Genomic DNA, 144,179 nt, shown 5'->3' on the forward strand with positions numbered 1-144,179 from the left:
GAGGTTACTGGTGGACGAGATCAAACTTCTGCACGCGCCTAAATATTAACTTGAGGGGCTTCCTCCATTGACCAGGGCGCGTGCCACCTTCTGTGAACATCACCATCAACTGAAACGCACGAGAAAAATCCGACGGAAGCATCCACTCTCACGGGTGAGAGTGGTGGGGGCACGCGCACTGGGCAGCAGCTACAACAGCCACAGGACGCAGGCGCCCAGGGGTTCAGAGGCTCCCTGGGAGGCCTCGTGGGGAAGCTCGAGGGAGTGACGATGGGAGAGAGCGGCAGGGGTGGGCGTGAAAAGGAATGCAGTGGGGAGAAGGGAGAGATGGAGACAGTGGATAGTCACTATGGGAAAACTGGCAATTTTCATTTTCAAAATTATTTTTTTGAGATGTCATTCACATGCCATAAAATTCACCTTTTGAAACTGAAAATTCAGTGTCATTTCGTACATTCACAAGCCTAGGCAACCATCACCGTCATCTAACACATCACATTTTCATCACCCCAAAAAGAAGCCCCCTTAACCATCAGCAGGCACTCTTCATCCCCTCCTCCTTCAGTCGCTGTAACCATTAACTTGCTTTCTGTCGCTATGGTTTTGCCTTTTCTGGACATTTCATGAAATAATACAAATGTGACCACTGTGTCTGGCTTCTTTCACTTAGCATAATGTTTTCAAGTTCGTCCATGTCGTAGCATGTGTCAGTACTTCATTCCTTTTTATGACTGTATAATATTTCACATATACACCACATTTTAAAAATCCATTCATCAATTGATGGGCATTTGGGGTTTTTTTCACTAATAATGCCCATTTTTTGAGAGTTTATTCTGTGCTAGGCAGCACCAGGCTAAGTTACTGACCTTATTTCACAGATAAAGAGGCTTGGAGAGTGTGAAGAGTTTGCCCAAGATTAAGAGCTAGCAATTGGGGGAACTGGGGTTTGAACTCAGGCAAACTTCAGAGGTAATAGATTCACATGACAGAACACTAGAAAAGGTACACAAGGGTATTCAATGAAAAGTGACCCTTTTCCCCACGTTCCCCAGCCACACATTTCCCTCCTCAGAGACATCTGCTTTGGCCGTGCTGTGGATCCTTCCAGAGAAATATTTACACCCCAACATTTATGTATCACAATTTATTGACTAATCTGTCCCACTCATTTGAAATGTCACTTTTATGGTATAACAGATTCCTATACGTATTTATATTACTCTTTTCAGAGCTGTCCTGACTCTTCTTTGCCTATCTTTTATTTTTGCCATTTCTCTAAAATTCTTTTTATCTTCTTTTTGATTTAAAAATTTTTTCCTTTTCTTGTTTGTTTCTCTTAAGGCATTATCCATTATGTTCATTCACTCGTATTATTTTATTTAATTTATTTTATTTATTTATTTATTTATTTTTGGCGGTGTTGGGTATTAGTTGCAGCAGTGCGTGGGCTCTTCCTTGCAGCTCGTGGGCTCTCTAGTTGTGACGCGTGGGCTTCAGAGCACGTGGGCTCAGTAGTTGCGGTGTGCGGGCTTAGTTGCCCTGCAGCATGTGGGATCTCTGTTCCCCAACCAGGGACCGAACCTGCATCTCCTGCATTGCAAGGTGGATTCTTAACCACTGGACAACCAGGGAAGTCCCCACTCTTGTATTATTTTAAATTTAGTCCTCATTTCTGAAACTTTTTTCTTTTATTTTGAATTCTGTCTTGAGTTCTATCATCTTACCTAATTCTAGTTTATGCTGTTCTTTCATCTTTTTTTTATTATGGTAAAATATACATAAAACAAAATTTATTATTTCAACCATTTTCAAGTATACAATTCAGTGACATTAAATACATGCACAATGCTGTGAAACCATCACCACTGTGCAAATTCAAAATAATTATGTCAAAAGATTGAGCAGGACATCAGAAAGATGGAGGCAGCAGCATAGTTTCTGAATCTCTCCAAACCCTTTCATGGAAGAAGATCAACTAAAACCAAACACCCATAGGTGGCATTTATCAGCATTTACCATTTCCAGAACGTTTTCACCATCCCAAACAGAGACTCTATAGCCACTAAACAATAACTTCCCATTCCCTCCTCGATCCATGTTCTTTCATCTTTTGCATTGTTTTTCCTAACATCTTTTAGCCCACTTTGAAATAATAGGTTACAGTTTTGATCTGTTTTGTGGACCTGTCTTTTCCAGCTTAATTTTATTGTCTGAAGAGATGCTATTCTGCTCCTTATTCTCTTTTTTCTTACACCACCTCTGTACGGGATTTGATCCCAATCCTTTTCTGTTACTGATTTTTGGATGAAAAAAGTTTTACAGCACTTTGAAAAGGTGGTGCGAGGCCATGTGGAAACATGTTCTTCATGGCTGTTTCATCAATGCTTCACTTATACTGCTTTGGAATAACCGTTTTCCAGGAGGCATAAACCAGTGGGCTTTATCATCGGACAGAGTGCAGAGAAAGGACCCCACGAAAGCTGATCACCTTAGCAGAAACGATTTAGTTATGATTTCACCCAAGATTGGTCACAAACCAGCCTGGGAAACTCAAGGAACCAGAGACAAGGTATAATGCCATCTTCTCTTCTCTCTGCCTCAGCTCTCAAGGATTGGTCACCTCCATGTTATTAGTAACTGTTATTTGGTTTCTGTTCATAATTACTATCAGAAGACACAGCACTTAGGGGCCTAATTACACTGCCCAGCTACGCACCATTCTTCTTCATTTTGGCTTCCTGTCCACCAGCAGGAACCTGATTTAGTTTTGTTCTCCCTTCACCACAGCCCAGTAATTTTTGTGCATGACTCTCACTCTCACCAGAATCTGTATCTCTCACTCTGCCCCAACATCCCACCCCATCATTCGCTCCCTGAAGTGTACTCCAGAAATTTCGGTCAACTGGATATTTTATCACTGTTCACCATCTCTTATGAAACCAGAAGACGAGCAGCTTTCCTATGGAATGACAGAGAACTTGTCAAGATGAAACACCAGTCTGCGGGAGAAAGGGAAGAAGAGAATGATGGAAATCGTTTCTGGGAAACTATTTTTACATTATGTTTTGTTTGTTCCTGGTAAAGAAACTGAAATCTTCTTAACAGTAAAACAAAATCTAAACCACTAAATTCAATAATGCAGGAGTATAACTTTTGAAAAAAATTTCTTTGGCTGCGCAGCGTGTGGGATCTTAGCTCCCCAACCAGGGATTGAACCCACGCCTGCTGCACTGGAAGCGCAGAGTCTTCACCACGGGACCACCAGGGAAGTCCCAGGACTATCACTTTTAAAGGAGAAGGTATAAACCCCTTGGTTATATGAACTGGAGATTTTTAGTAAGAAGTCATATATTTTAAATGACTGGAGATTTAAAGAAAGGAAGGAAGGAAGGAGAGAAGGAAAGAAGGAAGGAAGAAAGAAAAAGGGAGTTCCTTAGTGGTGCAGTGGATAAGACTCCACGCTCCCAAAGCAGGGTGCCCCGGGTTCGATCCCTGGTCAGGGAACTAGATCTCACATGCATGCCGCAACTAAGAGTTCACGTGCCACAACTAAGGAGCTGCAACTTAGGAGCCTGCCTGCTGCAACTAAGACCCAGCACAACCAAATAAATAAATAAATTTTTTTTAAAATATATTAAAAAAAGAAAAAGGAGGTGTGATTGAGAATCGCTTTTCTAACTTCACAGAATTTCTGTTTGTCTGTTTTTTTAATGTAGTATTCAAAAACGTAGTGGCTTAGTTTCGGAGGTTTCCTGGCTCTGCTGCCATCCCTGACTTTTATCAAGACATTTCCCTTTGTGCCTGTTTTTCCTCCCAGAAGTTTCTCTTCTGTGTGGGTCACATCCTGGAAAGGAGCTCTGGCTGCTCAGTTTGAAGATGTAGAAGGGCTAGACTGCTCCAGCCCTTCAGACTCTTCTGGGCCCCGGGTCCTTACTCACATTAGGGTTTGGTAAAATCTCTCCCAGTCAGCTGCTGTTCTCAAATTGGCCCACAGTGCTTTCCAATGAATACCTGCTGGCATTTTGAAGGACTCCTGTCTTCATGTCCATCGGATGCTTGCTCCTGTCTGCCACTTCCTTTGGTGCAGATGCTGGGACCAGGCAGGTCTGTGTTGGTGGTGGTCTGACACACCCTCTTGTTTTGGGGTTTCTAGTTTCTCGATAAGTGCTACCCATGGGCACTTTGTTTTGGTTGATCTAGTTCCATGAGATGGTTTGGTGAGATTCAAAAACTGTGCAACTGCCTCCATCTTTCTGAAATTCTGCTCCATCATTTGCCATAATTATCTGAAATGTGGGGGCCCTGTAATTTTCAGTTTCCCGAAGCAGAGCCTCATTTGCACTACCCTCGTTAGGATGGGGAGGTTATCCTGGATTATCAGGGTGAGCCCTAAATGTAATCATATGCGTCTTACAAAATGGAGGCAGAAAGAAATTTGATAGAGACAGAAGACGGAAAGGCAAAGTGACCATGGAAGCAAAGACTGGAGTGTTGCAATGCCAGCAACCACCAGAGGCTGGCAGAAGCAAGGAATGAAAGCTCCCTCAAGAGACTCTGAAGGGAGTGTAAATCCTACTGACACCTTAATTTTGTCCCAGTGTTATTGATTTCAGACTTCTGGCCTCCAGAACTGTGAAAAAATAAATTTCTGCTTTTTAAAGCCACCAGTTGTGGTGATTTGTTAGAGCAGCCACAGGAAAAATGCTCCATTGCACAATAATACAATGCTCCAACAACTAGGTAGACATTTGAAAAATAATACATGTGAATTAAAAGAAAAATATTTTTATTTCACTCTGAAATAACCACAATTACTTGCTAATGGAATGTGGGGGACTGTTGGGCACTGTACAACATCTCAAACCTTAGAATTAAATTGGATGCTGCCAGCCTCATTTCCTGCTCCACATTGATCTTCAAGTAGTACTTGCCTTTTGTTACAACTACTGCCAAAATCCCAGGTTCACAATCATATGACGGCATTGAAAGGAATATAGCACGACCTAATGTTGAAACTGTGAACTACCTACCAGCTAGAAGCTCACATGGTATCTAACAGATGTCAAATATTGCTGTGAATCCTTCAAAAAGTTTAAATATCCTGCTACAGGCTGGTGAATTTATGTGGTGTCCTGGGGGGCGCCCCAGTGTACCTTGTGAACCACAGTCCTGACTGGCTTTCCTATTCCCACCCTTGCCTGCCTAAAATTTGTCAACACAGCCACTGTAATGATCCTTTCAAAACATTAGTCAGATCCTGTCCTTCTTCTGCTTGAACCCTCCCACGGCTTCTCATTTTTCTCAGTGTCAAAGCCAATGTCCCTGCAATGGCCTACGTGGCCCTACCTACATCGGGGGTCAACAAATAAACAGCCAGACAGTAAAAATGTTAGTCTCTGTGGGCCAGATTGTCTTTGTCTCAACTATTCAACTCTGTAGTGGATGTTCCCTGTCACTCATTCCACTCCCATCAAGCTCAGCCCTTGCTGGTCCTTAAATACACCAGAAAGCTCCTGGCTCAGGACCTTTGTACTTGCCGTTCCCTGCCTGCTGTTACCTCCAAATCTTTACTCAAATCTTTCCAATGAGGGTTTACCTGACTACACTATCTGAAATTACAACTGCCCCCCTGCACTTCTCCTTTCCTTCAATCTGATTCCCTTTACAGAGCCCACTTCTCCCATGGTATTTAGAATCTTCTAATATACTATGTAATTTACTTATTTATCACATAATTCCTTGTAATCCATCATTCCCTCACCCATTACTAGAATATAAGATCCTTGAGGGCAGAGTTGTGGGTTTTTTTGTCTGTTTTGTTGGCTAATATATGCCCAATGCCTTGAACAGTGTTTGGCACAAAGTAGGTACTCAATAAATAGTTGTTGATTGAATAAATGAATGAATGAATGAATGTTTTTCAAGGAGTATAAATACAGCGGTATGCAATTCTTTATCTTGCAATCAAAGTTATAGTGGTTAGTCATACGGCAATATTTTTGCAAATAAATATGTAAACCAAATATAAAATGATAAAATCCCTCAACCCAAACTGTACAACTCAAATAGTCTTAAAGTTTCTTTTCTCATTTAACTCTTGTTGAAATTTTCAACCTTGAGAATGGCACTCTTACCTAAAAAGAAAGGCTCTCAGCTATTAGGAATAAATCATATAACTCACAGCTAACTAGCAGGTAACAAAGGAAGAAAATACGTCTAAAATAAAATTGACTGCTTATGTACAAATTTAAGCATTAATTGTAATAATACACACACATTTAAAACCTTTACAAGCATACATAAAAGACTCATTTTCCTGGGACTTCCCTGGTGGTCCAGTGGTTAAGAATCTGCCTTCCAATGCAGGGGACACAGGTTCGATCCCTGGTCAGGGAACTAAGATCCCACATGCTGCGGAGCAACTAAACCCCCTCAACTACTGAGCCCACATGCTCTGGAGCCGAGGCATCACACCTAGAGAAGCCCGCGCACCACAACGAAGAACCAGTGCAGCCAATAAATAAATAAATAAATAAATAAATAAATAAATATTGTGCTCGCATGATATATCTTTAAAAAACAAAACAGAGTGTCGGGCGCAGCCGTTTCACAAGAGGAACTCTGGTCTGAAGCGCTGGCTGCGAGGCCTCTGCACGTGGCACCCTATGAGCAAGTGAAACGAGACGAAGCACTGAGGAAAGAAAAAAGGTGCACAGGTGACTTGTGGCCAGCATTTTGGACAGCACAGGTCTGGAGAGCAAGAGAGGAACAGGAAAACTACCCAGCACCGACCTCCTTCTAACAGACTATGTTTACTTTTTATTGTTTGTCTCACCACACCAGAAGGTAAGCTCTATAAGAGCCGTGTGGATGAAAGTCTCTTGGTGCTTCAGACAGGCATCAGGGTTGTGCCTCTGAGGTGGGAGAGCCAACTTCAGGACACTGGTCCACAAGAGACCTCCCAGCTCCACGTAATACCAAACAGCGAAAATCTCCCAGAGATCTCCATCTCAACACCAAGACCCAGCTTCACTCAATGACCAGCAAGCTACAGTGCTGGACACCGTATGCCAAACAACTAGCAAGACAGGAACACAGCCCCATCCATTAGCAGAGAGGCTGCCTAAAATCATAATAAGGACACAGACACCCCAAAACACACCACCAGACGTGGACCTGCCCACCAGAAAGACAAGATCCAGCCTCATCCACCAGAACACAGGCACTAGTCCCCTCCACCAGGAAGCCTACACAGCCCACTGAACCAACCTTAGCCACTGTGGACAGATACCAGAAATAACAGGAACTATGAACCTGCATCCTGTGGAAAGGAGACCCCAAACACAGTAAGGTAAGCAAAATGAGAAGACAGAAAAACACACAGCAGATGAAGGAGCAAGGTAAAAACCCACCACACCTAACAAATGAAGAGGAAGTAGGCAGTCTACCTGAAAAAGAATTCAGAATAATGATAGTAAAGATGACCCAAAATCTTGGAAATAGGATAGAGAAAATGCAAGAAACATTTAACAAGGATGTAGAAGAACTAAAGAGGAACCAAGCAACAATGAACAATGCAATAAATGAAGTTAAAAATACTCTAGAAGGGATCAATAGCAGAATAACTGAGGCAGAAGAACGGATAAGTGACCTGGAAGATAAAATGGTGGAAATAACTACTGCAGAGCAGAATAAAGAATAAAGAATGAAAAGAACTGAGGACAGTCTCAGAGACGTCTGGGACAACATTAAATGCACTAACATTCGAATTATAGGGGTCCCAGAAGAAAAAGAGAAAAAGAAAGGGACTGAGAAAATATTTGAAGAGATTATACTTGAAAACTTCCCTAATATGGGAAAGGAAAAAGTTAACCAAGTCCTGGAAGCACAGAGAGTCCCATACAGGATAAATCCAAGGAGAAACATGCCAAGACACATATTAATCAAACTATCAAAAATTAAATATAAAGAAAACATATTAAAAGCAGCAAGGGAAAAACAACAAATAACACACAAGGGAATCCCCATAAGGTTAACAGCTGATCTTTCAGCAGAAACTCTGCAAGCCAGAAGGGAGTGGTAGGATATACTTAAAGTGATGAAGGAGAAAAACCTACAACCAAGATTACTCTACCCAGCAAGGATCTCATTCAGATTTGATGGAGAAATTAAAACCTTTACAGACAAGCAAAAGTCAAGAGAATTCAGCACCACCAAACCAGCTTTACAACAAATGCTAAAGGAACTTCTCTAGGCAAGAAACACAAGAGAAGGAAAACACCTACAATAACAAACCCAAAACATTTAAGAAAATGGGAATAGGAACATAAATATCAATAATTCCCTTAAATGTAAATGGATTAAATGCTCCAACCAAAAGACACAGACTGGCTGAATGGATACAAAAACAAGACCCGTATATATGCTGTCTACAAGAGACCCACTTCAGACCTAGGGACACATACAGACTGAAAGTGAGGGGATGGAAAAAGATATTCCATGCAAATGGAAATCAAAAGAAAGCAGGAGTAGCAATTCTCATATGAGACAAAATGACTTTAAAAAAAAGACTATTACAAGAGACAAAGAAGGACACTATATAATGATCAAGGGATCGATTCAAGAAGAAGATATAACAATTGTAAATATTTATGCACCCAACATAGGAGCACCTCAATACGTAAGGCAAATACTAACAGCCATAAAAGGGGAAATCGAGAGTAACACAATCATAGTAGGGGACTTTAACACCCCACTTTCACCAATGGACAGATCATCCAAAATGAAAATAAATAAGGAAACACAAGATTTAAATGACACATCGAACAAGATTGACTTAACTGATATTTATAGGACATTCCACCCAAAAACAACAGAATACACATTTTTCTCAAGTGCTCATGGAACATTCTCCAGGATAGATCATATCTTGGGTCACAAATCAAACCTTGGTAAATTTAAGAAAATTGAAATCATATCAAGTATCTTTTCCGACCACAACGCTATGAGACTAGATATCAGTTACAGGAAAAGATCTGTAAAAAATACAAACACATGGAGGCTACCCAATACACTACTTAATAATGAAGTGATCACTGAAGAAATCAAAGAGGAAATCAAAAAATACCTAGAAACAAATGACAATGGAGACACTATGATCCAAAACCTATGGGATGCAGCAAAAGCAGTTCTAAGAGGGAAGTTTATAGCAATACAAGCCTACCTCAAGAAACAGGAAACACCTCGTATAAACAACCTAACCTTGCACCTAAAGCAATTAGAGAAAGAAGAACAAAAAACCCCAAAGTTAGCAGAAGGAAAGAAATCATAAAGATCAGATCAGAAATAAATGAAAAAGAAATGAAGGAAACAATAGCAAAGATCAATAAAACTAAAAGCTGGTTCTTTGAGAAGATAAACAAAATTAATAAACCATTAGCCAGACTCATCAAGAAAAAAAGGGAGAAAACTCAAATCAATAGAATTAGAAATGAAAAAAGGAGAAGTAACAACTGACACTGCAGAAATACAAAGAATCATGAGAGATTACTACAAGCAATTCTATGCCAATAAAATGGACAACCTGGAAGAAATGGACAAATTCTTAGAAATGCACAACCTGCTGAGACTGAACCAGGAAGAAATAGAAAATATGAATAGACCAATCACAAGCACTGAAATTGAAACTGTGATTAACAATCTTCCAACACACAAAAGCCCAGGACCAGATGGCTTCACAGGAGAATTCTATCAAACATACAGAGAACAGCTAACACCTGTCCTTCTCAAACTCTTCCAAAATATTGCAGAGGGAGGACCACTCCCCAAATCATTCTACGAGGCCACCATCACCCTGATACCAAAACCAGACAAAGATGTCACAAAGAAAGAAAACTACAGGCCAATATCACTGATGAACATAGATGCAAAAATCCTCAACAAAATACTAGCAAACAGAATCCAACAGCACATTAAAAGGATCATACACCATGATCACGTGGGGTTTATTCCAGGAATGCAAGGATTCTTCAATATACGCAAATCAATCAACGTGATACACCATATTAACAAATTGAAGGAGAAAAACCATATGATCATCTCAATAGATGCAGAGAAAGCTTTTGACAAAATTCAACACCCATTTATGATAAAAGCCCTGCAGAAAGTAGGCATAGAGGGAACTTTCCTCAACATAATAAAGGCCATATATGACAAACCCACAGCCAACATCGTCCTCAATGGTGAAAACTGAAACCATTTCCACTGAGATCAGGAAAAAGACAAGGTTGCCCACTCTCACCACTATTATTCAACATAGTTTTGGAAGTTTTAGCCACAGCAATCAGAGAAGAAAAAGAAATAAAAGGAATCCAAATAGGAAAAGAAGAAGTAAAGCTGTCACTGTTTGCAGATGATATGATACTATACATAGAGAATCCTAAAGATGCTACCAGAAAACTCCTAGAGCTAATCAATGAATTTGGTAAAGTAGCAGGATACAAAATTAATGTACAGAAATCTCTTGCATTCCTATACACTAATGATGAAAAACCTGAAAGTGAAATTAAGAAAACACTCCCATTTACCATTGCAACAAAAAGAATAAAATATCTAGGAATAAACCTACCTAAGGAGACAAAAGATCTGTATGCAGAAAATTATACAACACTGATGAAAGAAATTAAAGATGATACAAATAGATGGAGAGATATACCATGTTCTTGGATTGGAAGAATCAACATTGTGAAAATGACTCTATTACCTAAAGCAATCTACAGATTCAATGCAATCCCTATCAAACTACCACTGGCATTTTTCACAGAACTAGAACAAAAAATTTCACAATTTGTATGGAAACACAAAAGATCTTGAATAGCCAAAGCAATCTTGAGAAAGAAAAATGGAGCTGGAGGAATCAGGCTCCCTGACTTCAGACTATACTACAAAGCTACAGTAATCAAGACAGCACGGTACTGGCACAAAAACAGAAACGTAGATCAGTGGAACAGGATAGAAAGCCCAGAGATAAACCCACACACATATGGTCACCTTATCTTTGATAAAGGAGGCAAGCATATACAGTGGAGAAAAGACACATACCATACACCATACACAAAATAAACTCAAAATGGATTGAAGACCTAAATGTAAGCCAGACACTATCAAACTCTTAGAGGAAAACATAGGCAGAACACTCTATGACATAAATCACAGCAAGATCCTTTTTGACCCAGCTCCTTGAGAAATGGAAATAAAAACACAAATAAACAAATGGGACCTAATGAAACTTCAAAGCTTTTGCACAGCAAAGGAAACCATAAGCAAGACGAAAAGACAACCATCAGAATGGGAGAAAATATTTGCAAACGAAACAACTGACAAAGGATTAATCTCCAAAATTTACAAGCAGCTCATGCAGCTCAATAACAAAAAAATAAACAACCCAATCCAAAAATGGGCAGAAGACCTAAATAGACATTTCTCCAAAGAAGATATACAGGTTGCCAACAAACACATGAAAGAATGCTCAACATCATTAATCATTAGAGAAATGCAAATCAAAACTACAATGAGATATCATCTCACGCTGGTCAGAATGGCCATCATCAAAAAATCTAGAAACAATAAATGCTGGAGAGGGTGTGGAGAAAACGGAACACTCTTGCACTGTTGGTGGGAATGTAAATTGATACAGCCACTATGGAGTACAGTATGGAGGTTCCTTAAAAAACTAAAAATAGAACTACCATATGACCCAGCAATCCCACTACAGGGCATATACCCTGAGAAAACCATAATTCCAAAAGAGTCATGTACCAAAATGTTCATTGCAGCTCTATTTACAGTAGCCAGGACATGGAAGCAATCTAAGTGTCCATCATCAGATGAATGGATAAAGAAGATGTGGCACATATATACAATGGAATATTACTCAGCCATAAAAAGAAACGAAATGGAGTTATTTGTAGTGAGGTGGATGGAGTCAGAGTCTGTCATACAGAGTGAAGTAAGTCAGAAAGAGAAAAACAAATACAGTATGCTAACACATATATATGGAATCTAAGGGGAAAAAAAAAAGGTCATGAAGAACCTAGTGGCAAGACAGGAATAAAGACACAGACCTACTAGAGAATGGACTTGAGGATATGGGGAGGGGGAAGGGTAAGCTGTGACAAAGTGAGAGAGTGGCATGGATATATTTACACTACCAAATGTAAAATAGGTAGCTAGTGGGAAGCAACTGCATAGCACAGGGAGATCAGCTCGGTGCTTTGTGCCCACCTAGAGGGGTGGGATAGGGAGGGTGGGAGGGAGGGAGACGCAAGGGGGAAGAGATATGGGAACATATGTATATGTGTAACTGATTCACTTTGTTATAAAGCAGAAACTAACACACCATTGTAAAGCAATTATACTCCAATAAAGACGTTAAAAAATAAAAACAAACAAAAAAAACCCCCAAAACCTCATTTTCCCAACTAGATATTTTTTTGGTGACAGGAGACAGTATTCTTCAAAACAAACTGCAGGTGGAGCCCCAAACCTCAGATTCACCTCTATGTTACTAGTTTTACTGTAGCCTTCCCAAGGAACAACTTCTTCATAAGGTAATTCCAACTCCAACTGAAAAGGAACATAATTTCCATGCATTTATAATATACACATGTGTCATACATATATTTTTGTCCCCATTGCTTTGCACAGTGACCCTTAGAGATTAAACACTCATTTTCAATACAATTTTATTGGCGTTGTGACATTAAAAAGTTAGTCTTATGTCCTTTGCTAGGCAAAACACAGTGGTCTAATACCTCAGGCCAACAATTTTGTGTAGAAAGTAACATAAACAAACTGAAATTTTCAGAACGAGCTTTCTTTTCCCTGATTTAGAAACCCTGGTAAGTTTAGCCAGGTTTTCAGATCAGCAATCCCTCCTTGAATGTTGGATTTATGTGGGTGTGATAGAGGGGCTATCTGGCAGGAAAATCCTACTCAAAATCAAAATAGTAGTTCTTTCATAAGATTCAAAATTTTAAGTTAATAAGACAATGAGGCAGAAGATCTTTTTTATTATAGCAACTATTTTTAGAGTTTAAAGAAATTGTGGGTATTCTTCTGGACAGCAGTAGGACAAAGCAATTCAATTACTGGGTAATACAATCAGACTCCAAAGCAAATGGGTTTCTATTTCAGTTTTAAAGCGTTTAGTACTTGTTAAGCACACCCATTTATGAAATAGTATGTGTAGATAAATAGAAAAGTACTTGACAATTTTGCAGTGGTCCAAAGCAAGCAAATTCATTGGTATTATATAGTGGTCAAGAACAAATGTATATTGATATAGTATTTCTAGACAATCTTAAATATTAAACTTTGTTCTTTGGTCTACTAATATTTTTTAAAATTTATAAAGCTGAATACTATACACTGAAGCAGGGACAAATTCAAATGTAATATTTAACAAAATTCAGACTAGAAATTGAAACAGCTTTAAATATTAAAACATTTAATGAATATTATGATGACCAAGAACTAATATTGCTAAACTAAAACAAATGTGCACCTGCTTCTTATGTGATGGTAACCCCATCAAGAGAATCAGTTAATCCATGAAAACATAGAGAGAAATTTCTAGTAACAAGCTGATGAAGTCTTTTCTTAATGAAGCTTTGAAAGGCGTTCAGTTTGAAAAGGAAATAGTTGTAGAAGATATGCTTTTCAAATTTACGGGTAAAATTTTTTGTAACATATGCTTAAAAAAATTAATGATTTAACCAGTATTCAAAAAAGAACGTGAGGGGCTAAAGTGGTGTGCTAAAGTTTACAAAATGAAATTTACTTTTAGATCCTACTAGTGGAAACCACTAGAATGATTGCTCCCCAAATACTCTTCCTCTGGAAACCTTGCCACTAACAAGGATGGACCTTAACAGCCAATGAGTCTAATGTGACCTACCTCTCTGGCCACAAAGATTTAAAACAGAACTGGACATTGAGTTTCTGAATGTGGCAATGAACAAAATTAAGGTGAAATCAAGAGCTGAGACTTGAGTAATTTCTTAAAAATAAGGGAATGGAAACTCAGAGAAAGCAAATTTCCACATAGAGAAGACCCGAGGATATGTATTTAGCAATAAAAATAAAAGTAAAAACACAGCTCATCTCCTGGTTTTCCAATGACTTAGTAGTATATATAGGGCATTGATAGGCTGGTGGGATAGTGTTCAACACCCAATCAATTCTGATAAAGCTCATACAGTTTTCTCCAGAGAACTGGGACAAGGTAGCTTTTTAGGACTGACATAATCATTTAACATATCTCACAAATGTGAAGGACATGAAGGTATGGGGTAAGCATGAAAGTTGCCAGTCTAATTCCAATAAATGTATGATTTGTGTAATAGATTTTATCTGATTCCATACTTTCTAAGCTTTTCTAAGGGATGTTGTATTACAACTTGTGTAGCCTTTCACATGGTGGAATGCATCGATGGTTAGTGCAGACATTTTAGGTTAGCGCAGACATCTACTGCGCTAACCTAAAAATAAAAGTTAGCTTGGTCATTGGGTCCTTTAACTATTTGTTTCCCCTTTCTTCCCCGTTGGTTTTGTTTTACCAAAGTGGCCGCCGCCCCGCTCTCTCCTCATTGGTGGGTTTTTCCGCAGGTGGCAGCTCTAGCCCCGCCCACCAGTCGCCGCCCCTTGCCCTAAGTTCTTGAGAATTAACCGATAGACCAGAGGGAGGGGGCGGGGTGGGCGCCGGATGTGACGTTTCCGGAAGCGCCGAGTGTCGTCCGCGGGGACAGGTGGGGAAGGGTCCCGGGAGTATGGTGGGGCCGGGCCGCTGAGCGTGGTCGGACTCTGGCGGGGAGCGGCCACCGTGAGTGTGGGGCCCTCAGCCTTCTCCCCGCGCCCCCTGCCCGGCCTGCCGCGCGCGAGGCCCCTGACGGCTCTGGTCCCCAGCCGGGCCCAGCACGTCCCCTCCTACCGCACGCAAAAGACCCGAAAACCTTGGCTGATTTTGCCGGGTGTTGACAACTTGGGCTTGAGTGCCTTCGAGAAGGGGGCCTCACGCGGTTGTCAGGAGGTCCCTCTCCACTGTATACGCCCCCTTCGCTCATTCCTGCTACTTCCTTTCGCCTCCTCATTTTTCCCCCTCGGTTCTTTACGCCACCTTCCCCACTTATTTACGGATACTGCATCTCCTCCCTGGAGTGTGGCTGAGCCTTGGAGCTCTGGGCACCAGTTCGTGGCCTCGGGAGGGGGTTCCATTCTCTACCAAAAGATCCTCTACCGAGAGGGACTGAAGAGCAACAAGCTTGCTATGCTTCAGTTAGCTTTGATGGGCTTTGCCCTGAGTTTATTAATTAGACAATTTGGGGAGTTTTTAGATTTGCTAGTAGCTTTCTGAGCCCCTAAAAAAGCTCGCACAGGAGACGGAATACCTCTACATCCCTGGTAGTCCCCACAACTTTTGTACTATTAGGGTGTTTGAGAAGAAGGTTGGTGGAGGAAGTGTGACCTAGAGATAGAATTGGCCCGGAGAAGACCATCTCTGAGGGAGGGGTTGGAATGGAAAACAAAAACAGTGGATAGACAAATGAAACTGAAATGTCAGGATTTCTGGGCAGATAAGAATCCTGACTGAAGCAAAAGATCTCTGTTGGGAATGAGTAAGGTTTAAGATTGAAAGGACAAAATGAGGCCAGTTGACACAGGGCCTTGAATTCCAAAATCTACTGTAGCTTGTATATTTTACAGCATGCTGGTTAGGATGTGCGTAATTCAGTATGTATCCAATTACCAGAATCTTTTTGGAAATGATCATAGAGTGACATCTGATTGGAAGTTGGAGTCTGATTCTAACGGCAACAATATCAAGAAAGATTATAGAATGACTGCAGTCTGAGACCCAAGGAGGGAAAACTTCCAGGGTTTTTTGTTGGTTTGTTTTTTGCATTTCAAGTTACCTTTGTGTCCTTTTGTTATTCAAAGAGTACTTAGTCTTTGAAGATAGATTTGAATAAATTGTTTTCTAGATCTAAATTCCTTGCCCTGAAATGGTGAATGATGTTGTAGATTGACTGGAATAGTGGTTTCATGAGCAGAGTTAGGATTATGAGCATTCATTCCCACACCATTTCCTCTAACTAACCGTATGCTCAAGTCAGTTACCCTCAGGTTAAATGATCAGCTTGAAGTCAGTTACCATCATGAAAGTTGATTGAGTATACTCTGCCAGGTACTGGGGTGGATGGAAGTGGGTAGCTGGGAGGACAGATAATGGAAAAAATATAAGATACTGTCCCTGTTTTTATGATGCCAAGGGCAGGACTACCTAATGACATGGAATGATTAGCATGAAGAGAGAATTGAACCCCTCGTGGCTCATTATAGTTATACTCTTTGTACCACCTAATTATGGTGCAGGGATTATGGGTTTTTGAGTCTGCCAATCCGTTCGTCCTTGTGATATAGGCTTCCTTGAGGGTCTCAGGCTTCTTGTGGGAAAGAGACCTTATTTGATATGAGCTACAGCATGTGGTATTTTTCTCTTAATTTCTTTGTAAGGTAGAGGTTTGTGGGAAAAACACAGTGTACTAGGCTGTGCTCGGCTGATGGGGGCCTTGGTGTTGATGCCATCTTTTTTTTTTTCTGTTTCAGAACTTCTTGGTCCTGATGTCTGACCATGGAGATGTGAGCCTCCCACCCGAAGACCGGGTGAGGGCTCTCTCCCAGATGGGTAGCGCAGTGGAGATAAACGAAGACATTCCACCCCGTCGGTACTTCCGCTCTGGAGTGGAGATTATCCGAATGGCATCTGTTTACTCTGAGGAAGGCAACATTGAACATGCGTTCATCCTCTATAACAAGTATATCACGTAAGACGCCTCCAGTTTCCTTTTTCTTTTCCAGTGACTGATGCCTCACTCATTCTGTCCTTGTGCTCGTTTATTTCAGCTCAGAATTGCTAAAACTAGAGAACTTTACAGCATCATTATCATTAATCATTTTTGCTAGCAGCTCCTACATATTGGCTGTCCTTGACATTCAAAGACATGAATACTGAAAGTGTTGTTTTCATGACTCAGTAATTTCATGAGTAAGAGACCTAGCTCTTTGGCTTGTGCCCACATGGCCCAGCTGTTAGGCAAGAGAGTTGGTGTTTAAACTATACATGTTTTGTATTGATGAATGTTTTTCGCTGTCCTCTCTCTATTAAGAGAGCCAATCAGAGAATTATTGTTGAGGTTTAACAGAGCCAAAATTCCTCACCTCTACTTATTTTGTAGCAAATTGAATGACTCAGGAAAAAGTTTTTTTCTTAACCTTAATCATAAGCATAAAAATCATCAAATAAGTATTGATCACCTACAGTTTGTATAGCTCATCATAAGACCTTTCCCTTGAGTTGCTTAGCCTCTTGCAGCATAAATTGAAGATTTCAGTTCAGTTAACAGGAACAATTGCTAAAGCCCCAGTGATATTGGAAAAGATGTCTAATTTAGGAAGGGAATAATGTTAAAGGGTCTCATTTATAATTTCTAGTTTTGTTCTTTCATGATACCAGGATCTTAAAATAATAATAATTACAGTGTATTTGTATGGCTCTTAAATAGTTTATAGAATATTTCACCTGCATTATTTCACTTGATCTTCACAGTTCTGCGCACATTGAGTAAGGCGCATCATCCTCCCATTCTGCATATGAGGAGACACCCTCCGGGTTTAGCAGTAGACTTTGTTCCACAGTTTGGAGTGACAAAACCTGGATTTTCTTAACTCTTAATTCAGGATTCATTCTACAACATAGGTCCTGTTCTTTTTGTTTTCTTTTTGGTAATGTTTCATGAATTGAAGGTAGTCTTTTGAGATCGTAGTCTTGAGCCACACTAATTTTTGGTTATTTTTTATTGTTTTTGAATAGGTAACATGTACGTGTAGTACAGAATTCAGAAGGCACAAAAGGGTGTATATTTAAAAACTAAATCTCCCTACCACTCTTCTTTTCCCCCAAATCTTTAGCTCCCCTCCCCAGAGACAATCACTCTTATTAGTTTCTTATATGTTCTTCCAAAGATGATGTATGCCTATCAATTATATGATACTAAGTTTTTGATCACATGCTACTCTAAAGCAGAGTCTGTCAGCTTTGGTGTTAATGACATTTGGGGTTGAATAATTCTTTGTTGTGGGGAGTGTTCTGTGCATTGTAGCATATTTAGCAGCATCTTTGGTCTCTCTGCTCACTAGATGCCAGTAGAACCCTTTACCCCCAAGTTGTGACAACCCAAAATGTCTCCAGACATCAACTAATGCTTTTTAAGAGGCAAAACTGACCCAGTTGAGAACCAGTACTCTAAAGAAGAGTAGGTGTAAGAGTGGATTGCCTAGAATTCATATTGTAATTTTAGAATGGAGAAAAGGGACTGCTATTGTTTTTTTTTTTTAAGTTTAGAAATAGTGTCTGTTTCCTCAGAGATCTTGCGTCCATCCATACCATAATGTCCTGTTATGTGGCCTCAATGTTGATAAAGTTTCGTAGAATTATAATTATATTTCTGCCTCTCTTTGCTTTTATGGTTTTTCATTCCTAGGCACAATGGGCACAAAATTTATTTTCCTGAGAAGTTTCTTTGGCTATTGTCCCTCTCTTCATATACTCTGCTGCTGGTAGAATTAGTATTCTTGTATATTTCCAGTAATCTTGTAGGTAGTTCTCTCAGAATGAGGGGCACAATTCTTTTATTTTTTTTTTTTTTTTAAAGAATGATAATAATATTTTTTTTAATTAAAAAAAAAGAGTACGTGACTATATAGAGACTATTGTGATGAACTCTCCTACACAACAGCCAGCTTCAACTATTTTCCACTTCTGGCCAATCATTTTTTTCATCCATGCCCTTACCCACTAGTCCCTCCCTCAGATTATTTTAAGGCAAATCCCAGCCATCCTGCTATTTCATCTGTAAATATTTAGTATGTATCTCTAAATATCAATATAAGAACTCTTCTTTTATTAAACACAAACAGAGTACAATTACAATACCTAAAGAATTAACAGTACATCTTAATATCAAAAATCCAGTGGGTATTCAAATTACCCCTGTGGTCTATCCAGCTTGGTTGTTCAAATCAGGCCTCAGTTAAAATTCATATGTTGCAATTAATTGAGGAGGCTCTTAAATTTTTTTTAATCTATAGGCAGAGCCAGCTTCAAGTTGTGCAACCTATGCAGTCACACAGGGTCCCTTGCTCAGGGGTATCCCAAGGTTGGAGTTTAATGCTCTGCAGTCGCTGTCTTGAAAGTCTTAATAATCGTATCCTTGCATTTGTGTTTTTTTTTTTTATTTTTTTTTTCACACACACACACTGTATTTTATTTTTACAAGAGATAAATAGACTGACACCAAGCATTGTACATGGATGACCACAACAAAAGCAACAATGATTGCCATTACCAAACATGAAACACACTCATACTATGTCATAATATTGACATTCAGTCCAGCAATCCTCCACTGTAACAGCTCCTTTACTTTGCAGTGAAAATTGATTTGTATATTCTTTGCCTCTGAGTCCTTGTGGGATTTTTTTTTTTTAATTCAGACAGAAAGTCACAAAAATTATACTCATCCTCATCAGTTCACTCAGTCCCATGCAATTGATTTTTTTTTTCATCTTGATCTTTTGTTAGCACTTTTATGAGTTCATCAGTTTTTCATTAGAGTTCTGAAAATGCTTATTCATTCAGTTCAGCAGTACAGTCAGTTACCAGAAACCTGTACTTGTCAGAGTCTTTTCCATGAATTTCTTGAAGATGAAAGCCTTTTATAGGAACATATTTGCAAAAGCATCAGAGTACACCCAGAACTGTCTGTAAATGACAAAAGACTTAAAAATGACCACTGTTAAAGATTTGATGAAAGTTCATAATAATGCAGTTGACAAGAAAATTAGTTATTTCTGAGATATACATTTTAAAGTAATAACTAAGATTATTACTTATAACATTATACCAGAACATATAAGATTTTTAGAAATTTCATGTAATGTCTGAAACATTTATATTAACATATTTCCATACATATTTCCATACAAATACAAATATAAGATTTTTAGAAATTTCATATAATGTCTGAAACATTTATATTAACATATTTCCATACATATTTCCACACAAATACAAATATAAGATTTTTAGAAATTTCATGTAATGTCTGAAACATTTATATTAACATATTTCCATACAAATAACCCAATGAAAGTTTAGTATTAGTTGTTTTGTTTGTTTTTTTTTATATACTGCAGGTTCTTATTAGGCATCAATTTTATACACATCAGTGTATACATGTCAATCCCAATCGCCCAATTCAGCACACCACCATCCCCACCCCACCGCAGTTTTCCCCCCTTGGTGTCCATATGTCCATTCTCTACATCTGTGTCTCAACTTCTGCCCTGCAAACCGGCTCATCTGTACCATTTTTCTAGGTTCCACATACATGCATTAATATACGATATTTGTTTTTCTCTTTCTGACTTACTTCACTCTGTATGACAGTCTCTAGATCCATCCACTTCTCAACAAATGACTCAATTTCGTTCCTTTTTATGGCTGAGTAGTATTCCATTGTATATATGTACCACATCTTCTTTATCCATTCGTCTGTTGATGGGCATTTAGGTTGCTTCCATGACCTGGCTATTGTAAACAGTGCTGCAATGAACATTCGGGTGCATGTGTCTTTTTGAATTACAGTTTTCTCTGGGTATATGCCCAGTAGTGGGATTTCTGGGTCATATGGTAATTCTATTTTTAGTTTTTTAAGGAACCTCCATATTGTTCTCCATAGTGGCTGTATCAATTTACATTCCCACCAACAGTGCAAGAGGGTTCCCTTTTCTCCACACCCTCTCCAGCATTTGTTGTTTGTAGATTTTCTGATGATGCGCATTCTAACAGGAGTGAGGTGATACCTCATTGTAGTTTTGATTTGCATTTCTCTAATAATTAGTGATGTTGAGCATCTTTTCATGTGCTTCGTGGCCGTCTGTATGTCTTCTTTGGAGAAATTTCTATTCAGGTCTTCTGCCCATTTTTGGATTGGGGTGTTTGTTTCTTTAATATTGAGCTGAATGAGCTGTTTATATATTTCGGAGATTAATCCTTTGTCCGTTGATTCGTTTGCAAATGTTTTCTCCCATTCTGAGGGTTGTCTTTTCGTCTTGTTTATGGTTTCCTTTGCTGTGCAAAAGCTTTGAAGTTTCATTAGGTCCCATTTGTTTATTTTTGTTTTTATTTCCATTACTCTAGGAGGTGGATCAAAAAAGATCTTGCTGTGATTTATGTCAGAGTGTTCTTCCTATGTTTTCCTCTAAGAGTTTTATAGTGTCCAGTCTTATATTTAGGTCTCTAATCCATTTTGAGTTTATTTTTGTGTATGATGTTAGGGAGTATTCTAATTTCATTCTTTTACATGTAGCTGTCCAGTTTTCCCAGCACCACTTATTGAAGAGACTGTGTTTTCTCCATTGTATATCTTTGCCTCCTTTGTCATAGATTAGTTGACCATAGGTGCGTGGGTTAATCTCTGGGCTTTCTATCTTGTTCCATTGATCTCTGTTTCTGTTTTTGTGCCAGTACCATATTGTCTTGATTACTGTAGCTTTGTAGTATAGTCTGAAGTCAGGGAGTCTGATTCCTCCAGCTCCATTTTTTTGCCTCAAGACTGCTTTGGCTATTCGGGGTCTTTTGTGTCTCCATACAAATTTTAAGATGATTTGTTCTAGCTCCGTAAAAAATGCCATTGGTAATTTGATAGGGATTGCATTGAATCTGTAGATTGCTTTGGGTAGTATACTCATTTTCACAATGTTGATTCTTCCAATCCAAGAACATGGCATATCTCTCCATCTGTTGGTATCATCTTTAATTTCTTTCATCAGTGTCTTATAGTTTTCTGCATACAGGTCTTTTGTCTCCCTAGGTAGGTTTATTCCTAGGTATTTTATTCTTTTTGTTGCAATGGTAACTGGGAGTGTTTCCATAATTTCTCTTTCAGATTTTTCATCATTAGTGTATAGGAATGCAAGAGATTTCTGTGCATTAATTTTGTATCCTGCAACTTTACCATATTCATTAATTAGCTCTAGCAGTTTTCTGGTGGCAGTTTTAGGATTCTCTATGTATAGTATCATGTCATCCGCAAACAGTGACAGTTTTACTTCTTCTTTTCCAATTTGTATTCCTTTTATTTCTTTTTCTTCTCTGATTGCCGTGGCTAGGACTTCCAGAACTATGTTGAATAATAGTGGTGAGAGTGGACATCCTTGTCTCGTTCCTGATCTTAGAGGAAATGCTTTCAGTTTTTCACCATTGAGAATGATGTTTGCTGTGGGTTTGTCATATATGGCCTTTATTATGTTGAGGTAGGTTCCCTCTACACCCACTTTCTTGAGAGTTTTTATCAGAAATGGGTGTTGAATTTTGTCAAAAGCTTTTTCTGCATCTATTGAGATGATCATATGGTTTTTATTCTTCAATTTGTTAATATGGTGTATCACATTGATTGATTTGCGTATACTGAAGAATCCTTGCATCCCTGGGATAAATCCCACTTGATCGTGGTGTATGATCCGTTTAATGTGTTGTTGGATTCTGTTTGCTAGTATTTTGTTGAGGATTTTTGCATCTATATTCATCAGTGATATTGGTCTGTAATTTTCTTTTTTTGTAGTGTCTTTGTCTGGTTTTGGTATCAGGGTGATGGTGGCCTCATAGAATGAGTTTGGGAGTGTTCCTTCCTCTGCAATTTTTTGGAAGAGTTTGAGAAGGATAGGTGTTAGCTCTTCTCTAAATGTTTGATAGAATTCACCTGTGAAGCCATCTGGTCCTGGACTTTTGTTTGTTGGAAGATTTTTAATCACAGTTTCAATTTCATTACTTGTGATTGGTCTGTTCATATTTTCTGTTTCTTCCTGGTTCAGTCTTGGAAGGTTATACCTTTCTAAAAATTTGTCCATTTCTTCCAGGTTGTCCATTTTATTGGCATAGAGTTGCTTGTAGTAGTCTCTTAGGATGCTTTGTATTTCTGCGGTGTCTGTTGTAACTTCTCCTTTTTCATTTCTGATTTTATTGATTTGAGTCCTCTCCCTCTTTTTCTTGATGAGTCTGGCTAATGGCTTATCAATTTTGTTTATCTTCTCAAAGAACCAACTTTTAGTTTTATTGATCTTTGCTATTGTTTTCTTTGTTTCTATTTCATTTATTTCTGCTCTGATCTTTATGATTTCTTTCCTTCTGCTAACTTTGGGTTTTGTTTGTTCTTCTTTCTCTAGTTTCTTTAGGTGTAAGGTTAGATTGTTTACTTGAGGTTTTTCTTGTTTCTTTAGGTAGGCTTGTATAGCTATAAACTTCCCTCTTAGGATTACTGGACTGAATGTCAATATTATGACATAGTATGAGTGTGTTTCATGTTTGGTAATTGCAATCATTGTTGCTTTTGTTGTGGTCATCCATGTACAATGCTTGGTGTCAGTCTATTTATGTCTTGTAAAAATAAAATACAGTGTGTGTGTGTGAATAAAAAAAATAAAAAAAAAAAAAAAAAAAAAACTTCCCTCTTAGAACTGCTTTCGCTGCATCCCATAGGTTTTGGGTCGTCGTGTTTTCATTGTCATTTGTCTCTAGGTATTTTTTTATTTCCTCTTTGATTTCTTCAGTGATCTCTTGGTTATTTAGTAACGTATTGTTTAGCCTCCACGTGTTTGTCTTTTTTACGTTTTTTTCCCTGTAATTCATTTCTAATCTCATAGCGTTTTGGTCAGAAAAGATGCTTGATATGATTTCAATTTTCTTAAATTTACTGAGGCTTGATTTGTGACCCAAGATGTGATCTATCCTGGAGAATGTTCCGTGCGCACTTGAGAAGAACGTGTAATCTGCTGTTTTTGGATGGAATGTCCTATATATATCAATTAAATCTGTCTGGTCTATTGTGTCATTTAAATCTTCTGTTTCCTTATTTATTTTCATTTTGGATGATCTGTCCATTGGTGTAAGTGAGGTGTTAAAGTCCCCCACTATTATTGTGTTACTGTCAATTTCCTCTTTTATAGCTGTTAGCAGTTGCCTTATGTATTGAGGTGCTCCTATGTTGGGTGCATATATATTTATAATTGTTATATTTTCTTCTTGGATTGATCCCTTGATCATTATGTAGTGTCCTTCCTTGTCTCTTGTAACATTCTTTATTTTAAAGTCTATTTTATCTGATATGAGTATAGCTACTCCAGCTTTCTTTTGATTTCCATTTGCATGGAATATCTTTTTCCATCCCCTCACTTTCAGTCTGTATGTGTCCCTAGGTCTAAAGTGGGTCTCTTGTAGACAGCATATATATGGGTCTTGTTTTTGTATCCATTCAGCCAGTCTATGTCTTTTGGTTGGGGCATTTAATCCATTCACGTTTAAGGTAATTATCGATATGTATGTTCCTATGACCATTTTCGTAATTGTTTTGGGTTTGTTTTTGTAGGTCCTTTTCTTCTCTTGTGTTTCCCACTTAGAGAAGTTCCTTTAGCATTTGTTGTAGAGCTGGTTTGGTAGTGCTGAATTCTCTTAGCTTTTGCTTGTCTGTAAAGCTTTTGATTTCTCCATCAAATCTAAATGAGATCCTTGCCGGGTAGAGTAATCTTGGTTGTAGGTTCTTCCCTTTCATCACTTTAAGTATATCATGCCACTCCCTTCTGGCTTGCAGAGTTTCTGCTGAGAAATCCGCTGTTAACCTTATGGGAGTTCCCTTGTATGTTATTTGTCGTTTTTCCCTTGCTGCTTTCAATAATTTTTCTTTGTCTTTAATTTTTGCCACTTTGATTACTATGTGTCTCGGCGTGTTTCTCCTTGGGTTTGTCTTGTATGGGACTCTCTGCGCTTCCTGGACTTGGGTGGCTATTTCCTTTCCCATGTTAGGGAAGTTTTCGACTATAATCTCTTCAAATATTTTCTCTGGTCCTTTCTCTCTCTCTTCACCTTCTGGGACCCCTATAATGCGAATGTTGTTGCGTTTAATGTTGTCCCAGAGGTCTCTTAGGCTGTCTTCATTTCTTTTCATTCTTTTTTCTTTAGTCTGTTCCGCAGCAGTGAATTCCACCATTCTGTCTTCCAGGTCACTTATCCGTTCTTCTGCCTCAGTTATTCTGCTATTGATTCCTTCTAGTGTAGTTTTCATTTCAGTTATTGTATTGGTCATCTCTGTTTGTTTGTTCTTTAATTCTTCTAGGTCTTTGTTAATCATTTCTTGCATCTTCTCAATCTTTGCCTCCATTCTTATTCCGAGGTCCTGGATCATCTTCACTATCATTATTCTGAATTCTTTTTCTGGAATGTTGCCTATCTCCACTTCATTTAGTTGTTTTTCTGGGGTTTTTTCTTGTTCCTTCATCTGGTACATAGCCCTCTGCCTTTTCATCTTGTCTATCTTTCTGTAACTGTGGTTTTTGGTCCACAGGCTGCAGGATTGTAGTTTTTCTTGCTTCTGCTGTCTGCCCTCTGGTGGTTGAGGCTATCTAAGAGGCTTGATGGGAGGCTCTGGTGGTGGGTAGAGCTGACTGTTGCTGTGGCGGTCAGAGCTCCGTAAAACTTAATCCACTTGACTGTTGATGGGTGGGGCTGGGTTCCCTCCCTGTTGGTTGTTTTGCCTGAGGCAACCCAACACTGGAGCCTACCTGGGCTCTTTGGTGGGGTTAATGGCAGACTCTGGGAGGGCTTACGCCAAGGAGCACTTCCCAGAACCTCCACTGCCAGTGTCCTTGTCCCCACAGTGAAACACAGCCACCCCCCGCCTCTGCAGGAGACCTCCCAACACCAGCAGGTAGGTCTGGTTCAGTCTCCCCCAGGGTCACTGCTCCTTCCCCTGGGTCCCGATGCGCACACTACTTTGTGTGTGCCCTCGAAGAGTGGGGTCTCAGTTTCCCCCAGTCCTGTCGAAGTCCTGCAATCAATTCCCACTAGGCTTCAAAGTCTGATTCTCTAGGAATTCCTCCTCCCGTTTCCGGACCCCCAGGTTGGGAAGCCTGACGTGGGGCTCAGAACCTTCACTCCAGTGGGTGGACTTCTGTGGTATAAGTGTTCGACTGTCTGTGAGTCACCCACCCAGCAGTTATGGGATTAGATTTTACTCTGATTGCGCCCCTCCTACCATCTCACTGTGGCTTCTCCTCTGTCCTTGGACGTGGGGTATCCTCCTTGGTGAAGTCCAGGGTCTTCCTGTCAATGATTGTCCAGCAGCCAGTTGTGATTCTGGTGCTCTCGCAAGAGGGAGTGAGAGCACGTCCTTCTACTCCGCCATCTTGGTTAATCCCCGAGGGGCACAATTCTTTTGGGAAATCATAGTTGAGAAAGTTCAGTAGAATCATGGAATCACTCTACCAGGTATTTTATGAAGGGCCCTCTGGGTCTTCTTGTCCCACGTAGAAAGTGCTTTGAGGGTGAGGACCATATTCATTCAACAAATATATATTGCATATACCTACTGTCTACTTGACAGTGCAGTAGGTCCTGAATACGTAGTAAGTAAAATGGCCCCTGTCCTTATTCTACTTATGGAAGAAGACCGTATACAGGTAAGCAAATAAATATACAGTTCACAAAATAGGGAAAATGCTGTGGAAGCAACAGAGAGTGCTGGGACAGGGAATAACCAAGGGTATCTAATTAAATAGAGTAACATCCATCTGAGAACGTAAGTTTTAAACTTGAGACTTGAAGGATGCCATAGAGTTGGTCATTCCAAAAGCATAAAGCAGAGCATTTAAAACAGATACAGCTGTGTATTCAGAAGCTCTCAGGTAAGAAAGACCTTAGTGTGTTCTGAGGATTAAAAGATCATTGTGTTTGGAGTGTAGCAAGTGAAGAGGGAGAATGACTGCAGATGAAGTTGGAGAGGCAGGCGGGGCCAAATCACGCAGGATCTTATAGGCCACAGTGAGGAGTTTACATTTTATCTTGAGAGCAGTAGAAAGCCATTGAAAAGTTTTAAGTGAGGTTGTGACCTAATCTTACTTATATTTTAAAAATATAAATTTTGGCTGCTATGTGGTAACTGGTGGAGGGAGTGTCAAGAGAGAAGCTGGTAGGTTGAAGGAACATGGTGGACTGGAAAGGAGCAGATGGATGTGGTGTTCTGGAGATAGAGTCCATGGAACTTACTGATAATTTGGGAAAGAAGATGGTATCAAGACTGACCTCAGTTTCTGCCTTGAGTAACTTAGGATTTGCTGGTCCATTTATTGAGATGGGGAGAGTGGTGTTGAAAAGGGGTTGCGTAGTGGGAAGATTCAAGAGTTCAGGCCTGGTTTTTTGACGTGTTAAGGTGTAAAGTTTAAGTTATCTGTGAGATATCCAAGTAGAGATGTCCAGTAGTAGGTTGGATGTAGCAGTCTGAACTCAGAGGAGAGGTCTGGGTTGCAGATTCAAGCCCAGGAGTACTCAACATATAGTTGGTTCTGAAGCCATGAAAACTGCTGAGACCTTGTAGTGCAGTGGTTATTAATCTGGGGTCCAGGAACCCACAGGGATTCATTGATAAAATTCAGGGTCCATGAACTTGGTTGGGAAAAACTTTTCTTGTTTTTACTAATCTCTAACTAAAATTTAGCACTTCCTTTAATTTTGAATATAGGCGTCAAACCACAGTATTATTAATATTTGTAGTTTTGTCACCAGTAGAAATCAAGATATTTTCGTATTAAATTATGATTGTTGCTGATATCTCAAAATAACATTTATACTTATCACTACTTCAGAATTACAGTACAGAGTTATTAAACCCACAACTACATCCTGTTTTTTAATGTATTAACAATACATTAATGTGCTCACATTAAGTAAGCACATATCACAAATTTTTAATATTTTGAAAACTGCATTACAGTAGAATTGGGCTTTTTGTAATGTTTCATAATTTATATTATATCTTTAAAAAATTATTCTGAGAAGGGTCCATAGGATTTATGAGATACCAGAAGGATCCATGGCGTATTAAAGTATCAAGAAACCTTTCCTTGAGGGAAGGTTCGAGAGGTAGGAGGAAATCTAGGAAATCCATCACTTTGTCATGGGAGCCAAAAGAGGTCAGTATTTGCAGGACAGTGGCCAGCTGTGTCAGATGGGCAAGGATTTGGGTTTGATGTCATGACGTGATCAGTAATCTTGGTAAGCAATTTCACTGGAAGGATTAAAGATTGGAGTGGGTTGAAAGGTGAATGGACAGTAAGAGAGTAGAGACTGTGAGTATAGTCCAGAGATCGGAGAACTTTTTCTGTAAAAGGGCCAGATACTAAATTTTTTTTTTATCATCTTTATTGGAGTATAATTGCTTTACAATATTGTGTTAGTTTCTGCTGTATAACAAGGTGAATCAGCTATACATATACATATATCCCCATATCGCCTCCCTCTTGCGTCTCCCTCCCACTCTCCTTATCCCACCCCTCTAGGTGGTCACAAAGCACCGAGCTGATCTCCAACTGCTTCCCGCTAGCTATCTATTTTACATTTGGTAGTGTATATATGTCCATGCCACTCTCTCACTTCGTCCCAGCTTACCCTTCCCCCTCCCCGTGTCCTCAAGTCCATTCTTTACGTCTACGTAGAGACTAACCCTTGGGACCGGAAAGTAGTGGTCTATTTAGTGGACACATCGCTGCCAGACACAGATGTCTGGATTCATGATTTTATGTCAGAGTATCTGGTAGAGCTTTCAAAAGTCAATTAATCACTGCTTCTGAGACCTTGACAACTGATTCAGATTTTTTAGCAATAACAAAATGTAGTAGGCTTTAAAAAAAAAATCTTACCTCTGCTACATGGCTCTGACTGCTGTGGGGGATTGAAAAGAATATGCTTATGTTTGATGAAAGGTATTTAACAAGTTTTGTTTTAACAGAGTTGACTTTTCAAAGAGAATTGTACTTGAATTATTACTATAATATTAGAATAAAAATGTTTATCAATAAAAAAAAAGTTCAAACTTTTTTATTCATGTCCTGCCCCTAGTTCTTCAGGACCATTTTTTTTTTAAGATTCCATATATATGTGTTAGCATACTGTATTTGTTTTTCTCTTTCTGACTTACTTCACTCTGTATGACAGACTCTAGGTCCATCCACCTCAGTACAAATAACTCAATTTCGTTTCTTTTTATGGCTGAGTAATATTCCATTGTATATATGTGCCACATCTTCTTTATCCATTCATCTGTCGATGGACATTTAGGTTGCTTCCAGGTCCTGGCTATTGTAAATAGAGCTGCAATGAACATTGTGGTACATGACACTTTTTGACCTATGGTTTTCTCAGGGTATATGCCCAGTAGTGGGATTGCTGGGTCGTATGGTAGTTCTATTTGTAGTTTTTTAAGGAACCTCCATACTGTTCTCCATAGTGGCTGTATCAATTTACATTCCCACCAACAGTGCAAGAGTGTTCCCTTTCCTCCACACCCTTTCCAGCATTTATTGTTTCTAGATTTTTTGATGATGGCCATTCTGACCGGTGTGAGATGATATCTCATTGTAGTTTTGATGTGCATTTCTCTAATGATTAGTGATGTTGAGCATTCTCTCATGTGTTTGTTGGCAATCTGTATATCTTCTTTGGAGAAATGTCTATTTAGGTCTTCTGCCCATTTTTGGATTGGGTTGTTTGTTTTTTTGATATTGAGCTGCATGAGCTGCTTGTATATTTTTGAGATTAATCCTTTGTCAGTTGTTTCGTTTGCAAATATTTTCTCCCATTCTGAGGGTTGTCTTTTTGTCTTGTTTATGGTTTCCTTTGCTGTGCAAAAGCTTTTAAGCTTCATTAGGTCCCATTTGTTTATTTTTGTTTTTATTTCCATTTCTCTAGGAGTTGGGTCAAAAAGGATCTTGCTGTGATTTATGTCATAGAGTGTTCTGCCTATGTTTTCCTCTAAGAGTTTGATGGTGTCTGGCCTTACATTTATGTCTTTAATCCATTTTGAGTTTATTTTTGTGTATGGTGTTAGAGAGTGTTCTGATTTCATTCTTTTACCTGTAGCTGTCCAGTTTTCCCAGCACCACTTATTGAAGAGGCTGTCTTTTCTCCACTGTATATGCTTGCCTCCTTTATCAAAAATAAGGTGACCATATGTGCGTGGGTTTATCTCTGGGCTTTCTATCCTGTTCCATTGATTTATATTTCTGTTTTTGTGCCAGTACCATACTGTCTTGATTACTGTAGCTTTCTGTTATAGTCTGAAGTCAAGGAGCCTGATTCCTCCAGCTCCGTTTTTCTTTCTCAAGATTGCTTTGGCTATTCGGGGTCTTTTGTGTTTCCATACAAATTGTGAAATTTTTTGTCCTAGTTCTGTGAAAAATGCCATTGGTAGTTTGATAGGGATTGCACTGAATCTGTAGATTGCTTTGGGTAGTAGAGTCATTTTCACAGTGTTGATTCTTCCAATCCAAGAACATAGAATATCTCTCCATCTGTTTGTATCATCTTTAATTTCTTTCATCAGTGTTGTATAGTTTTCTGCATACAGGTCTTTTGTCTCCTTAGGTAGGTTTATTCCTAGGTATTTTATTCTTTTTGTTGCACTGGTAAATGGGAGTGTTTCCTTAATTTCTCTTTCAGATGTTTCATCACTAGTGTATAGGAATGCAAGAGATTTCTGTACATTAATTTTGTATCCTGCTACTTTACCAAATTCATTGATTAGCTCTAGTAGTTTTCTGGTAGCATCTTTAGGATTCTCTATGTATAGTATCATGTCATCTTGCCAACAGTGACAGTTTTACTTCTTCTTTTCCTATTTGGATTCCTTTTATTTCTTTTTCTTCTCTAATTGCTGTCGCTAAAACTTCCAAAACTATGTTGAATAATAGTGGTGAGAGTGGGCAACCTTGTCTTGTTCCTGATCTTAGTGGAAATGGTTTCACTTTTTTCACAATTGAGAACGATGTTGGCTGTGGGTTTGTCACATATGGCCTTTATTATGTTGAGGTAAGTTCCCTCTATGCCTACTTTCTGGAGAGTTTTTATCGTAAATGGGTGTTGAATTTTGTCAAAAGTTTTTTCTGCATCTATTGAGATGATCATACGGTTTTTCTCCTTCAGTTTGTTAATATGGTGTATCACGTTGATTGATTTGCATATATTGAAGAATCCTTGCATTCCTGGGATAAACCCCACTTGATCATGGTGTATGATCCTTTTAATGTGCTGTTGGATTCTGTTTGCTAGTATTCTGTTGAGGGTTTTTGCATTTATGTTCATCAGTGATATTGGCCTGTAGTTTTCTTTCTTTGTGACATCTTTGTCTGGTTTTGGTGTCAGGGTGATGGTGGCCTCGTAGAATGATTTGGGGAGTGGTCCTCCCTCTGCAATATTTTGGAAGAGTTTGAGAAGGATAGGTGTTAGCTCTTCTCTAAATGTTTGATAGAATTCTCCTGTGAAGCCATCTGGTCCTGGGCTTTTGTTTGTTGGAAGATTGTTATTCACAGTTTCAATTTCAGTGCTTGTGATTGGTCTGTTCATATTTTCTATTTCTTCCTGGTTCAGTCTCAGAAGGTTGTTCTTTTCTAAGAATTTGTCCATTTCTTCCAGGTTGTCCATTTTATTGGCATATATAGTTGCTTGTAATAATCTCTCATGATCCTTTGTATTTCTGCAGTGTCAGTTGTTACTTCTCCTTTTTCATTTCTAATTCTATTGATTTGAGTCTTCTCCCTTTTTTTCTTGATGAGTCTGGCTAATGGTTTATCAATTTTGTTTATCTTCTCCAAGAGCCAGCTTTTAGTTTTATTGATCTTTGCTGTTGTTTCCTTCATTTCTTTTTCATTTATTTCTGATCTGATCTTTATGATTTCTTTCCTTCTGCTAACTTTGGGGTTTTTTTGTTCTTCTTTCTCTAATTGCTCTAGGTGTAAGGTTAGGTTGTTTATTTGAGATTTTTCTTGTTTCTTGAGGTAAGATTGTATTGCTATAAACTTCCCTCTTAGAACTGCTTTTGCTGCATACCATAGGTTTTGGGTCATCGTGTTATCATTGTCATTTGTTTCTAGGTATTTTTTGATTTCCTCTTTGATTTCTTCAGTGATCTCTTGGTTTTTCGTAGTGTATTGTTTAGCCTCCATATGTTTGTATTTTTTACAGTGTTTTTCCTGTAATTGATATCTAGTCTCATAGCATTGTGGTCAGAAAAGATACTTGATACGATTTCAATTTTCTTAAATTTACCAAGGCTTGATTTGTGACCCAATATATGATGTATCCTGGAGAATGTTCCATTAGCACTTGAGAAGAAAGTGTATTCTATTGTTTTTGGATGGAATATCCTATAAATATCAATTAAGTCCATCTTGTTTGATATATCATTTAAAGCTTGTGTTTCCTTATTTATTTTCATTTTGGATGATCTGTCCATTGGTGAAAGTGTGGTGTTAAAGTCCCCTACTATTATGGTGTTACTGTCGATTTTCCCCTTTTATGGCCTTTGCCTTATGTACTGAGGTGCTCCTATGTTGGGTTCATAAATATTTACAATTGTTATATCTTCTTCTTGGATTGATCCCTTGATCATTATGTAGTGTCCTTCTTTGTTTCTTGTAGTAGTCTTTATTTTAAAGTCCATTTTGTCTGATATGAGAATTGCTACTCCAGCTTTCTTTTGATTTACATTTGCATGGAATATCTTTTTCCTCACTTTCAGTCTGTATGTGTCCCTAGGTCTGAAGTGGGTCTCTTGTAGACAGCATATATACGGGTCTTGTTTTTGTATCCATTCAACCAGTCTATGTCTTTTGGTTGGAGATTTTTTTTTTTACTCATTCAACAGATATTTTTTGACCATATATGCGACAGGTCACTTGGGATATCACAGTGAACAAAACGAAGTCTTAACTCTCATGGAGTTTTTATTCTAGTGTTGAAGACAGATAATAAAAATATATTTTTCAAGTGGTGATAAGTGCTGTGAAGCAAAGAAGGGAGCAGAGTGACTGAGAGGTTCTGTTCAATATAGGGCAGTCAGAGAAGGTGACAATTGCTCTGTTAATATTAACAGTATTAATCAATATTGTGCAATAAAATTATCAACTATTAAGCACTCTTTTTGGTGCCTACAAGAATAAAAATAGCAATATTTGAGTACTTCTAGTGCCAGACATTATTTAACTTACCCTTACAACAAATCTGAGGTAGGTATTATTATTATTTCTAATTTACAGTAGGCAAAAGTGAGCCTTAGAGAGGCTGTTTCAGTTATCTATTGCTGTGTAACAAAGCATCTCAAAGTTACCGACCTAAAACAATAACTTATTTGCTCATAATTCTGAAATTTGGTCAGGGCTTGATGGGGCCAGCACATCGGCTCACATGGATGGCTTGACTGGAGCTGAAGGATGCACTTCCAAGGTGGCCTCATAAATATGGTTGGCAAGTTGGTGCTGTAAACTGGAAGCTTAGCTGGGACCACTGGCAAGGGGCTTCACTTATCTTCCATGTGGCCTCTCCAAATAGCAAGGTTGGGCCTCTCACAGCATGGTGGTCTCAGTGTACTTAGACTTCTTAAATGGCCACTAACTTCTTAAATGGCCAACCTAGGGCACAAATGTGGGAGCTGCCAGGCCTTCTTAATACCTGGGCTCAGAAGTCTCAGAATGTTTTTCTTGCCATATTCCATTAGTTAAAGGTCACAGAGCCAGCCTAGATTCAAGAGGAGGGACTACTCAGGGTCATGAATGCCAGGAGGCATGGTTCACTGGGGGCTACCAATGTAATTGAATACTACAGTTTGCCCTTTGGTCTCTAATGATTTATGTTCCTCCTTCATGTACAATTATACTCACATATCCTAATACTTCCAAAAGTCTTGTTCCACTTTTACATTGGCTCAAAATCTAGGATCTACCTGGAATCTTAGCTCATGGTACTAAGCACCTCCCTGTATGCTTAGGCCAGAACCACTCATTCTCCTTAATTCCTCTCACTTTCTCCTTCCATTTCAACCAAGCAACCTATATCATTGACTTTCCTTCCTAAATGTCTCCCTAATCCCTAATCCTAACCCTAATCAGTTCACTTCCTTCCTTTTCCACCTCCTCAATTCTAAGCTACCATAATTGCTACCTGGGCTACGGTGAAACTACCAGTTGTCTCTGTCATTCTCTCTTGCTCTTCCTTAATTCAGTGATTCTCAATGAGGGTTGATTTTGCCCCTTGGGGACATTTGGCAATGTCTGGAGACTTTGGTTGTCTCAACTCCATGTGTGGATACATCTAGCATGGAGATGCCAAGGATGCTGCTAAACATCCTATAATGGATGCATCCTATAATTAGCAGCATCCTATAGGACAGCCCCCCACAACAAAGAATTACCCATCGCAAAGTGTCAGTAGTGCTGAGGTTGAGAAACCCTGCAATCTTTTCTTCACCAGGTAGCCAGAGGTCTTTTTCAAATGCAATCATGTCAACAGTCAGCTGAAAAATCTTTGCAGATCTTCCTACTGATTTTAGGTTAAGAATGTGAACCTCTTTTTTTCTGGTGCATAGCGTTCTCTGTAGGGTAGCCCCTACCAGGCTCTTTAGCCTCAGCTTGTGCACTCAGCTCTTTGCTTTCTGTGCTCTAGCCACTTGGGCCTTCCTTCAGTTCTATACATATTGCATCTCACTATGGGACCTTACCCACGCTCTGTCAGAATGCTCTCCCTCCTAACACCCCCTCATCCTGACCCTAATTCTAACTGTAACAGAAGAACGAGTGCAGGTGTTGGGGGGAGCTGGCATCTGGGAGAGATCCAGAGGCTCCATATTGATGATTCTGGAGCGCTGAGTGAGGCCACTAAATATACCTCTCTGCTCTCGACTCATTATACAGAATCTTTTTAAAAAGGCATGATGGGACACAGTGGGGAGGGTTGCAGATGAATGGAGCAGTGAGGTGGGAGCCTGGCATTGCTGCCCTGAGAGGTGCACTGAGCAGTGCAGGCCCTGGTGGCTCCCAGGCTTCTGGTGTTCCCTACACGGGAATACAGTGATCCTGTCAGAAGCAGAGACTCCCAGGATCTTTGTTAACATTACCTGGCCTTTGGTTGGAGAATTTAGTCCATTTACATTTAAGGTAGTTATCGATATGTATGTTCCTATTACCATTTTCTTAATTGTTTTGGGTTTGTTATTGTAGGTCTTTTCCTTCTCTTGTGTTTCCTGCCTAGAGAAGTTCCTTTAGCGTTTGTTGTAAAGCTGGTTTGGTGGTGCTGAATTCTCTTGACTTTTGCTTGTCTGTAAAGGTTTTAATTTCTCCTTCAAATCTGAATGAGATTCTTGCTGGGTAGAGTAATCTTGGTTGTAGGTTTTTCCCTTTCATCACTTTAAATATGTCCTGCCGCTCCCTTCTGGTTTGCAGAGATTCTGCTGAAAGATCAGCTGTTAACCTTATGGGGATTTCCTTGTATGTTATTTGTTGCTTTTCCCTTGCTGCTTTTAATATTTTTTCTTTGTATTTAATTTTTGATAGTTTGATTAATATGTGTCTTGGCATGTTTCTCCTTGGATTTATCCTGAATGGGACTCTCTGTGCTTCCTGGACTTGATTGACTATTTCCTTTCCCATATTAGGGAAGTTTTCAAGTATAATCTCTTCAAATATTTTCTCAGTCCCTTTCTTTTTCTCTTCTTCTTCTGGGACCCCTATAATTCGAATGTTGGTGTGTTTAATGTTGTCCCAGAGGTCTCTGAGACTGTCCTCAATTCTTTTCATTCTTTTTTCTTTATTCTGCTCTGCAGTAGTTATTTCCACTATTTTATCTTCCAGGGCACTTATCCGTTCTTCTGCCTCAGTTATTCTGCTATTGATTCCTTCTAGAGAATTTTAAATTTCATTTATTGTGTTGTTCATCATTGTTTGTTTGCTCTTTAGTTCTTCTAGGTCCTTGTTAAACGTTTCTTGTATTTTCTCCATTCTATTTCCAAGATTTTGGATCATCTTTACTATCATTACTCTGAATCCTTTTTCAGGTAGACTGCCTATTTCCTCTTCATTTGTTTGGTCTGGTGGGTTTTTGCCTTGCTCCTTCATCTGCTGTGTGTTTCTCTGTCTTTTCATTTTGCCTAACTTACTGTGTTTGGGGTCTCCTTTTCGCAGGGTGCAGGTTCGTAGTTCCCACTGTTTTTGGTATCTGCCCCCAGTGGGTAAGGTTGGTTCAGTGGGTTGTGTAGGCTTCCTGGTGGAGGGGACTAGTGCCTGTGTTCTGGTGGATAGGGCTGGATCTTGTCTTTCTGGTGGGCAGGACTGTGTCCGGTGGTGTGTTTTGGGGTGTCTGTGAACTTATTATGATTTAAGGCAGCCTCTCTGCTAATGGGTGGGGTTGTGTTCCTGTCTTGCTAGTTGTTTGGCATGGGGTGTCCAGAACTGGAGCTTGCTGGTCATTGAGTGGAGCTGGGTCTTAGCGTTGAGATGGAGATCTCTGGGAGAACTCTCGCTGATTGATATTACATGGGGCAGGGAGGTCTCTGGTAGTCCAATGTCCTGAACTCAGCTCTCCCACCTCAGAGGCTCAGGTCTGACACCCGGCTGGACCACCAAGACCCTGTCAGCCACATGACTCAGAAGAAAAGGGAGAAAAAAAATTAAAAAATAAAATAAAAAATAATTTTTAAAAATATTATTAAAATAAAAAAATATAATAAGTAATAAAAGAGAGCAACCAAACCAATAAACAAATCCACCAATGATAACAAGGGCTAAAAACTATACTAAGATAAACATAAAAATCAGAAACTAGTCTGTCGCACACAGCAAACCCCAAAGTCTACAGTTGCTCCCAAAGTCCACGGCCTCAGTTTTAGGATGATTTGTTGTCTATTCAGGTATTCCACAGATGCAGGGTACATCAGGTTGATTGTGGAGATTTAGTCTGCTGCTCCTGAGGCTACATGGAGTGATTTCCCTTTCTCTTCTTTGTTCGCACAGGTCCCTCCCAGGGTTCAGCTTTGGATTTGGCCCCGCCTCTGTGTGTAGCTCGCCCTCTGGCGTCTGTTCTTCACCCAGACAGGAGGGGGTTAAAGGAGCGGCTGATTAGGGGGTTCTGGCTCACTCAGACTAGGGGGAGGGAGGGGTACAGAATGCAGGGCGAGCCTGTGGTGGCAGAGGCCGGCGTGACGTTGCACCAGCCTGAGGCACGCCGTATGTTCTCCCAGGGAAGTTGTCCCTGGATCACGGCACCCTGGCAGTGGCGGGCTGCACAGGCTGCCGGGAGGGGAGGTGTGGACAGTGACCTGTGCTCGCACACAGGCTTCTTGGTGGCGCCAGTAGCAGCCTTAGTGTTTCATGCCCGTCTCTGGGGTCCGCGCTGATAGCGGCGGCTCGCGCCCATCTCTGGAGCTCGTTTAGGCGGTGCTCTGAATCCCCTCTCCTCGCACACCCCGAAACAATGGTCTCTTGACTCTTAGGCAGTTCCAGACTTTTTCCTGGGCTCCCTCCCGGCTACCTGTGGTGCACTAGCCCCCTTCAGGCTGTGTTCACGCCGCCAACCCCAGTCCTCTCCCTGCGATCCGACCGAAGCCCGAGCCTCAGCTCCCAGCCCTTGCCCGCCCCGGCGGGTGAGCAGACAAGCCTCTCAGGCTGGTGAGTGCTGGTCGGCACCGATCCTCTGTGCGGGAATCTCTCTGCTTTGCCCTTCGCACCCCTGTTGCTGCGCTCTCCTCCGTGGCTCCGAAGCTTCCCCCTCCGCCACCCGCAGTCTCCACCCGCGAAGGGGCTTCCTAGTGTGTGGAAACCTTTCCTCCTTCACAGCTCCCTCCCAGAGGTGCAGGTCCCGTCCCTATTCTTGTCTCTTTTTTTTTCTTTTCTCTTTTGCCCTAACCAGGTACATGGGGAGTTTCTTGCCTTTTGGGAGGTCTGCGGTCTTCTGCCAGCGTTCAGTAGGTGTTCTGTAGGAGTTGGTCCACATGTAGATGTATTTTTGATGTATTTGTGGGGAGGAAGGTGATCTCCACGTCTTACTCCTCTGCCATCTTGAAGGTCCTCCCTGTCAGTAGTTTTTCAGTCAGCGATCCTTTTTTTTCTTTTCCTTCGTGCTTAATCTAGTTTCATTTGCTCACAGGGTGCCCCGTGTAGAGGTCTTGCCCCCAGCACTTCAGACCAGAGTTCCTAGGGCAAAGTGGCTGCACCCAACACCAGTAAATATTTTTGGCTTTGCAGGCAATTTGATCTCTGTTGCAGCCTCTGCTTTGTAGTGTGAAAGCAAGCCATAGATAATACACGAATGAATGGGTGAGGCTGTGCTCCAATGAAACTTTGTTTATAAAAACAGATGGCGAGCTAGATTTGACCCGCTAGCCGTAGTTTGCCAAGCCCTGGCATAGACAGCTCTTTGGAGAAGTTGGATAGGAAGTAAAGTGGAAAACTGAGGAAGTAATTGAAGGGGACAAGGAGTACACGAATGTGCGTGTGTGTGTTTTTTTTTTAAGGCAATTTTATTTATTTTTTTGTTTGTTTTTTAATTAATTAATTTATTTATTTATTGGCTGCATTGGGTCTTCATTGCTGTGCGCGGGCTTTCTCTAGTTGCACTGAGCGGGGGCTACTCTTTGTTGCAGTGCTCTGGCTTCTCATTGCAGTGGCTTCTCTTGTTGTGGAGCACGGGCTCTAGGCGTGCGGGCTTCAGTAGTTGTTGCACATCGGCTCAGTAGTTGTGGCTCGCAGGCTCTAGAGCGCAGGCTCAGTAGTTGTGGCACACGGGCTTAGTTGCTCCGCGGCATGTGGGATCTTACCGGACCAGGGCTCGAACCCGTGTCCCATGTATTGGCAGGTGGATTCTTAACCACCGTGCCACCAGGGAAGCCCCACATGTGTTTTAAGATGGGAGATTCTAGAGCTTATTTTTTGCTGATGGAAAGGATACTGTGGAGAAGGAGAGGCTAACGGTACAGAAAAGAGAGTTTCAGTGTAGAAATAAACTCTTATATAAGCAAGAGGGAGTAGGATTAACGGTACACGGATGCTTAAGAAGTTGATTTTTTTTCTGTGATTTGGTGTTACTTTGAGTGATATGAATATCAGTGTTAACAGCAAGACCGATTCGGGGAGTCTGTTCCTGTATGTGGTGTTCTGCTTATAGGACCATTTAACATGAGGAACGAGGCCTAGAGGAGAGGTGAGTGAGAGGAGGGTAGAATGTATTACTTAACTTGTTAGATTTGGGGTTTAATTTGGGACTTTGTTGGATTGGCTAGACCTAGATCAATAAATGTAGCTACCTTCATTTTTCCTGCAGATATCTTCAAGGCCCTAACTCTGATTCTGTGAACTGACAAGCCCCAGGAGTTGCAAAAAAACTTCTAGCTCAGTATTCTTGGTCAGTTTTTCTACCGCAGTTTACTTGGTATATTCCTGTCAGTTAACAACGGCTCACTTTGGCAGTTCTTACACTGAGGAGAGAGGAGGGAAGAGGGTAGGCCTCTACCTCACCACTCTTCTGCCTCCCCCCCACTATTGAGTCATTGTTCTAGACCTTTTTGCATACTTTAACTCAGGATTTTAAAGGGCATGTTTGTTCTTTTCTCTTGAGCAGTTCAGGCGTCTTAATGATCTCAAGCACATTTCTCCCCCCCTCAGAGGTTTCCCCTACTGTAGGAATGCTTTGCCTTTTGCAGACCCCAGTATAGAAGAAGGATCTTCAACATATTAAATCAGTACATATTTTCATGGTGAGCACAGACAGTAATCCAGGCGGTGGATTCTTTCGCAGCTTTTTATGGTCATCGACTAGGCTGCATAGAAGAGAGTTACAGAGGACTTAGGCAATTCCTGTCTGCTGTGTGAGCCCCCTACAACACAGACCTGCTTTCTGAAAATGGCCTGTCACCTGTGTCGAAAATGTTTACCACCAGGATTGGGGCTTATGGACTGAAGAGGGTTTTCATTTGTGCTCATGCTCACTTTGCTGACTAACTTTTAAGATTGGAAGAAATTAGAGCCCTTAATACATCCATGTTATAGAATTTCTGCTTGACTTTTTAAATTATTTTTACACAAAAGTAATATTTGTTCATGATTAAAGCAAATTTTTTTCAAGCCATACAGCAAGGGAAATATTAAAGTGAAAAGAAAATTCCCATTCACCAGAGGTAATCACTGTTATGTTTCTTGTGTGTTTATGTGTTTGTTAAGAAAATATGCCCATGCAAACACATGGGCTCATGTCTTTATCCTTTTTTCTTAAAGCCTGAACGAGATCATACAATATTTTCTTTTCTACAGTTTTCTTTCTTAACAGTCATATCTTTCCGTATCAGGACACATTGATCCAGCATCTCATTCTGCCTTAGGGCTGTTTCTTCTGCCTGGAACAGTCTTATCCCAGATATCGTCATGGCTTACTCTTCCAGTCCTTACTTAACTGCTACTTTCTCAGTGATGCCTTCCTTAGCTGCCCTATCTAAAAGCTCAATCCCTTCCCTGTCACTTCTATTCCCCTTCCCTATTAATGACTTTTTCCTAGCACTGATTATCTATAATACTTTATATTTTGTCTATTGTCTGTTCCCCCACTGTAATGTACACTCTATGGTGGGGAGGAATTTGTGACTGCGACATTCACTGCCAAATCGCCAGCCTTTATAATAATTCCTGACCCCATAGTAGATGCTCAGTAAATATTTGTTGAAGGAAAGAGTGAATGGTTATGTTGTTTTTCCACATTTGGGTACACCATAATTTATTAAATAATCCCCTACTGATGGTCATTTAGGTTTTCAGGTTGCCCTACTTTTATGAACAATGCTGTGTTGAACAGTCTTATACATATATTTTTGTATTATTATAGGATAAATTCATAGAGGTGGAACTGTGAGTTTAAAGGATATACACATTCTAAATTTTGAATACTTGTCTCCCACTCCCCTTCCTCCCCTAAGGAAAAAGGTATTATCAAATTACAGTCCTGCTAAGAGTGGGTAAGGATACCCATTTCTCTATGCCCTTGCCTACACTGATTGTAATCAACTTTTAAGCCTTTGCCAATCTGATAGATGAAAATGATATCTCATCTTAATTTGAATTTCTTTCATATATAAGTAAAGTTGAGTACCATTTTATATAATTATTTACCTTTTTATTTACTTTTCTGTGTATCTCTTTTTTTCTGTTGTTCCATTAGGTTGTTTTGCTTGTGTTTTGCCAATGCATCTTTGTTTGCTTTGGTACATTTCCTGTCTGTAGGCTGCAACCAGATATAACCCGGAGAACAGTATACATCTGGGCCACAGCTATTCTCTGCCTAGAAAATTTCTAACCCTGGTGTTAACATCTTCATCTCTTCTTCTTGCTCACATTTTTATTTATTAGTAAAAACAAGCATATAAACATATAGCAGATGTTGGCTATGTGCTAGGCACTGTGCTCAGCATTTTATTTATTTTTAAAAATCTATTTTAATGTCATAGCAGCCCTATCAGGTAGTACTAGTTTGTCTCTGTATATATAATTTATATAGAAACTGAGGGATGGTGCTGGAGGTCACACAGCTAGTAAGTGCTTAAAGCCAGGATTTGAACCTAAGCAGGGTGGCTCCAGAGCCTGCCCTCCTAACCACCAAGCTCTGTTGCCTCCAGTGTGGGCAGTGGGTTATGCTGCCCATTCTGTTTTCAGGAGATGCTTCTGCCCATATGTCCCCATTCAGAAAATTGACTACAGTTACTGAAACAAGAGAAAGGTATTCATGTTCAGGTCTGGGAGTTTTATCTTATAAGCTAGTTTTTATTACATGGTTCAAAATCAAAATAATAAAACAAAAGGTATATAGTGAAAATTTTCACTCCCACTCTTGTCTCATCCACTCTATTTCCCCTGTCCTCTATTTTTGCTAGTTTCTGTATATACTTCCTGTGTTACTTTATATACTTATAAACAAAATAAATGAATATATATACATGAACACAGGCATACCTTGTTTTATTACACTTTGCAGATACTGCATTTTTTATAAATTGAAGGTTTGTGGCAACCCTGCATTGTCAGATGATTCTTAGCATTTTTTAGCAATAAAGTATTTTAAATTAAAGTGTATATGTTTTTAGACCTAATGCTATTGCACACTTAATAGAGTACACTGTAGTGTAAACATAACTTTTTTATACACTGAGAAATGAAAAAACTTATTTGATTCGCTTTATTGCAACATTTGCTTTATTGCGGTAGTCTGGAACCGAACCCACAATATCTCTGAGGTGTGCCTATATATAATTTTCCCCTTTCTTACATATAAGGTAGCATGTTATATATACTTTTTTGCACTTTGTTTTTTCACTCAGCTCATCCAAAGGTTTTAAGACAATTTTATTCATCAGATATTTTTTCAGTGCCTCTTTATACAAGGCACTGTGCTGGCTTTAGAGGAATATACAAAGAAGCATGAAACACAGAAATCTCTGGCCTCAGGGACTTTACAGTCCCTCAGGCTGAGAGCATAAATGAAAATAAAGTGTGGTGTTTATATGACATGTTACTTTCTTGACTGATTGAGGCCTCAATACAAAGCACACTCAGCCTGCTGAAGGTAGTGAACATGTACCTTGGTCTTTCGAGTTACTGAATAATAGGTCTCTTGAGCACAAGATCTATGCCTTATTTATGCTAATATCCTCTTCAGGACTTTATGGTTGAAAAATGAATCTGTGCTTGTTTTAAGTATAGACTTCAAGGAAACTTTTAATTCATTTTTCATGAACCCAAAGGACAATTTTTAGAATTGTTTTGATTTTGGAATTCATCCCTGCCTGAGGGGTCTTGTGAAATTGGATTGAAATGAAATTTTCATGTGCCTAATTAGAACAGAAGGAGGACGACTCATCTATAGAGGGTGTGTTTTGGTGGGGATCTTCTTCTTTTCCCTTTACTGAGTCTTCCTCCTTTGTTTCCTCCTACCCATGGGCAGAAAGTGAAAAAGAGTCAGTTAATCCCAACTACGTAACAGTGTTTTGTGGCTGTGGGCAAGCTACCCTCAATTTATTTGTTTTGGGTCTCAGCTTGTGTTTATTACAACCTAATTCTATTGAAAGACATCTTTGTTCAGAACCCCTGCAACAGTTCTGGACATTCCAGGAGCCATGAGGAGGCAGTACGATATAGTGGTTGAAAGAGTAGACTCTGGAACCGGCCTGCTGGCATTGAATTCTGAACCCTCCATTTTGGCTATGACAAGTTACTGAACTTCTATTTATTTTCACCGTCCCCAAGTAGACATCATAAGTGTTAGAGGTCTATGAATTGATTCAGTTTATTTTTCCCACTGAGCTTTACAGCCAAGGACAAGAACTGAAAAAGGAAATCTAGCACTTATGTTTCTCTAAGCACTTTTCATCAGAGATCATAATGCACGTTACACATGTAACGTGCACATATTACACGCATATAACACATGAACTGTCTAAGCATCTCAGAGCTTAATCTGGTGCAAGGAATATTCTTCCTTGAAGGAACATGAATCCCAAAGAAGAAAAGCCAGCATTAAAGGTCACACAGAGTTAGAAGTAGTAATAGAATGTGGGTTTTCTCTTAGCCTCCTGCCCTTGGCTGCCAAACTGTTCCCTGAAGAATGATTTGTGAGAGGCCTTTCCCTTTGGAAGCCTGTTACTGTCACAACAAGAAGAGAATCTCTTTGGAGGTGTATTTTGGGGCACAGGATAGGCTTTTTCCTCCCCATCGTTTTTGTTGTAGGAGTCTGGTGCTGCTGCACATGTGATTTGGGAGAAGAGGGAAGCACTCTGTTGCTCTTTACAGGGCTAGAGATGAGTGGGGAACATGGCCTGTCAGGGTGTGCCTGTTACCCCTGCATGCCTGGGAACCCATCAGGTAGTCTTTGCAGGGTAAGGGAGTTGCATTGCTTCAGAGTCTTTTGGACATTTGGACATCTTCTTTGCATCACAGTCAATCTGATCTGTTCCCTTAGGCTCTTTATTGAGAAACTACCAAAGCATCGAGATTACAAATCGGCTGTCATTCCTGAAAAGAAAGACACAGTAAAGGTGGGTCTTCACTTTAACTGTTGCCCATCTAAAAGCTTCAGAGAAGCACAGACTAACTCCAAAATATAAGTAGCAGTGTCTGCATCTGAGCATCATATCCTGCAAATAGGAGATAAGGCCATTTCACTAGATCAGTTACGAAATATCAGGTATGGTATGGTAGGGGGTATTTTAAATTAAATTATTTAAATTTAAATTATTATTTAAATGTTTTTAGAAACATTGTTGCCATTGCCAACTTGACTTCAGTCTTTTTACTTCTCACCTTAATTAGCTGGCAATTGTTCTAACTCCCAGTTTTTGATTTTGTGTCTCAGAAATTAAAGGAGGTTGCATTTCCCAAAGCAGAAGAGCTGAAAGCAGAACTGTTAAAACGATATACCAAAGAATATATAGACTATAATGAAGAAAAAGTGAGTATGTAATAGCAAAAAAAAAAACAAAAAGGGAAATTATTTTGGTTTCTTAGGCTGTGACCTAGGATTCTAATAGATATTTCAGCAGATCTTGTGATTTTAATGTGATATTTTACTTTATTGGCAAAGACCAGAAACTCAAAAAAGGTGTTTAGGCTGAGGATTCTAATACAGATTTAGCCTGCTTATCTAAGAGGATGACTTGAGGGACAGAATATCTATTGCTTGTCTGCTATGTCTAGAGCTAGAACCTAAGAACAATGAAAATCGCACTAAAGTATAGGGTTTTTAGATCAGAGAATTTGGGGTATTTGATACACATTTGATTATATCCAACATAGGATATACCTGTTTAAAATAATTGGGGTTTTTTTTCAAGCTATTTTCAAATGATTCTTGTTAGGAAGAGTCAGTTAAAACACATGAGAAGCTCTGCGACAGTGTCATTGGTCTGTGTCAGGTGAGAACACACACTGCAAGCACTTCCACATTCTTTTGTACACTCTACTGAATTCTGTTCTGGACTCTGATGTTGAAAATCAGAGGAGAGGTGAACAGCTATGTATTTCTAAGGTACGCAGTGAGTGAAAACCTTCATGAAGGAGATTGTTACTTGATGTTTCTTAGCAGTTTAAAATGTCACTCTATATTGGACCAATCACCAGAAAAATTTCAGAGGCTTCATTCAGGGTTAAAATTCAGTAGAGACCCGCAACATGGCAGTTGTAAGTTTGGATTTGGTTCTGTTTCACAGCCTTACTTGGAATACAGAATGTATACATGGCACACCAGAGGCTAAAATTGTATGATACAGATTATGAGGTGCAGACAATAAGTTGCCTTGAGATTTTGGTAAAAAAGAGAATGCATTAGTTAAAGTCATTGGGAAGGGTACCGAGAGGATCAGGACTTTAACTGTTTTTGAAGAATAGGTGTATGGTGGTTAGATAGACAGGAGCAGCAGCTGTTCCACGGGTGTAGAGGTACTAAGGGAAGCATGAATTCTGTGTTGGGAACTCACACTAGAGCAGAAGTACATTTGGGGCAATCTTCCTGCTGAAAAGCCTTGTCCTCCTAAGATGTGAAGTCACTTGAGTGTAAGGTGTTAGCCTAACTCCTATTCATTCTTTGTAGAAGAAGGAAGAGGAAGAATTTGCCCGAAACGTAGCCATCCAGCAAGAGCTGGAAAAGGAAAGACAGAGGGTGGCACAACAGAAGCAGCAGCAGTTGGAGCAGGAACAGTTCCATGCCTTTGAGGAGATGATCCGGAACCAGGAACTAGAAAAAGAACGACTGAAAATTGTACAGGAGTTTGGGAAAGTGGACCCTGGCCTGGACGGCCCACTGGTACCTGACTTAGAGAAGCCCTCCCTAGATGTGTTCCCCACGGCACCTGTTACATACACACAGCCTTGGGACTGTAATACAACTGTAAGGCCTGCCAAGCCACCTGTAGTGGATAGATCCTTGAAACCTGGAGCATTGAGCAACTCGGAAGGTAGTGAATTCATTTGCTTGCGTCCTCTTCTATCTCAGCTGCAGCCAAACAGGGTGTCATTCCAGGAGATTCAACTACGACTCCCTCCATGATCCCACTCATTAGGCTCTGGTCACAGAAATCCATTTGATTAGTATTACTATACTGTGTTCTATCACAGCTATATTATAAAGTGGACTTTGCTTAAGACATATAGTTTACCTGGGCCAGGTCGATTTTCTGAAGAGCTAATAACATCCTTGAAAGTCAGACCCTCAGCTTTTAAGGGTTATACAGAGATTTGAAATGTTCAGTGAACTAGAGACCACTGTTGACCTTTTGTAAAGGAAATTTGAGACTTATAGTACCACCTTACAATTCAACCACTGACCTTTAAATAATAAAAAAGAGCTGCTGAATTGTGCTTGCCCTGCAAATGTTCCTAATTGGTAAGGAGTTTAGTCAAGGTAAATATTGTATGTAGTCAGTGATAATTCAGTCTAGCCATAAAAACTATTGAGTCTTTCCTCCTCTCACCAATGTATGGCTATCTGAGAAAATAACAATAGCGGCAAAATGATGAGTATGCCTTGATTATTAGAATAGATCTTTTTGTTAGGAGTTGTCTTTCAAGTAGTCATGTAAGGAATTCAGCTTCGCAGAAGATCCACTTAAAAAGACAAGGTAAGAGTGGGCAAGGGGTGCTGGACTCTTGAAGCCTGGCCTTCAGGGTTTCTCCCCATGTACTCGGCAGGATTGTCTCTCACTATTATTCCTGAATAGCTCAGAAACTTCTTTTAAGCAGTAGTTTACCCTTGTGTTAACTTGAATGATTAAAGCCTCTTTTCTTTCCTTGAAATAACATACTCCCAATGGCTGTGGCAAGAGGTTGGAGAAGAGACTTTATAGCCCTTTTTCTTCTGCCATAAGGATGAGATCCCCACGCACTGCCTACAGTTGCAGGACCCCAGTGATTTAGCATTGCTCTCCCAGGTCTGCCAACTCTGAGGTCTGCTTGGGGAGGCTGTGCCCCATGATCTCAGACGTTTCTTCTTTCTCCATTACAGCTCCTACAATCGATGGACTGCGCCACGTGGTGGTGCCTGGGAAGCTCTGCCCACAGTTTCTCCAGTTGGCCATTGCCAACACTGCCCGGGGAGTAGAGACATGTGGAATTCTCTGTGGAAAACTGGTAAAAGACAAATGCTTTCCTGAGCTGAGACTGTTTCTTCCCCCTTGGCCTCCTGTGACTCTCAGAGAAGAAGATATCCAGGGTCAGTTACTCTTTGTGCCAATCCTTCTGCCAAAGAGCCATGGGCAGCATAATGCAATGTCACCTTGATTTTAGTGACCCTGTATTTGATTGATTTTCAAAGTCCCTTGAACTGAACTGATTATTTTAATGCCAGTGGTAAGAAATACCTAATTTTAAACTTGGTAGGAAGATCCTGTATATCAGCTTTTGAACACCGACTTTATGGCAGGACCTGGGAATATGAAATATGTAAGGCACAGAGCATGTGTCCGCAAAAAGTACCCAAGCACTTTGGAGAGATGGGAGATATACACCAAAAGATAGATAGTATGCTGACTACTATGTACAATAAAAGCACTAGGAATTATGAGGAAAGAAGGATCATTAAATGGAGGTGCTTAAAGAACCCATTACTAACTGCTGAATAAATAAACACATAAGGTGGAATAGACTTAAACTGAGCTTTAAAGGATGGGAAGGGCTTAGAGAAATAGTAAAAGGAAGCTACTCTAGACATGAACAAAGGAAGAGAAATGGTACTATACCCAGAGCTTCTTAAGAGGCATGAGTAGACATGTTTGGCTGCAGCAGGGAATTCCCACAGGGCTGTGGGCATCTGTGGCTTTACAGAGGGCCCCAAGCAATGTACTTGGGCAGTCAGGGTTGTGAACATGACTGACATAAGGGACTCACCTCACGAAGAAGGCTCATGCTGGGAGGAAGGGCCTTCGCTTGTACAGATGTTTAACTTTCCACTGCCGTGACAGAGTGGGGTTGCCTAAGTGCCAGGGAATTGTGACAGGCTGTTTTCTCATTTGACAGATGAGGAATGAGTTTACCATTACCCACGTCCTCATCCACAAGCAAAGTGCTGGGTCTGATTATTGCAACACTGAGAACGAAGAAGAGCTTTTCCTCATACAGGATCAGCAGGGTCTCATCACACTGGGCTGGATTCACGTAAGCAATTCCGACCTCTCCAGGGGTTCGTCTCCTCTTCTCACATGATGTTATAAACACACTGCTTATTTTTTTTCTTGGAGCAGAGTGAATTGTATCCAGACTATTTAGATGGTTGTATTTCCCTCTGTTGGATGCAGACTTGACTTCCCTAGCATACTTAACTGCTTGCACCACAGTATTGATTTCTGGGCATTACTTAGGGCTTTTTTTTTTTTAGAGAATGGGCAGCTCATGCTCAAAAGACCCAAACTCCCCCATGGCTTTCAGGCAAGAGTTTTTTGTTTTTTGTTTTTTGTTTTTTTTTAATTAATTAATTACTTTATTTATTTTTGGCTGTGTTGGGTCTTCGTTTCTGTGCGAGGGCTCTCCCCAGTTGTGGCAAGCGGGGGCCACTCTTCATCGCGGTGCACGGGCCTCTCACTGCCGCGGCCTCTCCCGCTGCGGAGCACAGGCTCCAGACGCGCAGGCTCAGCAGTTGTGGCTCACGGGCCCAGTTGCTCCGAGGCACGTGGGATCCTCCCAGACCAGGGCTCGAACCCGTGTCCCCTGCATCGGCAGGCAGACTCCCAACCACTGCGCCACCAGGGAAGCCCTACTTAGGGCTTTTTAACTTAAAATTTTTTAATGGAAATGAACTTGTTTCCCTAAAGTCCCAATTCCCCTGTGAGCATGAACAGTGATAGGATGCTAGCCTAGAGTATATGTGGACCTTGACGGTAGAGGCTATGCCTTACTTCGTACAAATGATGTTCCTGAAAGGTATATAAATCAAAATATTTTAAATGAGCCAAGGAAGTTAATTCAGATGCCTCCATTTGGTCTTTCTTAAAGCAGCCTACACTTTTACGTAAATCAGAAGGGCCACCAATATAGGAGATTTTCAACTGTCTGCATGTCTTAACAGTCTTCTGGTAATATTCAGGTAAAATATAATTCCATCCCTAAAGATTTCTTCTTAATTTTTCTTTCTATTCCTTTTCAACCCCTCATTCTCATAGACCAAGCTGTTTTCCATGTTGTGTGACAGGGTTACATACAAACAAGGCAGCTCATTTCTGGATTTGGGAAGATTGTACACACTTGTATGTTAGAATTTGGGAAATACTGACCTGTGAGGCAGTCAGTGTGCCTCTGTCCTTTCATAAATATTTGCCTTTTATTGTGTATCCCCCGTTATAGTACATGGGGAGTAGAAAACTTGTACCTTATCTGCCAGGCGATACAAATTTGAGTAAGATATGATTTTAGTCTCATAAAGGAGACTGACATATAGACAAGTCATAACTCTCCATGTGAGGCAGAATGTGCCAAGTGCCTAAAGAGGTGCAAACAGCCCTGTGGAATTCAGAGGGAAGGATCACACCTGGGGTGATTTTCTAGAATTTTGACAAGGTGAGCCAAGGGAGAGTTCCATACAGAGGGGACAACATTGGAATAGGCAGACTGTGATCCTGGAGCATTGAGTGGTCCAGTTTTCTGGGGCTTATGGTTCATATCAGGAAACAGTGGTAGGTAAGCTTTCACATGATACATTAGGAGCAGTGTTCTGGAGGGTTTTGGGTGGACAGGCAGGATAGTTCTGCTTTTCAGTGAGGAAGTTGAGGCAGGGAGATCATTTAAGAGGTTAACGTGATGATAAAATCTAATAATGATGAGAGCTACGGTGACGGCAGTGCATTTGGGAAGGAAGAGATTAATGTAGGATTTCAGAGGATGTGGGGAATGAGTAAGAGAGGATGATGAGTAAAAGTGATGACTTAGAGATTTCAGGCCTGACTCATGGGGGTGGCAATGATTAATCATCTCATAAGCAGAAACAGGCTCCAGCAGGAGAACTTACTTGGAAGTGGGGCAAATGGTGTCTTCAGTTCTGAGTATTTGACATTATATTGGTGGAGGTAATTATCAGGCAGTTGGAACTTGGGAACAAGGTCTAGGTGGGAAAGAGAACCGGGAGACCTCGGCGTAGAGCTGACCTTGGAAGCCTTGGAACTGGAGGAGGGTGGAGAGCAAGAAGAGATTCACTGGCAGCTTGAAGGACAGGCCACTTAGGGGAGCATAGGGAGTAGTCAGTCATGAAGCGAGGAGATGTCAGAGAAAGGTGAGGGGAGTGTTAGGGCACAGATGCCAAAGGAGGAGGAACGTCTTAAGAAGAAGCTTCAGGATGTTAACTATGTCACATGCTGCAGAGAGATGAAGACTTCTGTGAGCCCTTTGGATTTGATGAGGTCATTGATGACCTCAATTTAGTGGGTTTTAGGCAGATTAAAAAGGTTTAAGAAGTAATGGGTATTGAGGTTGTGGTGATAGTGAAATATATACTGATTTTTTGAAGAGCTTAGCACTGACTAAAGGATAGGAAAGAGATGGAATGGTGGCTTAAGGAATAGCCAGGTTGAGAGAGTTTGCTTGATTTATGGTTTAGTGTGAAAATGTGTTCTGTTTTTATTTTGGTTTTTTTTAAGCCTTTATATTTGAAATATATATAAGAAAGTACATAAAATAAATGTGCACTTTAATGAATCATTAAACAAACATCTGTGTGCACACATTACCTAGGTCAAGAAATAGAGCGTCGCCAGAAGCACACTCCCACCTCCGTGTCCTGCCCAGTCACCCTTCCTCTCTGGTATAGATAGTCCCTCACTTGACATTTCTGGAAATTCTTTGCTTTTCTTTATAGCTTTACCACCTAAGTGTGTATCCCTAAACTCGATAGTTTAGTTTTGCCTGGTTTTGAACTTTATGTAAATAGAATTATATAATATGTATTCTTTTGTGCTTGGCTTCTTTTGCTCAGTTTTTAAGGTTCATCTGCATTCTTGTGTATAGTTGTCTGAACATGTTTTGTTTTGTTTTAATTTATTTATTTATTTATTTTTGGCTGCGTTGGGTCTTCATTGCTGAGTGCAGGCTTTCTCTAGTTGCGGCGAGCGGGGGCTACTCTTCGTTGCGGTGCATGGTCTTATTGCAGTGGCTTCTCTTGTTGCGGAGCACGGGCTCTAGATGTGCAGGCTCAGTAGTTGTGGTGCATGGGCCTAGTTGCTCCGTGGCATGTGGGATCTTCCTGGACCAGGGCTCAAACCCGTGTCGTCTGCATTGGCAGGCAGATTCTTAACCACTGCGCCACCAGGGAAGTCCCTGAACATGTTTTTAAGCCCAGTGAGCTGGTGGAGTATAGTGGAGCCCGTGCAGGAGATGTCAGAGGTCAGGAGAGACAAGGTAATGTGAAGATAGGAAAGTATTAAATCAAAAGTACAAAAAGGGGGCTTCCCTGGTGGCGCAGTGGTTGAGAATCTGCCTGCCAATGCAGGGGACACGGGTTCGAGCCCTGGTCTGGGAAGATCCCACATGCCGCGGAGCAACTAAGCCCGTGCGTCACAACTACTGAGCCTGCGCGTCTGGAGCCTGTGCTCGGCAACAAGAGAGGCCGGGGTAGTTAGAGGCCCGCGCACCGCGATGAAGAGTGGCCCCCGCTTGCCGCAACTGGAGAAAGCCCTCGCACAGAAACGAAGACCCAACACAGCCATAAATAAATAAATAAATAAATTTATTTAAAAAAAAAAAAAAGTACAAAAAGGGAATCATCTTCACATGGGGGAGAAAACACTCACTCCTCTGAGACAGAATTGAAGGAAGAAAGAGAGATTTTTGAGGTTATAATTGGAGGGGTTGAGGGAACTCATTTTAGGTGCTGTTGCTATCAACAAGGTTGAAGTCTAGATCCACTGCCCAGCAGGAGGAGACAGGTAAGTTTAAAAACTGGAGAAGATGGGGGAAAGTTTGGAATAATTTCTGTTTAGACTTCAGGTAGATCTTAGCCACAAATGAGTAAAAGGATTTTTAATATCAGTGAGGGCCTAGCTAGGAAGGAATTTAGAGCCTAAATTGATAGTATTCCAGCTTTTTTTCCCCATGATATTTCTGTAGCATTCCTTCCTAACTTGGGATTAAAAGCAAACAAAAGCAGACCATAACATTTGCTCAGATCTTAAAATTGGCAAGAGGAGAAGGCAAAAGGTCAATTCTTCCTTCTCTACCTTGCCAGCTATCAATCAGGTTCCCTGGTCCAAAACTTTGTATGGTCATGTTTATCACCAACTATTGTGTAACCCCCAGCTCAGTATTCAAGGCACTCCTTCACCTTGGCTTAGCTGGCATTGCTCTCCTGTGGCTGCTCTACTCATCCAGGCACCCAGGCTGCCCTGAGCATTCACTCTCCTCACTTATTTCTGGAACTCCTTTGGTGTATTGTTTTCTCTTCATAAAAATGCCTGCCTCTGTCTCCAGCATGGTGGGCACAGTGAGCATAACTGGTTTTTCAAGAAACGTGGGCAGCAAGGGAAAAAAAACAAATAACACACAAGGGAATCCCCATAAGGTTAACATCTGATCTTTCAGCAGAAACTCTGCAAGCCAGAAGGGAGTGGCAGGATATACTTAAAGTGATGAAGGAGAAGAACCTACAACCAAGATTACTCTACCCAGCAAGGATCTCATTCAAATGTGATGGAGAAATTAAAACCTTTACAGACAAGCAAAAGCTGAGAGAGTTCAGCACTACCAAACCAGCTTTACAACAAATGCTAAAGGAAGTTCTCTAGGCAAGAAACACAAGAGAAGGAAAACACCTACAATAACAAACCCAAAACATTTAAGAAAATGGGAATAGGAACATACATATCGATAATTACCTTGAATGTAAATGGATTAAATGCTCCCACCAAAAGACACAGGCTGGCTGAATGGATACAAAAACAAGACCCATATATATGCTGTCTACAAGAGACCCACTTCAGACCTAGAGACACATACAGACTGAAAGTGAGGGGATGGAAAAAGATATTCCATGCAAATGGAAATCAAAAGAAAGCTGGAGTAGCAATTCTCATATCAGACAAAATAGACTTTAAAATAAAGACTATTACAAGAGACAAAGAAGGACACTATATAATGATCAAGGGATCGATCCAAGAGGAAGGTATAACAATTGTAAATATTTATGCACCCAACATAGGAGCACCTCAATACATAAGGCAAGTACTAACAGCCATAAAAGGGGAAATCGACAGCAACACAATCATAGTAGGGGACTTTAACACCCCACTTTCACCAATGGACAGATCATCCAAAATGAAAATAAATAAGGAAACACAAGCTTTAAATGATACATTAAACAAGATGGACTTAATTGATATTTATAGGACATTCCACCCAAAAACAACAGAATACACATTTTTCTCAAGTGCTCATGGAACATTCTCCAGGATAGATCATATCTTGGGTCACAAATCAAGCCTTGGTAAATTTAAGAAAATTGAAATCGTATCAAGTATCTTTTCCGACCACAACGCTATGAGACTAGATATCAATTACAGGAAAAGATCTGTAAAAAATACAAACACATGGAGGCTACACAATACATTACTTAATAATGAAGTGATTACTGAAGAAATCAAAGGGGAAATCAAAAAATACCTAGAAATAAATGACAATGGAGATACGACAACCCAAAACCTATGGGACGCAGCAAAAGCAGTGCTAAGAGGGAAGTTTATAGCAATACAAGCCTACCTCAAGAAACAGGAAACATCTCGAATAAACAACCTAACCTTGCACCTAAAGCAATTAGAGAAAGAAGAACAAAAAAACCCCAAAGCCAGCAGAAGGAAAGAAATTATAAAGATCAGGTCAGAAATAAATGAAAAAGAAATGAAGGAAACAATAGCAAAGATCAATAAAACTAAAAGCTGGTTCTTTGAGAAGATAAACAAAATTGATAAACCATTAGCCAGACTCATCAAGAGAAAAAGGGAGAAGACTCAGATCAATAGAATTAGAAATGAAAAAGGAGAAATAACCACTGACACTGCAGAAATACAAAAGATCATGAGAGATTACTACAAGCAACTCTATGCCAATAAAATGGACAACCTGGAAAAAATGGACAGATTCTTAGAAATGCACAAACTGCCGAGACTGAACCAGGAAGAAATAGAAAATATGAACAGACCAATCACAAGCACTGAAATTAAAACTGTGATTAAAAACCTTCCAACAAACAAAAGCCCAGGACCAGATGGCTTCACAGGTGAATTCTATCAAACATTTAGAGAAGAGCTAACACCTATCCTTCTCAAACTCTTCCAAAATATTGCAGAGGGAGGAACACTCCCCAACTCATTCTACGAGGCCACCATCACCCTGATACCAAAACTAGACAAAGATGTCACAAAGAAAGAAAACTACAGGCCAATATCACTGATGAACATAGATGCAAAAATCCTCAACAAAATACTCGCAAACAGAATCCAACAGCACATTAAAAGGATCATACACCATGATCAAGTGGGGTTTATCCCAGGGATGCAAGGATTCTTCAACATACGCAAATCAATCAATGTGATACACCATATTAACAAATTGAAGGAGAAAAACCATATGATCATCTCAATAGATGCAGAGAAAGCTTTCGACAAAATTCAACACCCATTTATGATAAAAGCCCTGCAGAAAGTAGGCATAGAGGGAACTTTCCTCAACATAATAAAGGCCATATATGACAAACCCACAGCCAACATTGTCCTCAATGGTGAAAAACTGAAACCATTTCCACTAAGATCAGGAACAAGGCAAGGTTGCCCACTCTCACCACTATTATTCAACATAGTTTTGGAAGTGTTAGCCACAGCAATCAGAGAAGACAAAGAAATAAAAGGAATCCAAATTGGAAAAGAAGAAGTAAAGCTGTCACTATTTGCAGATGACATGATACTATACATAGAGAATCCTAAAGATGCTACCAGAAAACTCCTAGAGCTAATCAATGAATTTGGTAAAGTAGCAGGATACAAAATTAATGCACAGAAATCTCTTGCATTTCTATACACTAATGACGAAAAATCTGAAAGTGAAATTAAGAAAACACTCCCGTTTACCATTGCAACAAAAAGAATAAGATATCTAGGAATAAACCTACCTAAGGAGACAAAAGACCTGTATGCAGAAAATTATAAGACACTGATGAAAGAAATTAAAGATGATACAAATAGATGGAGAGATATACCATGTTCCTGGATTGGAAGAATCAACATTGTGAAAATGACTCTACTACCCAAAGCAATCTACAGATTCAATGCAATCCCTATCAAACTACCACTGGCATTTTTCACAGAACTAGAACAAAAAATTTCACAATTTGTATGGAAACACAAAAGACCCCGAATAGCCAAAGCAATCTTGAGAACGAAAAATGGAGCTGGGGGAATCAGGCTCCCTGACTTCAGACTATACTACAAAGCTTCAGTAATCAAGACAGTTTGGTACTGGCACAAAAACAGAAATATAGATCAATGGAACAGGATAGAAAGCCCAGAGATAAACCCACACACATATGGTCACCTTATCTTTGATAAAGGAGGCAAGCATATACAGTGGAGAAAAGACAGCCTCTTCAATAAGTGGTGCTGGGAAAATTGGACAGGTACATGTAAAAGTATGAAATTAGAACACTCCCTGACACCAGGCACAAAAATAAACTCCAAATGGATTAAAGACCTAAGTGTAAGGCCAGACACTATCAAACTCTTAGAGGAAAACATAGGCAGAACACTCTATGACATACATCACAGCAAGATTCTTTTTGACCCAGCTCCCAGAGAAATGGAAATAAGAACACAAATAAACAAATGGGACCTAATGAAACTTAAAAGCTTTTGCACAGCAAAGGAAACCATAAACAAGACCAAAAGACAACCCTCAGAATGGGAGAAAATATTTGCAAATGTAGCAACTGACAAAGGATTAATCTCCAAGATTTACAAGTAGCTCATGCAGCTCAATAACAAAAAAACAAACAACCCAATCCAAAAATGGGCAGAAGACCTAAATAGACATTTCTCCAAAGAAGATATACAGATGGCCTACAGACACATGAAAGAATGCTCAACATCATTAATCATTAGAGAAATGCACATCAAAACTACAATGAGATATCATCTCACACTGGTCAGAATGGCCATCATCAAAAAATCTAGAAACAATAAATGCTGGAAAGGGTGTGGAGGAAAGGGAACACTCTTGCACTGTTGGTGGGAATGTAAATTGATACAGCCACTATGGAGAACAGTATGGAGGTTCCTTAAAAAACTACAAATAGAGCTACCATACGACCCAGCAATCCCACTACTGGGCATATACCCTGAGAAAACCATAGGTCAAAAAGTGTCATGTACCACAATGTTCATTGCAGCTCTATTTACAATAGCCAGGACCTGGAAGCAACCTAAATGTCCATCGACAGATGAATGGATAAAGAAGATGTGGCACATATATACAATGGAATATTACTCAGCCATAAAAAGAAATGAAATGGAGGTATTTGTAATGAGGTGGATGGAGTTAGAGTCTGTCATACAGAGTGAAGTAAGTCAGAAAGAGAAAAACAAATACAGTATGCTAACACATATATACGGAATCTAAGGAAAAAAAAAACCAAAAAGGCCATGAAGAACCTAGTGGCAAGACGGGAATAAAGACACAGACCTACTAGAGAATGGACTTGAGGATATGGGGAGGGGGTGGGGTGAGATGTGACAGGGTAAGAGAGTGTCATGGACATATATACACTACCAAATGTAAAATAGATAGCTAGTGGGAAGCAGCCGCATAGCACAGGGAGATCAGCTCGGTGCTTTGTGACCACCTAGAGGGGTGGGATGGGGAGGGTGGGAGGGAGGGAGATGCAAGAGGGAAGAGAAATGGGAACATATTGTATATGTATAACTGATTCACTTTGTTATAAAGCAGAAGCTAACACACTATTGTAAGGCAATTATACTTCAATAAAGATGTTTAAAAAAAAAAAAAAAAGAAACGTGACTGTAAAGGGAAGGAGAGAAGGTGCAGTAGTTAGTGGGGAGCAGAGGCTCAAACAAGATTTTTTGGTTTAGTTTAACAATTATTTATTGAGCCCCTGCTATGTGTCTGTATATCATCTTTCTAGCTAACCCAACTTTAGATTGGAGGCCTTCATCAGCTTGTGTAGGTCTTATTTGTTCTCAGTCAAAATTTCAGGCTGTAACCATGGGATGTAGGGTGTTGGCACAGGCCGTTTGTCCCTAACAGTCTATAGGATCATATTCTTATTAGGTAGAAACTGTTTCTCCCTTGTGGTCATGAAAGTTCTTTCCTTCCCCATGCAGACCTGTGTGTAGATTTACTGTCAGCACTCAGCTAACATGTTCCTGTATTGCAGACCTCTTCCACAATGAGCTGGTCACAGCAGTCTATGCAGTTGTGCTTCTCAGATGAGGCTGCACCTAAGAATCATTTAATGAGCTTTAAAGTAAAAAATTTCCTTCTCAGGATGGATATTTCCAGGGTGGGGTGCAGGAGCCTGTGCTTTTGACAAGTTCCTCAGAAGCTTCATTTTTTGCACAACAGGGTTGAAAACACTGGTCAAGGGCACATATTTATTTTCCGTGCTTTTCTGTCAGTAAAGATTGGTGGTCTTTTTGAGTCATATTGGGTCTTTCTTTTTCCATCCTTGTTATCTCACACCCCCTCTGAGATGAACGTTAAGTCATTATATGGTCCATTTGTGTACAAAGAGTATGCACAATAAAACATTAAATAACTGGGGGATTCCAGTGGTTAGGACTCAGTGCTTTCACTGCTGTGGCCCAGGTTCAATACCTGGTTGGGGAACTAAGACCCCGCAGGCCACGAGGCACGGCCAAAAAAAAAAAAACAAAAAACCATTAAATAACTGGAAACAAATGAGATAAACTGAATGTAATTTAGATGGTGCTTTAACTGATTACCCTCAAAATTCAATATCTTGGTCTTTTTCTTAAATAAGACAGGGTCCTTTGTGTGATTTAACTACCCTTCTGAAATCCCAGTAACCCTCTGCCTCTCATATCCTTGAAAGATATGCTTTAACCACAGGACAGCTTTTGCCACTTGTGCCTATAGAGCCCCAGACTCATGCTTGACCTTTTAACCCCTCCGTCAGGAAGAAGAATCATTCATCTAACTGTGCTTTGTTAAGTCCTTGACTTCTACTAGGTTGTTGTATTGGGCAGCAGGTACTGTCTGTTCTAGTATGGGAGACTCCATTGTGTCGAGAGAGCTTGTGAGGAGCCAGATAAGTCTTGATGGTCAATTAGAAATTGAGTCTCTTCACATACTCATGTTACACGATACTCGTTTACAGTGCTGGGAAGGAAGTTCATTACTTATTATGAACTTCAGGCATATTCCTCATGGCTGCTAATGGCTTTGTACGTAAGGAGATCATGGCAAGTTATTGAGAATTACTTGGCTCTACCTTCCCTCATGGGCCAGGCTTGACTGTGTATTCTCGCTGAAGGGGTCCCTGCCTTTTTTTCTCTTCTCAGACTCATCCCACGCAGACCGCCTTCCTCTCCAGTGTTGACCTACACACTCACTGCTCCTACCAGATGATGTTGCCAGAGTCGATAGCCATTGTTTGTTCCCCCAAGTTCCAGGAGTAAGTACCTAGGGTGCGGTTCAGGGTTTTGCAAGGAGATAGCTGGGGAAAAGCCTCAGAGGAAACGTTCTCCATTCTTAAGACCTTGTTCTCTATAAAATATATAGATTGTGGTATTGATTGGCTTTTTAAAAAGGCTTCCTTTTAAGCCCTGTATCCTGATAAACCTACTCGACTTGTTTACAAAAGCATCCAAGCAACAACCTAGGTGCTTTTATAAGAAAAGGACATAAAAAATTTGAAGTGTTTGACTTGAAGCAGTAGGAATTTCAAGAGATTGATATCAGATTAGAAAATTTCAAAATCCAACAGATTATCTCCAAAAATTAGCTTCTTTTTCATTTTAAATCCTGTTATTTACTATGAATTCTCCCAGTAAAACTAGCGTGGTGGTGGTGATGAGTCATTCTCTAACTCTGATTCATTCACCAGAGAAGAGACCTATGAGCCAGCATACTTTTGAAGCTGTCTCAAAGTGAGCTCTTCACTGCTCTGTGTGTGTGTGTGTGTGTGTGTGTGTGTGTGTGTGTGTGTGTGTGTGTGTGTGTGTGTGTGTGTGTGATTGAGGGGACACCTTTGCTTGATTCTAGACCTGCTTTTTCTTATTTCAGAACTGGATTCTTTAGACTAACTGACCACGGACTAGAGGAGATTTCTTCCTGTCGCCAGAAAGGATTTCATCCACACAGCAAGGATCCACCTCTCTTCTGTGTATGTATCTATGGAGAAGAAATCGGAGCTGTGCTTTAACCAGGGGAGACAGTCAGAGCTGATGAGGCACATTGTCCTTTGTGACACACATAGAAGATCAGCCTTGTCACTTATTTTTCCAAATCTCCCTAATAAAAACATACATGGGAAGCGGTGTGGGATAGGAAGGAGTTTGAGTCTCAGCTCTGCTACTTAAGGACTGTGTGTCTTTGATCAAGTTACTTAACCTTCCTGGCCCTCAGCTTTCTCATCTGTAAATGGAGATGATAATAATAATAATACATACTTGAATAGGGTTATTGACAGGATTAAATGAAGTGATGCACAGGAAGTACCAAGTGCAGTAGCTTGCTTATTACATGTTAGGTTTTTTCCTTCATCATCATCAGTTGCTAAGCCTGCACTTCAATAAGAGATTTGAATTCAAAAGAAAAAGCCACTTAAGTAAAGTATATTTAATTTTGGAATTTTGCTTTTAATTTGATTTTAGATAACAGGGGTTTTTATGACCTTCTTAGAAAGTTTTTTTCCCCAGGTGGTATTCTGTGAGTAAAAAGTTTCAGTTGCTGATAAGCATGTTTCAGTTTTTCCCCTCAAATCTAATGTGATAGTATTGCTTCACTCCATGCTGGCCATGGAGTATTACTATTTCTTCTGGGTTCCCTGAAAAGTGACCAACATGGAAAAGGGACTCAGACCCTTGTCACATAAAAGAAACTGGGGATGTTTAGGAGAGAACCCCAGGGAGAATCTGAGAACTGACTGTAAGTGTTAGAAGAATTGTTGTATAAAAAGGTATTGGGTGTGACTCCCAGAACTAAAACTTAAGACCCTGTGGGATGACAGTTTTCAGCTGAGTATGGGAAAGAACTTCCTGACAGACTTGTTCACAAATAGGTCAGCCTGCCTTGGAATGTAATAAATGTCTAGGTACCAGGATGTTGAAACAGAGGCTACACAATCCCCCAGAAATGCCTGGGCTTTCAGTTAGGATGACCCCTTATGCATGCCAAAAGGGAGTATTCCCTATGTGAGAGTAGGTGTACTTTATTATCCGGTTGACATAATAACCCAAAAAACTGCAATGAATTCAGCAGTTATTTAAATAAGTGTATATTTTATGAATGACTCTAGAATATACATACATTTGAAAAATAAATGAAGGTATATGTGCCCACATTGATTCAGGCTACAGCCTATTGATTCTGGGTTGGTGGAAGTAATAATTCCCAAACCCCTTACCATAACAGCCATTTAAGTAGCAGTCTGGCTGCCAGCCTGGAAACCACTAGCCAGAATAAGCATTGTAAATAGGAGTTTTGTTTGTTTGTTTGGGTTTTTTTTAAACATATATATTTATGTATCATGACAATATACAAAAGATATAAGAAGTTAGGCAGTGAATTGCTTATTGTAAATAGCTTTTAAACTTGCTTTTCAAAGATAAGAAAACATACAGGAAGTTAAGTAAAAGATATCTTCCATGACTTCAACAAGTAAGGAGTTTTAAAGATGACTTTTCAGAATTTTCCAGGACTTCCCCTTTCTTTCTTTTTCCCTATTGCAGAGCTGCAACCACGTGACTGTTGTGGACAGAGCAGTGACCATCACAGACCTTCGATGAGAGTCTGACTCAGACACTTCCCAAGAACTATAAAACCATATCAGTGTACTGTAGCCCCTTAATTTAAACTTTCCAGAAAGCTCTGGAAGCTTTTTAAAACAGAATAGAACGTATCACCTGGGGGAGAACTGATTTTCTATTTCTGGTTTGAAAAGAAATAATTGAATGTTTTTTAGGCACATCTGGAAAATAGCATGATCATGCTAAAGCAACTTTTCAGTCTGCCTGTAACTAAAAAATTAAGTTGAAAAAATGTTGTAATGAACACCTATATACCCTTTGTTCTAGATTCACCAATTGTTAACATTTTTTCCCTCTCAGAGATCCTTCTAACTTCTCTGCCAACTTGTTTATTGTTTACCTTTGGACTAATTAAGGGCATCTATGCAGAAATTTGGAAGCCATTTAGAAAATCTTTTGAGTTTTCCTGTGGTTTATGGCAATATTAATGAAGCTTATCATAAGGCTGAGGGAGAGCTCGCTGCGTTTGACCAGATGGTGAGGCCCAAGAACCCTGAAAAATGATTTTGTCAGGGGTTACTGTTATTTAACAAATATTTCGGGATATTTTTTCTTCTACAATAAAATAACAACTATATATATTTTTTGTGCTCTAGAATGATCTGTTGGATCAAGCATTGTCTAGAGAGGTTAACTAAATGGTCTGGTTATTTGGGGAAAGGTGAGGGGAAAATGGAATTTGAGATGTACCAACATCGAAGGTATGTCCCAGTTCACTTTTAATTGTTCAGTCTTTTCTCTCTGCCTTTTGCCATCTTCCAGGACTGTGAAGTCATCTCTATTCTTTTGGTGCTGTCTCAAGTCGGTCATCCCATTCACTTCCTCCTTATGCCCTAAAAGCTTTCAGCTGAGGATAATAGAGCCTTTGTTTGGAGTACCAGGTTACACTCCAAATAAATGATTATATTCCCATGCCACCCCACCCTACTAGTTTTATTGTGTTGGCTCTTCCTTTCTGACTTAGGCAACATCTAGGAAGATGTTTGAAGCTGCAGTTGATTCTGTATTTTTTCTATGAGCTGAGCCTAGTGTTATAAGGCTGCCCAGAAATTAGTGGTATTGTTTGTGTCCTCTCTGGTCAGGGCAGGAGAGTAAATGCCTTGGATAGGAGAATGATTTCTTTTTGTATCAAAATTCTGTGGTAAAGAAAATTTGCAAATGTATGAAGTTTTGCTTCATTTTTAAATTTTGTGTCCCGAATATATTCAGTCTTTATTGCTTAGGTTAGCAACCCTTGAACTTTTCCCCTGAAAGCCAAGTGTCTATATTCTTGTTCTTCTCATGAGTTCTTAACTCCAAAGATACTAGAAGTTCTTTCTTCTGTAGTTTCAGAGTCGGTGGGAATGTGGAGGTAGGTGGGTCTGGGCAAGGGAAAGAGAACCTCTCTGGTCACTGCCCTCCTTTCCTGCCATAGCCCCAGAGGCAGCCTGGACTGCTCTCCCTTGCCCTTAACAGTCCTACAATTGCCTGGCCCTGCACTTTCCGGGAAATTCACCCCTTCTTTCCATTCTCAAGGCTGCTGCTTAGTTTAGGATCTTATTACCCCTTACTTGAAATATTGCAGTAGGCTTTTTACCAGGTCTCTTTGTTTTTAGTGTTTCTTGACTCCAGTCTTTTCTGCCCAGTACAGTCAGGAGAAGTTTCCCACATTACAGCCATCCTCATGTTTCCTCTCTTGCTCAAAAACCTACAATAGCTTTCCACTGCTTAAAATCTAAATTTAGCCCTTATTCCACACTTTCTACATATGGTCACATAAAGCTGTTAGCCCTGACTGCACATTCAAACACCTGGGGAGCTTTTTAAAAAGTACTGATACTCACACTCCACCACCCCCAACCAGTGAAATCCAGATCTCTGGAGAGGGACCCCAGATATTGTTTGTTTCTGTTTTTGTCTTTTAAGCTGCTAGGATTCTCAAGTGCAGCCGGGGTTGAAAACCACTGTACTAGTCATTTATACCGGGGAGTTTTGAACTGATTCGTCAATCTCTGCACATCATAGACATTCAGCAAATGTTTGTTGAACCAAAGTGAACTGTATCATAGATTGCAACCACATTGATCATTTACTGTTTACCAGATCATCACATTTTCTTGCCTCTGCACCTGTGCACAAGAAATCTCAGTAAATGGATGGGTGTGGGAAATCAGTCTGCAGTTGTCCTCTTCAGACCTGCTACAGTCTAGCCACGAAAGCGGTACTTTGCACAGGCCAGCTTTAGTGTCTCACTTCACCCTGCATCTGTGGAAGAGACATGCTATCAAGCCAGCTCACAAGGAAGCAGGGAGACTGGGTAGGGCAGTGAGAGAAAAGGAGCCAGAACTGTAGGGAAAGGAGGAAAGGAATATTGTGAATAAAAGGGAGTCAGACCACAAAACCTGAGGAAAGAAGCTTGTATTGAAAGGGTAACAACTACTCGGTAAAGAGACTGACTTCTGGGCTCCTGAAAACCTTTCCACTCTCCCAAGCCACACAAGTGCCATACTTACTGGTCTGAACTGAGTGGGGAAAAAGAAGCAGTATCTGATTGCATCCCAGCTGGCCTCAGAGGCACAGACCCTCCAAAGTGCCATGGGCCAGGTGCAGAGACGCTGGTGAAGACTCTGCTGGGGGTCAGGGCAGGCCTGGGTTTTTTCAGCTGATTACTTCCACGTACTCCTAATTAAATACCACCAAAGAGGAAGAAAAAAACCACTTAAGCCTTATAATGCTCTCTTGGGTACCAGATACCTTAAAAGGCATGGTGGGGAGCATTCACTAGTGGGGGGAAGCATTCCCTAGTGTCATGGTGGATACTTGTTGTTTGAGAGGCAAGGGTTTCCACTTCCATTTGGCACCCCAGAGTTTAAAATCATAATGCCTATCCCCTTGGACTTTGGTCACCTCTGGGTTTCAGTTACCCCAGAGGAAGGAGTTTTTCATGTGGGGGTTGACAGGACTGGCGACTGCTAGGAGCAAAGCGTTAATGACATGAGGGCCCAGTGAATCCTGTGACTTTGGTCTGCTTCAAGTGGACTTTGAGAACAGTTTTTGGATCAGACCGGATGTTGTTCCCTAGAAAACAGTCCAGTTTGTATTGTGCCTCCCAACCCCTCCCCACTATATCTCAGTATATTAACCCCACCTGGGTTTGGAGACCAGTTTGTCCAAGGATCTTTCAAGCCTGTGAGCCCAGAGTGGAACTTCAGAGGTAAGGCTCATTTCTTTTTGTGAGGAGCTTTGCTTGAGGCACTGAGAAGGCCTGTTTGGAACACTGGAACATCATCCTCTTGAGAGGAAGTGCCAGACTGAACATTAAAGACTTTGCTTCTAGGCCCAACTGTTCATTCACCAGGAAGTCACTTAACTTCCCAAACTTCTTTAAAATTCTGTAAAGTGGGATCAGTCTAATATACCTACCTCGAATGAGGATAGAATGAACTCCATATGCAACTATGAGAGTTGTAAAAATGCTATTCAATATAAAGATTTAAGCTACATGTTATTTGTATCTCTGGAAGTGTTAGAGTTGAGGTGCCATTACTTCCACCTGCGAGACCTCTACCCCCTCAAACTTCCAGCTAGAGGACTCCTCAGATAGATCACATTCTTTATCACTAACTGAGCCTCAGCTCCAAACACCTTTTTGGTCTGCCCTGATGTTCTGAACTGGAAAACTGAGAACCTCAAGAATCAGAAGAAACATTCCAAATTTCTACTCATTTCCCCTAAGACCCAGAGCAGAGCCAGGACCTAAAGAGATTGCACCGTATCTTTTAACCCTTGGTTCCATCCCACTCATGTTTGAACCTCCCACTTCTGTTGTTCCAACTATTTCTTGAGGTGAAAGAAGAGGAAGAGAACTTTGATCCTCTTCACAGAAGTCTTTATTCCTTAGTCCAGGGTTGAATTTTTTGTTAACCTTTGCCTACTTGGGGTTAGAAGTGGGCCTTACTCTTACAGGATAAGCCCAGCATCATTCATTGTGCCTGTTGGATCCAGAATCCAGCCCTGTCGCACTGAATAACCATGGGCTCTTGTGTCCTTTGGTGATTAAACCTGCTTCCCTGAGGGCTTGGTTCAAGTTCTACCATCAGTGTCTTCTTGAACTGATAAATTCACTCTGAGGGCTTCCTTCTTTGAGCTCCAGTGGCACTTATAGCTTGTTTCCCACAATTTGTTATGTGTTTTTTTTTTTGCTGTTTTGCAGTGTTTTCTTATTGTTTTATGTGAGTCAGGTCACTGAACTGTCATTGTAACCTCATGTCATGTAAGGATAGGACCATGTTTGCTTTCTAGCGCTGTGTTGAGTGCCTTTCAGTCAGCACAGTACTTCCTTACTTTCTTTTGCTGAGCCCTTCCTTGAAATAATGTCCTTGGTGTTGAGCCGTGTGTTAGAAAGCCAGGTGGACTTGTGCTCTAACCTCCGCCTGTGGGAAGCCATCTTACTGCCTTGACTCAGACATTGTATACTGAGCCTGTGCCGCCACCCCAGTGTCACCTTGTGCCAAAGGTCTGAATACAAGCAAGAGCTCTCAGAAGAGGGAGCCAGCATTTGAGCTCTTCTTCCAGCTGCCAGGAGAGATGATTGTGCTGCCCAACAGGGTGGGCGGGGGAAGATGTGCCTGCACTAAAGTCTGAAAGGCGGAGGTCAGAGACGTAGGAGGAAACCAAGAGACAGTGGTGACAAAGTCACTACTATCTCGTCACAGAAACCAAGGAAAGCAGCAGTTTAAAAAAGGGGGAGGTGAGTGGTACAAAATGGCTCAGGAGAGGTTTTCTGGGCTAAGGACCAAGATGAGTCCATGGGATCTAGCAGTTAGCAGAGGTCTTCCCTGACAACCCCATCTAAAACACTTCCACCCCGGGACTTCCCTGGTTGTCCAGTGGTTAAGAATCCACCTTCCAATGCAGGGGACGCGGGTTCGATCCCTGGTCGGGGAACTAATATGCCACGTGCCGCGGGGCAGCTAAGCCCGTGCACCGTAACTACTTAGCCCACATGCCCTGGAGCCCACAGACCGCAACTAGAGAGAAGCCCACGCGCCACAACAAAAGATCCCACATGCCTCAATGAAGATTCCGCATGACACAACTAAGACCTGATGCAGCCAAATTAAAAAAAAAAAAGACTATCTAAAAACAAAAACAAAAAAACCGTCTCCACCCCATCACTCTACCACATCTTCTTTACTGTCTGCATACTGTCATTAGCTAAAATCATCCTGTTTATTTCTAGCATATATATATATATATAGAGAGAGAGAGAGAGAGAGAGAGAGAATACTCTGTGAAAACAGCAACTTTTGTCCTGTTCACTCTTGTATTCTCAGCTCCCAGGACAGTGCCTGACAATCAATAAGATAGGAATAAATGCACAGACTTATCCAAAGTCACCCAGCTAATAAGTGGGAAAGCTTTGGTTTTTTAAGGAACAGAGCAATAAATATGCACACAGTTTGAATAATGATTTTAAAGATTTAAAATTTAATTTTAAAATTAACTAATTTATTTTAAATAAATTAAAGTTAATTTGTTTAATTAACCTTTTATGATTATAGAAGGTTACCTCTTAGAAGGTAAAAGAAGAAAAGCATATGAGAAAATAAAAACTACATATGTAGCCATTTGTCTTTATTTAGAGATGAGTGATAATGCAGTATCACAAATTGAAACTTCTGCACTTTCTACAAATTATACAGAGAAGGAAATTTAGAACTTTAAATGCTTTAATATTTAATAAGAAAGAATCAAAGGGTATGAAATAAGCATTTGACTCAAATTAGGAAAAAGAATAACAAAATATGCTAAGAAAGCCAGGAAGAAGGAAAGGAGTATTATAGCAGATATTGCTGAATTTATAAATAGGAATCTTGGTAGATAAATTCACGATGTTATTCTTTGAAAAAATAAAGTAGACAAAGAGGAAAAAAATATATATACAAAATTAGAAGTGAACAAAGGTATACAACGAATGCACATTTTAAGAAAGTCCTATGTATAACTAGGCTAATGAATTTGCATCTCAATGAAATTGTTAAGAAATGGATCTCCAGAACTTTTTCATCTTGCAAAGCTGGAACTCTGTACCCATTAAACCACAACTTTCCTTTTTCCCCTCCCCCCAGCCCCTGGCAACCACCCTTCTGTTTTCTGTCTCAATGAATTTGCCTTCTTTAGATACCTTATATAAATGGAATCATACAGTATTTGTCTTTTTGTGACTGGCTTATTTTACTCAGCGTAATGTCCTCAAGGCTCATCCATGTTGTAGCATGTGTCAAAATTTCCTTCCTTTTTAAGGCTGAATAATATTCCATTGTATGTATATACCACATTTTGTTTATCCACTCATCTGTCAGTTGACACTTGGGTTGCCTCTACTTCTTAGCTAATGTGAACAGTGCTTCTGTGAACATGGGTATATAAATATCTCTTGCTGTTTTTAACTGCTGCAGAGCATAGGAAAATAAAAAAACGAGCATATTTCATTTTTGTGAACACAACCTAATAAATCGTATACACATATATTTCACATCAACCTCAACAATATAGATGCAAATTTCCTAAATAAAAGCATTAATAAATTCATCAATATAGTGAAGGAATAATGTATCATAACTGCCAGCATTTGTTGTGCATCCCCATTTAGAACTTGTACATGACACCCCAGCTAGTAAGTGGTGGGCTAGGATGGCAGCCCAGGTCTGCCCAACCTTGCAGCCCATGATGCATTTGATGAGTTTGTTGAGAAGGTAACGTTGGCCCCACAAAAGAAATCCACTAATATAATACCTCACAGAAGAAGGTCAAAAGAAAATAAAGACCCAAGACTCTTTCATAGATAATAATAAAGTATTTGACAATGAGAATCAACATTTATTCTTTATTTTTCAAACTCCCCTAATAAATTAGGAAAGAAAGAAGCTTTGTTAACATGATAAAATATATCTTCTGAAACAACACCCAGCATCATTCTTAATAAAGAAATAATGTTGTTAGGGACAAGACAGACCCTTTCTAACTACTGTTATCTAACAGTGTTCTGAAAGGATAATCTAGCCAATGTACTGAAGCAGAATAAAGAGTATACTACTGGAAAAGAGACACAGTTTTTGGCTGCAAACTAAGTACCTAAAAACCTAAGGATAATCAATCATTAAAAATGGTTAGACCTAATAAGAGCAGCAAAGTTGTCCACTAAAAGATATATATATATATATATATATATATATATATATATATATATATATACACACATATATATCAATAAAACTTCTTTGTAGCTTTCTAGTACAGCCAATAGCCAGTTGTGATTGGGAAAAAAAAAATTCTCATTCACCCTAGCAACCAAAACTATGAAATAACTTGGAACAAAATTAAAAGGAAATGTTCAGGACTTACATAAAGAAAACTAAGCTGTACAGAGGGACATGAAGAAAATAAATGGAAAGACAGATATTCTATATTCCATGAAGGGAAGATTTAATGCTTTAAAGATGTTAATTCTTCTTTAATTAAACCATAAATTTAAATGCAAGTCTACAAAAATTTTATTTTTTAACTTGAAAAGATTATTCTAAAATTAATCTGGAACTGGGACTTCCCTGGTGGCGCAGTGGTTAAGAATCCACCTTCCAATGCAGGGGACGTGGGATTGATCCCTGGTCAGGGAACTAGATCCCATGTGCATGCCGCAACTAAGAGTTTGCATGCCACAACTAAGGAGCCAACAAGCCACAATTAAGGAGTCTGTGAGCCGCAACTAAGGAGCCCCGCTGCTGCAACTAAGATCTAGGCAACCAAAATAAATAAATAAAATAAAAATAAATAAATGATTTTTAAAATTAAAAAAAATAAAATTAATCTGGAATAAGTGAAATAACCATTTTTCAAAATTGAAAGATGAAGAGTGTTGGGGGAAATTTTATTACCAGGTAATTCTTATTATAAACTTATAAGTTAAAATGATAGCATACTGGTGGAAGAATAGGTTAAGAATTAGCAAACTTTATTGTTCAAGGAGGTAAGACAATGCTGTAGATAGCATGGACCGTATCTTGATGGAATTTGGTGTTGGTATGATGCCAGTGGCTTTTTTCAAGGCAAAGTGAGGTAAAGAGAGGAGACAGAGGGGTAGAGAAGCTAACTACAGGGAATGAATGAGAAATATCTAAGAATAGTCTTACTTTCTTTAGTCTAGGTGATGTTTTCACTTCTTTCACCCAGTAATAACCCATTACTATTTGTCCAACACAAGTAACATCCTATATTCTCACTCAGGCCTAGGAAAAAGAACAGAAATAACCTGTGGGCCACTGTGGGAGTTTTTTTTTGGAGTTGCCGAAGGCCACAGAACTGCAAATGAGTGGTGTCAGACTTCCCAACCCACACTCAACCACGGTGCAATACTGCCTTCCTAAAATATGTATAGACATATGCATTCATTAAAACTATGGGAAAGAAAGACACCGAAATATTAATAGTAGTTTTTTGTAGGTGATAGAATTATGGCATGATTGCTCTCTTTTTTTCCCTCTATACTTTTTTGAATTTTCCAAATATTCTACAGAGAACATGAATCGTTTTTATATTGGACAGAAAGGACAATGCCTACTATTTTCAGAAACCAAAGCTCCACTGCCCCTTCAATGTGGGAATCAAGCCAAGACCTTATTCTTGGACGGCATCAGTGAAAGGGCCTTAGGAATGCTCTTGGGCACAGCAGCAGAGGCATGTCATATATGGAAACCTTCCATGAGGGTGACCTCACCACTGGAACCCATTCAAAATAAACCTTGCTGCAAGGGCTAGCAGCAGAGATCTTTGGACAAAACCTGGAGGATGGAAAGCTAAGAAAGAATTGACCTAAAGAAGACAACCTCTGGGCTTTGTCCTGAAGAACTCCTGTGCATCCATCTGGGCTTACTGGCAGATCTCCTCTGTGCTCAGTTCCTAAGGAAGGATTACTTTACCCCACCTCGCCCTCCTCCAAAAAAGAACTCCCACAGTGGCCCAAGGGTTATTTCTGTTTTTTTTTTTTCCTGGGCCTGAGTGAGAATATAAGATGTTACTTGTGCTGGACAAATAGGAATGGGTTATTGATGGGTGAAAGAAATGGAAACCTCACCTAAACTAAAGGAAGTAAGACTATTCTTAGATATTCCTCAGTCATTCCCTGTGGTTAGCTTCTCTACCCCTCTGTCTCCTCTCTTCATCTCCCTTTGCCTTAAAAAAAGCCAATAGCATCATACCAAAGCACAATTCCATTAAGATATGGTTCATGCCATCTATAGCGTTGACCCCTTTGCCACCTTGAACAGCTCTTAACACCCCTGCCTGCCATGCTTAAACATCTGTGTCTAGAACTTCTTTCACCCAGCTTAGTCTTCTATACCTTTCCGTTGGCTTAGGGGTTTTAAATTATTTTTAATTGAACCATAGTAGACTCAGGATAAGTTCACACAAATATTTTACTTCCCAGTCCCAGTGTTGCTGTGCAAGCACAAGGCCTCTGATATGGCCCTAGGAGCTTCAACTTGGCCTAGGAAGAGACCATATAATGAGAACAGAATCCTGTGTTGGTTTGAATTCTTTTCATTGTGCCTACAGAAAACTCAATTCAAACTGGTGTTCAGGCACAGCTGAATCCAGTGCCGATTGTCATCAAGGCTCATTTTGTGTTCTTCTCTTAGCTCTTACATACTCAATATTTGTTCATTTAATTACATTTTTCCAATATGGTAGTTTTGACAGCTATAGGTTTATATCCTATTGTCTTGGTAAATCCAGCAGGAAAAAGAGAATTTCTATGTCCAACAGTTCCAACAAGTCCTGGCATTGAGTTGTTGGGTCATGACTTTGGTCATGACTTCATCCTTGGACCAATCACTGTGGCCAAGGGGATGGAATGCTCTGATTGGCCAGGCCTGTGTTGTATATTTATACCCCATCTGAACTATATGCACTAGGAGTGGGGGAACATTCATTCTCCAAAGAAAAATCTTGATGGCATTAAGGGAGGAATGGATGTTGGGCAGGCAAAAGTAACAGATGCCTACAATAAGTGCCTAGAAGAAAAAGCTAGGGCACCATCCCACTGTGGGCACAATGACCCAAAGTAAGCAAGCTAATAAAACGCAAATGAAAACACCAAGTGCTATTGGCTTTAGATAACAGCAGCTGGACTATGGGGTAGTAACCCTTTCACTTCCCAAAAGGTGGGTCACACATCCAGACCATGGGTCCTTTATTTAATTTGCATTTATTGAACACCTACTGTGCACAGAGCACTCTTTAAAATACACAGGAAGTAAATGTTATACTCTCTGTCTTCAGGGAGAAAATAATGGAGTAAGATAAAGAAACTATACTCCCATGAATTTGCACAAGAGCAATTTCTTCATATTGATGAGTGTACACAGAATGAACACCAACTCTGTGCGTGAGTACTGAGGGAACCCAAGTTAAGGAGAAATGAATGTTTTCATCTTAATTTATTTATACTCTACTTAGGTAATTTAATTTATACTCTGTAATTTTTTTGTATTCCACTTTTAATTCTCTCAACAAACATTAACTGTATACCTACTAGGTGCCAAGCCCCATGCTAGACTCTGGATACCTAGTAGAAACATTTTCCAGGATATGTAAAATACTACAAAGAGAAAATAAATTGAATGTAGAGGCAAAGGAATATAGAATACAAGGATATAACAAAGCAGATTCAGTAATAGAGCAAAAAAGTAAACCATGATCACTTACATTCCCACCATGGATAGGCCACATGATATGTGGTGTCATAAATAATATAAACATTTGTATAATAAAGCCAAACAGCACATAGAGGGTTATGTTTTTCCATATAAAAGATGGCATCTCACTAAAGCACAATATGTAGTAAAAGTAATTCTACTGGAATGCAGGGAGTGAGGGCAGGCAGTATAGTTCAGCTCAGATACCTAGCTGTCTGTAAATCTGGTTTAACCTAGGGATGTATTTTGTCATATCTGAGAGCTCAGGTGGACTGCATGGATTTTAAACAACTCCAAGTTTCTCTTTGGTGACATTTTAATAAATATTTAGTGACAGTGAACTTGGAATTGTAATCTTTGGCAAGTACCTGGAGTTTAGCTGCCATTCTTTATTGGCGGCTAAGTAAGATCCGAGGCTGTTGACTTTCAAACTCTTTTTTTAACACAGCTCACCAAGGTGGAGTAAGAGAGCCCATGGCCCACTTAGTACATTGATTCCCACTTTACAGCAGAAAAGGGACTTGCAGTAACCACAAAGGAATTTTGTACAGCAAATTTGGGGAATCAAATTTTGAACAATATGGTTGTCTCCTTATTTATGAACTTGGGAATAACATGGGACTATACCTAGGTAATAATTTTGATCTGTAGCCCTTTTCTGTCCATAGTTTACTAATAAAGACTGTTGTGTATACAGACCATTCCTTTTCCAAAAAAAATATAAAGCTGTATCATCAGAATAAAAAAGGGTATCTCCGTTTCTTTTTTTATAGCAAGGGGCTATGCAACTAACTCGTCCAAAGATACTATCAGTTTTTGTTTTTGTTTTTAATAGTGGAAAAGTACTGGTGTCAGAACTCAGCCTGGATCAGCCCTCAGGAAACTCCCCCCATTCTGGCCCATGAACTTCCTAGGTGTTATTCAGCGTTTCGTCCCACACGAACTCGCTTTCCAGGGTAACCACTCAAAAAACTCTTCTGGAGTCTGCCCTTGTTGCCAGATTCCATTCTCACCACAAGATATTATTGAAGTAAAATATATGTTTTCGCTTTATTGAGATATAATTGACGTATGGCACAATATAAGTTTAAGGTGTATAACATAATGGTTTGACTTATGTACGTGAAAAGATGACCACAGTAGGTTTAGTGAACATCCATCATCTCATATAGGCAGATGAAATAACTCACTTGGGAGAGTGTTAGACTGAAGAAATAGAAAAAAATTCTTTTCCTTGTCATGAGAATTCTTAGGAGTTACTTTGGAGAAGTGTCACTCTTAACAGCTTTCATTTATAACATAGAACAGTGTTAATTATCTTTATTATGTTGTACATTACTTCTGCAGTACTTATTTATCTTATAACTGGAAGTCTGTACCTTTTGATCGCTTTCATTGGATTCTCCCCCTCCCCACCCTCTGGTAACCTCAAATCTAATCTCTTTTTCTATGAGTTTGTTCATTTGTTTACTTTTGAAGAATAAGCAACCTACAACACTGTGTTAGTTCCTGGTATACAACATAGTGATTCGATATTTCTATACATTTCAAAATGATCACCATGATAAGTCCAGTTGTCATCTGGCACCATACAAGGATATTAAATAATTATTGACTATATTTCCCACATTGTACATTTCATACCTTGACTCATTTATTTTGTAACTGAAAGTTTGTACCTCTACTTTCCCTCGCCTATTTTTCTCCTCCCCTTCAAAGTAAAATATTTTTAAGACAGTGAAAAAATGTATCCTAAACCTTAACTTTTGTGAAGTCCTGAGTGGTCTCTTACTATTTTGGTTTTTCACAACTTTTTCATTTGACTTGTTAAAGGTTATTTTGGCTACCCAAGAACATTTTGAAAATTAAGGCTGATTCTAAATTATTTGCATTATGTTGTTATGGGAGAACCTCACTTTCAGAACACTACTAGTTCTCAGCTAATACCAAATTGCAAATATATTTTTTCCCTCAGCACTAGGGGAGGACGTAACGCTGAGGTTAAGAGCCGGCTCCAAAGCTAAACTGACCTGGGGTGGATTCCTGGCTCCCTCACTTGCTGACTATGTCACTTCAATAAGTGCCTTACCCTCCCCAGCTTCAAAGTCCTCAACTCTCTAAAATGTGGAAAATACCACGTTTAGATAAGGGAATGCATACAGTTTGTAGCACATAGACCCAACTCAATAAGTAGCAGCTATCAATAATAGTAATAATAATAATAATAAGGCCCAAAGCCAGTAGTTTGCTCCAAATAACCCTTTGCGGGCTCTCGTCTTTCAGAGGAACATCCTTGCCTTTCTAGAGAGATGGACAGAGGATCCTAACAGTCCAGGCTCAGCTGAGTCCCTATACGCTGAGGCCTTTCCCAGGGAAACCAGAGCCCTTAATCACAAAATGAAGGGGGGGCGTGTCTTTCATTTAAAAGCCACCCTTCTGTGTGGGTAGGCCTGAAGTGTCAGATAAAGCTTTATTTTTAAATAACCATCCAACAGGGCTTCCCTGGTGGTGCAGTGGTTAAGAATCTGCCTGCCAATGCAGGGGACACGGGTTCGAGCCCTGGTCTGGGAAGATCCCACATAACCGCGGAGCAACTAAGCCCGTGCGCCACAACTACTGAAGCCTGCACACCTAGAGCCCAAGCTCTGCAACAAGAGAAGCCACCGCAATGAGAAGCCCGCACACCCCAGCGAAGAAGAGTAGCCCCTGCTCACTGCAACTAGAGAAAGACTGCGCACAGCAACGAAGACCCAACACAGCCAAAAACAATACATAAAAATATAATTTATAAAAAAAAAAAGAACCATCCAGCAGGGAGGCTACCAACCCTACTTTTAAAGCCCTCCAGTTCCCCTTCCCCCATCCTTCCCCTCTAGCTTCTCCTGTCTCCCAGGCTGAAAATAGCCACCTGGGGCACCACACCACAAAGGCTTGCCAGGAAGGATGCAGGCAGGAATGCGGGAGGGAACTGCCTGATAATAAGTAAGGGAAGGAATGGGGATCCATGACACCTTCCAGGTCAGCGCAAGGCTCAGGACTCCTAGAAAGTGGAGAGGGGTGTGAGGTCCATTTCTAGCTCCTCCAGAGTTGGGGTCATCCCTAAGGGCAGGCAGGAAAAGGGCATGTGTCTTTTTACTTAGCTGGCTGATAGGTTTCAGAGTTCTTCCTTTGGCTGTCACTTCTCCATTTAGCACTGACTGTCCAAGTGCTGGCTATCTCATAACGATCACACGTGGAGTTTTTGGTATATTCTGTGCAAACAGTGCCCCACCTAAACTGCACACTTCCTTGATATGAGAAATCTGGTCTAGTTCAAACGCTTTTACCCTCCCTTAGCCCCACTCTAGGGATACACCCTCCATGGGTGCACCCACAGACTTTCTCTTGGTTTAGATATTGGCAAGAAGGCTGAAGCCCAACCACCTTCCCTGTGCCCATTGGACCTGTGAGGACATCCCAAATGGGAGGTGTCCAGTCTGCTCCACAGACTTCCCCACTGTCTGCCCTGTCTCATTGCCTTCCTCCAAACCCCCTCAGGTGGGCTCAGGGCAGATCAATACAGCCTCTGCACTGTCAGACACCCAAAAGGAGAATGAGAACTATTGCACCTGGATCTTCCAAAGGTCCTCTTGGAATCCCCACTCACTCGGCAGGGGTTACATATTAGCAGCCCTCCCCTCCCCACAGAGAAAGGAGAAAATTCCCTCTCACCATAGCACTGCTCTCCTTCCAAGGCTGAGGGCTCCAACTGGGAAGACTCAGTCTCCTTCTCTCTCTAGCTTTCTCACATAGGTGTCTGGGGACTCCGAGTGGGGGGCAGGGACGCTGCTCCCAGAAAGTAGGGTGGTTGAGCCGCCTCTCAGTAAGCCTTGGGGGAGACATTACGCTCCTTTTTTTGGCCATCTCCTGTAGCTTGTTGTTTGCAGTTGGGACCATAGCGATGATTCAGGGAAACAAAAATGTTCACTCAACGTTCTGTACACAGATAGGAGTTAATCCTGTTGTTCAGATCCTCTAAATCCTTCCTGATTTTTTTGCCTCCTTGTCCTATCAGTTACTGAGAATTTTCTGTGTTAAAAATCTATCAACGTGATTGCAAATTTGTGTCTTTCTCTTTTTTGTTTGGTCAGTTTTTGCCCTTGCTCTGTGTGTGTGTGTGTGTGTGTGTGTGTGTGTGTGTTAGGTGCATATAAATGTGGAATTGCTATATCCTCTGGTGGACTGACTCTTTTTTATTATAAAACATTTCTTTATCTTTAGGACTGTTCCTTGCCTTAAAACCTTTGATGTTAGTACAACTTTCTTTTGATTAGTGCTTCTTTCAGTTTTACTGAATCCTTGCATTTAAGGCGTATCTCTTATAAGCAGTGTTGATTGTTGTTGATTTAATATCATCAAATATGCAGTCAAAATTTTTTTATCTTTATTTTATTTATTTATTTTTGGCTGCGTTGGGTCTTTGTTGCTGCATGTGGGCTTTCTCTGGTGGCAGCAAAGGGGGGCTACTCTTCATTGCAGTGCGCAGCCTTCTAATTGCAGTGGCTTCTCGTTGCGGAGCTCAGGCTCTAGGCACTGCGGAGCTCGGGCTCTAGGCACTGCGGAGCTCGGGCTCTAGGCACTGCGGAGCTCGGGCTCTAGGCACTGCGGAGCTCGGGCTCTAGGCACCCGGGCTTCAGTAGTTGTGGCTTGCAGGCTTAGTTGCTCCCCGGCATGTGGGATCTTCCCCAAACAGGGCTCGAACCTGTGTCCCCTGCACTGGCAGGCAGATTCTTAACCACTGCGCCACCAGGGAAGTCCCCACCCAATTGCTTTTAAATTGTTCTCTTTATCTTAATATTACACACCCCGCCCCCCCGCATACCATGGTTCCACTATGATGTGTCTAGGAATTATTTTCTTTGTATTTATCCTACTTGGGATACACAGTACTTCTTGAATCTGTAGCTTAATGTATTTCACCTGTGTTGGAAATTTCTTGTCCATTATTTTTCAAATATTCTTTTTGTCTCATTCTTTCTCTCTTCTCCTTCTAGGACTGCAATTACACATGTTAAACCTTTTCACCATATTCCAAATTTCTCTTTTTTGTATTTTTCCTATTTTTCCAAAATATGGATCATCTGTGATCTGTTTCTGTTGTTTGCTTTTTCTGTTTCAGTCCTACTTCCTGGTATTCCTGATAATTTTTCAATTGAATGCCAGATACTGTGGACAAATATTTGTACAGGCTCTTAATAGTATTATCTTCCTCTAGAGAGAATTTACTCTAAATTTTCACAGGTAGTTAGAAATCACCTTATTCCAATCTGTAATTGAACTTATTTTAAGCTGGGTTCAGTCTTTGTAAGGCCTGGTCTATTTCTGGCTTGCCCTTATTCTCTAGAGCATAGTTTTTTATGGGACCAGGATAAGTTAGGGTTGTCCAAAGAAATAGAACCAAAAAGAGAGAGAGAGAGAGAGAGAGAGAGAGCGACTGCAGATCCAGGGAAGAATTGCAGTTTGAGTCCAAAGGTGGTCTGCTGGCAGAATTTCTTCTTCCAGGAAGATCAGTCTTCTTCTATTAAGGTCATCTACTGATTAGAAAAGACCCACCCACATTGTGGAGGATAATCTGCATTACCCAAAGTCTACTGATTTAAATGTTAATCTCATCTAAAAAAATACCTTCACGGAAATACCTCAATTAATATTTGACCAATTATCTGGGTACTGTGGCCTAGCCTAGTTAATACATAAAGTTAACCATCACAGGTCCCAGTGGAAAGCCTGACAGTGCCCCTTTTGACAATGCCCCTCCTCCACAGTGGGCTCTGAACTCCAGTGTTTTTCTCCCTAGCCTCATAAGTCTGCCAAAAGTACTGATACGCTTCCCATTCTCTCAGTTACTGCTTCTTGCTCAACTTCTTGGTCTCTGCCCTATGCTGCTTAGACACTGAAAGATGTCTCAAGAGGAAAATGGCATAGAATATCAAGTTCACCAGAATGAGTTTTCTCTCTCCAGAAACCTGGCCTCTTATGTCCTATTTTGGTAGTTCGCTGGTGCCTTCAAACAGGTGTTTTCAGGTTTTATCCTAGAGGGAGGATCATTGAGATGCTGAGAAGACATTTTACTAAATCCAACTCCCGATTAATAACTCTTAATAAACGTTTGGTGGAACAATACTTCCATAATATGTTAAATAATGCATATTATATTGAATTATATTTAATGGGGAAATGCTAGATCATGATCCTCAATGACATATTGGGAACATGCTTCAGTATTATCTGTGTAATTAACCGAACACAGTTGCCTGGGTGCCACCTCAGATTTAATGAATTAGAACTTGTGAGGGTTGTAGGGATGGTTAAGAACACTGAACTAGAGGCATTCTCATTAAAGACAAGGATGCCAGTTGTAAGAGCAAAACATTAAACATTGTTCTGAAAGTTCTAAATAGTGTAATAAAAATAAGAAACTAAATAAAATGTAGAAATATTGGTTTAAATAAATATGAGTTTCAGATGATATGCTATCTGCTCAAAAAAAAAAACCCGTCAAACTAATGAGATAGTTTAGCAAGATGACTAGATATATGTGTATAATAATATATATGTATATAATAAAATGCATGTTTCCTATATGTCAGTAATCAGATAGAAAATATAACAAAAATGTTAATATAGTAGCATCAAAAAACGTAAAAACCTAGTTTGAAAAACAGAACTGTGCAAGGTCTATATGAGGAAAACCTTGAGATGTTATTAAGGGACATAAAGAAAGTTTTGAATAAATGGAAAGGCATACAGTTATGTAAAGGTATAGATGTTTTCTAAATTAATATGTAGGGAGTTCTCTGGCGGTCCATTGGTTAGGGTTTCAGGCTTCACGCTTCCACAGCAGGGGGCATGGGTTCAATCCAATCCCTTGTCGGGGAATTAAGATCCCACATGCTGTGCAGCCAAAAATACATAAATACGTTAATTAATTAATTAATTGATTGATTAATTAATATGTAAATTCAATATAACCAGTTAGGATCTCAACTCTTTCAGGGGATGTGGTGAGAGAATTTCACAAAATGATTCTAAAGTTTTTCTGGAGAATAAATGAGCAATAATAACAGAAGTATTTGAAAGAGAATAACAGTGCAATATTTACTTCAGCAGATGTTAAAACCTAGAGCTATATTTAAAATGCTGAGATACTGGTGCAGAAATGGGCAAATAAAGGAAGACAGTAGAATATAGAAAGAGAGAAAATTTTAAATCATGGAGATGGTGTTGACTAGTTTATAAATGATGTTGCCTAGTTAACAAATAACGCTGGTAATAGCCTTGAAGGAAGAGAGAAGACAGGGGAGTTTGATCCCTGTCTCTTGTTTACATTAGAATAGATTTCAGCTGGATTAAATAAAGATTTCAATATAATAATGAAATAATGAAAGTGCCAGAATAAAATGTAGGTGAATATTTATATAATTATGAGTAGAGGAATTTTTTTTTTTTTAGACATGGCCCCAAGATACATACCATGAAGGATAAACAGATATTATTACATCAAAAGTTAAAGCTTTATCAGAGTAGTGTTTACCTTGGGAGGATTATCAACTGGGAGAGGTTACACGGAAACCTGATGTGGGTAATGATTATACGGGTATAAAGACTCATTGAAAAAAAAAAATAAAAAAATAAAAAAAAAAAAAGACTCATTGAGCACTTAAAATTTGTGTGCTTTTCTAAATGTATGTTATCCTTCAATTTAAAAAAACTTTAAGTAAAACTTCCTTTTTTAAAAAGATACCATGAAAATAATTTTAAAAGAAATGACAAACTAGGAATAACTATTTGCAACATTCACAGCATACAAAATGTTAATTAATATCTCAAGTATATAAAGAATTATTATAAATCAATAAGAAAGGATTAGGCACGCTAACAAAAATGCAAAAAATCTCCAACAGGCAATTTACGAAAGAAGAAATACAAATTGACAATAAACAAGAAAATATGTATAACTCACTAATAACCAAATAAATGCAAATTTAAACCCAGTACAGCACTATTTTTCACCTATTAGATTGTGAAGATTAAAAGGTTTGATGCTCCACACTGAAGAAAGAGGCAGCAGCCATCCATACTAAAAACAGCCCTCTCACCAAAAATGTTAAACCCATGCAGGCTACACGGGGATGCTCCCACATACGAATAGCCCTCCAAGACCACAGGAGATAATTGTTTCTCCTAAACTCATAGAATAAGAGAAACATAAGCAAAATGAAGAAGCAGAGGAACCACTCTCAATTAAAAAATCAAGAGAGGGGCTTCCCTGGTGGCGCAGTGGTTGAGAATCTGCCTGCCAATGCAGGGCACACGGGTTCGAGCCCTGGTCTGGGAAGATCCCACGTGCCGCGGAGCGGCTGGGCCCGTGAGCCACAATTACTGAGCCTGCGCGTCTGGAGCCTGTGCTCCATCCGCAACAAGAGAGGCCACGATAGTGAGAGGCCTGCGCACCGCGATGAAGAGTGGCCCCCGCTTGCCGCAACTAGATAAAGCCCTCGCACAGAAATGAAGACCCAACACAGCCGTAAATAAATAAATAAATAAATAAATAAAGTCATTAAAAAAAAAAAAAATCAAGAGAATTCCCCTGAAAGAATAAAAAATGAAACAGACCTCTTCAGTCTAACAGACATGAGTTCAAAAAGGAGATAATAAAAATACTGAAGGAATTAAGAAAAGCTATTGACAGAAATGCAGACTGCTGTAAAAAAAAGGAACTAGAAACTGTAAAGAGGAGCCAAAAAAAGTAGAAAACTCATTTGCCAAGACAAAACCTGAGCTAAAGGCAATAAATAGCAGATTGAATAATGCAGAAGAATGAGTAAGTGATCTGGAAGACAGAACTATGGAAATCAACCAATCAGAACACAAACAAAGACAAAAGAAAAAAATGAAAACAGTCTAAGAGACCTATGGGATAATATAAAGTGTGACAATCTATGCATAATAGGGATCCCAAAAGGAGAACAAAGAGAAAAGGGATCAAAAATGTATTTGAAGAAATTATGGCTGAAAACTTCCCAAACCTAAAGAAGGAAACAGATATTCAGGTACAGGAAGCACAGAGGGTCCCAAACAAGATGAACCTAAACAGACCTACACCAAGATATATTATAATTAAAATGGCCAAAGTTAAAGAGAGGATTCTAAAGGCTGCAAGAGAAAAACAAAGAGTTAATTACAGGGGAACCCCCATAAGGCTATCAGCTGATTTCTCTACAGAAATGTGGCAGACCAGAAGGGAGTGGCAAGATATATTCAAAGTCCTGAAAGGGAAAAATCTACAACCTAGGATACTCTACCCAGCAAGATTATCATTCAGAATAGAAGGAGAGATAAAGAATTTCTAAGACAAGCAAAAACTAAAAGAATACAGCAATACTAAACCTATCATAAAAGAAATAATGAAAAGTCTTCTAGAGGGGTGGGATAGGGAGGATGGGAGGGAGGCTCAAGGGGGAGGGGATATGGGGACATCTGTATGCACATGGCTGATTCGCTTTGTTGTGCAACAGAAACTAACACAGTATTGTGAAGCAATTATACTCCAATAAAGATCTATTTAAAAAAATATAAAAGAAGCAAGAATCTATAGGATAGAGAAAATCACAATTGGAAAGTAAGTCACTTAAATAAGCCAGTATACAGATTAAAAAAATAAAATAAAATAAATTTTTGTGAAAGCGATAACCAAAATGAATAGCAAAAGGATAAACATGAAAATGTAAAAGAGGACATCAAAATCATAAAATGTAAGGGATGAGAGTGAGAAAATGTAGATGATTTTTTTTTTTAGAATGTGTTTGAGCCTATATGACTATCAGTCTAAAGCAAGTAGATATAGTAGTGGGTTAACATACTTGAAAAATAGGGTAACCACAAATCAAAAACACACAATAGATTCACAAAAAACAAAAAGAAGAGAACACAAGCATAATACAAAAGAAAATCATCAAACCAGAACCAAATCAAACCAAACCAAAGGGAAAAACAAAAAGATAACGAAAGGAGCAAAGAAGAAATAAAAAATCAACTGGAAAACAAGATTTAAAATGACAATAAATACATATCTATCAATAATTACCTTAAATGTCAATGGACTAAATACTCCAATCAAAAGACACAGAGTGGCAGATTGGATTAAAAAACAGGAGCCTACAATATTCTGCCTACAAGAAACCCACTTTAGGGCAAAGGACACACATAGATTGAAAGTGAGGGGATGGAAAAAGATATTTCATGCAAGTGGAAATGACAAGGAAGCAGAGGTCACAATACTCATATCAGACAAAACAGACTTTAAAACAAAGGCCATAAAAAGATTTTTAAAAAAGAGAGCTCCAGGGCTTCCCTGGTGGCGCAGTGATTGAGAATCTGCCTGCCAATGCAGGGGACACGGGTTCGAGCCCTGGTCTGGGAAGATCCCACATGCCGTGGAGCAACTGGGCCCGTGAGCCACAACTACTGAGCCTGCGCGTCTGGAACCTGTGCTCCGCAACAAGAGAGGCCGCGATAGTGAGAGGCCCGTGCACCACGATGAAGAGTGGCCCCTGCTCGCCACAACTAGAGAAAGCCCTCGCACAGAAACGAAGACCCAACACAGCTAAAAATAAATAAATAAATTTTAAAAAAAGAGAGAGCTCCAAACCAAGATCTAACAGGACTCAAGAATTCTAATGAATTCAGGTATAATTCTAGAGTGGTGAAGGAGGTTTCAGGCATAGTCTGATTAAACTATCCCTTAAACACATCCAACTCCCCTTGCTGTGAAACAATGATTATCTGGCAACTTCTGATAGTCTGGATCAAGGGTTGGTTGGCAAACTGTTTCTTAAAGGGCCAGATAGTAAATATTCTAGGCTTGCAGGCCACTTGGTCTCTGTCACAGCCAATCAACTCTGCTGTTGTAGCACAAAACAGCCAGAGACAGTGCATAAACATGGGAATGGCAGAATTCCAAGAAGATGTTATTTGCAAAAACAGGTGGCCAGCCTGAGGGCTGCAGTTTGCCAACCTCTGGTCTAGATAGGGAACAATATTACTTTTGTTTTAAAGAGAATTTGGGTTTATCAACAATATCAGCAGTAGTTTATACTTATTGCCAAGTAATACATGGAACAGAACATCAATCACCCAACTGCTAATGTGATCAGCAAACCAGTCAATTCAGTGTGAGTAGACAGAATTCTGGATTTTGATCCTCACAGCACCTACAAGAGGCCCAAGGTGGGCAGCCAGTATACCACCGTATCTATGAGATCCTATGGCTACAACTGAGTAGATGTAAGAATGAGCTCTCAGAACCCAGAAGTCACCATATTGGCACCACTAAAAAAATGGCAGAGTTTGGAATAAAACTTGAGGGAATGTCAGTCAGTACAAAATCATCCCGACAATCAGTAAAATCCTCTAATGGGTGGTGACAAAAATTCAATAACATGTTTGGAGAAGAAAGATATCAAGTATAAGAAGTGGCAAACCAAATTCTGGTCCCCAAAGGGGCCTTAATACTAATTCTAGAAACTAATGATTAAAATAAAATGGTGAAACAAAACGTGAGGGCATTAGTATAATTTGTCCCTCAGTTTAATGAAAGGTATGGAAGGTATTGATAGTCACAAAAGGATAACTGCAAGCTAACTCCCAAAGTGCAGTTAAGAATCATAACATTAATTAGATCAGCCATCTGCAGAAATGATACAAACCAAGAAATGTATGGTATCAGTTTTAGGAATAATCCAAATCTAACCTAGGTGATCTAGACAGTGAGTGGGACATAGCTCTTTTAGCTCTTTTTTTTTTTTTTTAAACATCTTTATTGGAGTATAATTGCTTTACAATGGTGTGTTAGTTTCTGCTTCATAACAAAGTGAATCAGCTATACATATACATATATCACCATGTCTCCTCCCTCCTGCGTCTCCCTCCCACCCCTCTAGGTGGTCACAAAGCACCAAGCTGCTCTCCCTGTGCTATTCGGCTGCTTCCCACCAGCTATCTATTTTACATTTGGTAGTATATATAAGTCCATGCCACTCTCTCACTTCATCTCAGCTTACCCTTCCCCCTCCCCGTGTCCTCAAGTCCATTTTCTACGTCTGCATCTTTATTCCTGTCCTGCCTCTAGGTTCTTCAGAACATTTTTATTTATTTATTTACTTTAGATTCCATATATATGTGTTAGCATACGGTATTTGTTTTTCTCTTTCTGACTTACTTCACTCTGTATGACAGACTCTAGGTCCATCCACCTCACTGGAAATAACTCAATTTCGTTTCTTTTTATGGCTGAGTAATATTCCATTGTATATATGTGCCACATCTTCTTTATCTATTCATCTGTCAATGGACACTTAGGTTGCTCCCATGTCCTGGCTATTGTAAATAGAGCTGCAATGAACATTGTGGTACATGATTCTTTTTGAGTTACGGTTTTCTCAGGGTGTAGGACATAGTTCTTGATGAAATCAATGGTAGAGACTGATAAAATGACCTGATTAGGTGAGAGCCCTGATATGGTAAGAGTGCAGCTTCCATTTACTTGCTACAGAACACTTACTACATGCCAGAAGCTTTACACACATGATTTCATTTATTCCTCCCAATAGTCATATGAAGAAATATTATTTATGGATGAGAAAATTAAAGCTTAGAGAGGTTAACTTGCCTAAAGTTAATAGTAGGGGGCAGAGCTGTAATTCAAACCCAGACCAGGACTCTACAACTAATTGTGTTTTCAAGCAGATCATCTGTAGAACTCTATTCTGCAAAATGTTCTATGGGCAAATCAGTTGGGAAATTCTGAGTGTTTACTGTACTCTAGGACTTCTCTGAGCCTCTACTATAAATTTAAAGACCAGGGAAAATAGCAACTGGATTGACTGGCCTTTCTAGACCATCTCTTTACTTGTCCTTCCTCTTTCTAACTGTACAAAGTGAATAATTAACAGAAAATAATACTTCCAGGATGTGAACTAGATATGGTAGGAGTATGTAATTAGGGTGCTAAAAAATGCTTGGATTTGAGGCTCAGTATTTAAAAATGAATGTTTGTATGTAAAAACAAAAGTAAAAATGGGGTTTTTTAAAAATTAAACTTAAAGGAGTACATTGGCTGGACTTCCCTCGTGGTGCGGTGGTTAAGATTCCACCTGCAGGGGACATGGGTTCGAGCCCTGGTCCAGGAAGATCCCACATGCCATGGAGCAACTAAGCCTGTGCGCCACAGCTACTGAGCCTGTGCTCTAGTGCCTGCGAGCCACAACTACTAAGCCTATGTGCCACAACTACTGAAGCCTGCACGCCTAGAGCCCGTGCTCTGCAACAAGAGAAGCTACCGCAATGAGAAGCCCGCACACCACAACAAAGAGTAGCCCCCGCTCGCCACAACTAGAGAAAGCCCGCGCTCAGTGATGAAGACCCAACACAGCCAAAAATAAATAAATTAATTAATTAATTAATTTTAAAAAAAGAAATACATTGGATAATAATTACAGTAAAGAGTATGCGCTAAGAATAGGAGTAAAAGCTGTTTGGCTCCCCTTGGTGGTTTGGCTCATAGAAGCTCTTAGTTGTAAACAAGCAGAAGATGCAATCTCTGACATAATTTAAACTGGGTAAAGCATTTAAAAAAAAAAAAAAAGGTTTGATGCTCTCCAGTTAGATTCCAGGAAAATGAGCACTCTCATACCTTAGTGGGAGAATAAATTGCAATGACTTTCTGGAGGTCTGGCTTAGTAAAATGATTTCTAATTAAAATATGTATTCTAGGGACTTCCCTGGTGGTCCAGTGGTTAAGACTCCACTCCCAATGCAGGGGGCCCGGGTTCAATCTCTGGTCAGGGAACTAAATCCTGCATGCCACAACTAAAAGAGCCTGCATGCTGCAACTAAGACCCGGCACAACCAAATAAATAAATATATATATTTTTTAAAATGTGTATTCTACTTAACCAAGAAATTTCTCCTTTTGGAATGATCTAAGGAGATAATCCCATAGGTACACACCACATAAGTAAAAGCATATTCATCACAGTATTGTTTATAATAGTGACAAAGTGGAAACTACTTATTACAGTCAATCAGTAAAGGACTAGTTTGATAAATACATTGAAATATATGCAGCCAATAAAATAGATAATGATGAAAATCTATGTCTATGGACACAGAAAAAAAGAAATTCCAAGACATTTTGTTAAGTGATTAAAAGCGGGATTTATTTATTTCTTCATTTAACAGATGTTTCTTGAGGGCCCACATATGTCAGGCCTTCCTGTAGTCATGGCGGATACAGCAATGAGCAAAAAAGAAAAGAAATTGTTGCCTTTCTAGAGCTGATATTCTAGTGGCAAATGAAAGATAATAAAAAGTGAAATAAATTATGTAGCATATAAAGTGTGTACAGTACTATAAATGTGTATTTGTATTGAAAAATATCTGTTCATAATGGTTGGATGGTGGGGATTTTTATCTTCCATTTCATACGTTTTCTTTTTTTTTTTTTTCTTGAAATGTTTTGAATTCCTTTTAAATCAGAAGACATCAATGAATTTCTATTTTGACAAAACATAAAATGACAAAATTTTATTTTAAAGAGTGTCTGGATAAATGATATTTGCTGTTTCCTTCCCTCAGAGAAATTGAAACATCAACAACTGTGAAATGGGAGAAATTTTTTGACATTAAAAATAAGTGCTCAAATGTAAATCAAAACCACAATGATGTGGAGCAATAGGAACTCTCATTCATTGCTGGTGAGAATGCAAAATGGTACAGCCACTTTGGAAGGCAGGTTGAAGTTTCTTACGAAACTAAACATACTCTCACCATATGATCCAGCAATCACACTCCTGGGATCTACTCCAATGAGTTGAAAATGTTATGTCCACACAAAAACCTGCTCGAGGATATTTAGAGCAGCTTTATTCATAATTAACAGAACTTGGAAGCATCAAGATGTCCTTCAGTAGGTGAATGGATAAATAAACTGTGGCACATCCAGACACAGGAATATTATTCACTACTAAAAAGAAAGCAGGGGCTTCCCTGGTGGCGCAGTGGTTAAGAATCCGCCTGCCAGTGCAGGGGACACAGGTTCGAGCCCTGGTCCGGGAAGATCCCACATGCCGTGGAGCAACTAAGCCCTTGTGCCACAACTACTAAGCCTGCACTCTAGAGCCCGCAAGCCACAACTACTGAGTCCATGTGCCACAACTGCTGAAGCCCACGTGCCTAGAGCCTGTGCTTGACAACAAGAGAAGCCACCGCAATGAGAAGCCTGCACACCGCAGCAAAGAGTAGACCCCGCTCGACGCAACTAGAGAAAAGCCCGTGCGCAGCAACGAAGACCCAATGCAGCCAAAAATTAATTAATTAATTAATTTAAAAAAGAAGAAATCAGCTATCAAACCATAAAAAGACATGAAGGAACCTTAAATGCATGTGACTAAGTGAAAGAAGCCAGTCTTAAAAGGTTACATACTATACAATGCAAACTATATGACATTCTGGAAAAGGCAAAACTACGGGGGCAATAAAAAGATCAGTGATTGCCAGGGATTGGAGGGTGGGGAGGGATGGATAAGTGGAGCACAGAGGATTTTTAGGACAGTGATTCTGTCCTGTATGATACTATAATGATGGATACACGACATTATGTATTTGTCTAAACTTAGAGAACGTACAACACAAAAAGTGAACTCTAATGTAAACTATGGACTTTGGGGGTTAATGATATGTCATTGTATCAATAGGTTCATCAGTTTTAACACATGTGCCACTCTAGTTGGGAGTGTGCTAGCGGGGAAGGCTATGCATGAGTAGGTGTAGGGGATATACGGAACTCTCTGTACATTCTGCTCAATTTTTCTGTAAACCTTAACTACTCTAAAAAATAAAGTCTGTTTAGTTTAAAAAACACACACACAGTGATATGCCACTTCACATCCATTAGGACGGCCACTATCAAAAAGTGTTGGTGAAGGAAGTGGAGAAATTGGAACACTTGTGAGCAGTTGGTGGGAATATAAAATGGTGCAGCCGCTGTGGAAAACAGTGTGGCAGTTCCTGAAAAAGTTAAAAATAGAATTACCATGTGGTCCAGCAATTTCACTTCTGAGTATATACCCAAAAGAATTGAAAGCAGGGTCTTGAAGAGGTGTTCGTACATGCATATTTATGGCAGCATTATTCACAGTAGCCAAGAAGTGGAAAAAACCCAACTGTCTTTCAACGGATGACTGGATAAACAAAATGTGGTACATACATACAATGGAATATTACTCAGCCTTAAAAAGAAAGGACATTCTGACACATGCTACTACACCATGGATGAACCTTGAGGACATTATGCTAAGTGAAATAAGCCAGTCACAAAAAGACATATACTGTATGATTCCACTTATATGAGGTACCCAGGATTGTCAAATCCAGACAGAAAGCAGAATGGTGGCTGTAAAGAGGAATAGGGAGTTGTAGTTTAATGGGTACAGAGTTTCAGTTTTGCAAGATGAAATCATTCTGAAGATTGTTTGCACAACAAAGTGAATATACTTATTAACACTGAAATGAACACTTAAAATTGTTAAGATGGTAAATTTTATGTTATGTGCATTTTACCACAATTAAAAATAAAATAGAAAATAAAAGAACTAAGGATGTTATGAAACACAGACACCAAAAAGGGAAAATATTTGATTAAACTCCAATAAGGCAAATGCTACCAGACAAAACCAAAAGTCAAATAAATGTTAAACTGGTGGGAAAATAATTGCAACCCTTGTGATAAACAAAAGGTTAATGGTATCACTAATGAAATATACCAAGAACTCTTAAAACTCCAGAAGATAAAGGCAAACCATCCAATAGAAAAATAGACAAAGACATGAGCCAGCCATTCTCAGAGAAGGACCCCACCCCAAAAAAGTTTAATAAATGCCAAACATATTCATTCTCACGAGTTACCAAATAATTTAAAGTTTTAACTTTAAAACAAGAAGATGCTAAGTTTCTCCTTTTGGATTAGGAAATGTTTAATTTCCTATGGCTAATTGCCACATGGTTCTTTTGGGCACAAAGAGAGCCAGAGAAGCAAAGATGCTCAGTTGACCAACTGTCCACCGAAACAAACATCTTAAGATGCAAACACCTGTTTCCACATTTTCCTTTTAAAAAAAAACAAAACCATTGAATGCCTTTCTTTTATAATCGGGAGGAAAAAACTAAACCAATTCTTATGTGGTGAGTCACACGAAAATTAGCATGTTTCCAAAGGTAATAAACAAATGTAATGGACCAAAAAAAACCGTTGATGCTCAGGGTCTGAAAGAGTGTGAAGAAGGAAGTGGTCTCATACACTATTGGCAAGAGTATAAACTAATACAACCTTTTTGGAGGACAATTTGGCCATTTCCATCAATATTTCAAATGTTCGTGCTTGATCAGACAATTACACTTTAGGAAAGTTACCATGTAGATATACTCACACACACACAGAAAGGCACAATATATAAAGTTTTATTAACTGCAGCAATGTTTGCATAAGTGAAAAATTGGAAATGACTCAAGAGCCCATCAATAGAATATTGGTTAAAAATTTTATGGTATATCCCTACTATGGAAAATGTTAGGGTTTAAAAAATTATACGAACTTATTTGGACAGCCATCCAAGAGTATTATTAAGAGAACATGGGAAGTTTCAGAACAGTTGTAAAAACATATGTTATAATCCTGTTTTTATGAAATAATATAAAAATTACTTCAAAAAATCTGGGAAAAATCTGAAAGAATACACATCATACTGAAAGCATATCTGAGCCATCTCTGACTCAGGTCTGTATGAAATTGTTAGAAACAATACACAATTTTGTATTCTTTGAATTTTTTGCATTATTTTTGAAACCAGGAAAAAAAACAAAGAAATAACTGTTTAAGGGTGGGATTCCTCATACTATAAAAAACTGAGTACCTCTGGCACCTGGTTTAGCCTCCGGCCTCCTCCACCTCTTTCTCTCTATCAAAGTCAAGGCAGACTCCACCTCCCTAAGCATTTCCTAAGGGCTTCAGTTTATTCAGATAGCCTTCCTCTGTGATCTCTGGACTGTTTGGACCCTGAACCACAACCAGTTCCCTTTGATTATAGGCTCTTTATTGTTTATAAGCTGACTGTGCCAACCAAGGTGTGAACATTCACCCTGGCCACAGTGCAGAATGATTAGAAGAGAATGGAGTCTCCCAAGGAGGGGGACTAGCGGGTAGCACACGACCTGGGCACTGGCTCTTAGCTGCCCCGCCCAGTTGGGACTGACAGCACTGTGTCCCTGCTGGACATTTCCCACCTCATCTGCTGCCCTGCATGCCCCCCACCATCCACAGCGAGGGCTTTTTTAGGGACCAGAAAGACTCAGGGAAGCTTCCCAGGGGGCCTGGAATTTAGACTTGGTACTAGGCACTCAGGCCAGTGGTCAAAAGATTAGTAAGTATACCTCATGATGGCTACAGTGTCCCTTCTCTACAGGGTCAATCCCAAACCTCCATGAAAAGCCTTCCCTACTTCTTTCCTCTGGGTTCTCTAAGCAGCGGCCGCTCCTTACCCATACCTTTGCCTGACTCAGTCTTTAGTTAATGGGCAAGACAGACCTACACCGAGCCATTGTGTCCTGACACCCAAGCCCACTGAGAACTCCACGCAGTATCTCCAAAGTGGGTGCAATTGCGCCTGGTCTGGTGCAAGCCCAGGACAGCTAAAAGCCGAAGGGAAATGCCATCCATACCTGGGAAAGCAATCCCATGTGCCCTCCTCACCTGTTTCCCCTCACACAAGCTCCTAACCCCTGGGCTGAGTCCCCTGGGGGCCCAGGACAGCATAAGCAGGTATTCAATGCATGATTCTTCTGGTGAAGGGTAGGTATCCTGGACACCTGGGTGGGAGGGGAGAGGTTTGTAAAACACAGATGGCTGAGTCCTACCCCCAGGGTTTCTGATTCAATCCATCTGGGTGAAACCTGAGGATCTGCATTTCTAACACGTTCCAGATCATACAGTCGCTGCCTTCCAGTTGGCCTGGGGACCATACTTTGGGAACTGCTGGGTTTGAAGATGGGGTGGAGTCAGGAAGACCAGTCAGGAAGCTGTGCTGGACAGACCAGAGCCAGAAGCAGAGCAGGGCCAGCAGGGATGGCAGGGAGGATGCAGAGCATTTCTGAGGGGAAAGGCACCAGAAAGGTGTCCAGGTGGGTGTGGGCACGAGGGAGAGTGAGGGGTCTAGACAACTCAGGTTTCTAGCTTGAAGGACCGAGGGGAAGGACTCTGAAGTAGGGAACCCAGGAGGCACAGCAGCATCGAGGGTAGGGGACGAGGATTCTGTTTTGGAGGGTCATCTGGGTGGGGATGTCCAATAGGCAATCTGTAATTTTAGTCTGGATCAGGCATGAGGCATTGGGACTGTGGGAATGTGGAGGTGAGAGTAATTGCCATAGCGCTGGTAGCGGCTAGCTTGGGAAATGAAGCAGCTACTCAGGAAGAGGACATAAGAAGAATAGGAACCTCAGGACTGTGGACAAGCCTACAAGCTTGCGAGTCTTATTAGGTGTGCCTCCACACTGAAGCAGCTACCTTGGGCTGTATTCCCAATGTTCAGGGACTGGTAGAGGGAATCCAGGAAGGAAAGGAGAAAGGAAGGAGACAGTGAGGTTCCAGAGGAGGCTTACGCTGTCCTGGGCCCCCAGGTGACTCAGCCCAGGGGTTAGGAGCTTGTGGGGGGTGGGGGGCAGCAGGTGAGGAGGGCACACGGGATTGCTTTCCCAGGTATGGATGGCTTTTCCCTTTGGCTTTTAGCTGTCCTGGGCTTGCGCCAGACCAGGCACAATTCTATCCATTTTGGGGACACTGCCCAGGGGTGGCGGGCATCAGGGCCTGAGTAGGGAGGTGCGGAGGGAGGAGGCCCACTGCCATTCTTGGTATGGTTCTCTCTCCAGGAACAGAGCTCCATCTGGCCTCACGCTGGGCAGCTTATAAGGCCTGGTGTGAGTTTTGTTTATGCAAGTGCAGCATAAAAGGAACAAATCTGCCAGCACCGAGGCTGCTGCCTCTTGAGTCCTTTTGCATACATTTTTCAAATGATAATTCACTCTACCCAACCCCCTTCCCACCCCCCCCCCAAGGCCGATTTATTGAAAAAACCACCTTATATGGTAATACTGCTAATACACCGTCAGCTGGCCTTTTTAGGGACTCTGTTTAAAGAAGATCCGCCTCTGGGGTTTTATATTGCTCTGGTATTTATGCCAAAGACACACCAGCCCTCAGTCACTGGGAGAAGGACCTCTCATACACTCGGTGAGTACTGTACAGCTTCTGCCGTCTCTGTCTTTCTGGGGTTGCCTGGACCCCTGGGTGCAGGAGGCACCTCCAGACTGGCCTGGCTTCTGTGACGCTGGCCCAGGTCACACGTCAAGACCCTCGGTGTGCAACTCTGCCTACAAGCACACTGCTGCCTGCCAGGAAAAGGTATTTCTGGCCATGGGGCATCCTGGGGCAGGAACAGCCTGGAACGGGACTCCCTGCCCTCCTAACTGGGTGGTGGGTGGGATGTGTCACCTGCGGTCTCTGCTGTCACTGCTCACCAGAGCCAGCGCAGATCTACACCCATGAGGTGAGCTTGGTCGTGGCTCAGAATGTCTGGGAGGCTGTTTTAGGGGAACAGATGCTTTTCAGAGAAATGACTTCTTCTCGGGGCATTTAAATCCAAACCAATTATGGCCCCTGTGTCTGTGTCTGCTGGGGATGGGTGAGTATTTTCTTCAGACCCCCGCGGGTCTCTCTGATTCATGCTTGGCTAAGAGTTTTCTCACCCTTGAAGGCTCCAGGGTCATTGGAGGATGCAAAAAGTGGAGTGGAGTGGAGTGAGTGTCCTGGGGCATCATGTGGTTTTAGGGCTGGAAGGAAGTGGAACCATCTAATTCATTCGTTCTCTGATGAAGACACTGAGACCTTAGAGAAGTTAAGCAACTTGTACAAAAGACCCACACCTGGCTGTGAAACCACCCACCAATGCCATCATCTTCCCCCAACGGCACACACACAGACACAAGAGCATAAATAATTAAGAGGAAAATAGATCAAGGGGCTGTGTCCACTTTTGTGAACAGAGTCTGCTAACATCTCTTTACAGCTGAGGCTGGCTGGGGTTATGATGCAGGCCTTGGAGGCAGACTCCCCAGCTACCAGAATTACCAAGTGACCTCAATTTCCTCACCTGTAAAATGGGAGCAATGGTAATAATACCTATCTGGCAGTGCTGTTGTGAGGATTAAATGAGATAATATATGTATAAAGTGCTCAGGTCAACACTGTCAGGGCCTGGCCCTGAGTGCTCAAACTTTAAAAATCACCTGGACAACTTGTTAAAACACAGATTGCTTTGTCGCCCCCCACCCCAGATTTTGACTCAGTAGACTGGGGTGGGCCTGATAATTTCCATGCCTAATAAACTTCCAGGTGATGCTGAGGCTGCTGGTCTGGGACCACACTTTGCATAGGGAGGCTCTAGCACTTGCTTTTATTATTTGAATGGGTTTAGACCTTGAGGTGAGCCCTTGGGCTGCAGCGAGACAGAGATTCCTGTGGCAGAGATACATGGGCACTAGAGAAACTCTAATGAGCAGAGATTCTACATGTTATGCCTGGGAAACCAAGATGGGCAGAATGACATCATGACCTTGAAGCTAGATTTCTTTCTTCCTTCCCTTTGTTCATTCTGGCAACATTTATTTAGCACTTGTTATGTACCAGGCACTGTCTCTGCTCCTTAGGGACAGTGTAGGGGCTTCTGCAATCACTGGGAGAGACAGATGAGAACCATGGAGAAGATAAATATATGAAAGGGGTAAAGCACAGGAGGAGCCCCTCACCCAGCCCAGAAGTTATCAGGGAAGGCTTCCTGGAGGAAGGGGTACCTGAGCTGGGCCCTGAAGTAGGGGTAGTCCCAGGACAGAGGGAGCATGTTCTTTAGGACTGTTTAAGGGGCTCAACTCCACTGAATATAGATTTCAAGGCAGGAAGCAGGGAAAGCTAAGGTCAGAGGGGCAGGCAGGGCCAGATTACTAGGGATTGGGCAATGGGGCACCACAGAAGGATGATAGCAAGAGGTCTGCCCTCTGAAGGGACTGCTCAGGCAGCTGTGAGGGGAGTGGACTGAACAGGGCAAGAGTGCTACAACAGTGTGCAGTGGTCCCAAGTTGGTGGCTGGAGCTACATGGAGGCAGAAATAAGAGGGCCTGGGGATTGGTTGGGAGGGAGGAGGAAGCAGTCAGGGTGTTGGGCTTGGGTTCCATCCTGGGTGGGTGGTGCCAATCTCTGAGGGGCCATTCCAGTCAGAGGACGGTGATGAGGACAGCAGTCTCAGAGGTGGAGTTGAGGTGCCAGGGCATGGAGTGTAGATGCCCCATGGGCTCTGGAGCTCAGGAGAGGGGTTGGGACTAGAGCTGAGCAGGGGGAGAGAGTGAGTGGCCGAGGTAAAAGCCAGAAGAGCAGGTCCAAATGGCAGATTCCTGAGGATCAGAAATATTGCTAGCCAGAAGCCATTTTTAATTTAATTAGTGTATATTAACCAAGTCGAGATACCCCGAAGTTAATAAGAGGTGCTGCTAGAATTTTCCACCATAGGAGTGTTTCTTGTGAAGTCATTGTATGGATATATGTGTTTGCAGATTTTAATAGGCAGCTGCTTACTTGTCATTTGAAGCCCTCACTCCAAGATGTTTCCCCAACTAGTATTTGAAATCTCACTATCTGAGAGGCCCTCCTTTTAGGACTCAAACTTTCCCCTAAAATGAAAACGTCTTTGGGAACTGGCATAAATTCAACCTTCCCTTCAATAATCATTGATTGGTGAAGTGGATCAATTCATCTCCTTCCAGTATGGCAGGCTTCATCCGGGGAGCAAGCTCTAATGGAGAAGAGTAAGAGAGATAATAAGAATTATTATTTGAGCAGCCCTTTACAAAAGGGGCTGGCAAACTTTTTCTGTAGAGGGCAAGATAGTAAATATTTTAGACTTTGTGAGTCTAGAGGTCTCTGTCACAGCTACTCAACTCTGCCATTGTACCGGAGCAGCCGTGGACAGTATGTAAGTGAATGGGTGTGGCTGCGTTCCAGTGGAACTTTATTTATTATTTGATTTTCATATAATTTTCTTGGGTCATAGAATCTTATTCTTTGGCTTTTTTGCAACCATTAAAAAATGTCAAAACCATTCTTAGTTCGCGGGCCTCACAAAAACAGGCGTTAGTTTGCTGACCCTGATTTAAATTGATTTCCAATTTATAAAGCACTTCATTTCCATTATTTCATTTGATCCATTATCCTGGGAGATAGATGTCACCATTTCCATTTTACAGTTGAGGAAACTGGAGGCCAAAGAGGGAGCCGTGGGACTTGGCCATGGGAAGGGGTGCCCAGAAGGAGGAGAGCAAAGAAGGAAGGGCAGGAGAGAACTCTGAAGCCAAACCCTTCTCCTTCAGAGAGTGAGTGTAGGGGGCTCTCATCTTGTCCTCATGTTTGCTTGGGGGTGGCCAGGGGGATGCGTGGGTGAGCAAATTCTTTGCGCTCATTATGTCTTTGGATTTTGGCCACTTTTCAGAGAGGAGCGGGGAGCTGTGTTTCTAACTCTGTGAAACCCTCAATGAAGCCCAGATGTAGTACGTGCTGAAAGAGCCAGAACAGTGAACTCGGCTTTCTGCGAGTGCAAAGTGGTTGTGACCCAGGAAACCACAGTGACATTGGCTCTGGTTCAGTTGACACGCTCGAGTCTAGCCACAAATTACCAGCAAGTGGCTGAGTGAAGTTTAGAATTTCCCCTGGCAGAGACATTCCAGGAGATCCTGGCTCCAGGGGCCAAGCCTTCTCCCCGGGCAGCACAGCACGGGCCACGCCAAGCTCCACTCCAGGCCAGCTGTCTCAGCTGCTGGGAAACAAAGTCCAGCGTTCTTTCTTACTATGGGTGGGGAACTTCAAGGGGAGACAAAAGGGTTCACTGAAAAGCCAGACAGGCTTGAACTATAAGTCACAAGAGAGAGGGGACCCCAGAGGGAGACAGTCACAGAGGTGCAGCTTTGCCTCTTGGCCACCTTCTAGCTTTTGGGGTTGTTTTCTCCTCAAGGTGGACCACCTGCTAGAACAAGGAAACACAACTCTTTGTGACCAGCTTGTGAAGAAGACTGTCCCTGTGTGGTTCTAAATCAGGCCCACATGACCGAGCTGCCCTGAGACTGGCCTGTGGGGACTCGAGCTCAACTTGCAGGGGCAGGGGCAGAGCAGACTGTCAGGGGAAGGCCAGGCAGGTGGTGGGATTGCCATCCAACATTTCCTGAGCACCTACTATGTGCTAAACACCGATGCAGGGGCTGTAAACATAAATCTAGACCTAGGCATGGCATAGGAGGGGCTCAGAGGCTCACAGAGAGAAAAGAACACAGACCCTTTGGTTTTAGGGCTTTTGCTGCCAAAAGTGCTAGAGAGACAGAGAGGCAGAAGCAAAAACACCAAACATGGAGAAGTTGTGAGGGTTTCACTGAGGTGGTGGGGAAGGTGCAAGCCCAAGCTTTGAAGCCTGTCCTGGGCTGAGGCCAGCCCTGCCGCTCCCAGTGAGGAGCCCGAGAGCTAAGTCCTTTCACTTCTCTGAGACTTGGTTTCCTTATCTGTAAAATGGAACTAAAAATATCTTCCCTCAGGGCTTTTGTGAGGATTAAATAGATAATGTATGTGAAAGGCTCCCAATTTTTAAAAATTAAAAATACATTTTTACCAAACATGGAACCACAGAACATATTGTGTTTCACCTAACAAAGCAGCTTGCACTTTTTCCAGGACATTAAATATTCTGCTCTCTCTGTTGTAGGGAGGTTTCTGGCATCTAGTTTAGAAACCAGTTTATTTATTATTCAATAACTTTTTTTCGCATTAAAGTTGGCCAAATCTTTGCACTCACCCATGAGTGTTTCCCAAGGATAAATTCCTAGAAGTGTCTTTGTGGAGTTAAGAGATATGTACATTTTTAAGGCTTTTGATAAGTATTTTTGAATTCCTCTTTAGAAAAGTAGTACAATTTGCCATGTCAGCCGTGAACGGGAGCCCACCTTCCCACAGCTCTGCTGGCAACAGTGGCCCTAAGAACCGGACACAGCGCTCTGGCTGAAGGTGGGGTTAGCTTTTATCATGGCTCCAGCACACTGCAGACTGTCGACAAGACCCCAGGTCCTGCTCACAGAGGCTGAACAAGAGCTTTCACAGTTTGGTTATTCAGACCCACATCCGCAACCTCATATTTATCCTATTAAATTTAATCTTAGTGGATTCAGTTCATTTTCTCTGCTTTTTGAGATCTTTTGGATTTCGATTCTTCCAGCCAACATGTGTGTTTTATCTGGACATTTGATCACCATGCACTCTATATTTTCATCCAACTCATTTATAAACATGTCACATGAGAAAGGATCAAGAGTGGAGCTCTAAGGCATATCGTTGCCTCCAGGTTGACAGTGACCTATCAATTAACACCTTTCAGTGACAATAACTCAGGCAGCTGTAAATATGCCTAATTGATTTATTGTTCAGCCCACATGGCTTTATCCATAGGGATATCACGGGAGAATTTGTCAGATGCCAAGATCAAGTTAAGCTCAATGTCTCCCACCTTCTCCTGCATTTCCAGCCAGGGGGTCCTGTGGAAAAAGGGAGGCTGTTAGTCTGCCAACATTTGTTCTTGGTAAACCCTAATCAATTACAAGAAATCACTGCTTCTTTTTTTTTTTAATTTATTTATTTTTATTTTATTTAGTTTTGGCTGCATTGGGTCTTTGTTCCGGTGCGCGGGCTTCTCATCGTGATGGCTTCCCTTGTTGCGGAGCACGGGCTCTAGTCGCACGGGCTTCAGTAGTTGTGGCGAGTGAGCTCAGTAGTTGTGGTTCGCAGGCTCTAGAGTGCAGGCTCAGTCGTTGTGGCGCACGGGCTTAGTTGCTCCGCGGCATGTGGGATCTTCCCGGACCAGGGATTGAACCTGTGTCCCCTGCATTGGCAGGCTGATTCTTCTTTTTTTTAATTAATTAATTTATTTATTTATTTATTTTTTATAAATCTATTTATTTTTGGCTGCGTTGGATCTTCATTGCTGCGTGTGGGTTTTCTCTGGTTGCGTCAAGCGGGGGCTACTCTTTGTTAGGGTGCGCGGACTTCTCATTGCTGTGGCTTCTCTTGTTGCGGAGCACGGGCTCTAGGCACACGGGCTTCAGTAGTTGTGGCACGCGGGCTCAGTAGTTGTGGCTCACGGGCTCTAGAGCGCAGGCTCAGTCGTTGTGGCGCACGGGCTTAGTTGCTCCGCGGCATGTGGGATCTTCCCGGACCAGGGCTCGAATCTGTGTCCCCTGCATTGGCAGGCAGATTCTTAACCACTGCGCCACCAGGGAAGTCCTTATTTTTTTATTATCATATTCCAACTTTATTGTCATCAATAAAATACTAATTAATAAAAATTTTTTTCTTTTCTAGACAAATACTCCCATGTAGCCTAGTATCTTCAACACAGGACACCTCTAGCACAACAAAAGAATCTATCCTATTAGAACAGAATTCCTGGGATTCATTTTCCTTAGTAAAATTCACTGTTTTTATGTTATGGCTATTCTAACTCCAACATCCCACTACCACCACCTCCCCCTGCCACCCCCAAAGCCTTTGAAAACAACAGAAGGGGGAAAAAATGTTTTAAAATTCTAAAATTTTCTATTCTATTTCCCTCTGAGTTGCTTGGAAGAAGCTTACTTTTTTTTTTTTGAATTTTTGAATTTTATTTTATTTATTTTTTTATACAGCAGGTTCGTATTAGTCATCAATTTTATACACATCAGTGTATACATGTCAATCCCAATCGCCCAATTCATCACACACCCCCACCCCCCCCACCCCCCCGCCCCGCCCCGCCCCGCCCTGCCGCTTTCCGCCCTTGGTGTCCACATGTTTGTTCTCTACATCTGTGTCTCTATTTCTGGGCAGGCAGATTCTTTTTTAAATAGATTTATTTATTTATTTTTGGCTGCGTTGGGTCTTTGTTGCTGCCCGCGGGCGTCTGCTCTTCATTGCGATGCGCGGGCTTCTCATTGTGGTGGCCTCCCTTGTTGCGGAGCATGGGCTCTAGGCGCGTGGGCTTCAATAGTTGTGGCGTGTGGGCTCAGTAGTTGTGGCTCATGGGCTCTAGAGCGCAGGCTAAGTAGTTGTGGCACACGGGCTTAGTTGCTCCGCGGCATGTGGGATCTTCCCGGACCAGGGCTCGAACCCGTGTCCCCTGCATTGGCAGGCGGATTCTTAACCACTGCTCCACCAGGGAAGCCCCAGGCAGATTCTTAACCACTGCGCCACTAGGGAAGCCCACTGCTTCTTTAATAACACCTTCTGGAAACCTGCCTAATTTGTATATCAAGATTATCTGAGGTTTTAGATATCTGCCTTCTTTCCCTTTTTGAATATTGGAACAATATTTGCCATCTCCATTTCCTGACATCTCTCCATTTCTCCATTGGTCTAACATGGCAGAAGGTTAGGGATCTTCCCTGCAGTCCAGAAACTGTTCAGACCAGAGACAACATTGTTTTGAACAACTAGGTACTTTCCTTCAATCTCCACCTCGTCTCAGACCAGTGTCCTCTCACCAGTGTTTGTTCTACCTTTGTTATTCTGAAAATCCTTCTCCTTGACATCCATTGATTCATTCACTCATTCATCTGGATAAAAAAAAAGGTTTAAGAGCCCACCCTGTGCCAGACATTGTGCGAGGCTTACTGAAGAATCGCTGGAGAACAGGACAGGCATAGCTCCTGCCTTTACAGAGCTACAGATGAGCCCAGATGTGCAGAGTTGATCATTGCTGGGACAAGTTCAAGGTGCTGTGGGGCAAAGAAGAAGGGCCACTAACTGAGACCGGTAGGCCAGAGAGACTGAAAATGCAGTGCTGATGCAGAGGCCTGACAGGTGATGGGAGTCAGTAGCAAATATGTTGGGGGAAGGGTGTTCCAGACCCCATGGCTAAAGGGCCAGAAGGGAGACAAGATGACACATTTGGAGAATGGAAAGGAACTCCACATAGCTGGAGTGAGAAGGCCAAGGGGGGCCAGGGGGGAGATGAGCCTGGAGACACAGGCAGGGGCCAGACCTTGTTGGGCCTTGTAGGCCAAGTGGGAGAACTGGGACTTGATCACTGTGACCATGGGTGATCATGAGGGTCAGCAAGGACAAGGAGAGCTGGATTCAAGAAGTCACAGTGGGCCTCTCCCCTAGTGTGCACCCTGCTTTGAACATAACAGGCAAGGGCTTCCTTCTAGCCTGCAAACTGTGTGAATAAGCTTCCGCTCAGTCTCTAGGTAGCCTTTCTGACCTCCCGTTCTCAGGCCTGGGACTCTGTCTCCTCTTTGCTTTGGTCATGGTCTTTGCTGTCCTCCTTTCACATAGGGTGTTGGAGGACCAGCGTCCCAGGCATCTAGGGCAGCTCTCTTCTTCCCCTCCTGCCACACGTTCCGAATGAAGCTTGGTGGGCTGTCCTCTGCAGCCACCTTCTCTCTCCATGCCTCGTGCCTCTCTTCTCTGGACTCCCACCCCCACCCCCACCCCGAGCTGGGACCCTCCCCACTTCCAGTCTGCCCCACTGGGGGGCTTCTCAGGCTGGAAGGCAATCCGCACACCATCTCCTGAGCTGCCATTGCTTCTCTTTCGTCATCAAGTGCCAAGAATTTGTCAGGTGTGGTCTTTTTACACTGCCCCTCACCCAAAGAAAGAAAACCTGCAACAGACGTTAGAAAAATTCATTCCCTCGTCACTTTGCAGTCGTCCCAATTCAGATATCAGCACTGGAGGAAAGACTTCTCTGTTTTTCTCCATCTGAAGCAACAGGGGCAGTGAGTCCCATCACGAATTCTCTCACTTTCCTCTCTCCTCTCAGGCTGCCTTGTCCTCCTCAAGGGGCTCCTACCCTTAGGATTGTACATTTTCACCTGCATCTTATTTTCCTTAATGATATGTATGATTGATTTTAATTATAAACTATACATGGATACAGTCTCCTTGTTAAAAATTAAAACATTACGGCACTTCTCCTCTCAGTCCCCTTCCCACTTCCAGGTAACCACTATGATCAGTCTTAGATTTTTTTTTTCCAGAACTTTTTGTTGTGTTCACATCCACACAAAAAGAAAATTATGGAAAATGCACAATATTGTCTTGTGCTCTAAAAAGAACTCATAAATGGTTTTATGCTGGACATTCTATTCTGCAACTTGCTTTGTTCACTCAGCAGAATGGTTTAGAAATCTATCCACATTAGTCCATGTCAATCTGCCTGGCCCTTCTCTTAACCTCAGTACAGTATCCCACAAGGGACTTTTGGGTAGTACCAGATTGTGTGTTGGTGTGTTTCTCTGATTAACCCTGCAATGAGAAGCCCGCGCACCGCAAAGAAGAGTAGCCCCCGCTCGCCGCACCTAGAGAAAGCCCACGCGCAGCAACAAAGACCCAAAGCAGCCAAAAATAAATAAATAAAACAAATAAATAAATAAATAAAATACCTTTTAAAAAAAAAAAAAGAGTGCCAGTGTTCCCACAACTTTGCCAACACCTATAATAAAACTTTGAATCTTAACAATACGATGGGTGAAAATGGTCTTATTTCATTTGCATTTCCTGATAGCTAGTGAGGCGGAACATCTTTTCATGTAATTGTTGGGTATTTGCATTTCGTTTGCTGTCAACTATCTATGCATAGTCTTTTTATTTTTTTCTTTTAGGCCATTTACTTCTTTCTTATTGATTTGTAGGAGTTCTTTTATATAGCAAATAATAACCCTTAATTATGTTTACTGCAAATTTTTTCAATTCCTTTTCTAAACTTCAAGTCTTTAGAGATTCTTTCCATTAGATTAACGCTTTGTAGTCATTTCAGGTCTTTGAGAAGCAGGTGGATTTGTTTGCTAGGGCTGCCATAATAAAGTACCACAGACTGGCTTAAACAAGGGAAATTTATTTTTTCACAGTTCTGGAGGTTAGAAGTCTGAAGTCAAGGTATCAGCAGGGCTGGTTTCTCCTGAGGCTTCTCAACTTGGCTTGTAGATGACTGTCTTCTTGCTGTGTCTTCACATGATCTTCCCTCTGTGTGTGTCTGTGTTCCAATTTCCTCTTATAAAGATACCTGTTCTATTGAATTAGGCATATTTGACACCAGTCATATTGGATTAATGACCTCATTTTACTTTAATTACCCCTTTAAAGGCCTTATCCCCAAATACAGTCACACTCTGAGGTACTAGGGTTAGGACTTCAACATAGAAATTGGGGGGTAAACAATTCAGCCCAAAACAGTAAGGTAGAGGGAAGAGGCCCAAATGCCAGAGAGTAAGGGGCCAGGTCCACACCTGTCCCTCCTGGAACTAGGTCCTGGTTGCCGATGGGGTCAGGCCCCAAGACAGCCAAGAAGACTGTCTCCAACATGATTTTGACAAGTGGCCAATTACCTCTCTTCTCCCCAGTTCCCTAGGTGCTCCAGCCCCTGGTTCACTCGGCCACACTCACCATGTGTGAAGAGGAGACCACTGCACTCGTGTGTGACAATGGCTCTGGCCTGTGCAAGGCTGGCTTTGCAGGAGATGACGCTCCCCGGGCTGTCTTTCCTTCCATTGTGGGTCGCCCTCGCCACCAGGTATGTATTCATCTGGACCCAAGGCTTTGAGTTACTAGGAGGACGCACTGGACTGTGGAGTCCATGCTGAGTCGCGCGCCTGTGTGCGTGTGTGCACGCGTGCGTGTGTGTGTGTGTGCTAAGTAAGGTAAGGTAAGAGGAAGACGTGTATGGACGGGCCCTGTTCTCTCAGAAAATGACATTGTTTTAGGACAAAGAAAAGAGACAAGCCCACAAGAAATCCTCCGCCTTCCCTCCCGCCATCTCTACATTCATCGGTATCCGCCTCACCCTGTCTCCTTCAGTCCGGTTTCCAGGGGAAGAAGGACATTTTCCCTATCTTTAACCTTCTTCAGAGACCCTCCAATACCTGAATCCCTCTAAGCGGAGCTCTCGGCCAATTCCGTTCTCCTTCCTTCTCTTTTGCATTGCAGGGTGTAATGGTGGGAATGGGCCAGAAAGACAGCTACGTGGGGGATGAGGCTCAGAGCAAGCGAGGGATCCTGACTCTCAAATACCCCATTGAACACGGCATCATCACCAACTGGGATGACATGGAGAAGGTACTGGTGGACTCCCCCTTTAGGGTGCTCACTTTAACATCATCAAGACCCACCCTCTGCCCTGCCAACTCTTCCTCTGCAACGTTTCTCACGTCCTTCTTTCCTTTCTGTCCATCCCCCGGGCATTCCCCAGCCTCAGCTGCCAACATCTCTCACTAGACAACTCCAATGCCTTCCTGACTGATTTCTTTGTCTCCTGCCTCACTCACCTAATTCATTCTCTGCACTTCTGCAAAGCTTGTCTTTCTAAAAACAGACCAGATCATGTCACTCACCTCCTCAGACTCTTCACTAACCAACAGTAGGTTCCTGACTCCCTGTCTGGCATTTGAGGACCTGGTCCCGCCTAAGTCCCAGCTTTATCCTTTCCAGCTTTCACTCCAGCGCAGTGCTTATCCTTTAAAATGCTCTGCTGCTTCCAGAAAGGCAAATAGCTTCTCCCCTTTATTTTCCCTGTCATGACCTCAGATAGGTGCATTAATGCTATATTAGTATGATGCTTCTCTAGTGAAAAATTTAAATAGGAATCTCTACCGGTTTCTAGAAGCTTTTTTCATGTCAGAAGATGTTGAGGGGGCGCCTTCCCTGGCAGCCCAGTGGTTAGGACTCCATGCTTCTGCCTCAGGGGGCAGGAGTTTGATCCCTGGTCTGGGAACTAAGATCTCTCATACCGCGTGCCCCCCCCCCAAAAAAGATCAAACTCTCACTAGATACCTAGGAAATATTAACATCAGGAACAAACCACCTGTAAATGATAAATGAAAATAAAATATTTTTAAAAAAGAAGACGTGGGGGGTAATTTTTAAGTGGTAGTTTGTGTTCCACAAAATCACGTGCAAAATGCTAATAGAGCCTTTCTAATATTCTTTTTTTTAATTGAAGTATAGTTGCTGTACAATATTTCTAATATTCTTTTGATAAATTCCACTGACAGTTGTCTGAGAATTCTTGTTTCTGCAATGACTGTCTTTTGAAATGTAATAGAGGGCTTATTGAGCAGACTGCAACTGGGAATAAAGAAAGCTGATTTGAAATCTGTACTACGCATATACTTGTCTCTAAACCCTAGATTCAGTTTCTCTAAACCCTAGATTCAGTCACTCTGAATGTGACATAAATAGATAAAAATACAATAGCTCTTGCTTCACTCTGTGGGATGGTTAAGCGCACAGACACTGGAGTCAGTGGCAGGGAGATCTAGGAGAAAATCCCTCCCTCTAAGCCTCAGCTTCCTTTTTTGTGGAAATAAAAATACTTTCTTCATTAGGTTGCTTTGGAGGTTGAACTAGGCAAATATTTAGTATAATCCCAAGGCATGGAACATACTTAATGCTCAGTACGTGGCACATATTATTATATTTCTAATGATATCTAATTTGAAAACATAATAGACAAAATAATTTATTCACAGTAGTAATATGAACTCTTTAAAGAAACCCCTAAAATATATTATGTGCCTTAAAAGAAAAACTGAATAGGGTGAAGCTGTCAGATCTCCTCAAATTAATTTATAGGCTCATTGCCATTCTAACAAAAATCTCACAATTTTAAAAATTGTATATATTTAAGGTATACAACTTGATGATTTGATATGTGTATACATTATGTAATAGTCACCATACTCAAGCTAATTAACATATCTACTACCTCACATAGTTTGTTTGTTTTTTTCCCTTGCAGTGAGAACACTTAGGATTTACCCTCTTAGCAAATTTCAAGTATACAGGACAGCATTGTTATCTTTAGTCACCATGCTAATATATTATGTTAGATCTCCAGAATTTACTCATCCCGCATAACTGACACTTCGTATGCCTTGACTAAGATAGCCTCTCTTTTCCCTCCCCCCAGCTCCTAGTAGCTACCATTTTACTCTCTGCTTCTATGAGTTTGACTAAAAATACCACGAGTTTTAATCATGCAAGATAATCATAAAGTGTGGAAAAATAAATAAGACAAAATTTATGAGAATAAAATGAATAAGAAAAACTATGAGAGGAGACTTGCTATATCCAAATAGTAAAATATAATATAAAGTTATAAAAATTAAAACAATTTGGTGCCAATACAGAGGTAAAAAAGAAATACATGGTAAATGAAACTTCCAAGACCAGAGGGGAGAGAAGGATTCAATAATTCAATGAATTATTCTGTGACAACTGATTCATTATTTGGGGGGTAGGGAATCTGTTTATGGCCCTTACTTCATACAATTTCATCAAACACATATCAATTGAATATGAAAGTTAAATATAGAAATTCAAATGATAAAAAATACAATATAGTAAGTGTGAGTATTTATCAAATTTCTGGTGAAAGAAGTCAGAGAAAAAGAATGACAAATGTGACTTCTTAAAAATCATAACTTCGGGCTTCCCTGGTGGTGCAGTGGTTGAGAGTCTGCCTGCCAATGCAGGGGACACGGGTTCGAGCCCTGGTCTGGGAGGATCCCACATGCCGCGGAGCAGCTAGGCCCGTGAGCCACAACTACTGAGCCTGCGCGTCTGGAGCCTGTGCTCTGCAGCAAGAGAGGCCGCGATAGTGAGAGGCCCGCGCACCGCGATGAAGAGTGGCCCCTGCTCGCCACAACTAGAGAAAGCCCTTGCACAGAAACGAAGACCCAACACAGCCAAAAATAAATTAATTAATTAATTAATTTTTAAAAAATCAGCTATACTTCAATTAAAAAAAAAAATCATAACTTCTAGTATGTGAAAAGCAAAACCAAATTTAAAAGGCAAACAACAAATTGCAAAAAGTATTCACAAGTGCAAAAGAGGATTAATATAAACAACTAATGTAAATTGATAATTAAAAACACAAAGTCTCCACCAGACAAATAACCAAGGGACATGACCAGATAATTGGCCAAATAGAAATTATCAAAGGTTGAAAATCTGAAGAAGTTTAAACTTATTTGAAAAATTATTTAAAAACTTATTTAAAAATTCAAAGTAAAACAACTAGGTATCAATTTTATCTATCAAATTATTTCATATTTTAAGAGTGAGAACACTGAATGCACTTAAGGGTGAAACAGGCAATTTCTATTCTGAAGTAAAGACAAAATTAGCCTCTTTGTGGGTGATAGAAATCAAAAAGTTTTCCAATTGCCATGCTCTGTAGTTCAGTAATTCCATTCTTAGAATTTTTTTCTTTGGAAAACATCCTGAATAGAAAAAACAAAATGTAATATGTACAAAGATAGTTTTCACAAGATTATTTATAAACAAAAATCAAAGATACCATGAATAGTAATGTGATTAAATATACGATGATGATGGTATATGATGAAATGTTGTGTAAACATTAAAAAAATTTTAGTTCAATTTATTAAAAATAAATGTTTACTATGGAAAAGAGAGTTATTTATGTTATATTAACTGAAAAGTGACAGGAAACAAAATTGAACATAGAAGTGTAAGAGTAGTAAATAATAAATAAATGAAAGCATATGAAGTAAATAAATGGTAGTAGTAATAAATTTAAAAATACATAAAGATGAAAGATTAGGGAGAAGAAAAAAGCCAAAGTGTTAACTATTTATTATTAAGTAATGGAAATATGAGAAATTTTTAGTCCTCTTAAAAATATTTTCCTAATTTAAAAATTGTCAACATCTTTAACTTTTAAAGTACTTTATAAAAGCTTCCGAAAATGAAGTAAGATGAAGTGCAGATGCTTGGGCCCAACACCCAAAGATTCTTTTTTTTTTTTACATACTTATTGGAGTATAATTGCTTTACAATGGTGTGCTAGTTTCTGCTGTACACCAAACTGAAGCAGCTATAAGTATACATATAGCCCCATATCCCCTCCCTTTTGAGTCTCCCTCCCACCCTCCCTATCCCACCTCTCTAGGTTGTCACAAAGCATCGAGCTGATCTCCCTGTGCTATGCAGCTGCTTCCCACTAGCTCTCTATTTTACATTTGGTAGTGTATATATGTCCATGCCACTCTCTCACTTCTTCCCAGCTTTCCCTTCCCACCCAAAGATTCTGATTTGTGGGCCTGGGATACAGCCTAGGAACCTGCACATATAACAATTATCCCAAAGCATCCAGGGCCCACATTTGAGGAAATACTAAGATCACATTATTAAGCCTAATTGCCATCTCCTTCACGTCTCCTGTGACACCTCCACAGCCCAGGTCCTCTGCTTGTGCCATTTGCTCTGCCTCAGATGCCCTCCTCAGTCTCTGGAGACCTTCCTTTGCCTTCAGGACCTACTCAAATCTCCCAGAAAATGAACTTCTCCTGCCTCTTCCTTCATTAAAATATGGACGTGTCTTGTATTTTGTCTTTTTGACTGCCTTTCTCCCCTCCAGACTTTGAAACTAAGATTACATTTAGCACCATCCTAGCACAAAGCCAGGGGTCCTTAAATACATGGGTACAATGGAATCAGAGGACCCTGTGCCCCACCTCTGAGGAAATCAAAGCCCTGTGTCCCTGCCACTCTTTGCCAGATCCCTCTGAAATAAAGGCTCCTGTTTGTTGTCCTGGATCACTAAAGAGGGAACAGTACACAGCGGGAAGAAGTAACTTCCTCTAAAGCAGCGATTTTGTCTCCCAGGGGCATTTGGCAATGTCTGGAGACATTTTTGCTCCTCACAGCTGGAGAAGTGCTACTGGCATCTAGTGGGTGGAACACGGGGATGCTGCTAAACATCCCGTAATGCACTTCAGCTCCCCCACAAGGAAGAATTATTGAACTTAAAATGTCAAAGCACTGAGGTTGAGAAACACAGTGACAGTTAATGCATATCTGTCAGGCTTCAGCAGGAGACAGTATACACTCAGCTGGGGTTCTGAAATTAATTTAAGGAAGGACTACTTACAGAGGTGTGAGCAGGGTTAGGGAACCAGAAAGGGATGCAGAGGCACTCAAGTGCCAGCAACAGAGGGAAGCTCTTACAGCTGGAAGGCTGAAGGGCAAGGGCAGCGTGACTAGAGCTCAGTGAGAGCTGGAGCCTGAGGAGGGGCTGCGCAACAGGAGCTGTGCTCAGGGAGGCCACAGTGTTGCCGGGAGATCACCATGCCCTTCTCCCCCCTCCCACTCTCCAACCTCTTACTGGTATCTTCTATCAGCCAAGCACAACCAGAAGCCAGAGAGCTGCAGAGGGCCTTGTCCCTCAGGGCACAAAGCAGGGGAGACAAGGGAGAGGTGTAAAGAGGAGCCAAGGTCAGACAGAAATAATCAACACACTAAGTATATTGGCCCCAGGTCTGAGTCCTGTCTGGGGCCTTGTTGAGAAGGAATATAACCTCTAAAGAGCAATCAGAAATTCCCATGGCTGACAGGCCTCCTCTCCAGATCCAGTCCATTCTGAGAGCATCGTGCCATCCTCCCCCAGCATGGGCATGTCCATAGGAAGTTTCCAGCCCACTGGGAGTCTGCTGGACTCATCTGACTTTTGTCCCAACCAGATCTGGCACCACTCCTTCTACAATGAGCTGCGGGTAGCACCTGAGGAGCACCCCACCCTGCTCACGGAGGCCCCCCTAAATCCCAAGGCCAACAGGGAGAAGATGACCCAGGTAAGAGGCCAGGAAGACTTGAGCACTGGCACAAGAACACGACATGGATGCTTGGCCAGATTCTTTCTCCCATTCATGCATCAATGCAACAGAATTTTTTTGAGAATTGCTGTGTTTGTAGTCCATGCCAGAACGTATGGGAGGTGGGAGAGGGGTAAATAAGCACAGTTCCTGCCCTTAATAAAATTACAAACCATTCTGTGGACCAAGAGGTGCTGTGATTTCTGCCAGATAGTCTTCTATTCTGCATTGTTCTTTCAGATCATGTTTGAAACCTTCAATGTCCCTGCCATGTACGTCGCCATTCAAGCTGTGCTCTCCCTCTATGCTTCTGGCCGCACGACAGGTGAGTAGCCCTGTAATCCGTTCCCTTTCTGACTTGAGAGGGAGGAAGGGAAAGCTGGGCTCTTGCAGAGATTCCTGTTCAGAAGAATCAGTGGGACAGTCAAAGTCCAAGGAAAACCTTGGTTAGGGATAACAGAAGGCAAGCCCATGTAAAATACAGATGCGAGTCTACCCAGTGTAGCTGGAAAGAATTTACATGAACAAACCATGACTAATACAACCTGCAAGGGCCATTTCCCTCACAGTAGTTAGTCTGGCAGCTTGTACACACTTTCCAACAATGCTAGAATGTTTCTGCTCATGAAGCAGCAATGGCAGAACCTATGATGTTGGGTGTGTAAGTATGACGTGGCCTTGGTATAGAAAGGAGCTCAGGGAAACAGAGGGAACTTCAAAATAAAGTGATTTTTAATAGGGGCTTCACAGCTTGCATGAACATCTTTCAAACATTCATTCATGTATTCATTGATTTGTCCATTTATTCATTCATTCAAATATTTTCCATTACTCCCTACCATGTGACAAACACTACAGGCCATGGGCACACACTGTCAAACAAGACAGACCAGCCATTATGGAGCTAACAGTCTAGTGGAGGAGAGATGAAAGTAAAGGATAATTTCACTGCAGGTGATAAGGACGGTGATGGGGAAATATAGGTATATGCAGTTCTGTATCCCGTGCTTTGCGCTTGGTTTTATGCTGTGAACGTCATGTTCAGTGGCCACACGGGAGTCATTGTGTGATGGTTCCATGATATTGATTTATTTATTTTACCATTTCTCTATTGCAGGACCTTTAGGTTGTCTCCAATTTTTATTTTTTATTATAAAATATGCTGTGACCAACATCCTTGTATAAGAGTAAGCTGCTGATCTCTGGATATTTATTTTGGATCTGGCTCTTACTGAATCATCTGATTAACTCTAATCGTTTCTCAGTTGGTTCTCTTAGGTCTTCTAAGTATACAACCATGTTATCTGCAAATAATGATGATTCTGTTCCCTTTTGATGATAGTACCTCTTATCTGTATTTTCTGTCATATTGCATTGGCTAGAACATCCAGAACAATATTAAATAATAATAATACAGTAACAATATTGTAGTGTTTCCCCATCAATTATGTGGCTGTTGGATCAGGAGAGATTTCTTATCACATTGAGAAAACTTATTTCCTTTCATGGTTTACTAAAAGTTTCATCAGTAAAGAATGTTATGTTTTTCAAGCTGGTTTTTATAGTCCTTTTAGCACTACATATGTGTTAGTCTGATGCCTGAAGGATATGCAAATTATCCAGTCTCACTAAAGAACGTGCAGCCTAGATGCCAATTGACGTGTGCATTTTTGTGAAAGTGTTTCAAGGAATATAAGAAGAGGAGACATTTTACTTGCCTTCCAGATGCCTACAGTCTCATTTGGGAAAACAAACCGACATACACAAAAATTGATGTACACAGAAAATATGATTGATAATTCTCACCATGGGTGAATGTTCTAGCTGCTAAAGAAAAATATGGTAGTTGAAGATCTTTCGGTAACCGGTCCCAGAAAGAGACAGATGAAAGAAAATACTAAAGGTTTTCATAGGTCTTATCCTCTCTGTCCTTAGGCATTGTCCTGGATTCAGGGGACGGTGTCACCCACAATGTCCCGATCTACGAGGGCTACGCACTGCCCCATGCCATCATGCGCCTTGATCTGGCTGGCCGCGACCTCACAGACTACCTCATGAAGATCCTCACAGAGAGAGGCTATTCCTTTGTGACCACAGGTACCCAGCCTCTTTCTGGACTTGACTTGAGCTCAGAACCAAATCTGATCTAGGACCAGAAATTCTCATGACTAATGAGAAGTCAGTGGCCCTGTGTCCTCAAACTCTCTTGGGGCAAACGGGGAGGTCCTAGGCTGGGGCTGGGCCCCTAGACCAGACCAGATAGTCAGGGCAGGCTTATTTAAGGAGGAAGGTTCCCAACCAAGACACCGTGGGGAGGGAGACAAGGCTTAGACCTACTCATCCTAAGAAGCGCTTGGCTTTGCCCTCTTTTAAGTGTGCTTTCACAGCACTCCTTCCCTCCCCAGGCACCTGCTACCTCTGTCCATGTCCACACCAGGATCAGAGCTAGTTTTTATTCGGCAGAATGGTGGTAAGAATCTGGTGGCACATTTCATTACCTAGGGGGTTTATGGTTTGTCTGAGGACAAATGGAATAAGTAAGGTCTGAATTTCCAAGGGGAAGTGGCTCCCTGGGCAGGAAGAGGTTTTAGGTAGGAGCCTTCCTAGATTCTGTACAATCCCAGCATATAAGCCTCCATCTAGATGGGAAATGTGTCCTGAAAGGCCCTCAGGAAGGCCTGCAGCTTTGTCAGGGCTGAGTGATGAGAGCAAGACGAAAAGCACATACAAAGTTTTGCTTGGGAATCGAGATTTTGAACTTTCACTTTAGAAAGAGGAATGAAAACATTAACATTCATCTTGAGACTGAACCCAAAAGAGAAGGAAGAAGGAAGTTTTCATGGAGATCAAAATGGGACAAGCAAACTAACAGAGCTCAGTATCTACTCTCTGTCATTTCTACTCTTTCTAGCCGAGCGAGAAATCGTGCGAGACATCAAGGAGAAGCTGTGCTATGTGGCCCTGGACTTTGAGAATGAGATGGCCACGGCAGCCTCCTCTTCCTCCCTGGAGAAGAGCTACGAGCTGCCAGACGGGCAGGTCATCACCATTGGCAATGAGCGCTTCCGCTGCCCCGAGACCCTCTTCCAGCCCTCCTTCATTGGTGAGGCTCGGCCTGTAGTCCTGGCCAATCAGGAGGGCAGGGATGAAAAGAGAAACACCAGGAGTCACGCACACTGTTTATTGTTTATACTTAGCCTATATTTTTCCAGGAAGGGCCAAAAATACATAAACAATACAACTAGATAAAAATCTAATTTTAAATATAAGGGTAAGGAAATCAAAATAAAGGAAAAGTGGGATGGGAATATAAACATGAAACTAAGAATGAGATTAAAACATAAAATATTTCTTGGATCCCTCAACATTTAAATCATGGGGTCTTAAACCTATAGCAGTAAACTGGGTGGGTTTGGGGGTCAGACCTGGTTTTAAATCCTGATTCTGCTCCTTCAAGTGCTGTACCTTGGACATGTTACCTTCTTCAACCTTGGACATGTTACCTCAGTTTTCTTATCTATAAAGTAGAAATTATGATAGTACCTACTAGATAGGGTTGCCACAAGGATTAAATAAGATAATATTTTATACAAGGATAACTACTTTCTTGAGAAGTATATAAGAGAAAGGCCTGTAAGCAAATGTTGACATATAGTGTAGTGGTAAATAGCAAACTGGGCAAAGTGCTATAGGCCTAAGAAATCAGGGAAGGCTTCTCAGAGAAGGTGAATGTTTGAATAGAACCTTGAAGAATGAGTATCATTTTATGGTATCTGGGAATGGAAGGAGTGCAGAGTAGGGAATGGCATGCAGGGCAAATGGAAAGGTATGTGCAAAGTGTGGATGAGTGACAAGTCATATTCTATTTGGGACATGATGGGTGAGGTGTGTGTGTGTGTGTGTGTGTGTGTGTGTGTGTGTGTGTGTGTTTGCACACAGAGGAAACAAGAGAGCCACTGGACCACACAAAGAGCATGGGGGTTAATCATATCAGCAATGTAGAGCCCCTGGAAGTTTTTAGACAGCAGAGTAGCAAAGTCAGTATTTCACTTTAGGAAGATTCCTCTATCTACAGTGTGGAATTATATCACATGGAAAAAAGACAGGAGATGGGGGACCCCAGGTAAGTGGGCATGAGCTGGTATGGCAGGCAGGGCCTTTTACTGTGGAAGATCTTGGTGTCAGACTAAGGTAGCTAGATGTCAACCAATAGGCAAAGATGATATGATGGTTATATCCATACAATGGAATATTATTTGGCTATAACAGACTATAACATGGATGAACCTTGCAAACATTATGCTACGTGAAAGGAGCCAGACACAACAGAACAAATACTGTATGGTTCCATTTATATGAGATGTCCAGAATAGGCAAATCGATAGAGATTAGAAAATAGATTAGTGGTTGCCTAAGGCTGGGGAAGGAGTGCAGGGGGAAATGGAGAGTGTCTGCTAATGGGCATGGAGTTTATTTGGGGGGTATTAAACATGTTCTAAAATTAGATTGTGGTGATGGTTGCACAACTCTGTGAATACACTAAAAACTAGTGAACTATACACTTTAAAGGGGTGAATATTATGGTACATGAATTATATCTCAATAAAGCTGTGAAAAAAGTGATACAATGAAAGTATTCCTTTAGAAATATTCATCAGGGAACAGTGTGAAAGATCAGTCAGAACTGGGGGAAACTCAAGGCAGGGCGATGACCAGTTAGAGAGTCTGATCTTATAATCCATTAGGGAGGTGACTGAGGTGAACCAGGGTAGCTGCATCAACAGAAGGGTCACCTGAGGAGCTATAGGCGTGGCGTGGTGGATGCTGACTAGCTACTGTGATCTCTACTAGGCATGGAGTCAGCTGGAATTCATGAAACAACCTACAATTCCATCATGAAGTGTGACATTGACATCCGCAAGGATTTATATGCCAACAACGTCCTCTCCGGGGGTACAACCATGTACCCCGGCATTGCCGACAGAATGCAGAAGGAGATCACAGCCCTGGCCCCCAGTACCATGAAGATCAAGGTGGGTCCTGCCCTGGCTCCCTCCAACCTGTTCTTTGTACAAAGACCTGTGTACTTGGGAGATGCTCCGAGTCAGGCTGCCAGGCTTACAGCTTGGTGGCCTCCTGGGTGCTCCATCATTCTGGCCCGAGACAGATTTCATCTTGGGGGATTATGTTCTTTGGGCACTGATAAGCGGGAGACACATTTAGCGTGGGCTCTCAAACACAATTTCATGGACCCCATATGAGAAGGAGGTGAAAGAATTTGGAATGGAGAGAAGTTGAGGGGGTTGAGGAGGAAATGAGGAGGGAAAGAGGGAAAGAAAAGAAGGAGGCAACACCACACCATCTTTAAACTTTAAACTTTTTAAAAAGGACTTGGGTGTCACCCCAGAGGAGGGTGAAAGTTCCAAAGAGAGAATGTTGGCTATAGGACGGTCTGCTGGTTCAAACTCACAGGAACATTCCTTGATTCCTGAACGGCCTCTGATGTGCTGTCCCATCTTGGTCACAGCCCTCCCACACAATGCTTCTCACCGCACAGGCCTCATCAGAACGGGAGCCCACCTGTCTTACCACTTCTCCCCAGCCTCTGGTCCCCAAGCAATCAGACAGACACTTTTAGGGCTTCTAGGAACTTTGCTACTAGCAGGATTAGAAAGAGTTAGGAGTAAAATAGAGATAACAAATAGGTTGAAAGTTACAAAGTCTCACAATAAAGTTGGTCTCTGGGGAGTAGGCCTGATCTGAGGAAGTGTGTTCTCTATGTCAGTATTCTAAGAACCTTCTTCACAAAGGCTTTCCCCCTGCCTAGCAGATGGTGCTTGGCACAGGGAAGCAGAGCAGGCCACCAGAAAACAGGTGAGCAGCGGGCTCTTCTCACCCAGAGCCAATTGGAGCAGCCACGCTTACTGAGGTCTGCCACATGGGGGGCAATGTGCCAGGCCTGGGGCAGCGGCTTTTTACTAGGACCATGTGTCAGGATACCACACCTGATTCCGGTTCAACAGGTCTGGGGTGCCCCCATCACTTACACTTATAAATGGACACCAATGACTTGATGCATATTCCAATTTATGAGCCACTGCCCTGAGTTTAATAACATTGCCGGCCTTCCAGGAGTTTAAGATCTGATTAGTAGACATGATCAATGGAAGAACAGCTTAAATAAGACCAGAGGAGGGGAAAGCACACTGCAGGCAGGGGAAAGAGAGTGAGTAAGCAAAGATGCCCGGGGATGTGTGCAGGTACAAACACCCCAGCCATATTGGACTGGGGGAGGTGAGGCAAGCTCCAGGATATGGAAGAAGAGAGTGTGGTGGGAATGGGGCTGAGATTTAAGGCCTCCAGCCCAAGACAACCCAGAGTTTTCTCACAACTAGAACTGCCCAGCAGTAAAATCTGTTACCTTCTTAGTGGCTGTGCCAGTCCCTGAGGTATCTGTCAAAGGAGCAACAGGGTGACTTTTGTCTGCCTGAATAAGATAACTTCTAAAGACCCTACTTATTTAGCTATTCCATGATCTCTGCAATTTAGGAAATACGTAGGGAGATTCTTAGGAGACAAAAAAATCTGTTTCATGTCTGGTTTGTTCTAGCACTGAATTCTTAGTCCCTTCAGAAACAGGAATTAGTTGAAGAGTCATGGTCCTTTTAGATATACTTTTAGGTGGAGTTCAAAGTTGTCTGACATGACAACCAATTCCTAAAGGCCAAGCTCAGGAATCCCAGTGGCATGTATGAATTTGAGAACTTCTCAGATACAAGAGACTATTGAGTAGACTGGCTTAGACTCAGGAATGGAGGAATCCCAGCCCAAGCTGCCCATGCATCCAAACTCTAGGCAAGAACAGAACAGCACTCCCTTTACAGATGTTTGTATTGGTTAGCTATTGCTGAGTAACAGCAACTATGAAATTTCAGGGCACGTAATAATAAGCATTTATTGCTCATGCATCTGCAGGTCAGCTGGGAGTCAGCTGATCTAGGTCAAGCTTGGCTAGACAGCTCTGCAGGCCCAGCCAACTCAGGTCAGGGGCACATCTCTCACTGTGGGGCCCAGGCTGAAGGGCCAGTGGCTCTTCAAGGGAAGCTCTTCTCATGAAGATGGCAGAGACACAAGACAGTGTGCCCACCTGCATGCCTGAAGCACATTTCTAGCCCCTGTGTCAAGTCTGCTGACATCCCATTGGCCAAAGCAAATACAGGGCCCAGCCCAAAGTCACAGGGTGGAACACTGAACTCTTCTCATGGAGGGGCAGGGGGATGGGGTGGGAGGGAGAGTGACAATCTGAGCAATAGTCTAATCTACCACAAGGTTTCTCCTGTTCCTTTCTGACCACAGAGGCTGTTCTTTTCCAGGGTAGTCTGGCAGTGTGGTGAGATGATTCCTGGACCACCTTCCCTATTCCTTGGCGGCTGATCATGATTCACCATATTTGCTCTTTGCAGATTATTGCTCCCCCAGAGAGGAAGTACTCAGTCTGGATCGGAGGCTCCATCCTGGCCTCTCTCTCCACCTTCCAGCAGATGTGGATCAGCAAGCCAGAGTATGATGAGGCAGGGCCCTCCATCGTCCACAGGAAGTGCTTCTAAAGTCAGAACAGATTCTCTGGGGGTCTCCTTGAGACTGCTCTGTTAACAATCATGAAACATTAAAACCTGCAAGCCTTACTTCTCTGTGTGGGGCTCTTTATTTTCCTGGGCTGACTCTCACACACAATGCTAAAGGCTTTTCACACCTATTTCTAGTCCACACAATGACCCTGAGAGGTAGGTGCTATTATTACAGATGAGGAAATTGAGGCTCAGAGAAGTTAACACCTTGCTGAAGATCACACAGAGCCAGGGTTAAAATCCAAGTGTATGTGACGCTAAAACCTAGTGCTTCTTCTGCTATACCACCTTGTTTCCTTTATCTTGAACGTTAGTAAGAATGAGGACTAGATGACTCTTGGAGGGAGGAGGGTTAAGAAATAAGGGCTTTCAGAGATGTAAGTGCTTGTACTCAAGGGTGATACACTAGAGACTGTGAACAGAAAGGGAAACGCAGGGCTTATAGGCTGTAACATGTGAGTGGTTCAAACACAATGTTATTTAAACTTAGGTGAAGGATGGTCATAGTGGGCTTAAGATCTCTATGAGGTCCTTTGTCATTGAGAACTAAGTTGTATTTTGTCCCAAAAATTAATCAAGAAAGGAGCAGCATCCCAAGGAAGAATATTTTCTCTTCCTGCACCCCTCTTCCCCTTCCCTCTTCTCCTTTTCTCTCTGACTCTGTCTCTGTCTCTCTCTCATTACTTGCTACCCACTCCCTGCCCTTGGTCAAGTCTGTTTAATTTCACAAGTATTTACTGAATTTTTGGCATCTACAATTACTGGATAAGGCCAAATGGGATTCATGTACCCCACAAAGATGATTCCTGCCCATCAAGGTCACACTGCATAAAGGGGGAGACAGACACATACATGTAAGACGACGATTTGAGGTGAAATAGAAGCCCTCACAAAATACTATGAGAAAATACGGGATAATAATAACAGCTAACATTGATTGAATGCTTATAATATGGCAGGTACTAGGTTAAGAGCTTCCATGGATTTTCTAATTTAATCCTCACCACAGCCCTATGAGGCAGGTACTAATGTCATTCTCATTTTATAGCTAGTTTACTAGTTAACTAGATTGCCCAGCTAGTTATTGGCAGAGCTAAGTCCCTACTTCTGCCTGGTGTGCCCTTTGCTCCTGCCACCTGGCCAGGTCCCATCCTTGATGCTCCTGAACAGAACCCACCTGGTCTTCCCAGACACACCCATTTGGAGACAGTGGAGCCCAGTGGAAGCACACGGACCTCAATGTCAGACATTCTTCCTCCACCATCCCTGCACTTGCCCTCTGGGGGTGCAGTAGAGAAGCATATTTCCTTTTTTTTTTTAAATAAATGTATTTATTTTATTTATTTATTTCTGGATGCGTTGGGTCTTTGTTGCTGCGTGCGGGCTTTCTCTAGCTGCGGCTAGTGGGAGCTACTCTTCATTGCAGTGCGCGGGCTTCTCATTGCAGTGGCTTCTCTTGCTGCGGAGCACAGGCTCTAGGCGTGCAGGCTTCAGTAGTTGTGGCACACAGGCTCAGTAGTTGTGCCTCATGGACTCTAGAGTGCAGGCTCAGTAGTTGTGGCGCACAGGCTTAGTTGCTCCACGGCATGTGGGATCTTCCCGGACCAGGGCTCGAACCTGTGTCCCCTGCACTGGCAGGCGGATTCTTAACCACTGCACCACCAGGGAAGCCCCAAGAAGCATATTTTCAAAAACCCCTAGAGGATTTATGTCTTGGGACAGGTTTTCCAGAAGCAGACCCTGAAATGAGGACTCACATGCAAGAGATTTATTAGGGAAGTGCTCTCGGTAGAAATCAGTGAGTAGAGTGGGTGAGGCAGGACAGCAAAGGGTGGCTTCAGCCTGGTCCCCTGAGAGCCCTGGAGTATAAACCTTACTGCAGGCAATGAACCAGGCTTTCATGGTCACATATCAGTGATAAGTGAAGGCGCTTCCTGGGGGACAGAAAGTCCCAGGCTTTCCTCCTGTGCAGGAAAAGGTTTCCAGTAGGCTGAGAGCAGTCCTGCAAAGAAGAGCCACAGGCACAGGCTCTTGGGAGAGAAAGCACAGGGAAGAGGCGGTAGGATGCCCAGGCACATAGACGCCGCCAGAGGAGTGTGGAGAGCTGACCCTCCCTGCTGTGGAGGGGCACGGCAGAATCTCCATGTGGGGCAAGAAGGGGAGGATGACCCGTCTTTCCCCTCCCTACCCCACCCGATCTTATCCTGCTTCAATAAGTGCTGTCCTAGAATTCTGCAGGGGAAGTCAAGTTATGTGCTAGTAGAGAGGAGAGCATGGATCGGTTACAGTGGCTTGAGGAGAGTGTGAATTCAATAGGAAGTCAACTAAATAGAAATAACATCCCAGGCACTGAGTAATGCTAGTATTACCTTACTTATTACGTAATACCTCTTGGTTGGTAACGGTGTGGCAGGTGTGTTAAACGCTGCACGTGGATTATCTTTCTTAATCCTCACCTCTAAATGTCTGAATCCAGAGCCCACACTCTTAACCACTCCCTATCTGCCTCCTTTTATGATTAGGTTTATCAGTCAGAGTTCATTCAGGTGAGCAGAGCCACCATGCACTTTATGGGGATAAGGGGGTTATTACAGGAATGAGACTGCCCAAAAGTGGGACAAGCTGGGGAAGTGAAGGTCTGAAGGGAACTGTGGGACGATCAGAGAGGAGTCACTAGGCCTTGAGAACTAGCTGGGATCTATCTGTGGGCACATCTGTCTGTCACAGTGTCTGACAACAGAGATCTCCTCAGAGCGACTGAGGCTCCCATTCTACTTTCCAAATCTCACACCAGGTCCTCTTTTGACCAACTCGAACTCAGAGCCCTGTCAGGAAGGAGATGCCGGAAGCGTACTTCCCAGCTTAACCAAACTGAGTTAGCACAACCCAGTACATTAGAATATCTTTGATGTAGATGAGAATATAACTGACCAGACACCAAGCTGCAGAAGAAAGTCAGGGTCACATTTGTGTATGTTTATCTCCCCATTTTTAATGGTTGCATAGCGTTTTGGTAACACGGATCAGTTTACTTGTCAGCAGCACTTCAGAGCTCTCTCTAAGGACTAAGCAGAGTGTCTAGTACATAGCAGATGCTCAGCAAATATTGGATGAAGGAATGGATGCTGATGACTAGAGTCCCCGTGGGGCAACATCAACTCTTACTCATAAACTCCAGCAGATATCTGACAATCCCGCAGGAGCCGGAAGTGACCTTATTCCTCCAGGCAAGTGGGACGTAATTCTGCTCACCAGCATACCGCTGTTTTCCAGGAAGAACTGATCACCACCTTTCTTTCTCCCTTGTCCCGACAATCCCTTTAATCGCCCTCCTTCCTCGTGCACATTGGGGTGGGGCTCCAACACTCACATTTGTTCCTTGAAAACTTACCTTTTGGCCACAGCTGGGCCATCAGAGTCTCTCTCCTGGAAATTTGGAATTAAGATCAAGAAAGATACTGAACTTTTATGCATGGTAAACATAATAAAACAAGCATAAAGAAATACAGAGGAGTAGAAGGATCATCAATAATAGTGGGATAACTAACAGGCAAAAGACGTTTTAGTTTCTTACTTTACACTATACATCCCCCAAATGTAAAAGCTTTTAGAAGCAAGGAACAGAGTGAGAGAAAATATTCACAAAGGACTCATATCCAGAATAGACAAAGAACAATAACAGTAAGTAAAAGACAGATAGCCAATAGAAAAATGGGCACAGGACTTTAACAGGTCCTTCACAAGAGAGGTTACTGAAATGGTTAATAAACATACGAAAAAATGTTCCATTTCATTAATCATCAGGAAAATGCAGATTAAAACTGCAAGACACCATTATACAGCAGAATGAATAAAATGAAGAAAGCTGACAATACCAATTGTTGGCAAGAATGTGGAACAACCAGAGCGCTCACTCACTGATGGTGGCACTGTCTATTGGTACAGTCAAACACTGTGGAAATTCATACTCTTTGGGAATATCTACTGAAGCCCATCATACATCAATTCCACTTGTAGGCATATGCCCAAGAGAAATGTGTACTTAACTTTACCAAAGACATATTCAAGAATATTCATAGCAGGACTTCCCTGGTGGCACAGTGGTTAAGAATCTGCCTGCCAATGCAGGGGACACGGGTTCGAGCCTAGGTCCGGGAAGATCCCACATGCCGCGGAGCAATTAAGCCCGTGCACTGCAACTACTGAGCCTGTGCTCTAGAGCCAGTGAGCCACAACTACTGAAGCCCACACACCTGGAGACCGTGCTCCACAACAAAGAGATGCCACCCCAATGAGAAGCCCGCGCACCGCAACAAAGAGTAGCCCCCACTTGCCGCAAATAGAGAAAGCCCGCACACAGCAACAAAGACCCAACACAGCCAAAACCAACCAACCAAATAAATAAATAAATAAATTTATATAAAAGAAAAAAGAATATTCATAGCAATGGTATCTATAATAGTTTTAATCTAGAAACTCTCAAATGTCCATCAAGAGTGGAATGGATAAGGGGACTTCCTTCATGGTCCAGTGGTTAAGGCTCCATGCTCCCAATGCAGGGGGCCCGGGTTTGATCCCTGGTCAGGGAACTAGATCCCGCATGCTGCAACTAGAAGATCCCGCACATCATGATGAAGATCCCGCGTGCCGTAACTAAGACCCAGCACAGCCAAATAAATAAATAAATTTAAAAAAAAGAAAGAAAAGAGTAGAATGGATAAAACACATTGTGGTATAACAACATGATGGAATGCCATACAGCAGTGAGAACGAATGAACTACAACTTATATATATGAATGAACTACAATTTATATATATAACATATATAAATCTCACAGATACTTTGTTGAATGAAAGAAGTACTTACTACATGATTTCATTTATGTAAAGAACAGGCAAAACTAATGTCTGCTGTTAGAAGTCAGGTTATTGGTTACCTTTGGGGGTAGTAACTGGCAGGGGAAATGGATTCTGGGGATGCTGGTAATGCTCTGTTTCTTGATCCGAATCGGGGTAATGGAGTGTGCTCAGTTTGTGAAAATTGCACTAAACTGTACACTTACAATACATGCTCTTTTCTTCACTATATATTGTACTTCACTGTAAAATATTTTAAAATGACTTTTAGGTGCTCTAACTTTTAGGAACAGATTAGTTACCTGCCTGCACCTAAACCTGCCAACAACTTCCATATTTACCCTTCACAGTGACCCTGAGGGCAATGAAGGCAAGGGAAACCGTAAGGGTGCAGAGAGCCTCTCAAACTTTTTGAGATGAACATTTTCCCAAGTCAGAGTTTACATAGATAAAGAAATGTAAGTAGTATTTCTACAGAGAGGTGGCTTGGGGGGAGGGAGTGGGGGATGGGACAGACTTTAGCTGCTCCAATATCCTTTAGCGCTCCACCCAGCTTATCCTAAATAAATTTGCAATCTATTTTTTAATAGATTGTGCTTAATATGATATACAAATGTCACTTCAGCCATCCCATATAAACAACAATATAGGAAAAAGGTCCTGTGCCTGCTCTGCAAACAGTTATCCTGAGACAGGAAGGAAGGGGGCAGGGCACAATCATTAAAAGAATGGCACAACCATTAAGAAGAACAGGATACCACAAAGCCGATTAGACCCTACTAGGCCCAAGATGGCAGAAGAGTTGACTTCCAGTATACCTAGAGACTCATTACACACTCACTGTAATACATTAGCATGCTAAATGACACCCACAGGTGCCATGACAGTTCCAAGGCCAACCAAAAAAGGTCCAAAAGTGGGTGGTGCCCCAATTCCTGGAAATCCCCACCCCTTCTCCAAGATGTTAGAATATTTCTCTCACTTGTTAGGCTATGAAATTACCCAGCCCTTAAAAACTAACCACCCCCGCACCTCTGGTGCTCTTGCCTTCTGAGATGGCTCACGCTCTGCGGAGTGGGTATCTCCCTACATAAACCTTTCACTTTAGTATGGCTCGCTCTTGAATTCTTTCCAGCGAGAAGCCAAGGACCCTCACTTGGCAGCCTGTCCCAGGGACTCACCCGAGACCTGGGACATGACCATCCTCTCGTGCCCCATTTTTTCCTACACCAGTCCCAGCCACCAGCCCCTCCCCAAACCTTCTGGCAATCAGATTGGTTTCCTAAAAACTCCCATGTCTAAGAGTGCTGCCCGAATGCCGGATTGCCTGTTAACTCCTGGTTTGACTCTTGTGGAAGTCAAGCAGGGAAGGTGGACGCACCCTCTGACAATATTTCATAAATCCTTGGTTCTGAAGTCATTATGACCATGGAGTGTGGCAGAAAAAAGCCAGTCTGGCAGCAGCTCAGAATTGTCCCTGTCCCACTGCCGAACACAATTCTCCACCAACAGCTAGACTCCAGTTCTATACACCAGCAAATCTCTCTCTACCCTTGCTCTTCTCAAGCTTTTACAAACCCTATTCTGAATCCCCACCAGCCACCCCGCCCCCCTCCTCACCCCGCCATGGTTCACCCCCACAGAACCCAATCTATCTGGTTTAAACGAGTTCCACACATAGTCCCTAAGCCTCTACCCTCTTTATTCTTATGGAATTTTTGGCTACTATGCAAATAGATTGAGTGAACTTTATTCAAGAGGCAAAATAAGAGGTGGGGTGTAATTGACAAACTAATTTGTTAATTTATTCAATAAGGTGCCAGCATTGTGGTGCAAGTTACAGGGAATGGGAAAAAGTTAATTTGTGTAAATCATCAGATTGCATCATTTTCCTACTTAAAACTGTCCAATTTTTTCCCATGTTGGAATAAAAGCCAGACAACAAACACTTGGGGGGAAAAAACTCGTTTAAAATTACAATTATTTTTATTTGTCTTTAGTTATGAAATTTATTCTAAAGCGATACAAAAATGCAAAGGTGATGGAATTCTTGACTTATGTGTCGTTTTAAACGTTGTTTGTCCAGTGGACAGAAACGGAGGGGCGAACCGCGCGGTACCAACTCCAATTGTCATTAAACTCTCCCGTACCCCACATTAGGAGTCTTCCTTTTTGCAACATTTTATTACAAACGTCGCGATAACAGAGCTGTCCCTTTGGCCCCTCCCCTCAAGCCAACTCAACCCACCCACTTCTCGCCTGACGTCAGCGGCGCGCCGGAGCGCGTGAACACCGGGGGAGGAAGTGCTCTCGGCGGAAGTGATCGCTGCGTGAATCATGGGTGGGATGATCGCCGGCCGGCTCTATCTAAGGCTGCTGCGCGCATCCTCCAAGTCCATGGCTAAGAGCCCACTCGAGGGTGTGCCCCCTTCCAGGGGTCTACACGCGGGTCGCGGGCCCAGAAGGCTCTCCATCGAAGGCAACATTGGTAAGGGCCGGAAAGTAGCTGCCAAGCCTCGGCCTCCGCAGAGCAGGTGCCTGAAAGGTTGGGAAAGGGGGCCTGGAACCCCTCCCTCTCAAGCAGATGCGGCCGGACTGCTTGTTCTGAGCTGCCAAACCTTTCCCCTCTCAAGGTGCGCAGTGGGCCTTTGCCAGTTGGATTTTTCGGACGTCAGGCCTCAGTACTCTCCCACAGGGACACGTCTATTGAGGCATAAAAGCCACGCAGTCCGTAGATAGGACAAGAGCTAGCTTGTTTTGGTAGAGAAAGATGGAAGCGACAAGGAGCAGGGTGCAATTTCTTTGTTCTCCGAAGGTAAGGTTGCCAGATTTAAGGGAGAAAAAGAGGATGCCCATTTAAAATAGCATTTCCGATAACGAATAATATTTTAGTGTAAATGTGTCCTATGCAATGTTTGGAACATACGCTAAAAAAAAAAAAAATCTAAAATTCAAATTTAAGTGGGTGTCCTTATTTTATCTGGCAACCCTACCCTAAGAGAGTTCCTAAACTCCAGTCATTCAAATACCACTTTCACTATTTTTGCCATGTCTCTTTGCTGTTCCCACTATAATTTCTTAGCATTTTTCTTAGAAGTAACTCACTTTTTAAACTTAAAAACGTGTGTTAAATTAAAAATAACTGTTACAAGACAGAATAGAAGTCCAGTACCTTAAATAAAAATAATATAAAAATAAAATGAAAGCAAAACATTTCAGTGTTACTAAATGTTTCTAATGTTACTAAATTCTTACTTGAGGCTTTTACCTGCTAAAGTGCTGAGCCCTAAAAAGGGATTAGCAAGTGTTAAGTATTGAAGACATTCTAGCAGCAAACTGAGAATTTCTCAGTTTACAAATTAAACATGTAGCCCTTTGAGCAACTTCCATATTCCAGCACTGTTCCTGGCACTGAGGATACAGCAGTGAACAGAACAAATAAAAGTCTCTGCTCTCAGGGAACCCTAGTAGAGAGAGACAGACTATAAACAATATAAAGTAAGCAAAGTAAACAGTATGTTAGATAATAATGAGTGTGATGGAGAAAATTCAGGGATGAGGGATTGAGGGAAGTTGCAATTTTAAATTGAATGATCAAGACAGGCCTCACTGAGAAAGTGACATTTGAGCAAAAACCTGAAGAAGGTGGAGGAGTGAACCATGTGGATAATGGGGAGAAGAATCTTCCAGGCAGAGGGAAGACCAAGTGCAAAGGCCCTGAGGTGGGAAGTGTGTTCATGGAACAGGCGGAAAGCCGTTGTGGCTGGAGTGGAGTGCGCAAGGGGGAAGGTGGGGGGAGATGAGGTCAGTTGGTAAGGGGTGGCTAGATTGTATAGACTGTATAGTCCATTATGGATTTTTACTCTGATTGAGATGGGAAACTGTTGGAAGGTTTGAGCAGTCAAGTGACATGATACGACTTAGATTATAAAAAGATCACTCTGGCTGATATGTTGAAAATAGAAGGTGTCAGGAAGTTGTTGCAATGATGAGTTATGGTGTGTTGGACCAGGATGGTAACAGTGGAGGTGGTGAGGAGTGATTAGATTCTACTTTCATTTAAGGTAGGGTACACTGGATTTGGTAACAGGAGGATGTGGAGTATAAGAGAAAGAGGGGTCAGTGATGCCTCTAATCATTTTGGCCTGAGCAACTTGAAAGACGGAGTTCCAGTTTTCTTAGATGGAGAAGTGTGGGAACAACAGCCTGGGGGCAGAGGGTCAAGTTTTTGGTTTTAGGCATGTTAGGTTTTTATATGCTTACTAGATACATAAGTAGGGTTGTTGAATAGTCAGTTGGATATATGAGTCCAGAGTTGAGAGTCTCCCTGGACTGGAGTTATACATGTAGATGGTATTTAAAGCCAGGAGCCTATGTGTGTTTATGAAAAGGACCACATCCTGGGCACGCAAATGTTAGAGAGATTCAGGCGATGGGGAGGAACCAGCAAAAGAGACTGAGAAGGAATGACCACTGAAATAGGAGGAAAGACATAAGAATGATATGCTGGAAACCAAGCGAAGGTGTTCGGGGAAGGAATGATCGACTGTGTAATGCTGTTTAAGTAATGGAGCTCTTTGGTGAACTTGAACAATTTATAGGAGTGGGAGGGGTGAAAGTCTGATTGCATAAGTTCCAGGGGAATGGGAGGTGAGGAATTGGAGACGGTGGGCAAAGACAACTGTTTGCAAGTTTTCCTAGAAAGGGGAGACGTGGGGTGGTAGCTGAAATGAGAAGAGGGTTGAAAGGATTGTTGTTGGTTTTTTTTTTTTTTCTTTTTGTAAGAGGAATTAGATGATATTTATAAGCTGGTAGAGAGGGAAAAGACTGGTAAAACAGGAGAGAGGATAGACTTGCCAGCGTGATTTTAGTAAGCAAGAAGGAATGGAATCTCTTGCCCAGGTGGAGAGAGGTTGGCTTTAGCTAGGAGCACAGTTTATCCCTAATCACGGGGAGAATGGCAACATAAATGATTACTGACTCGAGCAGGCGTGGCAGGAACTTGGGGAAGGTGTTCTGGTTGTGTCTGTTTTCTCAGTGAAATAAGAAGAGAGATCAGCTAAGAGTGAGTGTGAGGAGAGAGGAAAGACATGAAATAGTCTGGTGAGTGAGCAGAAGAAATATAGAATTGCTGGGCGGCGTTAAGGACCCATTTGGACTTAGTGGTCTTGAATTTAAAGTGAGACCAGTCACCACAGCTGTGTGTTTTTCTCCAGCCAAATCAGAAACATTGAAAGGAATGAGAAGGGCTGCCTGCCTCATGGTGTTATTTAAAGATGTTCTGTCCCGTACTTTGGGAAACATGCCCCTAAAGGAAGCTCTGTCCTGAGAGCCCAGAGTATTTCACAAAGTAAGTGGTTTGGACAGACCATCAGGTGAGGTTTGAGCTGCCTCTCCCAATTTTCCTGACCTTTCCTTCTTCACCTTTCCAGATTTCTGTGCATCCTTCTTGCTTGCTCATGCGGGCGAGGCTCGCTGAGTGTCTTACTGTGGAGTTAGACTCAGATGTGGTACAGCTCCTCTCCTTTAAGGAACTCACAACTAAGTGGGAGGAGCAGACTTCTAAACATAATTTCTGTGCGGTGTGATGAGTGCTATGTTTGGACATGGAAACTCAGAATCTCTGGGGTAGGAATTCCTACCCCAGAGGAAAGAGTGTTCCAGGCACAGGAAGTAACATTTGCCAACGCAGAGCCTGAAGAAACATGCAGTTTTAATATCAGGCTTGTGCCTGGAGTTTAAAGGGCCTGTGAGGGGATAGCAGAACAAGAGTTTGGAAGGGTAGGATATGCCAGATGTTGAACAGCTAGGAGTTTCTCATGTAGGCTGTGGGAGGATACTGAAGACTTAAAGCCAGTATATGCCATGGCCAGATTAATTTTTAAAAGGGAATTGGCTAGAATGAATAAATAAAAAGAAAACTTCATAAAGCAGGCACCTTGTATGTCTCGTTTGCTATAGTACCCATCGTACCTTGCATCCAATTTGTTGAATGTATGAATAGGAACAGAGTTTGGAGTAGACAGACTAGATTTTGTGGCTATTGTAGTCGCTGGAGGGAGGGAAGATGTAGGCCTGAACAGAGAGAATGGCGGAACAGAGAAGACATGATGGTTTGAGAAAGAGTTTGGAAGTGGGATTGACAGGACTTGGTGGCCACTTGGAGGTGAGGGATAAGGAGGTTTAATTTGGACACTGACTCTGAAAACTGAGGATGGGAATAAAGGAAGAGGAAGTCTGGGGAGGTAAGAGTGATGCTTGGAGGAGGTGCCTCTGAGACAAACAGAGATAGATGTTCTGAGGTAGATTAGGGTAAGTGCCTGCAGTGAAGAGACAGATTGGAGCTGAGATCTCAGCTATGGAAGTTGTTGACTTGTGGGGGTAGTTGTTGAAGCCTTGGAAGTGAATGCAGTTGCCTAAAGAAAGTGTGACTAATGAGAAGTGGACTGGGGGACCTTAATCTGGCTCTTTCTAGTTTTGTCTCCTATTATTCTCCATCACCCCACACACTGTGATGACTCTCCCCGGACAGAATGGTGCACCCCCTCCTCTGTGTGCTCACATAACATTTTGTACCCTCAACTGCTGCAAGCACTTGAGTTCTGTTGAGATTGTCTGCACCTGCAGTACCTTCCCTGGGTTAGCCACGTAGTGTCTTGTTCATCTTTGTGTCACCAGCACCTAACCAACACCTGGCCCATTGTACTCATTCAGTGTTTACCAGATGCTTGAATCCTGTGCTGTGATATCCATGTGGAAGTTAGTCATTGGTGTCCACAGAGGAAATACGGTAAACTGCTTTTACTATCACATCAAATAGTTATCTTGTTCTCTAACCACAGGTGGCATCCCCCCCAAATGAGAGTATCCATTCAGGAAACCTGAACAGGGGAAGGTGAACCCCTGTCCCAGCTGAAGTTAGATATGTTTATCATAGAGTTAGATATGCTTTTCTTGTAGTCCTGCTGCTCTAAATCTTAATCTGATCCTGTGGGTGCAGATAGCAGCATGTAAGGAAAATGGATCAGTGAAGTAGCAAGTAATGGCATCTAGCCTGTGTTATGAGCCGTATGCCATGTGTGATTAAGAGTCAAAAGCTTGGAACCTAGAATCCCTTAAAATCTAAAAAATAAAATACCTAGCCTATCTATTAAGTGTGTTCATCACTAAAGTGTATTATCGCCTTCCAAAGCCAGTTATTTTATGATTACCAACCTAAATTGAAGAAACGATCGCTGCAGAAAATACTGTCAGTGAGTCAACTCAGACTAGTCTCACTTTGTTTTGTTTTATTTTGTTTTTGTTTTTGTTTTTTTCATTTTGATTTTTCAAAGACCCAACAGAGAAGAAACCTCACTTTTGCCATCTAGAGACTTGTATGCAAAGCAGTGGAGAGCTTCCCTTAATAACATATCCTCCAGCATTCAAAATTAGTGATTTAACATCACTAATGTCATCTTTTACTTTCATTAAGTATAAACATTTGGGCAAGAATCCTAGGGGAAAAAAGACCTATTTAATCCAAACATTGTATCCAATATACAATGTTTGGAATAAGTTGGATTCTCTGTTTCTGTTATTCACCTCATTCCATCCACCCATCTCCATTCTTAGCAACTGGCCAGGTACTCAGGATGCAAAGGAAATAAGGTTAGTCCCTGTCTTCAGAAAGTGAGCTCCCAGTCTATCTGGAGAGAGTGGTGAGTCAACAAATAATTACAGTGTGATGCCTCTGTAGACCAGAGCAGGCAGTAATTAACTCTGCCCAAGGATAAAGTGGAGCTGGAGAGAGTTCAAGGAGACCTCACTGAGAAGGCGACAGTGAAAGGATGAATCAACTGGTGGGCAGAGGTGGTGAGGGCATTCCAGATCAGCAAGGGTCTCGTGCTAAACACAGAAGTTTGAGTTGTACTCTGGAAGCTGTGAGGAACTTTTTTTTAAAAAACAAATTTTTTTTTCTCATGAAAAGAAGATAAAAGCAATCAGGGCTGAAATATATCAAGTTTCTTTTAAGTCAGCTGAGTGATTTTTTTTTCCCAGAATGCTTTTAGGCTCAGAGCCTATTTGATCCTGGGTGCTTAGCCTCGATATAAGTTCCCTGAGGGCAGCATCTCAGCTCACTTCATCATTTTAGTTATAGTACCCACCATTAGTGGCTACTCTGTAAACATCTGTTGGTTGAATGAATGAATGCAGCTTCAAATGTAGTTCCTGAAATAAAGGCTTTAAATTTTCTTTGGAAGAATTTTTTTGTTTAAAGATAGGCAGCTTTATATTTACTGCTTTTGTTTGCTTTTTGGTACAGGGTTTTACATCTTGTTCAGAAGAAAATGCCTGAAGATGATGGTATATTTAAGAGGCTGCCATGAACTACAACTATATTAAATTTAAAATTATACATCATTTTGAGTGTTACATCAGATACTATTATCTTACTACTAGGTTTTAGTATAATGTAGCTATAACAGGCATTGTAGTTTATAGAAAAATTTGTGGGAGAAAAGAACTATTATTTAGGAAGAGATGAATGTTAACAACAGAACTCTTTGGTCCAGCTTGTGGAATGATGATCCTGGTGCTAATAAAAATCAACATGTGGATGTAATGTACTCTAACAAAGTACCTCCCACCCTTTCTCAACTCATGGCACACATAATAAAGTACAATGATAGCCAAGGCCCTAAAGGAAGGTTTAGTGCTGCTTATGACATCTGATACCTCCCAAATTTCATGATATTAAAAAGTATATTGAAAGAGAACAGTTAAGCCGGGATCTAACTTAATTGTGATAAGTCTGAGATAATGATATCAAAAGAGGCTAGTGCTCAGCATAGAGGCCAGAAGGAGGCATTTGTCAGTTGGCCCAGTGTTGCCTGAAGAAGAGAGACTTTGGTGCATACAGATGTTCTGCTCACTAGGAGGAGGCCAGTGGAAAACCAGAGAACGCCATTCTTACGAGGCCCCTGGGAATACTTTAAAACATTTGTCTTAAAAAAAATACAAAACTTCTTAAAAGGAAGACAAAAACTATTACAGTCAGATATCATAGCCTTAAAAAAGTTATGTCTAGGTTTAATATAAATACATAATTTTGAATTATTTTTTAAAATAATTATTCCATATCTGTGGGTGGTGCCTGGCACACCTGAGTTCCCTTGGAATGCAGTTTAAGAAATGCCGCCCTATGGAAAATTACCCAGGCTCTCCAAGCCCTACAGCATCATGGATGGCAAAGCTCCTAGGACCTTCCACCACCATTTACTGTCATTCTTTGCTGAAACTCTGGAGTCTCATTGCTAAACTGGATTTCCAAAAGCTTTGGAATGGGGACTGGTGTGCAAGGTGGGGGTGTTGCCCTGGTGTGACTGTTCCAGTAATTGGAACTGTATATTTCCCATTACATCTCATTTATTGGCATTCCGGGTTTTGTGTGTTTAAATGGCATAAGTCGGTTTCTCAGAGTACTGACTGCCCTTGGGTGAACTAATAGTGTCTGATCTCAGAGGTGAAGTTGGCACACCCTAACCCTCAGGGCCCTTCCTTTCCATCTGCAATCGTTCCTTGGGTAGTTGTTTTTAACTTTTAAAAAATTTAAGTAATTCTAACAACCATTCAACCCCACCCATCTAACAAATCAGTTACCTTCATCTTTTCATATTAATTAAAATAATTTTTCAACCCATAACCAGAGACCATGTTTTAGGCTTAATCACCAACCTGCAATCTAAATATTGACTATCTGTGCCAAATATTTTAAAGTAGGGACTATTCAGGACAGGTAGGTATCTGATAATAAACAAATTCAACCAATTTGTAATTCCTGCAACTCTGTTGGGCACTCCATGACAAGCCCAAAGGGTTTTATTCAGTAGTCTGGGATGTGGTTTTGGAACCCATATTTTTAAAAAACCACCTCTGTTGATTGTGATCAGATTGTTCTAGATAGCAATCTCCAGTATAAGTCTGCATCACGATCACTTGGGGCATGCTTTAAAAATGTGGATTCCTGGGATCCAACCTCAGAGATTCAGATCCTGTTAGGAAACCAAAATTGAGGCTCATGAAACAAAACAATTAAATGCTAAATGTATCAGAGGCAGTTAATAAATATTGCTTGTTTGATTGAACTGCCCAAGGTGGTAGGAATTTGGTGTGAGCTGGAGATGTCCTGAACTTTGCGGAAGAGGTGGGCCTTATGCTTAGTGCGGGAAGGGATTTAGACACAGGCTGAGCAGAGCAGGGGAAGGCATTTGTTCACTGAAGTGTGGGAGGAGCAGAGGCTGAGCACATGTGCAGAGGCTGAGCACATGTGCAAAGGCACACAGGAGTTGGGTGGAGGTGGGACTCAGAGATGAGCGTGACTGTACAAGATGTACAGATTTATGTGTTTGTTCTTTACCCTGTGTGTTCACAGAGGAGTTGGAGTGGTGTGTAATAAATGTCAGATATCAGATGTGTGGGCTCTTCTGCTGAGATGTCTCTTTGCTCCTGATCAGTAACCATGAGTGGCTGATAGAATTGACTGGAAGGGTGCCTCCCCCTTCCTCCTCTTCCTTCCATTTGGGTTCCTCCTAAGGGTAGAACTCACTTGAGAAAGATCATCTCTCATAGGGGAGATTGAGCTCCAAGCACATTGTTATGGTTCATGTTTTGATTTTTAACAAATGTGGGTTTCGTAGGGAACTGGAATTAATAATGTATTACATGTTTTATTCATTCAGCTAGGTCATTAGTCTGGGCTTTGGTTCCTGCCCTGAAGGGACCCCATCTTCTACCTAGAGAAACAGAATTACAGTGGCAGTGATGGGGTCTTACCCAGATTGCCAGGCCAAGCACAAAGGAGCTAATCCAACTTAGAGGCATCAGGGTCCTGAAAGCCTTCACACAGGAGGTGTATCTGAGCAGAATCTGAAGATTGAGTAGGAGTTGGCCAGGTGACGAGAAAGCATATGCAAAGTCACACTTGCAGCAGACAGATTAGAGCATGATTAGAGTTGCAAAGAGTTTGGTCCAGTGGGAGCTCAGGATGCCTGAAGGGAAGTGAGGCAGAGAGGTCTATGCAAGGGCCAGATTTTTATGTGTTTTATAGGCCATGCTAAAGGGTTTGAATTTTGTTGTGAAGGCAATAGGGAGCTGCCAGAGGATTTTAAGCAGTGTTACTTTGTGTTTAGTGTGGCTGCAGTATGAATGATGGATTGAAGAGGGCAAGGCCAGAGTTGGAGAGGCAAGAAATGAAAGCCTGGTCTTGAGCAGGAGGTGGGAATAGAGAGAAAAAGACAGATGTGGAAATTTTAGAAGGCAGGTTCAGAAGCAGTTGGTGGCCACTTGAGGTTTGGCAGAGAAGGAAGAAGTCCTGACTGAGTGGATAGTTCTGTCTTACCCTGAGGTTGGGATATGGGAGAAAGCTCAGTTTGGTGGGGAAGATGATGAGTTCATTTACGGAATATATTGACTTTGAGTTGTTTGTAGGACATCCAAGTGGAAATGTCTGGAGGGCTCCTGGATAGTGAGTCTGGAATTCAGGAAGGTATGGGCTAGATGTTGGTGTAAATGGGAAAAGAGAACTTGAATGTTGTGGTACTAGGTTAATTTCATCTCCAAAATATTTCTCAAAGCAATCACTACTTTCCACCTCTTCTGCTCTCTCCTTGGTTGAAGCTACTATTATCTTCTAACTGGTCTGCCTAATTCTACATCAGTGCAACAGCAGGTGGAGTGGTCTTTTAAAAATGAGATGGTCTTTTAAAAATGACATGGTCATTTCCCTGCTTAAAACCCATCATCACTGATATCCCATTGCCCTTAGAATAGAATTCAAACTTTTTACCATGGTACAGGGCCCCATGTGACCTGGCCCTGGCCTGCCTACCAGCCTCTCCACACTCATTTTGAGCCATTCTTCTCCCTCGTTTGACCACACTGTCACTTCAAGGGCACGGATTCCTCTTCTGTCTTCTTGTGCGCCGTTTTTCTCTTTTCCCAACCTTTCCGCCACTCTTGGCCTGACCAGTCCTCGTCTTTCAGGTCTCACCTCAGGTAACACTTTTCAGAGGAACCTTCCTTGATCTCCTGAGCTACATTAGAGCCATCCTGCATTTTTCTTTCCTAGCACTTAATACAATTTGTTATTAGTTACTCATGTGTTTATTTGGTATCTGTCTCTCGTACAAGCTCTGTGAGGGCAAAATCCATCCTGTGTTTTGTTTACCATTGTACCTCCAGTGCCGGACAGTCTGAGCACATAATAGCACTCCCTGAGTATTGGTTAGATTTGTTGAATGAATGAGGGTCATTGTCTTCATTTTCTATCTTGAAAAACTTGTAATTTTTATACTGTCACCAAATAAATAGGACTGTGCGATTCAAGCTTTACAACACATGTAGCTGATTTCATCTACTTTTGAGAGTCTATTCCATTTTTAACTGTTATTAAATACTCTTTTCCTCTGAGAGGTTGGGACATTAAAATTACAAATCAAATCTTAAGGGTATTTTTCCTCCCTGTTACCTGCATTCATTATGGTGACTCTGGTTAGTCTGACAGTGGTGTGGCTGCTGAGTTTTGAGATTGGAAAAACTGGGACTTGTTCCCTTGAGTTGGGCATTTGTGACAGAGTTTAGTAGCAGCCTTCTCCTGCAACCCTGATTTGAGATGCGTCCCAATACATGCTGTTTGCATTGCAGCTGTGGGAAAATCCACCTTTGTGAAGTTACTCACGAAAACTTACCCAGAGTGGCACGTAGCTACGGAACCTGTAGCAACATGGCAGACTGTCCAGGCTGCTGGCACGCAAAGCGTAAGTTTTCAGTTGTGGTGGGTAGTTGGCAGGCATAGGTGAATAAACTAATTGTAATAATCTAATTTGCTCTGAGTAGGTGAAGTAGTCCAGTTTGAATCTCCTTTTTAAAATATCAACACCTTCATTGCCTAAAGCAGACCATGTACACCAGAGAGGCTATGACTTGTTTGAATATGTTTAGTTTTGATTTTCGTGGTTTTTACATGTCTATATAAGTGACTGTCTCTGTTCTTTGTGGTTTCCCAAAGCATGTCCAGCCATCCTGGCTTTGAAGATTAATTTTGTCATTCCTGCCTTTAAGTATATTACTGAAACTGACCATAAGGATTAGTAGTTAATTATAATGATTTTAACTTATTGATGAAGTCTTAGAAATTGAAAGGGACCTTAGAGAGCATCTTGTCACATTTTGAGTCAATGCAGAAACAATAGCTAACGTTTATATAAAGTGCATACTATGTACAATGCTATCCCAAGCACTGTACATTCCATGTATGCCTCGTGGCTTAAACCCTAGTGTCAGGTATGTTGCTTTGGGAGAGCACCAATCCTCCAGCCGCATCAGTGTGAGTAGGGAAGAACCAATTTGGACGTGAACCCTAGAGGTAGCTGAGGGAGTAGCAGCACCACGCCTCAGTCTCCACAGACTCCTGCAGTCCTGGGAACATTCACTGAGTGCCTCATTCTTGTTTTTACAACCTATTGTTAGAAAGTTCTTGTATGAGCCACTTAGCATACCTGTGACTCTGACTCATTGGTTCAAATTCTGCCTGTTAAGTCTCTTAACTTTTCCACATGGCAACCCTTCATACATTTCTAAGGCAATGATTTGCCTGCTTTTTCTCCCCCTCAAGTCTTCTCTCTTTGAAACCAAATACCATTTTCCTCCAGACTATTTCTCATGCTGAAGTAACTTTGTCTAGGAGGTGTGCTCCAGTTTGTTAGTTTTCCACCTAGATTTTAGTAAGAGTGGTACTCAGAGCTGAACAGGACATTCTGGATGTAGTCTAAATGGTATAGAATATCATAGAACTTGTTCTGGATGCCATTTATGTGTTATTCCAACTTAGGATTGTGTTACCTTTTTTGGCAGACACATAAAATACTTATTGAGGATATTTGTTTTTTAAACTGTCTCCGTATGTGTATATGTATATGTGTGCATGTGTGTGTGTATTTGTGAAATTAACTTTTCCATTTAGAAAATAAATTATCTTTTTATCTGAGTATGCCACAGGTCACCTGTTTCAGGGATTTAAAAATATATCCACAAATCGTTTGATACTCTTTCCTTCAAGAAGTGGACCTTAATTCTCCCCTTGAGTGTGACCTGGACTTAGTGACTTGCTTCTAATGAATACAGTGTAGCAGGTTTAACAGTGTGTGACTTTTTATGGTAGGTCATAAAAGACATTGTATCTTCCATCTTGTTCGCTCTTGATCATTTGGCTCTGGTGTTGCCAGCTGCCATATAATGCAGCATACCTGTCTGTGAAGAGGCCCACGCAGCAAGGAACTGAGTCCTCCTGCCAGCAGCTTTGTGAGTGAGTCTTAGAAACAGATCCTTCAATCCCCAGTCAGGTCTTCAGATGACTGTAGCCTCAGCCAATGTCGTGACTGAAATCTCATGGAAAACCTTGAGGCAGAGCCACCCAGCTAAGCTGTGTCCCAAATTCCTTTCCAACAGAAATGGATTTAATGAATGTTTTTTGCTTAAACCACTAAATTTTGTCAAAAGTTAGATAACTAATACTCCCATAATCCCATTATCCAGAGGTAAAACAGTTAACATTTTTGTCCTTTTAGATTTCTATCTACAAAGGAGAAAATGTATATATTTACATACACATATAAATGTATAGAACATATATACATTTCCTCTTTTAAAACAAAAATTGTGATTGTCTCTTGCGTGTCACTTGTTTTACAAGGTCTTCTTCCTTTTACCTTTACAAGGTAATGTCATTTTAATGGTTGCTGTATACTGCATAATATGGTATACTGTCATTTAGTTATTCAGTCTTTTATTTTGAATACTTAGTTTTCTAATTTCTCCCTATTATAAACAATGTCACAATGATGAATATTTTTGTAGCTATATCTTTTTTCTTTTTAATAGCTAATTTTGAGGGTAATCTAGAACTGGAATTCTGATGTCCAAAAACAACATGTTTTGTTGAGACTTTTGTTACATTTTAAAAAATTTTCCTTCAGAAAAGTTGTACTATTTTTCTCATATTTTCAGCAACACTGGGTGTTATTTTTTTTTTTCATCCCTCTGATTTGAGAGGCAAGAAAATGAATGGTGTGTTATTTTATTTTACATTTCTTTGATTACCAGCGAATTGAACAACTTTTTAATGTTTATTGGCCATTTATTAGTATTCTTTAGTGAATTGCCTATTCAAACCTCTTGCTTTTTTTTTTTTTCCTCTATTGAGATCTTCAGGTTTTTGTAATGGCTTCATAAGAACTCGTATGTTAAATATCTTAGACATCAATTACAGGAAAAAATCTGTAAAAAATACAGACACATGGAGGCTAAACAATACACTACTTAATAACCAAGAGATCACTGAAGAAATCAAAGAGGAAATTAAAAAATACGTAGAAACAGATGACAATGAAAACACGACGACCCAAAACCTATGAGATGCAGCAAAAGCAGTTCTAAGAGGGAAGTTTATAGCAATACAATCCTACCTTAAGAAACAAGAAACATCTCAAATAAACAACCTAACCTTACACCTAAAGCAATTAGAGAAAGAAGAACAAAAAAACCCCAAAGTTAGTAGAAGGAAAGAAATCATAAAGTTCAGATCAGAAATAAATGAAAAAGAAATGAAGGAAACGATAGCAAAGATCAGTAAAACTAAAAGCTGGTTCTTTGAGAAGGTAAACAAAATTGATAAACCATTAGCCAGACTCATCAAGAAAAAAAGGGAAAAGACTCAAATCAATTGAGTTAGAAAGGAAAAAGGAGGAGTAACAACTGACACTGCAGAAATACAAAGGATCATGAGAGATTACTACAAGCAACTATATGCCAATAAAATGGACAACCTGGAAGAAATGGACAAATTCTTAGAAATGCACAACCTTCCGAGACTGAACCAGGAAGAAATAGAAAATATGAACAGACCAATCACAAGCACTGAAATTGAAACTGTGATTAAAAATCTTCCAACAAACAAAAGCCCAGGACCAGATGGCTTCACAGGCGAATTCTATCAAACATTTAGAGAGCTTTCTGCCCGTGGACGCCGCCGAGTAAGCATCGTTGACGTCTCCCCCCGACTCCACTGCCGTCATGTCTAAGTCAGAGTCACCCAAAGAGCCCAAACAGCTGTGGAAGCTCTTCATCAGAGGTTTGAGCTTTGAAACAACCGATGAGAGTCTGAGGAGCCATTTTGAGCAGTGGGGAACGCTCACAGATTGTGTGGTAATGAGGGATCCAAACACCAAACGCTCCACAGCCTTCGGGTTTGTCACATATGCCACTGTGGAGGAGGTGGATGCGGCCATGAATGCAAGGCCACACAAGGTGGATGGAAGAGCTGTGGAAGCAAAGAGGGCCGTCTCAAGAGAAGATTCTCAAAGACCTGGTGCCCACTTAACCGTGAAAAAGATTTTTGTTGGTGGCATTAAAGAAGACACTGAAGAACATCATCTAAGAGATTATTTTGAACAGTATGGGAAAATTGAAGTGATTGAAATCATGACTGATCGAGGCAGTGGCAAAAAGAGAGGCTTTGCTTTCGTAAGCTTTGGTGACCATGACTCCGTAGACAAGATTGTCATTCAGAAATACCACACTGTGAATGGCCACAACTGTGAAGTAAGGAAAGCCCTACCTAAGCAAGAGATGGCTAGTGCCTCATCCAGCCAAAGAGGTCGAAGTGGTTCTGGAAACTTTGGTGGTGGTCGTGGAGGTGGTTTTGGTGGGAATGACAGCTTTGGTCGTGGAGGAAACGTCAGTGGTCGAGGTGGCTTTAGTGGCAGCCGTAGTGGTGGTGGATATGGTGGCAGTGGTGATGGCTATAATGGATTTGGTAATGATGGAAGCAATTTTGGAGGTGGTGGAAGCTACAGTGATTTTGGCAGTTACAACAATCAATCTTCAAATTTTGGACCCATGAAAGGAGGAAACTTTGGAGGCAGAAGTTCTGGCCCCTATGGTGGTGGAGGCCAATACTTTGCCAAACCCTGAAACCAAGGTGGCTATGGTGGTTCCAGCAGCAGCAGTAGCTGTGGCAGTGGCAGAAGGTTTTGCTTACTGCCAGGAAACAAAGCTTAGCAGGAGAGGAGAGCCAGAGAAGTGACAGGGAAGCTACAGGTTACAACAGATTTGTGAACTCAGCCAAGCACAGTGGTGGCAGGGCCTAGCTGCTACAAAGAAGACATGTTTTAGACAATACTCATGTGTATGGGCAAAAAAACTCGAGGACTGTATTTGTGACTAATTGTATAACAGGTTATTTTAGTTTCTGTTCTGTGGAAAGTGTAAAGCATTCCAACAAAGGGTTTTAATGTAGATTTTTTTTTTTTTTTGCACCCATGCTGTTGATTGCTAAATGTAATAGTCTGATCATGACGCTGAATAAATGTGTCTTTTTTTTTAAAAAAAAGAAAAAAACATTTAGAGAAGAGCTAACACCTATCCTTCTCAAACTCTTCCAAAATATAGCAGAGGGAGGAACACTTCCAAACTCATTCTACAAGGCCACCATCACCCTGATACCAAAACCAGACAAAGCTGTCACAAAGAAAGAAAACTACAGGCCAATATCACTGATGAACATAGATGCAAAAATCCTCAACAAAATACTAGCAAACAGAATCCAACAGCACATTAAAAAGATCATACACCATGATCAAGTGGGGTTTACCCCAGGAATGCAAGGATTCTTCAATATATGCAAATCAATCAATGTGATACACCATATTAACAAATTGAAGGAGAAAAACCATATGATCATCTCAATAGATGCAGAGAAAGCTTTTGACAAAATTCAACACCCATTTATGATAAAAACCCTCCAGAAAGTAGGCATAGAGGGAACTTACCTCAACATAATAAAGGCCATATATGACAAACCCACAGCCAACATCATCCTCAATGGTGAAGAACTGAAACCATTTCCACTAAGATCAGGAACAAGACAAGGTTGCCCACTCTCACCACTATTATTCAACATAGTTTTGGAAGTTTTAGCCACAGCAATCAGGGAAGAAAAAGAAATAAAAGGAATCCAAATTGGAAAAGAAGAAGTAAAGCTGTCATTGTTTTCAGGAGACATGATACTATACATAGAGAATCCTAAAGATGCTACCAGAAAACTACTAGACCTAATCAATGAATTTGGTAAAGTAGCAGGATACAAAATTAATGCACAGAAATCTCTTGCATTCCTATACACCAATGATGAAAAATCTGAAAGTGAAATTAAGAAAACACTCCCATTTACCATTGCAACAAAAAGAATAAGATATCTAGGAATAAACCTACGTAAGGAGACAAAAGAGCTACATGTAAAAGAATGAAATTAGAACACTCCTTAACACCATACACAAAAATAAACTCAAAATGGATTAAAGACCTAAATGTAAGGCCACACACTATCAAACTCTTAGAGGAAAACATAGGCAGAACACTCTATGACATAAATCACAGCAAGATCCCTTTTGACCCACCTCCTAGAGAAAGGGAAATAAAAACACAAATAAACAAATGGGACCTAATGAAACTTAAAAGCTTTTGCACAGCAAAGGAAACCATAAACAAGACCAAAAGACAACCCTCAGAATGGGAGAAAATAGTTGCAAATGAAGCAACTGACAAAAGATTAATCTCCAAAATTTACAAGCAGCTCGTGCAGCTCAATATCAAAAAAACAAACAACCCAATCCAAAAATGGGCAGAAGACCTAAATAGACATTTCCCCAAAGAAGGTATACAGATTGCCAACAAACACATGAAAGAATGCTCAACGTCATTAATCATTAGAGAAAGGCAAATCAAAACTACAATGAGATATCATCTCACACAGGTCAGAATGGCCATCATCAAAAAATCTACAAACAATAAATGCTGGAGAGGGTGTAGAGAAAAGGGAACCCTCTTGCACTGTTGGTGGGAATGTAAATTGATACAGCCACTATGGAGAACAGTCTGGAGGTTCCTTAAAAAACTAAAAATAGAACTACCATACGACCCAGCAATCCCACTACTGGGCATATACCCTGAGAAAACCATAATTCAAAAAGAGTCACATACCACGATGTTCATTGCAGCTCTATTTACAATAGCCAGGACATGGAAGCAACCTAAATGTCCATCAACAGATGAATGGATAAAGAAGATGTGGCACATATATACATATACAGTTTTTACTCAGCCATAAAAAGAAACGAAATTGAGTTATTTGTAGTGAGGTGGATGGACCTAGAGTCTGTCATACAGAGTGAAGTAAGTCAGAAAGAAAAACAAATACCATATGCTAACACATATATATGGAATCTAAGAAAAAAAAAAAGAAGGTCATGAAGAACCTAGGAGCAAGACGGGAATAAAGACGCAGACTTACTAGAGAATGGACTTGAGGATATGGGGAGGGGGAAGGGTAAGCTGGGACAAAGTGAGAGAGTGGCATGGACATATATACACTACCAAATGTAAAATAGATAGCTAGTGGGAAGCAGCCGCATAACACAGGGAGATCAGCTCGGTGCTTTGTGACCACCTAGAGGGGTGGGATAGGGAGGGAGGGAGACGCAAGAGGGAAGAGATATGGGGATATATGTATATGTATAACTTTGTTATATAGCAGAAACTAACACACCATTGTAAAGCAATTATCCTCCAGTAAAGATGTTAAAAAAAATATCTTAACTCTGTCATATATTGTCGATACTCTCCCCAGTTTGTCATTTTTCCTTTCCTTTTCTGTATGATGTATTTTGCAATATAATACTTTTAAGTTTTTATGTCGTCAAATCTATTGTTTTCTTCATAGTTACTGCCTTTGATGTGAAAGTTTAAAAAGACCTCTTACAGCCCAAGATTATAAAAACAGGCACTTGTTTTTCTTTCTCTTGCTTTTAAGATTTTATTCTTTGTGTGACTTTAAAAGTTACAGGAGTCTGATTTTCCCCAAGTTGTTATCTGAATTCCCAGTAATAGTCTTGTTTAGTTTATTCCTGAGTGGTCATATATTTTGTTGTTATTGTGACTGGGATCTGTTTTCCCATCATCTTTTTCAAACTGGTTATTGCTGTTTGAAAGAAAAGCAGTTGGTTGTTGTTATGTCTTGTGTGACTTAATTCTCACATTAATTTTTTTTTTTTGCTTGAGGTTTTAGAAAATAATAGTTTTCTCTAAATACAAATCATTTGTAAGAGTTTTCCAATATCCAAACCTCATTTCTGTTTTCTTTTGTTGGATAGAAGTTCCAGAACAATATTGAATAATAGCAGTGATGGTAGTCACTTTTATCTTTTCTGTCTTTAGTGAAAGTACCTCTAATGTATCATTGTTAAGTTCTGTGCTTGTCATTCATTTCAATAGACCATGTGGAGGAGGTACTTCTATTACTAGGATATTAACTGTTTTTATCAGTAACAGATGTTGAGTTTTCATCAAAAGCCTTTTTTAGCATCTAGTGAGATAACCATGGGATTTTTCTTTCTTTCTTTCTTTCTTCCTTTTTAATCTCTTAGTTTTAGTCATAGATTGGATAATGATGTCATCCTCACATTCCTAGAATAAACCCTTTTGGTCATGGTGTACTGTTGCAGTAATTTGCTAATATGTTTGGAATTTTGCATGTATTAATAAATGTAATTGGTATTCTATTTATGTGTACAGTTTTTGACAGGTTTTACCATCAGGGTTATGAAAATGAATTGGAAGCTTTGTATCATTTTTAGCATAGAAATTATCTATTCCTTGAAGGTATGATAGAAATCAGTTTTAAAATTACATGGATTCAGTGCTGTTTGGAGGGAATAGTTATTAGACAACTGTTTCTTCCTCAGTTATTATTCAGGGTTTTTAATCAGTTTTGATAATTTTGTTTTCTAGAAAATTGCCCTTTTATTGAGATTTTCAAATTTAATAATGTAAAATTAGTACTTGTATTCTTTTATACTTTAAATTCTTCTGTATCAAGAGTTTTTGTATCTTTTGTCTGATGTTGCTCATCTGTGTGAATATTTTGGGAGGAATAGGTTTGATAGATGATTGTCTGTTTATTTGTCCTTTTTTAAAAGACCCAATTAATGGATTTTAATTTTTAATTCTATTGGGGCTTGCATTCTAATTCATTGATTTTTGCTTTTAAATTTATTTATTTCTCAGAATTTCTTTGCATTTTTAAAGCTCTTTAGTGTGAATGATTAATTTGTGTATTTTTCCCTTTTTTCTGCCTTAATAATAAAAGCATTTGCAACAGGAAATTTTTTTCATGGGATAAGCTTTGGCCCTGTCTTCTAGATTTCGACATATGAGAATTTAGCTGAAATTTCTAAAGAGTTTGTAATTGTAGTTTTAATTTATTTTTTGCCTAAGATTTATTTTTAGTGTTTTATGTATTCTGAGTAGATTTTGTATGTTTATTATTTTGTTAATTCTAAGTTTATTTTGTTATGATCAATGTGGCTTATACAGTTTCTCATTGAGGAAACTTACTGAGATTTTCTTCATTGACTATGTGTAATCAATTTTGATAAGTGTGCCATGGACTTTTAAGAAGAATATGTATTATCTGTAAGGTATATGTAGTTTGATGTGACATATTTTATAAATTCCAAGATGTCATTGATTATAAGACATTATCAATTTAGTGACACTTCTAAGGAATAATTAAAATGTCTGTTATGTTTAGTAAGCATTATAAGATGTATCCCAGTTTCAGATATGTGAAAAAAAATAATGATTAAGAGTCTTATCCTCCAAGTTCTTATTTTGAGAGTCTACTGTTTTTATTAAATTCTGAGAGAAGTGTACTAAAGTTTTGTGCTTTTATTGTGTTTTGTCTATTTCTCCTTGTATTTTTAATTGACTTTATATTTTTGTATTTCAGTGCTTTATTATTCCATGTAAAAATGTTCATGACTTTTGTGTGGAGTCTTTATTGCTTTAGTAGTCTTGTAGCATTTAATGCTTTTTTAAAAATTTAATTTAACTAATTTATTTGGCATGTGGGCTCTTGTTGGCGGCATGCGGAATCTAGTTCCGTGACCAGGGATCGAACCCGGGCCCCCTGCATTGGGAATGTGGAGTCTTAACCACTGGACCACCAGGGAAGTCCCAGTGCTTTTTTTTTCTTAATACAGCTTTGCCGCATCTGCGTTCGTTTTATTTGCATCTACCTGGTGGATTTTGCCGCCCCTCTACTTTCAGCTAATGTATGTCATCTTGTTTTAGGCGTTTCACTTATGAACAGGATTTTTAGCTTTTACCCAATCTTAGGGTTTGCCTTTCCTGGGAATTTTTCTCTTTTATCATGATTATGTTTAATTTATTCCTGCCACCTTATTTTGTGCTTTCATCTCCTTTTTTTCCTTTTTGCTGTATTTGAATATTTCTTTCATTTTTCTCCCCTTCATTCATATGGAAATTTTACTATTTTTACTCTACTAGTGGAAACGTTTAAATTAAAAATATACATGTTTAAGACTCACAGATATAGAAAACAAACTTGTGGTTACCAAAAGAGAGAGGGAAGGGGGAGGAACAAATTAGGGATGTAGGATTAACAGGTATAAACTACCATGTATAAAATAGATGAGGCAACAAGGGTATACTGTACAGCACAGAGAATTATAGCCATTATCTTGTAATAAACTATAATGGAGTATAATCTGCAAAAATACAGAATCACTATGCTGTACACCTGAAACTAATATAATATTGTAAAACAACTATACTTCAATAAAATATATATATATATAAATGTTTAAACCTATTTATCAATGTTAATGGGGTCTCTATGAAAGAAAAAAATAAATTTTACTACTTTTTTTATTACTTTCTTCTCCAGACTCCATCCCCCAGGTATAGAAATCTATAATTTTATAGATCCAGAATGTTTTTACGTAGTGAAATTTCTCTCTCTCTCTCTTTTTTTTTTTTTTTTTTTTCTGGCCACGCCACAACGCTTGTGGGATCTTAGTTTCCCAACCAGGGATTGAACCTGGGTCCCAGCAGTGAAAGTACCAAGTCCTAACCACTGGAC

At 41.0% G+C, this 144,179-nt stretch overlaps 4 protein-coding genes across 16 annotated transcripts in view; all 4 read left to right on the forward strand.

Moving 5' to 3' along the window:
- The first annotated feature begins 14,757 nt into the window (after window positions 1-14,757).
- LOC118905699 (STAM binding protein) lies at window positions 14,758-62,108 on the forward strand. Of its 3 annotated transcripts, none has more exons than XM_036872417.1 (10): window positions 14,758-14,810; window positions 16,669-16,886; window positions 43,982-44,057; window positions 44,375-44,470; window positions 45,608-45,971; window positions 47,018-47,142; window positions 48,028-48,165; window positions 58,572-58,684; window positions 59,296-59,395; window positions 60,963-61,622. In XM_036872417.1, the coding sequence occupies exons 2-10, from the start codon at window positions 16,684-16,686 to the stop codon at window positions 61,017-61,019; spliced, it is 1,272 nt and encodes a 423-aa protein (XP_036728312.1). In that variant the 5' UTR covers window positions 14,758-14,810; window positions 16,669-16,683; the 3' UTR covers window positions 61,020-61,622. The 3 variants fall into 3 exon arrangements, with proteins under 3 accessions (XP_036728312.1, XP_036728311.1, XP_036728314.1); XM_036872416.1 differs by having other exon boundaries at window positions 14,803-14,884; window positions 60,963-62,104; XM_036872419.1 differs by lacking the exon at window positions 48,028-48,165 and having other exon boundaries at window positions 14,803-14,884; window positions 60,963-62,108.
- A 29,981-nt stretch (window positions 62,109-92,089) lies between these two features.
- Window positions 92,090-116,340, forward strand: ACTG2 (actin gamma 2, smooth muscle). Of its 2 annotated transcripts, none has more exons than XM_036873658.1 (9): window positions 92,090-92,153; window positions 102,380-102,549; window positions 102,963-103,091; window positions 108,524-108,634; window positions 108,896-108,980; window positions 110,591-110,752; window positions 111,567-111,758; window positions 113,507-113,688; window positions 116,119-116,340. In XM_036873658.1, the coding sequence occupies exons 2-9, from the start codon at window positions 102,424-102,426 to the stop codon at window positions 116,260-116,262; spliced, it is 1,131 nt and encodes a 376-aa protein (XP_036729553.1). In that variant the 5' UTR covers window positions 92,090-92,153; window positions 102,380-102,423; the 3' UTR covers window positions 116,263-116,340. The 2 variants fall into 2 exon arrangements, with proteins under 2 accessions (XP_036729553.1, XP_036729554.1); XM_036873659.1 differs by lacking the exon at window positions 92,090-92,153 and adding an exon at window positions 92,197-92,324.
- A 7,093-nt stretch (window positions 116,341-123,433) lies between these two features.
- DGUOK (deoxyguanosine kinase) overlaps window positions 123,434-144,179 on the forward strand; it is a 35,277-nt gene continuing 14,531 nt past the window's right edge. For 9 of the 10 annotated variants that reach the window (XR_005022459.1, XR_005022460.1, XR_005022461.1 and 6 more), the window contains exons 1-2: window positions 123,434-123,629; window positions 133,826-133,938. Coding sequence is in view for 6 of the 10 variants with exons in the window: in XM_036873704.1 (XP_036729599.1) it covers window positions 123,479-123,629; window positions 133,826-133,938 (264 nt within the window). In the remaining 4 variants the exon portion in view is untranslated. The remainder of the gene's footprint in view (window positions 123,630-133,825; window positions 133,939-144,179) is intronic. The other variant, XM_036873710.1, reaches the window with a different exon arrangement.
- LOC118906251 (heterogeneous nuclear ribonucleoprotein A1-like) lies at window positions 137,237-138,560 on the forward strand. The gene has a single exon (XM_036873703.1). The coding sequence runs from the start codon at window positions 137,252-137,254 to the stop codon at window positions 138,149-138,151; it is 900 nt and encodes a 299-aa protein (XP_036729598.1). The 5' UTR covers window positions 137,237-137,251; the 3' UTR covers window positions 138,152-138,560.

This window comes from Balaenoptera musculus, chromosome 13, assembly GCF_009873245.2.
Source record: "Balaenoptera musculus isolate JJ_BM4_2016_0621 chromosome 13, mBalMus1.pri.v3, whole genome shotgun sequence".
Classification (NCBI taxonomy): Eukaryota; Metazoa; Chordata; class Mammalia; order Artiodactyla; family Balaenopteridae; genus Balaenoptera; species Balaenoptera musculus.

Bases quoted from the DNA above. Each gene is read 5' to 3' on its own strand.
- LOC118905699 (XM_036872417.1), top strand. From the start codon at position 16,684: ATGTCTGACCATGGAGATGTGAGCCTCCCACCCGAAGACCGGGTGAGG. The intron at 45,972-47,017 runs GTAGTGAATTCA...TCTCCATTACAG, and splicing joins AGCATTGAGCAACTCGGAAG to CTCCTACAATCGATGGACTG. The intron at 48,166-58,571 runs GTAAGCAATTCC...TTCTCTTCTCAG, and splicing joins TCACACTGGGCTGGATTCAC to ACTCATCCCACGCAGACCGC.
- LOC118906251 (XM_036873703.1), top strand. From the start codon at position 137,252: ATGTCTAAGTCAGAGTCACCCAAAGAGCCCAAACAGCTGTGGAAGCTC.
- ACTG2 (XM_036873658.1), top strand. From the start codon at position 102,424: ATGTGTGAAGAGGAGACCACTGCACTCGTGTGTGACAATGGCTCTGGC. The intron at 103,092-108,523 runs GTACTGGTGGAC...TGTCCCAACCAG, and splicing joins ACTGGGATGACATGGAGAAG to ATCTGGCACCACTCCTTCTA. The intron at 113,689-116,118 runs GTGGGTCCTGCC...TGCTCTTTGCAG, and splicing joins CCAGTACCATGAAGATCAAG to ATTATTGCTCCCCCAGAGAG.